This window comes from Mustelus asterias, chromosome 1, assembly GCF_964213995.1.
Source record: "Mustelus asterias chromosome 1, sMusAst1.hap1.1, whole genome shotgun sequence".
In the NCBI taxonomy this organism is placed as follows: domain Eukaryota; kingdom Metazoa; phylum Chordata; class Chondrichthyes; order Carcharhiniformes; family Triakidae; genus Mustelus; species Mustelus asterias.
In genome coordinates this window covers 132,798,998-132,932,959 of record NC_135801.1, presented here as the reverse complement: position 1 = coordinate 132,932,959, position 133,962 = coordinate 132,798,998, and the positions used below count along the sequence as shown (strand labels likewise).

The window sequence follows — 133,962 nt, the reverse complement described above, 5'->3', positions numbered from 1 at the left end:
TTAGGAAGCTCAGTGGGATGTTGAGGGACAACATGAGCATGCTGCCTGTGATACCCTCATAGCTGACAGGCTCCAGGAGGAGCAAAGCTAAGTATGATCATCAGGTGACATCTCCTCTAGCCCTCCAAGCCACTTCCTGATTTCTGAGGGAATAGCTGAGCCATCGCTGAGAGGATGGGTCCAGCATTCACACTTGGGCCTTAAGTGCTGACGACTCACTCAGATTAGATCTTAGCTGTGTCGTCATCGATGTCCTGCTAAAGTGCTCACTCTGTCAACTTAAAGTCCAACAGTCCAAGAATAGTTAAGGAGAGCAGAATGAGAAGCTATGATTGAGAAACTTGTGGAAGATGTGAGGTGTCGGGTGTCTGGATTGTATTGTACTTGATGCAGCCTTACCCCAGAGATGCTAGCACACACATAGAGATAAGTAACATCTGATGCCAGACGTGTAACATCTAGAGCCTTGTGGGGCGATGACAAGTTGTGAATGAACAGATTAAACCAAAATGGCTCTGTACTCCAGTCTTTGAATGGGCATGACAATGACCTCTCAGTTGTTCATGGTCTATGAGTGGGATCCGTTTGGCCACTGATGAATGGCATTCATTGTTAACCCATGCCTGCCCTTCACTGATGGGATGGCAGAAATGCTCTGCTGCTCTGCCTCCTTCACTATTGCCTTCACCCTCCAAGGCTGCATTCTGTCCTTATACTCAATCAACGTTGAGACTTTGCTGAATTCAATAGCTGGCTTTAAGTTGCTACCCAGGATATGAGGCCTCTGTCCTTTTAAAGCAACCTGGATCTTGGTCACTGTAGCAGCACTGGTGTAGTAGTCTGCCCCTCTGAAGGGCGAACCTTTGAAGGATCATGTGACCTGTCAGACCTGTTAACATGTGAGGAAGTGCAGGCTTTTGCCTCAGAGTGATCTGGAGGCTGAAGATTACACAAGTAAATCTGCGTCTCTGTACATGGTTCTTAATGGCCAATAAATCATGGTTCGGTGCATTGACTCGAACAGGCATCGGAGTTTGGCAACGAGGGGATTTTCACAGTAACTTCATTGCAGTGTTAAGGTAAGCCTACTTGTGACACTAATAAATAAACTTCATTGTTCACTGCTTAACTGGTGGAGCCAAATAACAACCAGCCAGTGAGTGTACATCCCAAGAAGAAGCCCCATAGCCCAGTGAGCCATTCCTCCCACATTGCTTCATACTCCTCCCAGTCAGAACCAATTTTGCGTTTGTTTTTGCACAATGCTGTTTTTCTGGGCCATCAGGATGATGCTGCTACATCTGTATTTCAGGACCAAGTTTGAACTCCCCTCGCTATCCTTACGCCTCTGATTTACCTGGAGCCTCGCAATGTGGAGGTCCTGTCCCATTAATACCAGATCCCATTGTTGTGGTGGTGGAACTTCCGACCCTTTCCCTGAAACCACCACTTGATCAACCGTGAAGCACTCATACCCCATATCGACCACCACCTACTCCATCTGGAGGCTGTGTGCACAGCAGCGAACAGGGGTAAACCACCCTTCCGTACCTTGTGAGAGCTTCAGACACTCAGCCCCCCTACAGCTGTATTATTTGTCCCTATCTACAGCTGCTGCAGATGCCCCCAGTAACCATCACCATTCCCTCTGCAGCCCAGCACAGAGTCACCAGGCTCAGGGATACTGACTGCAGGGCAGCCTGCAGACCAAGCTGCCTTTTTATCCTGTGGAACACACTCCTTGCCCCTCCGTGTAGCTGGGGTACACCAGGCTCCCAGTGGTTGCTGCTGCTACATATCCACTGCTCTCCTGCACTGTCTCCTTTCTCTGACTTCAGACTGTAAGCTTATCAACAAGCAGAACCAATAGGAGATCACATTCACGTCTCTACTAACCAATTTAATCACTAATGCTATGTGACAGTTTAATCATAACATCATATATAGCCTTGTATTCATTACACCATTGATATTCCTTTTAGCTATGACCAGCCTGTGCAACGTTTTACTTTCTCTGGCTGGAATTTTACCATTCCGCCCGCCACGGGAATTGGAGCGGGCAAGGGGCGGAGGACCATGGAACGGTTCATTGGCCTCGGGCGGGATTTTACAGTTTTGGGACGAGCAAGGCCAGAAAATCCTGCCCTCAACATTTCTGGCAGAATACTGGAATACTTTAATTAGAGGCAAATTGGAAGTGAGTATGTCACTGACATACCCTGCTTCACCATGTTGGACACTATTGATGCCAGGAATAGCTTCTTGTAACTGACACATCAACAGTTACTGGTGTTTTCAAGCAACCGCTACCATCTGCCCCTGTTTCTGCCTCAGAATGGTGGGAGAGGGGGGGGCGGTGGGGATGAGAGGGGTGGGGGGTGGGGGTAGGGGGTGGATTGCTGAATTTGTGCATCTCTTGTTTGATTTTCCACAAGTAATGAAAATATGGGGCGGAACTTTACAGCCGCACTCGTCCCAAAAAACGTAAAATCATGCCCGGGTTTAAGGACCTTTCCATGGTCTGCCCCTTGCCCACTTTGATTCCCGTGGCGGGCGAGGTGGTAAAATATGTCTGCGCTTAATTTCAAGCGTAATGTGTGGCTGAACTTCAATGTTTTTGGCTTATTGCACTAGACCCATGCTGTTTATTCCCAATATTAGGGGCAGCTCGGTGGCACAGTGGTTAGCACTGCTCGTCACAGCGCCAAGATCCCAGATTCAATTCCGGCCTCGGGTCACTGTCTGCGTGGAGTTTGCACTTTCTCCCTGTGTCTGCATGGGTTTCCTCCAGATACTCCGGTTTCCTCCCACAGTCCAAAGAAGTGCAGGTTAGATTGATTGGCCATGATAAATTGACCCACGTGTCAGGGGGATTAGCAGGGTAAATGCTTGGGGTTGAGGGAGTCGGGCCTGTGTGTGAGTGTGGTCGGTGCACACTCAATGGGCCAAATGGCCTCCTTCTGTACTGTAGGGATTCTATTAATATAATTTACAAAGATCATCCATCCTCATCTCTCCCCATTTCCTGAGGTACTGTCCCCATTTCCTGATATTGATTTTTCAGTCACCCTGTCTCAGTGATACTGCAACCATCCAACTCCATTTTCCACGCAGTCTTCACATCCCTTCTCCAACTCTTACATCCCATGTGTCCGGATTGTTGCCAGTTCTCTGGGCCAGTGGGTGTGGTGGTGAGGATGTACAGGGGATGACAGAACAGGAGAGTTCCCAATGGTGGCAGCTGATGATGTCACAGGGTGAGGAGCCACTGCTGCGATGGGAAACTTGAAGTACAAAGATTCCCCAAACTGCTAAATTCAGGATGATGGACAATTCCAAGATGGCACCTACCTATCCAGAAGATGTTACACATCCCCTATATTCTTGTGAAGCTGGGAGAGTCGATTGTATGGCTGTTTCAGTCGATCTCACACCTCAAAGGATCCAGATGTTTCCATTGCCCTCTCGGTCTTCGGAAGACTTTTTAACCTCCAAAATAGTAGTTATAAGAGACAGATTCTAATCAAAAGTTCAGTGTTTTACTTGATTCAATAGACTTTATATTTTGCAGAACTGTATAAACAACAGAGCTGCCATTACTAAAATTTCAGATGAAAATCTCACACTTAGAAGAATTGTTTGACTCACTTTTACAATTCAAACCCTTGTCTGTGGATTCAGTTAATGATTTTCACACAAATTTTGCATTTCAGGTTTTTATTTGATTTTACAGTAGAATGTTGTACAATGTACTAAATCATTGGGCAAAATTATTCTTGTCTTTCTCTGAGCAAAGCACTTCAACAAGTTATGAACTAAAACAGAATGACTGAAAGACTCTCAACGCTCAATATATTTCTTCAGCCGTCATATTGTGAGCTTGCACACCAATTGTTTTCTCAATCCAGTCCAGGTATTTCTTTGATATGAGAGTGTAAATCCCAGGCTTCTTGGCTGTTGGTTTTTTAGGGCCATATGACACAATCCCTTTGTACACACCTTTGCAAATTAAAGGACCACCTGAATCATACTGGAAGAATAAAAGATGAAAAAGACAATAACTGAGCAGACTTGGTTAAATTTGAATCAGTTTAAATTGCAATATATTCATGTCATGTTGAGATGTTCTCAGTGTTTATGTACACGTTGTGGGTTACAATAATATCTGAAAAAATAGCATTGCATGAATCTGGTTGGTCCAGGAAATATCAGATCCATTGATAGCTCTTGTGATCCTCTATCAAATATACCAACCAGTCATTAACCAACCCACTCTCAAATTTGCTGCTACATTCAGCCTTTATCTCCCAACAGTCCATTTCACCCTCATTGAGGATGTCAAGAAACAAAATAGAATATTTACTGCATAGACATAGGAAAAATATTTTTACTTACCAAATCTGAAATTGGCCGTACACTGTCTCAACTCTCACCTTTTTCTCCCCATTATCTATGTTTTTTTTTCATAACCATGTGTCCCTGCATTTGGACTTGTCTTAGTACCAGGAGCTTCTGGCAACATATACTGCCATTTTTAAAATTTGCTCACAGGATTGAGGCATCTTATTTTTCTAGTCGCCAGAAGGAAAATCAAAACAAAAACTTATCTCTCACAAAAAAAAAGAGATTGGACCTCAGTGACCGGCATCCGCAAGTCCCAGTGGGCCTCAGTGGCCTCTGTGCATGAGCTGGTCCTGAAAAGACTGCACAAAGGCAGATCATTTTTTTAACCAATCTTTGGGTTCTGCTCACTGACAGGCCAGAGAATGCTGCATATGCAGAGTTACAATGGGCTTGTGAACACCTGGTATTCTGTTGGCATGGCTGGCTATCTGAGAGATTGTGTGGAAAGCAAAACTTGAATACAATTTGCACTCAAATGAAGAGGAACATCAGAAGGAGGGGTTGAAATGCTGGAGGTGGATTCTTGGTGAAGACATCCAGAGCAAGCATAATTTTGGAATAGATTCCAAGGCATTCTCTTCAGGAGCGGAGATAAGAGACCCTTTGGTGAAAGGCAGAATTCAAATGAGAGTAGTTAGCTTGCAGTGTGTCAAGCGTCTGTAAGGAGTTTGGGAAGAGATCCATAGAGTAAAAGCAAATTACTGTGGATGCCGGAATCTGAAACAAAGACCAAAAAATGCTGGAAAATCTCAGCAGGTTAACAGCATCTGTGGAGAGTCTGGATGATGGGATTACTTCTGACCCATTCGGTATCCATGGGGGCGATCTTGAGCCCATGCTTGCCATCTGTGGAAATGGTGGCAGGGACTCAAGATCAGGTGAAACCCAGAAGTCGCATTATAGGCCAGGCCAGGTAAAGGCAGCAGGTTTCTCTCAGTAAGAGGCATTAGTAAATCAGTTGGATTTTTACAAAAATTCCAAAAGTTTCATTGTAACTTTAAGTAATACCAGCTAACATAGTACACTCACTGTATTTGCGTCTTTCCTGCCTTGTCTGTCACCAGCACAGATCATGTCCTCTGTAATGTTAGGATTACCCCTGTAACTACTGTTGCATGTTTTGCGATCTACTACAGTTAGATCCACTTCTTGAAGTGTGTCAGATGGAGAATTTGAATTTGGTTTAGTTGCTCCCCATCCTGCCACTGTACAGCGAGTTCCGGGTTTCACATCTGCACCCTTATCGGCAGGTAGTTTGAGCAGGTTCACATATTCGTTGATCTTTGCTTCACTGGACAGCTGTGGTACAATAAGAATTAATTAATATTTTTGCTCTTCAAAACGTGAAGATCTCATAGTATTGATTTATTCCAAAATATATCAGTAATTTTCTCCTTGTGAGAAACCTGCCTTGCAAACGTGTCCCCTCTAAGACTGAGTACTCTGACTTGGATCCGTCAATGGCTCCATGGGCACTGACTATCTCTGCTCTGGCTCTCCAGATGTTGTTTATCATTTATGGACCATGATGGTGATTGTTATTATCTGGAGGACCACAACTCAGCCCAACCCAATTCACATCCAACATCCACACAGCAGCAATCACCGGACAATCTGGAGCAGGATTCCCAGTTGATGTCCTAACCTGAGGAGCAAAGATTGGTAAATGAACATGGCCTCTGATCGCTGTCTAACAACTGTTGCTGAAAAGTCCCCAGTGTGGATTCAGGATGAAGTCACAGGGCCAAGCAGCTTGTTGATGCTCATTATGAAGAATACACATGACAAGCACTGTGGTCTTCTTCATGTCTGAATCTTAATCTTTGGCAGTTTTATTTATTTATTAGTGTCACAAGTAGGCTTACATTAACACTGCAATGAAGTTACTGTGAAAATCCCCTGGTCGCCACACTCCGGCGCTTGTTCGGGTACACTGAGCGAGAATTTAGCATGGCCAATGAACATAACCAGCAAGTCTTTTGGACTGTGAGAGGAAACCAAAACACCTGGAGGAAGCCCACGCAGACATGGGGAGAATGTGCAGACTCCGCACAGACAGTGACCCAAGCCAGGAATTAAATGGGGGTCCCTGGCGCTGTGAGGCAGCAGTGATAACCATTGTGTCTGACTGGTGAATCTCACAAATTGTTTTCCAAAATTTTTATTCAAAGAGGTTGAAGAGGTAAAGCTGTAACTTTCCTGTGAAATTAAATATTGATGTCTTTCTAACTGAATAATTGTAAACATCACAAAGAAATCTGAATCGAAGAAATAAAATTCATACTTCAACCAGCATGATGTCGTTTGCTTTAGTCTGAAAGCTGAACTTTGGATGGCGAGTAATCTCCTTAACCTGAAGCTTTTGTTGAGTCTTCTCTTTCCGTGAAAGAGAATGTGCTCCAAGAACGACTCGAGTAAACTTTCGACTGTAGTTCATCAGAAAGAGAAAGAATTATTCTTTCATTAAAAAGACAACTTTCATGTTAAAGAGCAATTGGAGTTTCAAACAGTGTAAGAATATCAAACTGAACAAAATTAACCAATAGGGCACACGGAGTTGGGGGTAGTGTGTTAAAGTGGATTGGGGACTGGCTATCCGACAGGAAGCAAAGAGTCGGAATAAATGGGTGTTTTTCCGGTTGGAGGAAGGTAACTAGTGGCGTGCCGCAGGGATCGGTACTCGGGCCGCAACTGTTTACCATTTATATAGATGATCTGGAGGAGGGGACGGAGTGTAGGGTAACGAAGTTTGCAGACGACACAAAGATAAGTGGAAAAGTGAATCGTGTGGAGGACGGAGAAGATCTGCAGAGAGATTTGGACAGGCTGAGTGAGTGGGCGAGGATATGGCAAATGGAGTATAACGTTGAGAAATGCGAGGTTATACACTTTGGAGGAAATAATAACAAATGGGATTATTATCTCAATGGAAACAAATTAAAACATGCTACCGTGCAAAGGGACCTGGGGGTCCTTGTGCATGAGACGCAAAAGCCCAGTCTGCAGGTACAACAGGTGATCAAGAAGGCAAATGGGATGTTGGCCTATATTGCGAAGGGGATAGAATATAAAAGCAGGGATGTCTTGATGCACCTGTACAGGGCATTGGTGAGGCCGCAGCTGGAATATTGTGTGCAGTATTGGTCCCCTTATATGAGGAAGGATATATTGGCATTGGAGGGAGTGCAGAGAAGGTTCACCAGGTTGATACCGGAGATGAGGGGTTTGGATTATGAGGAGAGGCTGAGGAGATTGGGTTTGTACTCGTTGGAGTTTAGAAGGATGAGGGGGGATCTTATGGAGACTTATAAGATAATGCGGGGGCTGGATAGGGTGGAGGCGGAGAGATTCTTTCCACTTAGTAAGGAAGATAAAACTAGAGGACACAGTCTCAAAATAAAGGGGGGTCGGTTTAAGACAGAGTTGAGGAGGAACTTCTTCTCCCAGAGGGTGGTGAATCTCTGGAATTCTCTGCCCACTGAGGTGGTGGAGGCTACCTCGCTGAATATGTTTAAAGCGCGGATGGATGGATTCCTGATTGGTAAGGGAATTAAGGGTTATGGGGATCAGGCGGGTAAGTGGTACTGATCCACGTCAGATCAGCCATGATCTTATTGAATGGCGGGGCAGGCTCGAGGGGCTAGATGGCCTACTCCTGCTCCTATTTCTTATGTTCTTATGTTCTTATTTAGTATTTACCATTTCTTCCTTCAACTGACCAAACACTGAATCGATAATTCAGGAATTGACCACTCAGTTCAACTTGTCCAAATGGCGTCAGTTCAAATGAACTTGCTTGACTCGACCTTTTCCCAATCTGTTCCCATATCCCCCCTTCCACTCCTCCCTCACATATGTAAAGATTCTGCATTTCATGCCAGCATGCAGTAAGGCAGATTATCAGACAGGTAAAAATGCTGGAATTAAATAGCAGCTCAGTCAATATCTGAAATGTTGGCATTTTGGTGGAATTCTTCCTCAGATGCTGATAGATCCATTCTGCATTTCCAGATTTCCAGTAATCACATTTTTTTCTTTTGATCTCCAGTGTAACTGCAGTGAATTAATTATTGATGAGGAAAAGCGTGGGCAGATTGAGGCGTGGCTTTTAACTAGAGAATGAAAGTAAAATTCAAATCATCTGTAAAATATTCGCCTTAGAAAATCTAAATGAGGTTAAACACCTTCTAGCCAGTGACTAAGGAAAGGTTTGCAAGGTCAGATGGTCATTCCTTATTTCTGTACCACTGCTGCTCTCCCACACCACACATAGTGGCACAGTGGTTAGCACTGCTGCCTCACAGCTCCAGGGACCAGGTTCGATTCCTGGCTTGGGTCACTGTCTGCGTGGAGTTTGAATGTTCCCCCCGTGTCTGCGTGGGTTTGTTCCAGGTGCTCTGGTTTTCTCCCACAGTCTGAAAGACGTGCTGGTTAGGTACATTGACCCGAACAGGTGCTGGAGTGTGGTGACTAGAGGAATTTCACAGTAACTCCATTGCTGTGTTAACGTAGGTCTTACTTGTGACTAATAAATAAATTTTACTTTTACTTTTACTTTGGGCACATTTAAATATCTGCCATTCTCCAGAGGTTTAAGAGTGTTCAACTGCAGAGCAGGAGAGAGCTAGGAACCTCGCCCTCTGACCGAAAGCATCAGCACTCCAATGTCCCTTTCTAAATGGTTTTTAATTTAATGATTGGGATAAATGTCCAGTTTGTTCTGGGATCTGGACCCTCAGATGGGACACATGTGGATGGCCAGGTGTACCACTTTCTATCATGTTCACATTGATAGCTCACAGAAACTCCCAGCCCGAGTCTACATCCATCTATTTCAGAGGCCCTGCAAGAGGCACACAGAGGTTCTATCCATTATGAGGCCCTGCAGCGTCCCTAACATAAAACCTGATGTATTCAGGTCCTAAGTTAATTTCTGGCTCTCCAGGTGTCCAGTAAAGGGTTACAGAGGCAGTACCCTTTTTGCAGAGTTCTATCCTGGTTAGTAAAGCCTCACCAATAGAACATATTCAGCAAAACAACCTCATAGAATACTTATAATGCACTTTAGATTGATATCAGGAGTTGATGTTGGTGTCATCAGGCCATTACTCACACAAGTTACTAATGATAGTCTGTGGTCATTTTGTTTATCCTGAAAGTTGCTCAGGATGTCACTAATATGATCCTGTTTCTAACAATGAGAACATAGGTGAACTCACTGATTGGACCTGCGAGGTAGAACTATTATTAGGGACAGTGATTCTTGCCACTTGGATCCATTGCAAGTGAATGGCCTAACAGGCAGTTCACTTCTAACTGGACAAGCAGTGAGGGACAGAAATACTCTCTTTAAGTTTTAAAGTTTATTTATTAGTATCATAAATTGTCTTACATTAACACTGCAATGAAGTTACTGTGAAGATTCCCTAGTTGCCACACTCCGGCGCCTGTTTAGGTACAATGAAGTAGAATTTAGCATGGCCAATGCATCTAACCAGCACAGACTGAGGGAGGAAACCGGAGCACCTGGAGGAAACCCATGCAGACATGGGGAGAACATGCAGACTCCGCACAGACAGTGACTCAAGCCGGGAATCGAACCCGGGTCCCTGGTGCTGTGAGGCAGCTGTGCTAACTCCTGGCTTTGTGGGGATTTCAGATGCTTGGCTATCAAATGAAATCACGCTCACCACGAGAGAACCATATAATTTTCTGCCATCTAACAGTAAAGCCATCTATGAAAGTAAATAATTTTTTTTGTCATATCACGAACAGAAATATATTCCAATAACACTCGGTTCTCTGTGTAACAATAGTGGTGTGGCTGGAGCTTGAAAGCAATTATTTGATGTGGATTTAGTGTATCCACGGGTATCAGACTGTTCGGAAGGACAGACAGGAAGATAAGGGAGGTGATGTAGCTCTGATACTTAAGGGTGACATAAGGGTGGAAGTGAGAGATGATATAGGTTCTATGGAGAAAAATGTTGAATCCATTTTGGGTGGAAATAGTCAGGAGAAAAAGTCACTGATAGGCATAGTCTCCAGGCCGCCAAATAATAACATCACGGTGGGGCGAGCAATAAACAAGAAAATAACTGATGCATGTAAAAATGGTATAGCAATTATCATGGGGGATTTCAATCCACACGTTGATTGGTCAAACCAGATCGGTCAAAGCAGCCTTGAGGAGGAGTTCATAGAATGTATCCGCGATGGTTTCCTTGAACAGTATGTAATGGAACCTATGAGGGAGCAAGCTATCCTAGATCTGGTCCTGTGTAATGAGACAGGAATAATTAATGATCTTATAGTTAGGGATCCTCTCGGAAGAAGCGGTCACAGTATGGTTGAATTTAAAATACAGATAGAGCGTGAGAAGGTAAAATCCAATACCAGTGTCTTGTGGTTAAACAAAGGAGACTACAATGGGATGAGGGAGGGGTTGGCTAAGATAGGCTGGGAACAAAAACTTTATGGTGGGACAATTGAGGAACAGTGGAGGACTTTCAAAGGGATTTTTCACAGTGCTCAATAAAAGTATATACCAGTGATAAAAAAGAACTGTAGGAAAAGGGATAATCAGCCATGGATATCTAAGGAAATAAAGGAGGGTATCAAATTGAAAGAAAATGCATACAAAGCGGCAAAGATTAATGGGAAACTAGAGGATTGGGAAATCTTTAAAGGTCAACAGAAAGCCACAAAAAAAGATAAAGAAGAATAAGATAAATTATCAGAGTAAACTAGCTCAGAATATAAAAACAGATAGCAAATGTTTCTCCAAATATATAAAACAAAAAGCAGTGACTAAGGTAAACATTGTTCCTTTAGAGGATGAGAAGGGGGATTTAATAATGGAAAATGAGGGAATGGCCGAAGCATTGAACAGGTATTTTGTGTCGGTCTTCACAGTGGAAGACACAAATAACAAGAATTGGTGACAAGAAGTCTATGGCAGGTGAGGACCTAAAAACGATCATGATCACTAAAGAAGCAGAATTGGGCAAGCTAATGGGACTAAACAGGCAAGTCTCTTGGCCCTGATGGAATGCATCCTAGGGACTAAAAGGGATGTGGGGGGAAATAGCAAATGCACTCCTGGTAATTTACCAAAATTCACTGGACTCCCGGGCAGTTCCAGCAGATTGGAAAACAGCAAATGTGACGCCACTGTTTTTAAAAGGTGGACAAAAGGCAGGTAACTATAGGCCAGTTAGCTTAACTTCTGTAGCAGGGAAAATGCTTGAATCTATCATCAAGGAAGAAATAGTGAGAAATTGTCCCATTGGGAAGACACAGCATGGATTGATGAAAGGCAGGTCATGTTTAACCAATTTGGTGGAATTCTTCGAGTACATTACAAGTGCGGTAGACAATTGGGAATCGGTGAATGTGGTGCATCTGGATTTCCAGAAGGCATTCAACAAAATGCCGCACAAAAAGCTACTGCATAAGATAAAGGTGCATGGCGTTACGGGCACTGTATAAGCATGGATAGAGGATTGGTTAACTAACAGAAAGCAAAGAGTGCGGGTAGATGGGTGTTTTTCTGGTTGGCAATCAGTGACTAGCGGTGTGCCTCAGGGGTCAATGTTGGGACCACAAGTGTTTCCAATTTCCATCGATGATTTGGAGTTGGGGACCAAGTGTAGTGTGTCAAAGTTCGCAGATGACACTAAGATGAATGGTAGAGCAAAATGTGCACTGAACATTTGCAAGGGGATATAGATAGTTTAAGTGAGTGGGCAAGGGTCTGGCAGATGGAGTCCAATGTTGGTAAATGTGAGGCCATCCATTTTGGTAGGAATCCTAGCAAAATGGATTATTATTTAAATGGTAAAAGATTGCAGCACGCTGCTGTGCAGAGGGACCTGGGTGTTCTTGTGCATGAATCACAAAAAGTTGGTTTGCAAGTGCAGCAGGTAATTAAGAAGGCAAATTGAATTTTGTCCTTCATTGCAAGAGGAATGGAGTATAAAAACAGCAAGGTTATGTTGCAGCTATGTAAGGTGCTGGTGAGGCCACACCTGGAGCACGATGTACAGTTTTGGTCTCCTTACTTGAGAAAGGATATATTGGCACTCTTGGGGGTGCAGAGGAGATTCACTAGGTTGATTCTGGAGTTGAGAGGGTTGGCTTCTGAGGAGAGACTGAGTAGACTGGACTATACTCATTGGAATTTAGAAGAATGAGGGGAGATCTTACAGAAACTTATAAAACGATGAAGGGAATAGATCAGGTACAAGCAGGGAGGTTGTTTCCATTGGCAGGTGAAATTAGAACTAGGAGGCATAGCCTCAAAATAAGGGGAAGCAGATTTAGGACTGAGATGAAGGGGAACTTCTTCACCCAAAGGGTTGTGAATCTGTGGAATTCCCTGCCCAGTGAAGCAGTTGAGGCTACCTCATTGAATGTTTTTAAGGCTAAGATAGACAGATTTTTGATCAGTAAAGGAATAAAGGCTATGGTGAGCGCGCGGGTAAGTGGAGTTCAGTCCATGAAAAGATCAGCCATGATCTTATTGAATGGCAGAGCAGGCTCAAGGGGCCAAATGGCCTACTCCTGCTCCTAGATCTTATGTTCTAGGAGTTAAACCATTTGCAAACTTGAGTTAATAATCATAATAATATTAATTTATACATCTACACATTGTAACTTACAATATACAGTGTGCTGCAGACAGGATCCAATTAGGTCTGATCAAAGCCCCTCCGCAACAATGTTTATAGCCACTCTTTTCTCTTCTACTATGTTGGATAGATGCCATATAAGGTTTTGAATGAGGTTTAGCTTCATGACCTCCGATTATTTCCACACCATGATCTGTATCAAAAAATAAATGATATTAAAGGGCTATTTGATCAGTTGAAATGGGCACTGAATTAATCTAGTTAGATTTTTATATCAGTGAATATGGGGGTTATCCTACATTTAAATAGAACATGATGTTAATTTATTTAAAACGTAAGTAATACATTCTAAAATCGGTGAGGGGGGAATGACTGTCCTGGACATCAAAGCAGCATTTGAATCTGTGTGGCATCAAGGATCTCGAGTAAAATTGAAGTCAATGGGGTCATGGTGCAAACTCCCCACTGACTGCAGTCATACCGAGCACAAAAGAAGATGGTGTCATTATTGGAGATTTATTACAAACAAACAAAGAACAAAGAACAGTACAGCACAGGAAACAGGCCCTTCGGCCCTCGAAGACTGTGCCGCTCCTTGGTCCAACTAGGCCAATCTTTGTATCCCTCCATTCCCAGGCTGCTCATGTGACTATCCAGGTAAGTCTTAAACGATGTCAGCATGTCTGCCTCCACCACCCTACTTGGCAGCGCATTCCAGGCCCCCACCACCCTCTGTGTAAAAAACATCCCTCTAATATCTGAGTTATACTTCGCCCCTCTCACCTTGAGCCCGTGACCCCTCGTGAACGTCACTTCTGATCTGGGAAAAAGCTTCCCACCGTTCACCTTATCTATCCCCTTCATAATCTTGTACACCTCTATTAGATCTCCCCTCATTCTCCGTCTTTCCAGGGAGAACAACCCCAGTTTACCCAATCTCTCCTCATAGCTAAGACCCTCCATACCAGGCAACATCCTGGTAAACCTTCTCTGCACTCTCTCTAACGCCTCCACGTCCTTCTGGTAGTGCGGCGACCAGAACTGGATGCAGTACTCCAAATGTGGCCTAAACAGTGTTCTATACAGCTGCATCATCAGACTCCAGCTTTTATACTCTATACCCCGTCCTATAAAGGCAAGCATACCATATGCCTTCTTCACCACCTTCTCCACTTGTGTTGCCACCTTCAAGGATTTGTGGACTTGCACACCTAGGTCCCTCTGTGTTTCTACACTCTTGATGGCTCTGCCATTTATTGTATAACTCCTCCCTACATTATTTCTTCCAAAATGCATCACTTCACATTTATCTGGATTAAATTCCATCTGCCACCTCTCCGCCCAATTTTCCAGCCTATCTATATCTTGCTGTATTGCCCGACAATGCTCATCGCTATCCGTAAGTCCAGCCATCTTCGTGTCATCCGCAAACTTGCTGATAACACCAGTTACACCTTCTTCCAAATCATTTATATATATCACAAATAGCAGAGGTCCCAGTACAGAGCCCTGCGGAACACCACTGGTCACAAACCTAGGAACAAAAGAGTTGTCAGGGAGAAAATCGGACCTCTCAGGGACAAAGGAGGGGAATTATGCTTAGAACCCAAGGGAATAGGGGAGATCCTAAATGAATACTTTGCATCGGTATTCACGAAGGAGAGGGGCGTGTTAACCGGGAGTGTCTCGGAGGGAGGTGTTGACCCGTTAGAGAAAATCTCCATTACAAGAGAGGAGGTGTTAGGTTTTTTAGGGAACATTAAAACTGACAAAGCCCCAGGGCCTGATGGCATCTATCCTCGACTGCTCAGGGAGACGAGAGGTGAAATTGCTGGGCCTCTGACGGAAATCTTTGTCGCTTCTTTGGACACGGGTGAGGTCCCTGAGGATTGGAGGATAGCGAATGTGGTCCCGTTGTTTAAGAAGGGTAGCAGGGATAACCCAGGAAATTATAGGCCGGTGAGCTTGACGTCCGTGGTAGGGAAGTTGTTGGAGAGGATTCTTAGAGACAGGATGTATGTGCATTTAGAACGGAACAATCTCATTAGTGACAGACAGCATGGTTTTGTAAGAGGGAGGTCGTGCCTTACAAATTTGGTGGAGTTTTTTGAGGAAGTGACAAAAACGGTTGATGAAGGAAGGGCCGTGGATGTCGTCTATATGGATTTCAGTAAGGCATTTGACAAAGTCCCACATGGCAGGTTGGTTAAGAAGGTTAAGGCTCATGGGATACAAGGAGAAGTGGCTCGATGGGTGGAGAACTGGCTTGGCCATAGGAGACAGAGGATAGTGGTCGAAGGGTCTTCAACCGTTTTTGTCACTTCCTCAAAATTACCTCGGCACCAATGCAGGAGTTAATCAGGGTAGTGTCCTAGGTTCAACCATTTTCAGCAAGTTCATAAATGGCATTCCTTATTTGATATTGTCAGATGTGGGCATGTTCACTGATAATTGCACAATGTTCAGTTTGACTACAATTACTCTGGTAATGAAGTAGTCTATGACTACACGCAGCAAGCCTTGGACAACATCCAGGTTTGGGCTGATAAATGGCAAGTAATAGTCCTGTCATCGAAGTATTCATTAGTGACCATCTCCACATGAGAGATTTATTTCTTCCATTGACAGTCAATGACATCACCATCATCCTATCTTCCATTTAAACATGCTGGGGGCCACCATTGTCCAGAGGTTTAAATGGACCAGCTACACAACTTCAACCCCGATAAATGCGTCGTGGTCCATTTTGGTAGGACAAATGGGATGAAGGAGTACAATATAAAGGGAAAGACTCTTAGTACGGTAGAGGATCAGAAGGACCTTGGGGTCCGGGTCCATAGGACTCTGAAATCGGCCCCGCAGGTGGAGGAGGTGGTTAAGAAGGCGTATGGTGTGCTGGCCTTTATCAATCGAGGGATTGAGTTTAGGAGTCCGGGGATAATGATGCAGACCCCACTTGGAGTACTGTGCTCAGTTCTGGTCGCCTCACTATAGGAAGGATGTGGAAAAGATTGAAAGGGTGCAGAGGAGATTTACAAGGATGTTGCCTGGATTGAGTGGCATGCCTTATGAGGATAGGCTGAGGGAGTTCGGTCTTTTCTCCTTGGAGCGACGAAGGATGAGAGGAGATCTAATAGAGGTGTATAAGATGTTGAGAGGCATAGATCGGGTGGACTTTCAGAGGTTTTTTCCCAGGGTGGAAATGTCGGCTACGAGAGGACACAGGTTTAGGGTGCTGGGGGGTAGGTACAGGGGAGATGTTAGGGGTAAGTTTTTCACACAGAGGGTGGTGGGCGAGTGGAATCGGCTGCCGTCAGTGGTGGTGTAGGCGAACTCAATAGGGCCTTTTAAGAGACTCCTGGATGAGTACATGGAGCTTAATAGGATGGAGGGTTATAGGTAGGTCTAGAAGGTAGGGATGTGTTCGCACAACTTGTGGACCGAAGGGCCTGTTTTTGCTGTAGTTTTTCTATGTTTCTATGTTTCTAATTGCCTGGATTAATGCTGTTACATCAAGGCTCAAGAAACTCAACATTAGTTAGGACAAATCAGCCCATGTGATCAGCAACCTAACAGCTACCTTAAACATTCGGACACCAAGTGTCCCAAATAGAATGCATAATTTGCTTATATCACAAAGCAAATGCAAACATTAGCTGGAATTTTACTACCCGCTCGCCATGGGAGTCAGAGCAGGGGAGAGGTGGAACATGGTTACACATGGGATGTCAGGCCAGTGTCAATTGTGCCCAGCATGTTACGTGAGGGCATTTTCATGACACCGTGTGCCTCTTTCCATCAGGTTTCTGGATCATAATGGACTGCAAGCTGGCACACTCAGTCAGGGAGGCATGTCCACTCTCCTGACAGGAAAATGGCATTGTAGGGGCATCTGAGGGCATTTGGGGGGTATATGTTTAACTGTGCAAGTGCCGCAAGATGGGGAGGGGTGAGGTCCCCATGGGGATTAGGGATATCATAAGTTCATGAATTGATAAGATATAGGAGCAGAATTAGACCATTCGGCCCATCAAGTCCACTCCGCCATTCGATCATGGCTGATATGCTACTCATCCCCATTTTCCTGTCTTCTCCCTTTAGCTCTTCAACCCATTACCAATTAAAAATCTGTCTAACTCCTCCTTAAATTTACTCACTGTCCCAGCATCCACCGCACTTTGGGGTAGCGAATTCCACAGATTAACAACCCTTTGGGAGAAGTAGTTTATCCTCTGTTTTAAATTTGCTACCCCTTATCCTAGGATTATGACCTCTCATCCTAGAATGCCCCACAAGAGGAAGCATCCACTCCACATCTACTTTACCCATATCTTTTATCATCTATATACCTCAATTTGATCTCCCCTCATTCTTCTAAATTCCAGAGAGTCTCAGCCTAAATTGTTCAATCCCTCTTCATACATCAAATCCTTCATCTCTGGAATCAATCTAGTGAACCTCCTCTGAACTACCTCCAATGCCACTACATCTTTCCTCAAATAAGGAGACGCAAACTGTGCACAATGCTCCAGGTGCGGCCTCACCAATGCCTTGTATAGTTGCAACAATACTTACCTTTATATTCTATTCCTTTAGCTTTAAATGTCAACATTCCATTCACTTTCTTTATTATCTGCTGTATCTGCATGCTAGTTTTCTGTGACGCATGAACAAAGACACCCAGATCCCTCTGCACCGCAGCACCCCGAAGTCTCTCCCCATTTCGATAACAAGTCGCCTTCCCATTTTTCCGACCAAAATGCATGACTTCACACTTTTCCACGTTAAACTCCATCTGCCACATTTTGGCCCACTCTCCTAACCGATCTATATCCATTTGTCGGGTTCTTATTTCCTCATTGCAACTTGTATTTACGTCAAAATGTCCAGGGGAGCAACAAACAGAGAACTGAGCTAACGTTTCAAGTCTGGATGACACTTTGCTAGAGCTGTACTCAAAGCTGCAATTCAGAACTGTATTTTTCGTCAGAGAAAGTATTCACATCTAAATCAGGATTACTGTGTATGGAGTATAGTAAACAAGATTGGGGAGCTATAGGCACATATTGAGTTTGGAAATATGATGTAATGGTGATAGCAGAAACCTGGTTCAAGGAAGAGCAGGACTGGGTGTTAAATATGCCTGAATACAAGGTGTTCAGAGAATATAGGAAAGGAAGGCAAAGGGTAGGAGTGGCAGTATTGGTTCGGGAGAGCATTACAGTGCTGGATGTCCCAGAGGATTCAAGCATAGAATCAATTTGGCTAAAGCTAAGGAACTAAAAGGATGTGATTACATTGCTCAGAGTAGCTTATTGACTGCAACTAGTGAGAAGGATATAGAAGAACAAATCTGCAAGGAAATTACAGAGAGATATTATAGAGTAGTTCTAATGGGGGATTTTAATTACCCAGATATAGATAAGGATAGTGTTAGTGCAAAAGACACAGAGGAGCAAAAGTTCCTAGACTGTGCTGAGGAAAACTTTCGACATTTATGAAGATGTGACTAGGGCGGTTGATGGAGGAGAACCGGTGGATGCGGTGTTTTTGGATTTCCAAAAGGCGTTTGATAAGGTGCCCCATAAAAGGCTGCTGAAGAAGATTAGGGCACACGGAGTTGGGGGTAGTGTGTTAAAGTGGATTGGGGACTGGCTATCCGACAGGAAGCAAAGAGTCGGAATAAATGGGTGTTTTTCCGGTTGGAGGAAGGTAACTAGTGGCGTGCCGCAGGGATCGGTACTCGGGCCGCAACTGTTTACCATTTATATAGATGATCTGGAGGAGGGGACGGAGTGTAGGGTAACGAAGTTTGCAGACGACACAAAGATAAGTGGAAAAGTGAATCGTGTGGAGGACGGAGAAGATCTGCAGAGAGATTTGGACAGGCTGAGTGAGTGGGCGAGGATATGGCAAATGGAGTTTGACAAAGTCCCTCATGGTAGGCTAGTGAAAAAGGTTGGATCCCATGGGATAAAGGGGGAGGTGGCTAGATGGGTGGAGAACTGGCTTGGTCATAGAAGACAGAGGGTGGTAGTGGAAGGGTCTTTTTCCGGCTGGAGGCCTGTGACTAGTGGTGTACCGCAGGGCTCTGTATTGGGACCTCTGCTGTTTGTGATTTATATAAATGATCTGGAAGAAGGAGTAACTGGGGTGATCAGTAAGTTTGCGGACGACACAAAACTGGCAGGACTTGCAGATAGTGAGGAACATTGTCAGAGGCTACAGAAGGATATAGATAGGCTGGAAATTTGGGCAAGGAAATGGCAGATGGAGTTCAATCCTGATAAATGCGAAGTGATGCATTTTGGTGGGAATAATGTAGGGAGGAGCTACACGATAAATGGAAGAACCATAAAGGGTGTAGAGACGCAGAGGGACCTGGGTGTGCAAGTCCACAGATCTTTGAAGGTGACGTCACAGGTGGAGAAGGTGGTGAAGAAGGCATATGGCATGCTTGCCTTTATAGGACGGGGCATAGAGTATAAAAGTTGGGGTCTGATGTTGCAGATGTATAGAACGTTGGTTCGGCCGCATTTGGAATACTGCGTCCAGTTCTGGTCGCCACACTACCAGAAGGACGTGGAGGCTTTGGAGAGAGTACAGAGGAGGTTTACCAGGATGTTGCCTGGTATGGAGGGGCTTGGTTATGAGGAGAGATTGGGGAAACTGGGGTTGTTCTCCTTGGAAAGACGGAGGATGAGGGGAGACTTAATAGAGGTGTATAAAATTATGAAAGGCATAGATAGGGTGAACGGTGGGAAGCTTTTCCCCGGGTCGGTGGTGACGTTCACGAGGGGTCATAGGTTCAAGGTGAAGGGGGGGAGGTTTAACACAGATATCAGAAGGACATATTTCACACAGAGGGTCGTGGGGGCCTGGAATGTGTTGCCGGGCAAGGTGGTGGAGGCGGACACACTGGGAACGTTTAAGACTTATCTAGACAGCTATATGAACGGAGTGGGAATGGAGGGATACAAAAGAGTGATCTAGTTTGGACCAGGGAGCGGCGCGGGCTAATTGTTCCTGGTTTCTCGTTTCAAGGCTTCATTCTACGATCATCTTGCTGGTGCCAGTACAGAGTGAGACTGCGGATAGTTGGGAACCTGTCTCGGGGGCAGGGGATTCATATGGTGTTCGTGGAAGTGGAAATGACTCGGGTTGGGAAGCATTTTCCGATCGGGGCCATTGTGATCTCCTGGACTCGTTTTGATCGCCTCAGGGGGTCGGAGAGGAATTTCCCAGATTTTTTTTTCCCCATATTGGCCCTGGGGTTTTTCACTCTGGGTTTTCGCCTCTCCCTGGAGATCACATGGTCTGGAATGGGGGGGTGGGGGTAAGTTAATAGGTTGTAATGAACAAAGCATCGTAGCTGTGAGGGACAGCTCGGTGGATAGGATATTGGTATGTAGATAGGCTGGAAAATTGGGCGGGGATCCTGGATTCAGGATTCAATCCTGGACCGGGGAGCGGCGCGGGCTTGGAGGGCCGAAGGGCCTGTTCCTGTGCTGTATTGTTCTTTGTTCTTTGTTCTTTGAGTATAACATTGAGAAATGCGAGGTTATACACTTTGGAGGAAATAATAACAAATGGGATTACTATCTCAATGGAAACAAATTAAAACATGCTACCGTGCAAAGGGACCTGGGGGTCCTTGTGCATGAGACGCAAAAGCCCAGTCTGCAGGTACAACAGGTGATCAAGAAGGCAAATGGGATGTTGGCCTATATTGCGAGGGGGATAGAATATAAAAGCAGGGATGTCTTGATGCACCTGTACAGGGCATTGGTGAGGCCGCAGCTGGAATACTGTGTGCAGTATTGGTCCCCTTATATGAGGAAGGATATATTGGCATTGGAGGGAGTGCAGAGAAGGTTCACCAGGTTGATACCGGAGATGAGGGGTTTGGATTATGAGGAGAGGCTGAGGAGATTGGGTTTGTACTCGTTGGAGTTTAGAAGGATGAGGGGGGATCTTATGGAGACTTATAAGATAATGCGGGGGCTGGATAGGGTGGAGGCGGAGAGATTCTTTCCACTTAGTAAGGAAGTTAAAACTAGAGGACACAGCCTCAAAATAAAGGGGGGTCGGTTTAAGACAGAGTTGAGGAGGAACTTCTTCTCCCAGAGGGTGGTGAATCTCTGGAATTCTCTGCCCACTGAGGTGGTGGAGGCTACCTCGCTGAATATGTTTAAAGCGCGGATGGATGGATTCCTGAGCGGTAAGGGAATTAAGGGTTATGGGGATCAGGCGGGTAAGTGGTACTGATCCACGTCAGATCAGCCATGATCCTATTGAATGGCGGGGCAGGCTCGAGGAGCTAGATGGCCTACTCCTGCTCCTATTTCTTATGTTCTTATGTTCTTATGACAGTAGTATGTTTCTAGTCTGACAAGAAAGGATGCACTGTTGGTCCTGGTTCTTGAAAATTAGTTGGGCCAAGTCCATCAAGTGTCAATAGGCAAACATTTAACAGACAGTGATCATTGTATCATAAGGTTTAGGATGATGAAAGTAAAAGAAAATGGGCAATCCAAATTGGCTGGGGAGAGCAAACTTGAAAGGGCAAGAACAGAGCTGGGCTGGTTATGCTGGAACTAAAGGTTGGCGGGAAAGACAGTACTTGAACAATTTATTACCTTCAAAACAGAAATAGATGTGACGCAGTCAAAGTATATATCCTTAAAAGCAAAAGGTAGGGCAAACAAATCCAGATTCCTTGGATGAAAAAAAGAGATGGAAGTTAAGATAAGGAAGAAAAAATGCACTTATAGCAAATGTCAAGTAGAAAGTCCAGTTGACAACCAAGAGGAGGTTCAGAGGGGAGGTGAAAAAGCACCTTAGAGAAACGAAGAGGAGTTATGAGAAAAGACTGGCAGCCAACGTAAAGAGGAATGTTCGAGTCTTCCATAGGTATGTAAATAATGTAAAAGAAGCAGTGAGGTTGATAAGGGACCGAAAAGAGGATTTACACATGGAGGCAGGGGCATGGCTGAAGTATTACATAAATACTTTGCATCCATCTTTACCAAAGAGGTAGATGCTATATAGGGCATGGTGACAAATGAGGAAACCCTGTCCCCAGAAGGGTTCAAAATTGATAAGAAAATATTGGATAGACTGTTGGTACTGAAAATTGACAAAGCACAAGGATTGGATGAGATGCATCCAAGGATATTGAAGGGAGTGAGAATGGAAATTGCAGTGGCACTGGCCATCATCTTGCAGTCTTCTCTGCACTCAGGGGAGGTGCCAGAGGACTTAAGAATTGCAAATGTGCCTCCCTTGTTCAAAAAAGGTTGCAAGGATAGCCCCAGCAACCCAGACCAGTCAGTTTAACATCAGTGATGGACAAGTTTCTAGAAACAATTATTTGGGATAGAATTGGTAGTCACATGGAAAAATGTGGGCTGATTTGGAAGAGCCAGAATGGATTTCTAGAGGGGAAATTGTGTTTACCTAACTTACTGGAGGTTTTTAATGAGGTAACAGAAAAGGCCGAAAAGCATAATGCTGTTGATGTGGTGTACATGGGCTTTCCAAAGGCATTCGATACAGTGCCACACAACAGACTTGTGAGAAAAGTTATAGCTCATGGAGAAAAATGGGCAGTAGCAATGTGGATGCAAAATTGGCTGAATGATAGGAGCCAGAGAGTAATGGTCAATGGATATGTTTTGGGCCGAAGGTAGGTTTGCAATGGTGTTCCCCAGGGCTCAGTATATGCACACTTGCTTTTCCTGATCTATATTAATGATCTATTGTTTCTATTTATAGGTAGGTCTAGAAGGTAGGGATGTGTTCAGCACAACTTGTGTGCCGGAGGGCCTGTTTGTGCTATAGTTTTTCTATGTTTCTATCTATATCTTGGTGTGCAGGGGACAATTGCAACGTTTGTGGATGACACAAAACTTGAAAGTGCTGTAAACTGTGAAGAGGACAGAGTAGAACTTTCAAAAGGACAGAGACAAGTTGGTGGAATAGGTAGATAGGTGGCAGATGGAGTTCAATGTGGAGAAATATGAGGTATGCATTCTGGTAGGAAGAACATGGAGAGACAATATAAAATAAGTGGTAAAATTCTTAACGGGATGCAGGACTGGGGGCAGTGTGTATTTGTGCACAGATCATTAAAGGTGGCAGGACAGGTAGAGAGAGCAGTTAATAAAGCATAAAGTATTCTGGGCTTCATTAATAGGGGCATAGAGTACAAGAGTAAAGAGGTTATGCTGAACTTATACAAGACACTAGTTAGACCTCAGCTGGAATATTGTGTACAGTTCTGGGCACCACACTATAGGAAGGATGTGATTGCACTGGAGGGAGTGCAGAAGAGGTTTACAAGGATGGTTCCAGGGGTGAGAAACTTCATTTGCAAGGATAGATTGGAGAGGTTTGGATTATTCTCCTTGGGGAGAAGAAGACTAAGAAGAGATCTGACAGAAATGTTCAAAATCATAAGGGGGCTGGACAGGATAAACAGGGAGAAATTGTTCCCTCTCCAAAAAAGGATCAAGAATGAGAGCACAGGTTTAAAATGATTTGCAAAAGAAGCAAATGAGATGTGAGAGAAAACATTTTCACACAGTGAGTGGTTCAGGTCTAGAATCACTACCTGAAGGTGTGGTGGAGACAGGTTCTGGCGAGGCATTAAAGAGGGCATGATTATTTGAAAAGAAACAATGTGCAGGGGTATCGGGAACAGGCAGGGCAATGGCATAAAGTCCTAATGCTCATATGGAGAGCCGGTGCAGACACGATGGGCTGAATGGCCTCCTTTGTGCTGTAATAATTCTGTGATTCACTTTTGTATATACACACAGCTACAGCCACTTCACAATGATATTAAAGTGATAATCTAAGAGCTGCTCTTAGTTTGATTTCCTGTTACATTGTTACAAGTTCAGTTGCCAAATTTTTGCTACTTTTTAACTCTTTTACTTGCAGAATACTTTATTCTCTTTCTGATCCTAGTTGTTCAATATGCTTATTTATAGATATATGTATTAATGCTATCGCTTCGCTGAAGAACCAACCACAATGTAACAGTTCCAATGGGTGTCTGCAAATGGTCGGAAATGTGCACCAACAGACTATTTGGCTCATTTTCAGGTTGTTGGACACAAAGATGTTATACTGTTTGTGGGGAGGGCCACGTACAGTTACTGAGAAGGTGCAGAAACCTAACCTTCCATCAGCTGAATTTGAATTTAGAGCCAGAAATAAATTCAATCTTTTATGGGATTTTGTTTGAAATTATTCAAATTGAACAGTTTAACAAGTGAACACAAGGTAAGTGAGAGGAGTTATAGTAGACTAAAAATAATCATTTGTTTATCTAGGTCTGACATGGATTAGAACAATCAACATGTTAAAATGTCTCCAAATATCAAATGACTGAGCTTTCCACAATAATACCATATCTGTTCACTGTATTTGAAGTTCACACTCTCTGTTTATGTTCGGTTAAACACTTTTCTTTTCTGAATATGGAGAACTTAGCAAGGACGGTGCCCAGGGATCTTCAAGTATAAGGAGAGACACCTTTGAAATTAAACCCACAAAAACAATGCATCAACCCAGCACAGTACTTTGGTAAGTTTCCATTAGAATGCACCTGCACATCAAAACATTGGTTTACAGGATTGTCTGCAGTTGATTGCGAAACCGTTCCCCCCCTGCCCCAACCTCCCCACAACAACCTCTCCCCCCCCCCCCCCCCCCCCAGCAAGTACCCACGCCACTCCCCTACACACCCTAATCCCACCCTGTGCTAGATATGGGGACATAATGCAGATGAGATAGGGGAACATCACTGCCTCAATTTTACATAGCCAAGAATAAACATGACATGACTGTGCAAAGCATGTGAATGAGGTCATTCCACAAGCACCCTTAACATTAAGCTTGAGGTGTCACAATGTTGAGAAAGATCTGCAAAAGGGGCACACACTGTGGTGATATGGAAAAGCAATTTGCAGACGAGGGATCCATGATAAAGACATCTGCAGTAAGTATGGGCCGTGGTAACCCCCCAGATTGACAACTCATCATAAAAACGAGGCATACACAAGTGGAGATGTGAAATGGGTGCCATTCATATTTACAATTGTGTATATGATACACCTCTACCACTGCCTGCCAAGCCGGAGTGTTGAGGTTGGTGAACTCCTCTGGCCATCATGGAGGTAGAGCATATTGTTGAGGGTCTTGGGTGCAGCCAGCAGGCATTCCAGGGTGGTGTCACTCAATTTGGGCACAGCTGCTTTCTTTCCTTGTGGGACCATTCCTCTCATCTGCGGCAGTCCTGGGCAGCAGACATTGAAGAAGCTGTGCACGGATGTATGGCTTCGGGATTGAGGAAGTAGTGAATTTGTGGTACGGTGGGCAAATCAGGGGCTGCCTGCCCACAATCCAGCATGTTTCATTTGCGTGCATAGTTAATGCAGCATGAAGGAGACAGATCCGTTCCCACTTCATTGCATCAAATTTCAGCTGCCTATCCGTCTATTACACCAACTTATCTATGTCCTGTGAATGTTTGACATGATCCTCAGCTCACAATACTTCCAACTTTTGTATCATCTGCAAACTTTGAAATTAAAATCCTATAATTAAGAATTAAAAATGTCGGGAAGTAGATATTTATGGTAACAATATTAAAATAAAATGCTGCAAATTCTAGACATCTGAAATAAAAACAGAAATTGCTGGAAATACTCAGCAGGTCAGGCAGCATCTGTGGAGATAAACTGATTTAATATTTCAGATTGAGATGTCCTTTCATCAGGACTCAAAGCACACATTGCTGATAAAGGTTAATCTCAACCTGAAGTGTTAACTCTAGGTATCTATAATAATTAATATAGGAAAGAATAACTTTTAATATGTTTATATAACAGATATTGAGAGTTAAGGTTAATTAAGATCAAATTCTTTCCACATACCTATTACCACTTAAGGATTATTACCACACATCTTAATATAAATGCACAAAGTATAAAATTTGCTTATTTTGTTACTTACAGGTTGGAGTCAGGGAAACCACAATCAAAGAAATGAACAGACTATATTGTAATGATTTCATTGTCACTTCGATTGTGATTACAAGTGAAGTTCTCGAGTAATTTATAATAAACTCAAAGGGATGTGGTTTGTTACCTTTGATGTCATCTCTAAGAAGCTGCAACCTTTCAATTGTGAATCGATTCCATTTACAGCAAACCACATGACACAACCCAAAGTGGACCAGAGGATTGCAACAAATATTAAGACATCGGTAAGAAGAAACTGGGGTTTCACTGAGATCATTTTAAAATATTTGAATCAATAATCATATATATTTTGAATTTTCAATGAAATATTCTGATGACACATATGGGTTTTCTCATTCCCGACTTGTCAGATACTGAAACAGTCTGGGCGGAATTCACCCAAAAAGATTTTAAGTGTTGAATTCATGGGAAAACTGGAATAATTCACACTGGTTTTTTCAGTGGGAGTTCAGACTAAAATCTCCCACACTCTGTGCACTGCAGAGGCCATCAGCATGAATATCATTAGATTTCAGGGGGCGGGAGCCTGAAACCAGTAGGCCTCTGTGCATGCGCAGTGGCCCCGCACTATCAGCCTCCCATTTGCTGGCTAGCGCGATTGCTGGCCAGCCCCAGTGACCCCCCCAGTGCTGGCCCGATCACGGACACCCGACCATTCCTGGGCCAGCCTTGACCTTTCCCCCCTATTCCTGTCCTGGACCGCTCGATCTCCAGACCCCCCCCCCCAACAGTTATCCCCTCCGAGCAGCAGGCAGACCCCTTCCCCAGCTGACCCCTCCCACCCGGCTGAACCTCAGCCCACTCTGATCGCTGTCCTCCCTCTGGCCCCCATCAATCCCAATGGCAGAGGGCAGCAGGACACCGCAGCCGCACCAATTACCCCCAACACCCCGCCCCCCTCAGGCCCTGCCCTCCGGGCACTGCCCCATGCCCAGGGGACAGTTTCAAGGTGCCCCCTGGGCATGGGCACCTTGCCCCTTGGGCAGTGCCAGAGGGCCAGGATGGCACTGCCAGGATGCAAATGCCTGGGGGACAGCCCCCACTGCCAGACCATCTGGGGGGACCCTGATTGCTCCCCCTTCACTCCAGCGGGGTTGGGCCACTAGCTCCCCAAAGGACAGAGGCTAGTGGGCCCGGAGACTTCAATCCCAGGCCCACAAATTACATGAAAAATAGATCCAAATAAGGTTTAAATCGCTTACCTGCTCTTCCCACCGGTTTCCAGAGCGGATCTGATGGCACTGGAAGTTCAGCGCTGGGAGATGCGCGCGCAGCGGGAACGCATGCGTGAATACCATGCGTGCCTGGCTGTGGGATTCTCCCACCCCGCTGTGCTAGAAAATTAGTGCGGCAGGGTGGGCAAATCGCCCTCATATGTGTCCATATGCGACAAGAACAACATTCAGGCTTGGGTTGATAAATGATAAGCAGCATTCCTGTTACACAAGTGACAGGCAGTGACTATCTCCAACAAGAGGAAAACTAACCATCTCCCCTTGACGTTCAATGACAATACAATTATCAAATCCTCCACCATAACATTTTGGGGCTTACCATTGATCAGAAACTTAACTGGTTCAGTCACATAAATACTAAGGCAGCAAAATCAAGTGAGAGGCTGGTGATTCTGAAGCCAGTAACTCACCTCTGAGTCTGTCCACCACCCATGAGGCCCAAATCAGCAGTATGATGGAATACTCTCCACTTGGCTGGATCAATGCAGCTCCAACAACACTCAAGTTGCTTGATACCATCCAGGACACATCAAGCCACTTGATTTATGCCTCATTTACCAGTTTACTCACTCACTCCACCTCAGACACACAGGATCCTATTTTACCATTTTGATTTTAAGTGCTGGGCGGATTTGAAACTGGGAGTGTTTCAGATCCGACTTTTAGACCCGTTCTCAGGCACCCCCATACGCACTCTGCCTGAAAAATATCAGCGATTCCAAATCACGCTGCACAAGCCTGTGGGCGGGGCTTAACGCGCCTGAAACTCTGCAGCTCCGATCGGCACCTTCAACTGCGCATGCACAGAAATAAATTGATATCATGCTGCTCCCCTGCCACATCCCTCCCGGGCCAGATGATGCCTTCCCCTGGCCCCCACAGACATTGTCCCACCCCCACAACATTACTGACCCCCTTATCCACCTCACCCCACCACCCAGACCGATGGTGGGTCCCTCCCCGCCTTACCCCCACTGATCACAGGCAGAGTGGCAGTGGACCCCCCCCTTCCCCCCACTGATCACAGGCAGAGTGGCAGTGGACGCCCCCCTCCCCACACTGATAACAGGCAGAGTGGCAGTGGACGCCCCCCTCCCCCACACTGATCACAGGTAGAGTGGCAGCGGACCCCCCTCCCCCACACTGATCACAGGCAGAGTGGCAGCGGACCCCCCCTTCTCCTCCAAATCACACACCATCCTGACCCTGGAGGTATGACTACATTCCGCCTCTGCAAAACTCATGATTTCTGTCGGATTGGCCAATTAATGGCCAGAGGGCACACTCACTATTCAATTAAAGATGGCAAGCGAGCACCCAAGGGCCAATTTGAGGCCTTGTAACGATGATGTACCGTAGCCCCACTGTCGAGCCAGGAGCAGCCGATGTCAGCAGCAATTCCCTGCCCACAAAGAACAGGTAAAAAAAATTGATCTAAAAACAGATTGTGAAGTGACAAAACCTACACTGTGTGACCATCTGTCATGGCTGTGCCCCAGTGGCTACATTGGATTAATAGGGACAGACCTCTAATGGGATGAAGTGCTGACCCATGTTCCCCAGCCGCCCCCCCCCCCCGCCCCCCCCGCCCCCCCGCCATTCTCCGTCTTCAACCATAAGGTTACCTGCTCTCATTGGCCATGTTTTGATTCACTGGCTTAATAGCATGAATTAGCTATGGGTGGGAGCCATTTTGTCCTTGAACCTGTTGTTGGCAAACTAGCTCACCAGCCGGCTGTGTGAAATTCCGGGTCTGCCCACCCCAGTTCCGTGTCGAATGACCCAACTCTTACGATGCCAGCACGAAAGCATGACTTGACCGTCTGGCAAATTGCATGGAAACATAAATATATCAAGAATCACACTGAGGGATTGTTTATGTCGCTCAGCACTATGTTGAATGATTAATCTTGATTTTCCAAGTCGTGGACCCAAAAATATTCTCCTTTATTTTTATTCAGTCATAAAGTCTCTCAATATGTTAAATTAGATTTCCTTAACCATGGGCTGAAATTTCCAGCCTTTCCCATTGGCAACATCTTCCAGTGCCACCAATGGTGATACCCTGCGGCGGGTTCCCCCGGGGTGGGGGTTCCCCGTTGGCGGTGGGTGTGAGGCACGTATGGTGCCGTAGGGATCGATGGGACCAGCAGGTTGGGGGCCTGTGGGAGGCTGGAAAATCCGGCCCCATGAATATTTCAGCTTTACAAAATTAAAATATTCGGACCCTGAAAGGTTTGGACTTTTCCTCTCCTTCCCTTCTGTAACTCGGCCACAACAGTGCAGCAGGAGGGTCGGGCCCAATAGTTAGCAGGAGAATTTGGGATGAAACCTTCACCTCTTCTCCATCTCTGTCACCACACTGTAATTCTGAATATTTACCATAGTACTGACAATTTTCACTCAGCCTTCAGTCACTCTGGGCACTAAACACCACTGTTCATTATACAGAATGTATAAAAGATTATTACCATATGATCTGCGATAATGCTGCATCATTATTAAAATAATGACCCAAGTTTTCTGATGCCCAAAGCTGCAAAATCTGGGCTTAAGTTTGTGTTACACACCAGGACTCTGTGATCATTTGTGGATTGCTAGTTCAGTGACAATACCACGACACCAAAGCCTCTCCCGCTCCTTCTTTCAACTCTTTCTGCTTGTTGGGCAAACCCTGGAGAGGCTCTGCTGGCTCGTTTCTGTTCAGCCAGGATCAAGGTCCAGGCTGAAAATGAGCAGTTTCTTGTGGGCACAGAAAACCTTGCAGATGTTGGACGCATTGCCCAGAAGATCTGAATCATTATTTTTATTAAACCTATTTTTTAGGCCTCGAAAATTACTTTGAAACAATCCTTGGATCATAAATTGTCCACAACATTGCATAATTTAATTTGATATAAATGATGTTGATAGACAGAGAGAGCTCAGAGACTGAATCAATGAGGCCAACAAGTGGCTGGAGCTTCCAACTGCACTGGAATCATTGATACAGCAAAACTGAACTGATCACTTAAGGGTCATTTCTCCTCCAGCTTCATTTTTTTAGGCTGGCGGGAGGAATTCTAGGATATGGAGGAGCCCTAAAATAATTAGAATCAGGCCTTGGGCAGGAAGAGTGTGGTAGCTCCATCAGTAGCCCCCAGTAACATTGCATAGCTTCCCCCTGCAAGGTCTGGTAACTGCAGGATCTGCGTTGTACCCGCTCATGCCCTTCACGCCAGCCTCTTCTGAATCCTCCACTGTGGACACCCCTAATCCTCCCCTACCCTCCCTGCCCTGCGACCCCAAGTTTTACCCCATCCTGGAATCTCAGGAGTTAGCCTCTGGGGACTGTACGCAGTCCCAGCCCTGATCACTGCAGCTTCTGGCACTGCCAGCCAATCAGATTTTTCAGCAGCTCTCTGAGGTGGGACTTCCTTCCCAGGGAGGGATACAAATCCCTGCCTCCAGCCAATGAATGCTCGTTGGAGCATGAAATTCCAGCATGCTCTTTGGATAATGGGAAAGGAAACCCCAAAATCCTAAAATTTTGACCCATGTCCCTACTGTCACTTTGATTCCATGAGATCTAATATTGCTCATAAGTCTATTGTGCAGCACTTTATTGAATGCCTTTTGGAAGCCCCTGTATGCCATATCACATCATTGCCCTCAACGCTCTCTGCTTCCCTCATCAAAAATGCTCAGCAAGTTGTTCAAAACAATTTTCGCCTTTTCAAATCTATGTTGGCTTTCCTGTCGTGCTTTCCAGCATGGTGGCACAGTGGCTAGCACTGCTGGCTCACAGCGCCAGGAACTCGGGTTCAATTCTGATCTCAGGTCACTGTCTGTGTGGAGTTTGCACACTCTCCCCGTGTCTGCGTGGGTTTCCTCCGAGTGCTCCGGTTTCCTCCCACAGTCCAAAGATGCGCAGGTGAGGTTGATTGGCCATGCTAAGTTGACCCTAGTGTCAAGGGACCAGCAGGGTAAATACGCAGGGTTACGGGAATAGGGCGTGGGTGGGATTATGGTCAATGCAGACTCGATGGGCTGAATGGCCTCCTTCTGCACTGTAGGGATTCTATTCTATTCTATCCTATTAACCCACATTTGCCCGAAATCATCATTTCTAGAAAATTCCCCACCACATCAAGGTTATATTGACTGGCCTCTCTTTGATGGGCCTATCTTTAATCCTTTTTTGAAGGGTGTAACATTTGTAATTCTCCAGTCCACTGTCTTTTCTATGATGTAGCCTGATTTATGGCTGACACGATACAGCCCTTCATAGAACATAGAAAGCCACAGCACAAACAGGCCCTTCGGCCCACAAGTTGCGCCGATCACATCCCCACCTCTAGGCCTATCTATAGCCCTCAATCCCATTAAATCCCATGTACTCATCCAGAAGTCTCTTAAAAGACCCCAACGAGTTTGCCTCCACCACCACCGACGTCAGCCGATTCCACTCACCCACCACCCTCTGAGTGAAAAACTTACCCCTGACATCTCCTCTGTACCTACCCCCCAGCACCTTAAACCTGTGTCCTCTCGTAGCAACCATTTCAGCCCTTGGAAATAGCCTCTGAGAGTCTACCCTATCCAGACCTCTCAACATCTTGTAAACCTCTATCAGGTCACCTCTCATCCTTCGTCTCTCCAGGGAGAAGAGACCAAGCTCCCTCAACCTATCCTCATAAGGCATGCCCCCCAATCCAGGCAACATCCTTGTAAATCTCCTCTGCACCCTTTCAATGGCTTCAACATCTTTCCTGTAATGAGGTGACCAGAACTGCGCGCAGTACTCCAAGTGGGGTCTAACCAGGGTCCTATAAAGCTGCAGCATTATCTCCCGACTCCTAAACTCAATCCCTCGATTAATGAAGGCCAGTACACCGTACGCCTTCTTGACCGCATCCTCCACCTGCGAGGCCGATTTAAGAGTCCTATGGACCCGGACCCCAAGGTCCTTCTGATCCTCTACACTGCTAAGAATGGTACCCTTCATATTATACTGCTGCTTCATCCCATTGGATCTGCCAAAATGGATCACCACACACTTATCTGGGTTGAAGTCCATCTTCATATATTGAGTGGTCAGTTTACCTGTTGATAATTGTAAAAATATATGAAGTGTGTGGAGAATATCTGGAAATGTGAATTTTTGACAATGTGCTGACAAAATGCATTTGCTTTCTGTGTATAGTATCGTCGATCAGTAAATGGCTTTTTGAAGAGGCATTGTTAACTTGTCCAAAGGACTATCAACATGGCATTTGTTACATTAATTGACAACAACATTTATGTGGCTCCTTTGACATGGGAAAAAACATTCCAAGGAACTTCACGGAAGTGTAATTATAAACAATAAACAATAAACAAAAAGTTGATGCTGAGTTACATACAGTGAGGCTCTAAAAATGTGTTTAATCATAGTTTCTATCAAGCAACTTATTTTCATGGTATCTTTTGCCAAGCTTGTGTTAGCTTGGCAAAGATGTGGAGATGCTGACGTTGGACTGGGGTAAGCACAGTAAGACGTCTCACAACACCAGATTAAAGTCCAACAGATTTATTTGGCAGCACTAGCTTTCGGAGTCTCAGTCTCCTTCATCAGGTGATTGAGGACTTGTGTTCTCAAACAGGTCATATATAGGCACAAACTCAATTTCCAAGATAATGGTTGGAATGCGAGTCTTACAGGTAATCAAGTCTTAAAGGTACAGACAATGTGAGTGGAGAGAGGGCCAAGCACAGGTTAAAGAGATGAGTATTGTCTCCAGCCAGGACAGTTAGTGAGATTTTGCAAGCCCAGGCAAGTCGTGGGGGTTACAGATTGTGTGACATGAACCCAATAGCCCGGTTGAGGCCGTCCTCATGTGTGCGGAGCTTGGCCATCAGTTCCTGCTCAGCGACTCTGCGCTGTCGTGTGTCGTGAAGGCCGCCTTGGAGAACGCTTAGCCGAAGTTCAGAGGCTGAATGCCCGTGACTGCTGAAGCGTTTCCCGACTGGAAGGGAACATTCCTACCCAGTGATTGTCGAGCGGTGTTCATTCATTCGTTGTCGTAGCGTCTGCATGGTCTCCCCAACATACCATGTCTCGGGACATCCTTTCCTACAGCGTATCAGGTAGACAACGTTGGCTACAATGTTTCTCACCCAATAAAATATCACTTGGTTAAATTGACATACAAGGTTAGGCAGCAAGTGGTTTTCAATACTTTGTCAAAAAACATTTCAGTTATATAGAAACCCACCAAACCAATGCGACAGGCCTTCATGAGTGAGTCTTAAACAACTGTGGTCAGAGATAATTCAGTCCTTCCCCACCCCGCCACTGCTGCCTGTGAGAACAGAGAATTTGGCACTCGGATAAAACTCCATTCACAGCAGCAGGACTGGAAAATCCCAGCTGCCGACGATGTTGGAGAATTCCGGCCTTAACCTTTTAACTGTTGTTCGGAAGATTTTTCTAACCATGTTCATGTTTTTCACATAACAGTCCCCTCAGAGCACGGATGAAATCTATATACCTTTATGTAGCTTAGAATCTTCCAGACCATTCCATTGAAGGCCAGCATCAGACTTACATACGAACATATGAATTAGGAGTAGGAGTAGACCACTCGGCCCCTCAATTGCCCCTTTATTGAAGAAGATCATGGCTGATCCAATTTTAACCTCAACTTCACTTCCCTGGTGATCTCCAGATAACTTTTCACTCCCTTACTTATCAAGAACCTTTGTCTTAAAGATAGTCAAAGACACTGCCTCACCCACATTTTGGGGAAGAGTATTCCAAAGACTGACAACCCTCTGAGAGAACATTTTTCCCCTTGTCTCTGTGTTCAAGGGGTGACCCTTTATTTTTAAACAGTGAGCCCCACCTCCATATTCTCCAACAAGTGGAAACATCCCCTCTACATACACCCTGCCAAGTCCTCTCAAAATCGTATATGTTCCAATCAAATCGCCTCTTACCCTTCTAAACTCATGGTCACCATGGTGTCCCTCTGGAATTTATTGCAGTGCCTCAGGTTTTTTCTGTGTTTATCAATATTTTTATTGAAGTAATAATTGTACATCCAAAATTACTGAAGGTACCAGGCGGGATTCTCCAATCTTGTTCGTTCCCACCCTGCTGCCAGCAAGAACGGAGAATTTGGCGCTCAGCCAAATCTCCATTCGCTGCAGCAGCACTGGAGAATCCCAGCTGCAGATGCGGTTGGAGGTTTTCAGCCACTAGGCTAGTTGGCACTGTAATTATTGTAGATGGGAATTGAAGGTTACAAGGAAACATTCATAGTTTCATTCAGTGGGGAAACTTTGACAGTTGAAGTTTGGTGCGGGAAGGTATGAGATCATCCACGTAGAGCCTAAGACAGATAGATCTGTGTATTTTCAAAGTGATGAGTGTTGTAGGGTTTAGGATACAGTTCAGTTAGGTTTTAATGAAGTTGTCATAATCTTATGACTAACTGTATTCATTAACTACAAGAACTATGTACAGAGTTCAAGTTAGGAGCTGTCCCATGAATGCTTGTGCACATGGCTCTGCCTAACACTAGACTGATCCCGAGGTGTGGGCCATTTGTTACCTTATAGCACTGCGTGGGCAGTACTCAGTCCCATATTAACACTATTGATGGAATTCTCCCATCTGGGACTAAGTCCCGTGGTAGAGAGAGGAGTGGAGATAGGGGCAGGGAATGTTTTCTGCTGCAGAGGGTTACAGGAAACCACACAATATCTTCCATCCCTGGACTAATTAATAATGCCTCTGGTGGTTTTGTGCCACCATCTGTGGCAGGGGTGGGGTGGGCTTGATGGTATGTCTCCTGCCGTCATATCCGAGCACTATATTTAAAAGGCGTCCAGAGATTCACAATGTCAGATCAAAGCCAGAGAGACGTCTGTGAGGTCACCTGCTGGCCCTGCTCCACAGTGTGGTGATTGGGTGATTGGGGGGAAAGGGGGATCTGGCGTAAGCACAGAGGGAATCAGCAACCTCTGCTAATCACATGCCTGTTCGAGCCTTCCCTTTGTATGTGGATGTGCTCAACGCTCCAGAGGGAGTTGGTCCACAATCTTTCAGTCCAATTTAAAGTTTAAGTTTATTTATTAGTCACGAATAAGGCTTACATTAACACTGCAATGAAGTTACTGTGAAATTCCCCTAGTCGCCACACTCTGCGCCTGTTCGGGTCAATGCACCAAACCAGCATGTCTTTCGGATCATGGGAGGAAACCGGACCCCCCGGAGAAAACCCACACAGACACGGGGAGAATGTGCAGGCTCCCCACAGACAGTGACCCAAGCCAGGAATTGAGCCCGAGTCCCTGGTGCTGTGAGGCAGCAGTGCTAACCACTGTGCCACCGTGCAGCTGATGAGCTGCTTGACTGAAGTGGGTTATCTTGCAAAGGGAGAGATGAAATTCCATTGCTCCAACCAATGTGACATACAACCCTGCTCGAACATGGGGCCCGGTTTTACCATTGCAACAGGCGCGATTAACCATTAACACAATACGCACCTGCGTCTGCGCAGATGCCCACTTTACCAAGGCCCGAAAATGGCCGCGATCCATGCAGGCCAGATCATTCTCTGGTCGGGGGAAGGAAGGTCTGATCATTCTCTGGTGCGAGGGGAGGGAGCAGAGAGGCCAGATCGTTGTCTGGTGGGGTGGGGGGAAGGGCAGAGGGAGGCCAGATCGCTTTCTGGTTGGTGTGGGTGAGGGGGGTAGGGTGAGCAGGGTGGGGGGAGGTCTGATCATTCTCTGGGGGGGAGGGGAGGCCCGATCATTCTCTGGTGGTGGGAGGGAGGAGGGAGGCCAGATCACTCTCCCTGGGGGGGTGGGGGGTGGAGGCCAGATGGATCTCTCGTGGGAGGGGGGGGGAAACAGGGGGGCAGGGGGAGGTTCTGCTGCCACTCTGCGAGCGATCAGTGGGGGGGGAAGGGTCAGGGAGTCGCGATCGGTCTGGGTAGCAGGGGAGTGTTTGGGTAAGAGGACAGTTATGTTTTGGGGGTGGGGTAATGTCTGTGGGGGCCATCGCTCCCGCTTTTCGCTCCCGGGCGGCTTTATCTGCTTTTTGCAGCCCGGGAGCGATGTGACAGGGGCGCGGTTTTCAATTGTTTTTCTCACTGCGCATGCGCAGTTCAAGTTCCAATCGGAGCAGCAGCGTTTCGGGTGCAATAAGCCCCGCCCATGGAGCAACTCAGACTCGCAATTTTTTTTCCAGGCGAAGGACATATGGGGGCGCCTGAGAACAGTTTTCCAAGTTGGATCTGAATTGTGCCCAGATTCAGCACTTAGAATGAAAATGGTAAAATCGGGCCCATGGTCTCTTCTTTGAGTAGAAGAAGCTTCGATACAATCGTGCTGACATCGGGAGAAGCCCGGAAGGGGTCGAACATTCCTGAAGGCTCTGACTGAATTTGAGTATCAGAGCTTACACGCGAGTGGAGTGTGGCAGAACCATTGGCAATGGAGAGATTGGCCTTGGATGTCCACCGAGTAAGGATTCATCCATTCAATAGAAACCTGAGGCTCAAATGTGCCTCCATGTTGGAGGCAGCTGATGCTGTCATTTGCCTCCCTTTTCTCATTTACAGGTGCCTCCAAAACTAGACCAAGTTCTGAGGAGGAGGAGGAGGAGTGGGAGGAAGAGGAGGAGGGAGAGGAGGTGAAGAAGGGGGCGGAGGAGGAGGGGGAGAAGAGGAGGAGGGAGAGGAGGAAGATGAGGAGAGGGGAGGAGGAGGGGGAGGGAGAGGAGGAGGACGAGGAGAGGGGGAGGAGGAGGAGGGGGCGGAAGAGAAGGAGGGGGAGGAGGAGGGGGAGGAGGAGTAGGAGGGGGCGGAAGAGGAGGGGAGGGGAAGGAGGAAGAGGGGGAGAAGGGAGAGGATGAGGAAAGGAGGAGGAGGAGAGGGAGGGGAGGAAGTGGAGGAGGATGAGGAGGGGGAGGAGGAGGAGGAGTAGAGGACTCAACATCCAGTCCCAGCGACAGCTCAGGGATGAGCCAGGAGGGAGCTGAAGAGGAGAGCTCCACATTTGTAAAGGTGTCACCCAGCTCACTTGCACCCTCCACCAGTTCAGGTACACACACCTTGTTAGGTATAAATGGTCATTCAGGCAGTGTCTCACATTCTGGTATTCACCGCATGAACATGTCTCCGCAGCAAGAGGAAGCAAGTTCAGCTGAGTTCTCCAATTTGAGGATGACTGCTGGGGAAGAGGCATCTGTGAGCTCCGAGTCAGATGTCGAGCCCATGGAATCAGCCTTCCAACTCATGGTGGAGAGTCAGCAAAAGGCGGGAAACATTAGCAGCGACAGAGCGGCATGTGAGTCAGAGCAGTCTATCTGTCTGCTCTCTGGTGAAGTGGTGACCATGTATGCGTGCAGCGAGGTCACCAATGAAAGGATGGTGGACGTCACAGAGACACTCATCAAGAGAATGCCTAGACCTGCACTCCATCATTGTTGCTATGGGTGAGTTCATGGAGTGGCAATGGGAGAAGGGAATGGGGCAGATCAACATTGCACCACATGCCCCTTCCCCTCAAGGAGTTAGGCCGGTGCCCAGCTGGACACCTCTGGTCATCCACTCAAGACTCTCAGAAGTTGTCTACTCCCTCTGAATCCCCTTGGCCTGTGACTCCTTTAACCCAGTCCTCTGTCACCACAGAGGGAGTAGTTGACCCACCGATGATAAAACAAAGTAATCCAGGGCCCTCAGATTTCCAAAGGCCGGCTGCTGAAGTTATCAAAGACAACAGGGCTGACAACTGCACCGGCTGCTGCACCCCGGCTGCTGATGTCCTTGGAGCATCTCAGAGACATAATCGGCTCCTTAAAAGCAAGAAATTACTTCTAAGTGGTTGCACGGGGAACGCTGTCACTGTATCATCTGTAAATATATTCACTCTCACTAAATAATGTCGAGTGTTGTCTTGCAGCATCATTATGTAGGCTTTGTAAGGCCTCTCAACCAACCTCCCCAATATTCTCAGTTCAGTTGCTCACAGCTGCTGATTGTGGAGGGAGATGTGTCTGTGGCCGGGCCTTTCAGAGCCTGGTGCAAGCATTCCCCCCCGTGCATGTGGGGCCTTCATGCATCACACACATCTGACTGCCCCGAGCTTTCCCAATGCTACTGCTGGGGTCCCCTTTCTGTTGTCCAGTTGAGCTCACCCACATCTCCACCCACTCACTGACTGAGCTCCCATGCGCCGAGGCACTTTTGCTCACTTGTAATTTCAAAGGAAATGGTCATCGTTCACTTCTTTGTCGGCTCCCTCCTCATTTCCCTTCCTCCATTCAGCCATGTCCTTTCCTCAATAACTGTGGGCCTCACCCCTGCCAGCATCATCTTCCACCTCCCCACAGCTAGCCCCCTGCCTGAACCATTCTCCTTCAGGAATGTCCAGGTGAATGTACACATTATCTACCTGCCTGAACACCCCTCCCCATCCAGATTGATCACCCCAACCTCCTCCTTCCCACACTCCCTGTCTGCATTTACCTCCGTATCCCCACCAACCCCCCTCGCCATCCCTTCTACTGATACCAACACATCCTCACCCTCCCACCCTACTGACTCCCTTTGTCCCCCTCACACTTGCTACCCCATCAGCCCACACCGACTCTCAGTTCGCTCCCGGGAAGCAATCATTGACTCCACAAATCCTTCCCCTACGCATTCACCTGGACATTCTTTACATTGTAATGCATGCAGGCACATATCATCACACACAGGAACAGGAAGTATTCATTTAGCCCAGGAACCTGTTCCACCATTTAATTAGATCATGGCTGATCTGCATCTCAACTCCATTTACCCTGTCTTACTCCAATTCTTAGTCCCTAACATAAATCTTTCTTGAGGATGGTCTCGATTACGACATCTCTCAGATCATCTGGCATGTTCTTCTCATGCCAGATAAGGGAAGCAAGGCCATGTATTGGTGTCAATGGTTCTTTGGTGGGGATTCTATCTACTCCAGATCCCTTGCTGCTCTTTAGCTGTCGGGTGGCCTTTTCTACCTCGTGCCGTGTTGGGGTTGTGCTGAGATGGTGACGGGTAGCATGCTGTGGGATGGAGTCAGGGACACTCACATTGAAAGCAGAGTCTCTGTTAAGGTGGTCTTCAAAGTGCTCCTTACAGAGGGAGCTGGCTGCCTCTTTGCTCTTGATGAGTACCTTTCTGTTCTTGGCCATCAGTGAGGTGGGACCCTGGGCGTTTGGGCCATAGGTGGTCTTGACTGCGTTACAGAATGGCAGGTGTCAGAAAATTCTGAGGAAAATTGGGAGATGGAGCAACCACACTATCTCACACCATTTAGGATCTGGACATTAGCTCTTTGGTGTTTTGGAGAATTGTTAACCGCAGAATGGTAATTATGCTGCTGGTATTGTAAGCTTCAGCCTCTATTTAGAAGTTCAGTGCTTTACACGTTCTTTTGATGTAGAATCTCACAGCTTCTAACCTAGGTTGGGCTTTCTGTAATACATGTCTGCTCTGTTACTCAAATTTCACTTGAAAATCTCACTTACTCACAAAAACAGCTCAGCCCACTTTCACTCTTCATAACCTCCTGTGAGGATTAAAAGTTAATAAAGTATGACCCAATTCACAGTGAGTATTTCACATTTCAGCTGTTTATTATGTTTTATAACAGAATGCTGCACAATGTACTGAAGGTACGGGGGAAATCATGCTGAAACTTTCTGCGCAAAGCAATCCAAAACAAGTTATTAAAAGTAAAACAGAGTAGCAGGACTCTCAATATTCTCAACAGCCGTCATGTTGTAAGCTTGCACACCAATTGTTTTCTGAATCCAGTCCAGGTATTTCTTTGATATGAGAGTGTAAATCCCAGGCTTCTTGGGATCAGCGCATCCACGGCCGTATGACACAATCCCTTTGTACGCACCTTTGCAAATTAAAGGACCACCCGAATCACCCTGGAAAAGAGAAATGAGAAAGAGAGAATAATTAAGTAGAATTGGCTAATTAGTGGCGTGTTCAGATTGCCATATTAAACTGTGCACTGTACTGATGTACATGTCAAGACTTACAGGAATTTCAGTTTGTACTTGCTGAGAAAATACATCATTGCAATTAATCTCCTTGGTCCAGGAAATATCATATCTCATCATCCCTCTCATATCCTGCTATCAAACATTTTATCCAGTCCCAAACCAACCCACTCTTGAAATTGCTGCTAGAATTCGTCCTTACCACCCAGCAATCCACTCCTGTTCCTCTCTTTTCAAATTTAGTGAAGCATAAATAATCTTTTCACTACCAAAAGAGTGTTTCGAGATACAGGAAAATAGACTTTTAAATCAGATTTGAGTGGAAGATCTATCTCCATGATCTGGGCTACCCTGAACGTCTTCTATTGATTCAATTTCTAATCATGATTAGCTGCGACAAACATGTGTCCCTGCATTAGGGCTTTCTAGAGTATCGGGGGAGCAGCTTGTGACAGAGCCTACCAGGGAACAGGCAATTCTGGGTTTGGTGACGTGTAATGAGGCAGACTTGATTAGGGAACTTAAGGTGAAGGAACCCTTAGGGAGCAGTGACCACAATATGATAGAATTTACCCTTACTTTGCATCAGTCTTCACAGCAGAAGAGGCCAGTGGGATGCCAGAACTCCAGGAGAGTCAGGGGGCACAGGTGAGTGTAGCGGCCATCACTAAGGAGAAGGTTCTGGGGAAACTGAAAGATCTGAAAGTGGATAAATCACCTGGACCGGATGGACTACACCCCAGGGTTCTAAAAGAGATAGCTGAGGAAATTGTGGAGGCATTGGTGGTGATCTTTTAGGAATCACTGGAGGCAGGGAAGGTACCAGAGGACTGGAAAGTAGCTAATGTAACACCGCTGTTTAATAAGGGAGGGAGGCAACAGACAGGAAATTATAGGCCGATTAGCCTGACTTCAGTCATTGGGAAGATTTTAGAGTCCATTATTAAAGATGGGATCGCAGAGTACTTGGAAGTGCATGAAAAAATAGGACTGAGTCAGCATGGCTTTGCCAAGGGGAGGTCATGTCTGACAAATCTGTTAGAGTTCTTTGAGGAGATAACAAGGAAGTTAAATAAAGGAGAACCAGTGGACATGATTTATTTAGATTTCCAGAAGACCTTTGACAAGAAACCACATAGGAGAGTGTTAAATAAGTTAAGTGCCCATGGTGTTAAAGATAAGATCCTGGCATGGATAGAGGATTGGCTGACTGGCAGAAGGCAGAGAGTGGGGTTAAAGGTGTCTTTTTCAGGATGGCAGCCGGTGACTAATGGTGTGCCTCAGGGGTCGGTGCTGGGACCACAACTTTTCACAATATACATTAACGATTTGGAGGAAGGAACTGAAGTCACTGTTGCTAAGTTTGCAGATGTTACAAAGATATATAGAGGGACAGGTAGTATTGAGGAAGCGGTGGGCTGCAGAAGGATTTGGACAGGTTAGGAGAGTGGACAAAGAAGTGGCAGATGGAATACAATGTGGAAAAGTGTGAGGTTATGCACTTTGGAAGGAGGAATGGAGGCTTAGATTATTTTCTAAATGGGAAAATGATTAGGAAATCAGAAACACAAAGGGACTTGGGAGTCATTGTTCAAGACTCTCTTGAGGTTAACGTGCAGGTTCAGTCAGCAGTTAGGAAGGCAAATGCAATGTTAGCATTCATGTCGAGAGGGCTAGAATACAATAGCAGGGAATACTTCTGAGGCTGTATAAGGCTCTGGTCAGACCCTATTTGGAGTATTGTGAGCAGTTTTGAGCCCCATATCTAAGGAAGGATGTGCTGGCCTTGGAAAGGGTCCAGAGAAGGTTCACAAGAAAGATTGCTGGAATGAAGAGCTTGTTTTACAAGGAACGGTTGAGGACTCTGGGTCTGTACTCATTGGAGTTTAGAAGGATGAGGGGGGATCTTATTGAAACTGAGAGGATACTGCGAGGCCTCGATAGAGTGGATGTGAAGAGGATGTTTCCACTAGTAGGAAAAACTAGAACCAGAGGGCACAACCTCAGGCTAAAGGGATGATCCTTTAAAACAGAGATGAGGAGGAATTTCTTCAGCCAGAGAGCGGTGAATCTGTGGAACTCTTTGCTGCAGAAGGCTGTGGAGGCCAGGTCATTGAGTGTCTTTAAGACAGAGATAGATAGGTTCTTGATTAATAAGGGGATCGGGGTTATGGGGAAAAGGCGGGTGAATGGGGATGAGAAAATTATCAGCTATGATTGAATGGCGGAGCAGACTCGATGGGCCAAGTGGCCTAATTCTGCTCTTATGTCTTATGCTCTTATGGTCTTATGGGTCTTTCACTACCAGCATAAACTATTACTTTCCAATCGTTGTAACAGGTTCAAGGACACGTGTTCTTTTATCAAATCATAGAAACTTACAACATGGAAGAAAATCAATCGACCATCATCACTTTGAAAAGGCAATTATGCTTAGCCCCATAACCTTGCTTTTTGTTGGTAATCCTGTAACTGCCTCACCGTTAAGTACCCGTCCAACTCCCTTTTAAAATTATTTATGGATTCAGCTTCCACCTTTTGAGTTAAAGCATTCCAGATCCTGACAACTTTCTGAGTGAATGAAATTTTCCTCAGCTGCCCTCTAGATCTATTGGACATGATTTAAATCTACAACCCCTGGCTGTACATCTACTTTCTCCACCTGATCTATGAAATTCTTTATTGTCTTGAAGACCTTTATTTGGCCACCTCTTAATGTTATATGTTCCAAAGAGAATAGTCTAATTTTTCCAACCTTTCCACATAAATATAAACCCTCATGCTTGGTAACATCCTGATAAACTTTTCTATCTCTTCTTGAGCCTTTGTAACTTCCCTGAAATGTGACGCCCAGCATTATACTCAGTACTCCGGCTAAAGCCTAACCAGTGAGTTATAAAGATTTCCCCTGATCACTTCACTTTTATATTTGATTCTTCTGCTTAGAAACCAAACTAATATGCTTTTTAAATTACCTTATCAACTTTCTGAACCGCCTTGAAAGATCTGGGCACAAAGGTCTCCCCTGCTGGTTTACACTTTTCAAAATGATCTACTTTATGGAAGAATATTATCTTTCCATGTTAGTCCTCCCAATGTTTAATATGGAACATATAGTATCATAGAATGATGACAGCACAGAAGGAGGCCATTTGTCCCATCATGTCCATGCCAGCTCTCAGCAAAACCACTCAGCTAGTCCCACTTCCGTGCCTTTTTCAGGCAGGCCTGAATTTTTTACTTCTGAGATAATTATCCAATTCCTTTCTGAAAGTTGTGGTTAAATCTGCCTTCACTATCTTCTCAAGCAGTCTATTCCAGATACTGACCACTGATTACTTCACATTACTCTGCATTGAACTCCATTGCCGGAATTTTACCGGGGAGGACACGTCTCGCCGAATGGAATTCTCTGTTGGCCTCAGGCGGGATTTTATGAGCCTCGCCTGAGCGAGGTTGTAAAGTACCAGTACATCTGTCCACATTTTGGCCCATTTCACCATCCTACCTGTGTCCTCCTGAAGTTTACATCTATCTGCATCAAAAGCTACGGTCTTGCGAAGTTTTACATATTCTGCAAGTTTTCTAAAGCGGTTCCATATGCCCAAGCTTATGTTGTTAATAAAAAAAATTTAAAAATAAATATCCCAAAATGCCTGGGGAACAATACTGCAAACCACTTGCCAGTCTGAAAATCATCCATCCAACACTATCCTTTACTTCCTGTCACTGAACCAAATCTTTACCCATACCTTCCCCTTATTAACATGGACTTCAACTTCTCAACAAGCCACTGGTGATTAATGTTGTCTGAAAGCTTTTCAGGCATTCTTCTCGGCTCAGCTTGCTGTGTTGCCCTTTAGTGGGAGGTGTCACTTTGCTTGAGTTTTGAGTTGGGGCCATTTGAAACAGCCTAACATCTTGCCTTTGTTATATAGATCACAAACAATCCCTCTGGCATCCCCAGCAAAACCTTAGTAAGTCATTTTTAAATGACTTATTTGCTGTGGATCACTCACAGGCTTTGAATGAAATTTCAAGCATTCTGGATCACTGGGTGGAAAATATTTTTTGATGTTGGTAATATGTAAATCTCTTGACCTGCGATTACCCTGAAAAACATTGCAGTGGAATGTAAATGTTTGTCTCATCTTTCAATCTTCGTACTTCGTCATGGGACTCGAAATCCAATATTTTTACCAGTGGGCAGTATCTCCATCAACCAAAACTCTAATGAAGGGAAGCCAACTTGATACAGGGCAAAGAGTTCCAGGAGCACAGGAAATACAGGGAGAATGGATCTTAAGTTTTTAAGGCAAAGACAGATAGATTTTGAATAGTAAAGGAATTAAGGGTTATAGTGAGCGGGCGGATAAGTGGAGATGAGTTTACAAAAGGATCAGCCATGATCTTATTGAATGGCGGAGGAGGCTCAAGGGGCCAAATGGCCTACTCCTGCTCCTAGTTCTTATGTTCTTATGGTTCTTCCATGATTAGGGTGATTTATATTTGTACAACTGTGGACCATTTGTTTATCATTTTAAAAAAATTGTTCTTGAGATGTGGGTGTTGCTTCCAAGGTTTATGCCCATGCAAGTTACCCTGAGAAGGTGGTGTTGGTGGGCTACCTTCTTGAAGCACTTTTATGATGCAACTGATGAGTGGTATCCCTGCTATTTCAAGGGCAATTAAGAGTCAACATTGATGATGATGCAAGATTGAAGGTGCATAGAGTGCATACTGGATAATGACGGCAGATTTCCTTTTGTAAAATAAACTAGTGAATCAGCTGGGATTTTAGAGACAATCCAAAAGCTTCCTAGTTACTGATACCAGCTAACACAGTATACTCACCTTGCATGTGTCTTCTCTGCCTTTGCTGTCACCAGCACAGATCATGTCCTGGGTTACCTCGGGTTTATGATTGTAATAATCCTTACTGTTGCATGTTTCACGATCTATTATAGATAGCTTCACTTCTTTAAGTGTGTCAGATGGAGATTTGGAACCTATAGTTGTTAATCCCCATCCCGCCGCTGTACAGCGAGTTCCGGGTTTCACATCCGCACCCTTAGCTTTCGGTAGTTTGTGCAGTTTCACAAATTTGTTGATCTTTGCTTCATTGAACAGCTATGGGACAATAAGAATGAATTAATATTTTTGCCTTTCAAAAAGTGAAGACCTTGTAGTATCGATTCCTTACAAAGGAGGTCCGTAATCTTCTCCTTACAAGAAACCTGCTTTGCAAACATCTCCCCTCTAAGACTGAGTACTCTGACTTGGACTTGGATCAGTCAATGGTTCCATGGGCACTGACTGCTCTCTGCTCTGGCTCTCCAGATGTTGTTTATCATTTATGGGCCGTGTTGGTTATTGTTGTTATCTGGAGGTTCACAACGCAGCCCAACCCAATTCACATCCAACACCCACACAGCAGCAATCACCGGACAATCTGGAGCAGGATTCCCAGTTGGTTATTTTTCAATTTGCAGTCTGAGGGTGATTGAAACCATTTGTAGGAAAGTAATCGCTGTCCAAGCTGGCAGTAATTAAGGTGAATCTGGGATTTTCCTGACCTGTGTGTGTGATCTATTTACTCTCTTCATCAACATGTAGATATCCATGTGTATGACCACCGGAATTCTACCGCCCCATTCACCATGAAATTGGAGTGGGCGAGGGGCTGACGATGCTCCATTAACCTCGGGCGGGATTTTCTGGCCTTGGGTCGAGCGAGCCAGAAAACCCCTCCCTTGTACATATCTCCCAATGGCACTCATTTTGCATGGTTTGAAGCATATACTGTTTTGTAATTCTTTTTAGACAACCAAAGAAGGACTATGGGAATTGAGTAAAAAGTGACCAGGAGAACTCAATTTTAGTTAAGTTTCATTAATTTTTGATTTAAAAATTTAACCATATGAGCCATATTTTGAATGGGAGCAGGTGTGGTGCTGGAAAAGGGTGGAGGGGTTTTGTTCAGAGGGCATTAAAGGCAGTAATCCAGGCTGATAATGTGGTTAGAAAAATGCTAATAGAATTCTAGGTTCCATCACAAGAGATCTAGAAAATAAAAGGCAAGAGGTTATAATGAGCCGATAGAAAACATGAATAAGGCTTCAATTAGAGAACTATGTACCGTTTTGAACTTCACATTGTCGGAAAGATAGGTTTTGAGAGAGCACTTCATGTGGAGGAAAGATATACAATCATCCATGATAAGAATTGATAGCAACAGTTACTATGCTGGGAGTGTGATAGCATGGCACCTTTAAGGGTGATCGTTCGCGAGTCACAAGACCTGTCAGAATGAAGTACGCAAACCTTGGCCTATTGAGTGTTATGGAGTTCACAGGGAGGTGAAATCCTCAGTGTAAGCCAGGGAGTCGGTTGGGCAAGAACCGTATCAGTGTTGAGCTTGTATATATAGTTTTTGCTGCTGTTGTTTAATAAATCACCATTGTTAAAGCTTCCTTGTTGTATTATCTCGCACTACAATGGGCGTTTAAATAGAAACTATCAATATACATGGCAAGAACTATAGTACTTTGTGTGCTTAAGTCTGAATTTTTGGCAATGCATCAACTGACAAAAATCTGTTCCATAAACGTTGTTCAAAGAGATTGAAGATGTGAAGCTGTAGCTTTTCAGTGAAATGATAAAACTTCTGCCTTTCTAAATTACAAGTTTCAAACATCACGAACAATCATGAATGAAAGAAATAAGGTTCATACTTCGAGCAGCATGATGTCATTTTCCTTAGTTTTTCTGTTGAAACCTGGGTGGGGATATTGCTCCTTCACCGGAAGCTTTTGTTGACTCTTCTCATTCCGTGAGAGAGAATGAGCTCCAAGAACTACTCGAATAGATCCTTTGCTGAGTTTCATCAGAAAGAGAGATAATTATTCTTTACATTCATTAAAGAAGACAATTTCCAGAACTTTGTCAACCAAATAACAACCAAGTTCACAAACAGTGGAAGAATATCAGACCAAACAAAATTAACCAAGCCCCACATCATTTGCTACTGTTTTCATTCCAGTCAAACATTGACTCGAGAATGCAGTAAAAGGCCACCTAGTTCAATTGGTTTATGCTGTGATAATACTCCACATGAACTTGTTCCCACTCTAGCTCTTCCCATCCCGGTTCCATATATTCCTTTTTCACTTCATCTTCATGAATGCAAATCTTCTGCATTTGATGCAAACATATAGTAAGGCAGATTTTCCCAGTGGGCAGCATGGTGGCACAGTGATTAGCACAGCTGCCTCACAGCACCAGGGACCTGGGTTCGATTCCCGGCTTGGGTCGCTGTCTGTGTGCAGTCGGCACGTTCCCTGTGTGGATTTCCTCCGGGTGCTCTGGTTTCCTCCCACAGTCCGAAAGACATGCTGGTTAGGTGCCTTGACCATGCTAAATTCTCCCTCAGTGTACCTGAACAGCTGCTGGAGTGTGGCGGCTCAGGGATTTTCACAGTAACTTCATTGCAGTGTTAATGTAAGCCTACTTACGACTAATAAATAAACTTACTTATTATTCTATTAAGAAAAGCACAAATTGTGGGAAATCAGTAGCAGCTCAGTCAGTACCCGTAAAGTTGGCATTTTAGTGGAATATTCATCCTCAGATACTGACTGATCTATTTATCTACTCATCTGCTGTGCATTTCCAGAATTTTACCTCAGATTTCCAATCATTGCATTTGTTTATTTTGAACTCTAGTGTAACTACAGCAATTTAGTTATTTGTAAAGAAAAGAGCAAACATCGGATGTGTGACTTTTAACAAGGGAATTAAAATAAAGTTCAAAACATTAGTAAGGTCTTCATTCCTGAAAACAAAGGGAGTTCTACTGGCGAAGGGGAGTACCTCCTGGCTAATAATTTGGTCGCGGCTGTGAAATCAGATGGTAATTTTTTGTGCATATGGCACTGGTGCTCTGTCGCGGCATTAGGGGTGTACCTATGCTTCGTCCATTCAATGCCGGATTCTCTCAGCTGTTGGGATCTTTCGACCTTCAGGCATGGTGCAAGAGAGTGAGAATCAGTACCGGTGAATCACCACAAGAGTGATGGCCATGCCGGGGGGCTCAGAGGCTATTGAAGCCTTTGGGTGGTCGGAGACATAGCTGGGTAGTGCCCATGTGGCAAGGCCCACTTGCGATACCTGCAGTAAATAGTATGGTTCTCTACTGGTAGGCCATAGTTAATAAATGAAATAATGTTTGCAACTGCAGAACTATACAATTATTTTCCATCTGACAACTAGATTGTATGAAAGTAAATAATACTATATCTTGTATGTATATGTACATTGTTTTTATATCATATCAAAGATCATGCTAAAGAAATATATGCCAATAACACAATTCTGTGTGTAACAATAATGGTGTGGCTACAGTGTTTGAAACTGATTATTTTATGTGGGTTAGATGAGGTTGATAAGCACTTTATAAATTTCATTTAACAATCATTGCACAACTTCATGTAGACGTGTTCACACGATAACTCACAATTTACAGTGTGCTGCAGTCAGTACCCATCTATTTCTGATCAAAGTCCCTCCACACACATGTCTATAGTTGTTTGTTTCACTGTCATATTCTTGGATAGACGCCATATAAGGTTTTGAATGGGGCTTAACTTCACGGCCTCCGATAATTTCCGCACCATAATCTGTATTAAAAATATGTAGAAGATGTGGAAAAACTATTAATCAGTTGAAACGAGTACTGAATTAGCATATGTAGATTTTTACATGTGTGAGTAACCATATATTTACATTTTATATAATTTTTAATATAAGTAAATCATTCTAATGAAGATGAGATGATAGTGACTGCCCTTGACATCAAGGCAGCATTTGACCAAGTGCTGAAGTCTATTAGGAATCAGGAGAAAATCTCTTCACTGGTTGGAGTGAAACCAAACACGTCTCTGACAAAGGGTCATCCTGACTTGAAACTTTGGCTCTATTCTCTGTCCACAGATGCTGTCAGACTTGTTGAGATTTCCAGCATTTTCTGTTTTTGTTTCAAACACAAAGTAAAATGGCTCTGGTTGTTGGAGACCAATTATTCTAGCTCCAGCCCATTGTTACAGGAATTCCTTGAGATAGTGTCCTGGCCTAACCAGTTTCAGCTGCTTTCTTATAGATCTTCCCTCATCATCAGGTCAAAAGTGGGGATGTTTGCTGCTGAATGCACAGTGTTCATTTCAACTCTAATTCCACAAATAATAAAGCGATCTGTGTCCACATACAGTAACGGCTGGACGCCATCCAGGCCTCCAGTTATTTCTAGGTTCCTGTTACACATCTATAAAACCAGCAATGAGAAGAGGCAGAAGAGCTCACTGATGAGCAATAGGAATGGTCTCCGGCAGGTTATACAGGAAGGGGACTGGGGTGGGGACGGGAAGGGGTAACAGGAGTTTTTCCCTTTCAAACCTCAAAGGCAACCCTTTAGCAGTTCCTTGATTGCGATATGATGCATATAAAGCTTTAAAAGAGCACATCTTAGAATCAGAGAATCCTTACAGTGCAGAAGGAGGCCATTCGGCCCATCGAGTCTGCACCGACCACAATCCCACCCAGGCCCTATCACCATAACCCCATGCATTTACCCTAGCTAGTGCCCCTGACACTAAGGGGCAATTTAGCACGGCCAGTCCACCTAACCTACATATCTTTGGACTGTGGGAGGAAACCAGAGCATGTGGAGTAAACCCAGACATGGGGAGAATGTGCAAACTCCACTCAGACAGTGACCCAAGCCGGGAATTGAACCCAGGTCCCTGGTGCTGTGAGGCAACAGTGCTAACCACTGTTCCACCGTGCCGCCTGGTGGGGGTGGGGGGGGAGGGTCGGTGGTGAGTTTGTGATGATCACAACAAGGGAAGGCGGGCACTCCTGATCCTCAAAGTCCACTAGGATTCCTAAACAAAAACTTAGCTTTTCCTGTCCTCGGATCCACTTTCTATATAGTTTGGCTTGGCAGGGAAACTGTCACAGCTCCCGGACTCTAGCCTCAGACTAACATTGCAGCCAGAGACACAATGATGAGACAAGGCTTTAAATAGGCTCCTAATTCCACATCACTTATTCTGCTTATCACTTGTCAGACCATCGGACACTTATTTTTATCAGTAAATATTATCAAGCAGATTAATTAGACTGTTTGGTAACAAAACATACTTGTTTTCTCCACAAAATTACCTTAGATTTGTTACGTTAGTTAAAAAATGTTTTTGTACAGCCTAAAGTGCCAAGGAATAAAGTACATTATAATGCAGGAAGTAGACATCTAGTGTAATAAATACAGAAAGGGATAAATGTTAATATATTAACAATTAAAACATTGAGAACTTGTCATAAAAATAATTAAGACATACTGATTATTAATTCAATATTATTTATGATAAATGCTACTACAAACGCACCAAGTGTAAAAGTTACATTTTGTTACTTACAGGTTGGAGTTAAGGAGACAGCAATCAAAGAAATGAGCAGAGTATTTTGCAATGATTTCATTGTCGCTTCTACTGTGATTACAAGTGAAGTTCTCGAGTAATTTATAATAGGCTCAAAGGGATGCGGTCTGTTCCCTTTGATGTCATCACTAAGGGGCTGAAACCTTTCTATTGTGAATTGATTCCATTTATGGAAAGGTACACAACAGCACCCAAGGCTGACCAGAGTATTGCGACAAATACCAAGGCATCAAGAACAGGGTACTGGGGTTTTAGTGAGGGTTCTTTCAGATTTTGGAATTGATAATTTTATATATAATTTGAATATTTCACTGTAATGTTCTGGTGGCACATATGCCATACGTATCAGGATTCTGTTGCTTATGCAAACTAAATGAAGAAATTAATGAGCACTGACTAAATCTGAGAAAATATTAATGAAGGAGGAAATTTTCCAGAAAACCATATTTGTATCATCAAACATATTTACATATTGGACTAATTGGCACCACTCATAACGGGCCAACAATGCAGAGGGGCACCCCCGGATGGATATTCGATCGGGTCCCCCCCTGCACAGCTGAGAGACTCACGAATTTCAGAAACTACGGAAGATCCCTAATCTGCCTAGCAACAGCGCGCAGCTGCATTTTAAACTGGCCAAGGACGATCAAGATCCCTATGAAACGAGACATAGAGTGGGTTATCAAAACCAAGCTATCACTGAAATATTACCAATTCGGCCAAGGCAGACATAAAAATCTGATAAACTAAGAGATAAGGATAAAAGGTTAAGAATGAAATACTCCAGACACCCAACAGGACAGGATGACATTAACACTCAATCTCACAAGCAGGAAACACAGACACGGAACAATAGGATCAATTCAAATAAGAGGACACATAGAGATGATAATGGGAAACGCATTTAGACACCGGGGCAGGACCAAGTAATCCCATTAACACGAACACACACCATACAAATGCTAATCGATGAAACTTCCTAGGGACTTTTGAAACTGACAGACCACTTTATACATTGTGTAAAAAAGCATAATCAAATGTTCCCGTGCGAATTTGGATCCCTATAAAGATCCAGAGCTGATGTGATTTAATTGAGGTCAACGTGGCCAAGCCACTGTTTCTGAGCTGGCTACGGGGGTCTCCCTGGGATCCCAGTAATTGTACAATAAAGACACGCTTTGAACCTTGATTTGCGACTCAACTTCTATTCTGCACTGGTAAGGGATATTTCCCTACAACAAAATGGCGTAGTCGGCAGGATTTGATATCTGACTTCTGACTGATGGCCACAGTTTGAAAGTCGGGATCAAATTTAAACGAATCTGATACAAATCCAGAGCAGTCAAAGGTGAGTGCAGGTCTCCGTTCAAAGTGAGGTACCTTTAAGGGTTAGGGTTTGTCTGTTTTAAGTATTGTTGTCTTGTAGAACTGTATAATCTTGCCTAAGTTTTTAAATTGAAACAGAAGTCCGCACTAAAGAGGTACAGGTCAGAACGACCGCGTGGAAGAAGGTAAGTAACTTTTAACTTTAATAGGAGTAAAGGACCAGAGGTAAAGATAACAGGTTTTGGGCTATTTGATAACAGGAATTAAGACTAATATAAAGATAAGTACCGCATGCAGAACTAATTGGTGTAACTAACCCAGGATTGTAAATGAAACCGCTGTCTGTGCCAAGGCAATAGGACAAGGGAGTGCTTGACTCAAGGTGCCCTACCCTAAACTGGACGTTAAGAGGAGAAATCTCCCACGCTAAGGTTGGGTTTTGAAGCGGGCGCTAAGAGGCACAGGCACTCAGGGTGCAAGGCACGGACAGTGTAAATCGGGTAACAACACTGACTCTGAAGGGACGAACAACCTCAGAGTCGATACAGTTACTAACTATAACAGGGGCTTTGATAACAGAATACATGTGTGTAAGTGTTGAGGAAAAGGGGACCCGATCCATCCTGACCAAGAGACACGACGACGGAGGATCCATTAGGGACCCGGGCGGAGTTTGATAACCTTGTTCGTCTGTAGGGAACACCACAGCCCATAGCAGGATACCCGGTTTTGGGGTAACGGATCAACCCTGCTAGTGGGGGTGGTGGCCGAGCGGGAGGCGTTGTACTTAGAGGGGCTGGGAACAGGGGCGGACAAACCCACTAAACAACCAGCACACATCCCAATAAGACAACACAAAATAGTCCAAGCGTGAGGTGTCAGGAATAGTTGGGGGAGCCCAGGGGAAAGAGACCCACTGGAACCTCACTACGAGGCCCTACAGCAATACAGACGGTGCTGGGGCAGTATCAGTGACAGGAGATAAGGGAGAGAGTTGAGGCACTTTTACTGTAGCAGCCAGCATACGGGGGTTGCAGGACTGCTAGACAGAAAAATGGCAGACCACGTTGTTAAGGGAGAAACTGCAGTAGCTCTCATTTTGAAGTATCTGTTAGCCAGAGAAGCGATTGTTGCAAAGATGAAACGGAACGGGTGGAACGCATCACAAACTTTAGAAGATCAAAGAAAGTGGGTAGACGGAGTTAAACGGGACAAAACAAAAGTAATGGGAGTAATATTAGTGACCCAGTTAGCTGGACTAATTGAGGAAGTAAATGCTTCAATGGAGGAGAGACACAAAGAGACAGAACAAATTAAAGTATTACAGGAGAGAGTGAGGGAATTAGAACACAGAAGACACACTGCGGAGATAACGCAGAGATCAGAGGAAACGGACCCTCGGCGCCCATACGAGTCAGTGCAGAAACATACAGCCACTCCAGCATCAGAAGAAAACGTAGAAAATTATAATCTAGCGCCAGTCACGAGAGGAGGGACGTTAGCACAACCAAAGGCAACCTATAAGCCTTTTACGCCAGGGGAAAGGCAGCAGATGGATAGGAGAGATCTTAGTTTTTGTATTTCAGTGTGTTTGTGAGATCTGGTAGCTTGTCGAATGTAGGTGGTTGTTGTTGTAATTAGATTGAGAGCAGGGAGCTCTTTGTTCCTGTGGAATGTTTGCTACAGGCAGTGGGTGCAGTGTATTGCACCTTGGTTTAGCCTCAGGGGGCTGGGAGAGTGTTAAAACTGTTAAAGATTAAAGTGATAGGATTTCTTGAATTTACTTCTGCTTTGAGTTAATTACAGTTTGGAAGAAAGAAGAATAAAAGCGATTGTCTTAATCAATGTTCTGTATTCTCTTTGAATGTTTTACACTCATCCCAGTCTGAAATGATAAGTTTGAATGAAAAAGGATGTACTGTGGAATGACTTTTGGAAGCTTCCATGTGTGTGTGTGTGTGTTTAAACAAAGTGGTTGCGTGGATGCTTTGTTGTTGTTTGTTTTAATGTTAAGAAAGGATTTAAACCTTGGAAGGAAGCATGTGCTCTTTCCTTTGTCTTGAAGTAGAAATTATAAGAGTTAGTTGAGGAGTTAAGAGAAGAAAATAAGTTATTTTGTGGAAAGGTAGAAAAGCAGGAACAAAAGACTGAGGTCTATGAATTAGTTTAAAGTGTATCAAGTCAGTGAAATACAGTATTAATCGCAGAATATCGCGATTTGCGAACGTCAGATAGTTTAGTATTCTGAACTAGTTAAAATTATGTACTGCCGTCGGAATTTCATGAGCCATCAAGGTTCAAGGTTTGCCAAATATAAAAGCACTGCAAAGCTTAAAACCTAGCCAGTTAAGAAACCAAAATGTTCCTAATCAAATAACTGGTATGTATTGTACCTGCTTTGATTTTGATTCGGCGCCTGTTACTTTTCCTAGAGTGCGGGGGTTTCGATCTGGAGCTCAGTTTAAAAAAAAGAAACGGCTTAAATTAAAAGGGTTTGGATATCACGGGTACGATGTGTAAAGTGGTATGATACAACTGCCGCTTGATTATTTTTATTATACAGTATAGCACTGCCATATAGACACAAGAATAACATCAAATCCTGAAAAGCCTTAACCAACTTTGTATGATATATTCATATACTATATTGGGCATTGATAAAGACATAATTATTTTGTGAAGTACTGTGGTGTAGCGCTTGCACGCAAACAAATGATCAAATTAGAGATAGTGTAAGAGTACTCATATAAAGATCGGAACTGTATGGCATGTGATTTTAATGGGGAAAGCGATGTCTTTTGATAAGACTACATACAAATGAATGGATGTATCCGACAATACATCCGAGACCTTAGCACCCAATTGAAGGGGATGCGCCGGTCCGTAATTTCTAATCAGGCACAGGTCGACGCAGAGGGGGACTCAGAAATATTACCAGAAGTCCCAAAAGCCGGGAGCCGGGTATTAACAAAAGTGCTTCCTGCAAAACCAGGATTTGCCCCAAGATGGCACGGACCTTACGAGGTCATTGTTAGCGGAGATACCTGTGCCTGTATAGATATAAGGGGACAGGGGGTCTGGGAACACTGGACCCAATTAAAACTATATGAGGACAAATGAACTAAAAAATACCGTTTTGCTCATTCAACTTCCACAGGAACCAGGACCAGATCTACTATCAAGACGTCGGAACCAACTACTTTTAATTTAATTGCCTGTTTATTTTCTGTATATACTGTAATTGTAAAATACTGTTGAAAAAAAAAAAGAGCGATATGGGAACAGGGACATATCTGATAATAACCCTGACCATTGTAAATACACTCCAACATATGGGGGTTAGGGGAGCAGAACCACCAATCATGGAAGGAAACCTATTCCTGAAAACACACATCCAGATCTATGGGAATAGGACCGCTTGTTACCCCTCAGCGCGATCAGTAAACTCCCTATTCATCGCAACACCAGGGTGGCTCCCACAAGAGTTATTCACTATTGACACAAGGGGGGCACCCTGCAAAGAACATATTGGGTACTTTAAGCAAGGGATACAAGGAAGGTGTGTAGAGCTCACTGAGCCGGGAATTCTAAGGGGGACGGGACCCCAACCGGAGGAGACACTTGGGAACTACCCACAATGTTTTAAGGGAGAGGGATGGGGGTGCGTGCATGCCTTTGTCCCTAAAAATGATTCGTGCGCTGAGGCACATTGTGCTCTCCAGGAGTGCCGGGTCCGGGAAGGACACTTCACTTGTGACTGCAAGCAACAAAAATGCATTGCAGTCACCGCGGGTAGGCAGCTTATGTGTGGCAAGTGCAACGGCACCCACGTAAGCTCAGCCTCAGGGACATATCCATTTGATTCTCACCAAGAGGTACAATCAAGTGGACAGTCCAGGGGGAGGGAAGGTTCCACAAGATGGGGCCATGCGGTCAAACGACCCCGGGGTAATGCATGTTATCGGGTTAAAGACGGGTACGTGTTTTTATTTAAAAATGTATATATGACGGCCACAGACAGGCCTCCAAGGTTCTTTTCCGTAGGGACAATCAGACCTCTCACGGTTCCATGCCCAAGTGAAGGGCATGTCCAGAAACGCATAGTGACCAGGGCCATCAGCGCAGAATTTTGCTCCGACTGGCAGGCCCCTGTCACACTAGGGTCTTCTTTAGGATATGGATTTCTGGGGACACTATCCCTGGGAGGCGCCGCAGGGGTGATCAGTGCCAGTAATAGGAACTTCTTCATATGTGGACTGACCATTTTAGGAAACAACACCCTACAAGCATTAGGCGCAATTGACCAAGAACTCGCAGAACTCAGACTATACACACAACAAACGAGATATGCGGTGGACTATCAGCTAGCCAGACAAGGGGGGGTATGCACCATCATCAAGGAAAAATGCATCACATACGTACACGACGAGACACTAAACATAACAGCAGCCATGTCCGGGATACAAAAGCAATTGGATAACTTTAAACAGGGGTTAACAGGGACTGATGGGTGGTTAGGATGGCTGTTTAACACAGTTTGGGGAGCATATATTATGAAGGGATTAATCCTAGTAGTAGCCATCCTGTTCACACTCTGCCTTGGCCTAACCTGTATTAAAGTGATATGTGCAAATATTACATCAAGAATGCTACCCACTGCCAGTATCCAGATGCAAGAACTTAACAACGACACAGAAGAAGAGGAACAACGGCAAGGACAACAGCTGTACAAATCACTGTTCCTCTGAAGGTCGTCCATGGGGGGTCAGCCATGAATGGCACCCCCTGGACGAGAGGAGGGACTGAAGGAGGAAATTTTCCAGAAAACCATATTTGTATCATCAAACATATTTACATATTGGACTAATTGGCACCACTCATAACGGGCCAACAATGCAGAGGGGCACCCCCGGATGGATATTCGATCGGGTCCCCCCCTGCACAGCTGAGAGACTCACGAATTTCAGAAACTACGGAAGATCCCTAATCTGCCTAGCAACAGCGCGCAGCTGCATTTTAAACTGGCCAAGGACGATCAAGATCCCTATGAAACGAGACATAGAGTGGGTTATCAAAACCAAGCTATCACTGAAATATTACCAATTCGGCCAAGGCAGACATAAAAATCTGATAAACTAAGAGATAAGGATAAAAGGTTAAGAATGAAATACTCCAGACACCCAACAGGACAGGATGACATTAACACTCAATCTCACAAGCAGGAAACACAGACACGGAACAATAGGATCAATTCAAATAAGAGGACACATAGAGATGATAATGGGAAACGCATTTAGACACCGGGGCAGGACCAAGTAATCCCATTAACACGAACACACACCATACAAATGCTAATCGATGAAACTTCCTAGGGACTTTTGAAACTGACAGACCACTTTATACATTGTGTAAAAAAGCATAATCAAATGTTCCCGTGCGAATTTGGATCCCTATAAAGATCCAGAGCTGATGTGATTTAATTGAGGTCAACGTGGCCAAGCCACTGTTTCTGAGCTGGCTACGGGGGTCTCCCTGGGATCCCAGTAATTGTACAATAAAGACACGCTTTGAACCTTGATTTGCGACTCAACTTCTATTCTGCACTGGTAAGGGATATTTCCCTACAACAATTAACCACTTTGATGTGGTTTACCATCAAATGACAGCTCTAACAGAAGAAAAGTCATAGATGCTAATAGTTTCAGTTGCATTCTGCTACATGTCTGCGTCAAACCATTGTTCATGTTCGCACATTGAAATGGAAGAAAAAAAATGTTAAGAATCTGGTCAGGGAACGAATGACCAAACCTATAGCCCAATAAGTGCCAGGTCATTCAGTGGTCTGCGGTGAATTAGTTGGAATTGTCTAAGAGCCAACAAAAAATGGTAAGATAAATGACTCACTCTCAGGGTTTGGTTTCTGTTTGATATCCAATAACTCCAAGAATCAGGTCCACTATGATGCTGTGAACTATTTACATAACTAGTTGACTTAAAAATCAACATAGGCTCAATGGTAGCCTCAATCTGAGAGACTTTTGCATTTGTTGAAGGTAGCCTCTATTGGATGTAAGTTTAGACTGAACCTCTATCTTCCCTATCAGATGGTCATGTAAGAGCCAATGATACTATTCAAAGAAGAGCAATGGGGTTCTCCAGGTGTCCTGACCAATATTATGAAGCACTTTGGAACACTTTGAAATTGTGAAATGTGTTATCTAAATGCAATTCTTCCTTATGCTCACAGGTGAAGAGGTCACACTTGCAGCCAGATAAGTTAACAAGATTGATAGACGGCAAAAATGTTGGAGGCCGGGACCTTCAATCACCCATGGGCCAGAGGAGGGACACAGTGAGAAGTCTCACAACACCAGGTTAAAGTCCAACAGGTTTATTTGGTAGCAAATGGTATTTGCTACCAAATAAACCTGTTGGACTTTAACCTGGTGTTGTGAGACTTCTTACTGTGTTCACCCCAGTCCAACGCCGGCATCTCCACATCCAGAGGAGGGAAGCAGCTGTGTTTTGAAAATAGTGTTTCTGGTTGGCCTGTCAGTGTCCTGACAATTTCCAAACAGTTTTCTCCTCAGCTAAGCTGCAGTGCTTTGTAATTGCTTGCTTGGCCATTTCGATGCACCTTGAGACTGCTGGCCCTCCTGTTTGCATTCGTGCTGCCTCTTTTATTCAGCAAGATATCAAAAGACTCCCCCCACTCCCTCATAGCTGCCATCTGTCTTTGGTGGCCATGCACAGCAGGCAATCCCTAACTCTTGGCGTAGCTTGACTCCACTGATTGTGCACTGAACTTGCTCAAGTGTGAGTGATGCAGGGATGCTGCAGGGTCGAGACTCAGGGGATTTCTGGCTGTCAGGTTCTCGCGCCTGGATTGAAGATCTAGCTCAGACATTCAATAGGATAGATATTGAAAAATTATTTCCTCTGGTTTATGGATTCAGAGTAACAAGAGATAACCTCAAAATTGGCGCTAGGACATTTAGATTTTCACTTTAATAGTAAGAACATAAGAACATAAGAAATAGGAGCAGGAGTAGGCCATCTAGCCCCCCGAGCCTGCCCCGCCATTCAATAAGATCATGGCTGATCTGAAGTGGATCAGTTCCACTTACCCGCCTGATCCCTAGAACCCCTAATTCCCTTGCCGATCAGGAATCCATCTATCCGTGATTTAAACATATTCAATGAGGTAGCCTCCACCACTTCAGTGGGCAGAGAATTCCAGAGATTCACCACCCTCTGAGAGAAGAAGTTCCTCCTCAACTCTGTCCTAAACTGACCCCCCTTTATTTTGAGGCTGCGCCCTTTAGTTCTAGTTTCCTTTCTAAGTGGAAAGAATCTCTCCATCTCTACCCTATTCAGCCCCTTCATTATCTTATAGGTCTCTATAAGATCCCCCCTCAGCCTTCTAAATTCCAACGAATACAAACCCAATCTGCTCAGTCTCTCCTCATAATCAACACCCCTCATCTCTGGTATCAACCTGGTGAACCTTCTCTGCACTCCCTCCAAGGCCAATATATCCTTCCGCAAATAAGGGGACCAATACTGCACACAGTATTCCAGCTGCGGCCTCACCAATGCCCTGTACAGATGCAGCAAGACATCTCTGCTTTTATATTCTATCCCCCTTGCGATATAGGCCAACATCCCATTTGCCTTCTTGATCACCTGTTGCACCTGCAGACTGGGTTTTTGCGTCTCATGCACAAGGACCCCCAGGTCCCTCTGCACAGCAGCATGTTGTAATTTCTTTCCATTTAGATAATAATCCAATTTGCTATTATTTCTTCCAAATTTCTTCCAAAAAGTAGTGGGAACCCTGGAGCTCTCTCATACACAAAGCTGGATCAATTGAAATTTCAAGACTGAGATTGATTGATTTTTGTCAGTGAGGGTATCGAGGTGTGGGAAGCCACTGTTTTATTTTACTTTTTTCATGTAACATTTGTATAACATTTTCTACAGTATATTTTTGTTAACATTTTCACAGGGGATAACCCCCGCTGAATGCTGGTCATGTGACAATGTTACATATGCTGCTTTGCTCGTCATGTACTCACAATGTGTGATTTCGCTAACCTTGGCAGAAGACCAATAACTCGTGCACAATGCATGATCAGAAGTCCAGACTAATCAGCATTGACCACCTTATGTGATGTGTTTAATGAAGCAATGAATGTAAATGGACGTTCTCTGGAATAATGAATAACAATACTGTGTAAGAACAAAAGAAAGGAGAAGATTGGTGACCATAAGACTGAGAGAGAGAGAGAGAGAGAGGGCGAGCACGACCGAAAAGCTGGTGTACATCTGTGTGGAAGAGACATTTTGAATGAACTCCTAATACACTTGTCCAAGACCACGAGGTGTCAGTGAACTCTTGAATCAGACAGAGGGATGTGGCTCAAAAGTGGATGAATAGACAAGAGGTACAGATCAGCCATGATCTGACTGAATTGGGGAACAGATGCAAGTCCAATGTCCATGGAGGTGTTATATTTCTGGATAACTCAGTTACAGAGATAATTTCAAACAATTGTTTACCTGACAGATAGAGAAAAGTTGATGAATGAAAAAACTGAAATATATGAACATGTTTTGATTACTGCCTAACTCACTATTTATTAGTTTATTTCACATGATTCAGTTCTCTGCCATTTGCTATTCGGCTCATGGGTCATCTCTGCACCTCTTTCCAGAGCTTAGATTTTCACTTGTTTTGTAATGAGAACTGAATGCAACACACAGAGTTCAGTATTCAAGTGGGACATAGCGTGGGTCTGGGTAAAATGCTCTTTCTGAGAGTTGGCGCAGGCTTGATGGGCCGAATGGTCTCCTTCTGCACTGTCGGGATTCTCTGGCAATAAATGTATACTTTGCACCTGCCTTTACCAAGGAAGAAATTGCTGCCATGTCATAGTGAAAGGGGAGGAAATTGAAACTAATGGGCTAAAAATGAATAAACTGGAAGTATTAATTGGCTGGTTGACGTAAAGTCAATAAATCACCATTGCATCATAGAATCAAACAGTGCAGGAGAGGCCCTTCGGCCCATCGGGTCTGCACTGACACATGAGAAACACTTGAACAGCCACCTAATCCCATCTATCAGCACTTGGCCCATAGCCCTGAATGTTATGATGTGCCAAGTGCTCATCCAGGTACTTTTTAAAGGTTGAGGCAACCCGGCTCAGGGAACGCATTCCAGGCCGTCACCCCCCCTGTAGATAAAAAAGTGTTTCCTCACATCTCCCCTCAATCTCCTGCCCCATACCATGAACCTAAGTCCCCTCTTAACTGACCCTTTGACTAAGGGGAACAGCTGCTCCCGATCCACTTTGCCCATGCCCTCATAATCTTATATACCTCAATCAGATCACCCCTCAGTCTTCCCTAGTCAAACGAAAACAACCCAAGCCTGTCCAACCTCTCTTCATAACTGAAATGTTCCATCCCAGGCAGCATCCAGGTGAATCTCCTCTGCACCCCCTCCAGTGCAATCACATTCTACCAATAATGTGGCGACTAGAACTGCACACAGTGCTCTAGCTGTGACATCACCAAAGTCCTATGTAACTCCAACATGACCTCCTTGCTTTTGCAATCTATGCCTCGATTGAACACAGAACAGTACAGCACGGAACAGGCCCTCCGGCCCACGATGTTGTGCCGAGCTTTATCTGAAACCAAGATCAAGCTATCCCACTCCCTATCATCCTGGTGTGCTCCATGTGCCTATCCAATAACCGCTTAAATGTTCCTAAAGTGTCTGACTCCACTATCACTGCAGGCAGTCCATTCCACACCCCAACCACTCTCTGTGTAAAGAACCTACCTCTGATATCCTTCCTATATCTCCCACCATGAACCCTATAGTTATGCCCCCTTGTAATAGCTCTAGCCACCCGAGGAAATAGTCTTTGAACGTTCACTCTATCTATCCCCTTCATCATTTTATAAACCTCTATTAAGTCTCCCCTCAGCCTCCTCCGCTCCAGAGAGAACAGCCCTAGCTCCCTCAACCTTTCCTCATAAGACCTACCCTCCAAACCAGGCAGCATCCTGGTAAATCTCCTCTGCACTCTTTCCAGCGCTTCCACATCCTTCCTATAGTGAGGTGACCAGAACTGCACACAATATTCCAAATGTGGTCTCACCAAGGTCCTGTACAGTTGCAGCATAACCCCACGGCTCTTAAACTCCAACCCCCTTTTAATAAAAGCTAACACACTACAGGCCTTCTTCACAGCTCTATCCACCTTTAGAGATCTGTGGATATGAACCCCAAGATCTCTCTGTTCCTCCACAGTCTTCAGAACCCTACCTTTGACCCTGTAATCCACATTTAAATTAGTCCTACCAAGATGAATCACCTCACATTTATCAGGGTTAAACTCCATTTGCCTTTTTGCAGCCTAGCTTTGCATCCTATCTATGTCTCTTTGCAGCCTACAACAGCCCTCCACCTCATCCACTACTCCACCTCATCCACTACTCCACCAATCTTGGTGTCATCAGCAAATTTACTGATCCACCCTTCAGCCCCCTCCTCTAAGTCATTAATAAAAATCACAAAGAGCAGAGGACCAAGCACTGATCCCTGTGGCACTCTGCTAGCAACCTGCCTCCAGTCCGAAAATTTTCCATCCACCACCACCCTCTGTCTTCGATCAGATAGCCAGTTATCTATCCAATCGTCCAACTTTCCCTCTATCCCACACCTCCTTACTTTCATCATAAGCCGACCATGGGGGACCTTATCAAACGCCTTACTAAAATCCATGTATATGACATCAACTGCCCTACCTTCATCAACACACTTAGTTACCTCCTCAAAAAATTCAATCAAATGTGTGAGGCACGACTTGCCCTTCACGAATCCGTGCTGACTATCCCGGATTAATCCACACCTTTCTAAATGGTCGTAAATACCATCCCTAAGGACCTTTTCCATCAATTTACCAACCACCGAAGTAAGACTAACAGGTCTATAATTACCCAGGGTCATTTCTATTCCCTTTCTTAAACAGAGGAACAACATTCGCCACTCTCCAGTCCTCTGGCACCATCCCCGTGGACAGTGAGGACCCAAAGATCAAAGCCAAAGGCTCTGAAATCTCATCCCTTGCCTCCCAAAGAATCCTAGGGTACATTTCATCAGGCCCAGGGGACTTATCGACCTTCATAAAGTCTCGTGACCCATATGCCTTTTTCGCCACCCTACTAACATGCCCTTCCGTCTTCAGAGATCTGTGGACAAATACGTCAAGGTCCCTTTGTTCCACAGAACTTCCTAGTCTCATGCCACTCATTGAATACTCCCTTGTCAAATTACTCCTTCCAAAGTGTATCACCTCACACTTTTCAGGGTTAAATTCCATCTGCCATTTATCTGCCCATTTGACCATTCTGTTTATATCTTTTTGTAGCCCAAGATATTCCGCCTCACTGTTAACCACCCGGGCAATCTTTGTGTCATCCGCAAACTTACTAATCCTCCCCCTCACATAGTCATCGATGTTGTTTATATAAATGATGAGTAATAGGGAGCCCAACATAGATCCCTATGTTATGCCACAGGACACTGACTTCCAAAACAGCCTTCTGTCATCACCCTTTGTCTCCAACAACTGAGCCAATTTTGAATCCACTTTATCAACTTACCCTGTATTCCATGTGCATTTACCTTCTTTACAAGTCTCCCATGTGGGACCTTGTTAAAGGCACTCGGGTTCGATACATCCAAGGATACTGAGTGAAGTAAGAGTGGAAATTGCAGAGGCACTGATCATAATCGTCCAATCCTCCTTTATTTACAGGGATGGTGCCAGTGGACTGGAGCATTGAATTGTTGCGAAAAAGGGTGTAAAGATACTCCTGGCAACTGCAGGCCTGTCAGTTTAACTGTGATGATGGGAAAGGTTTCAGAAATGATAATTCGGAACAAAGTTGGACAAATGTGGATTCATTAAGGAAAATTAATGCAGATTTGTGAAGCGAATATCATGTTTAACAAACTTGCTTGAACTTTTTGATGAGGTAACAGAGAAAGTTGAGAGTAATGTGGTTGAACTTCTAAAAGGTTTATTTATTTACTAATGTCACAAGTAGGCTTACATTCACACTGAATGCATTACTGTGAAAATCCCCTCGTCGCCATTTGGATACACTGAGGGAGAATTTAGCATGGCCAATGCACCTAATCAGCACGTCTTTCCGACTGTGGGAGGAAACCGGAGCACCCAGAGGAAACCCACGCAGACACAGGGAGAGCATGTAGACTCTGCACAAACAGTGACCCAAGCCCGGAATCAAACCCGGGTCCCTAGCGCTGTGAGGCAGTAATGCTAACCACCATGTCACTGTGCCACCCCTAAAGCAATATCTGAGTTTCTGGATTAATAGCATAGTGATAATACCACTAGGCCATCGCCCCCCCTTATAATTTAGGGATTAATACAATGCTAAACAACTGGTTCATCACGAGCCTATGTCCTCTTGAAATAGAAAATACACATTTATTGTCCTGTCAAAAATTCATTTTCCTCCTCACAGTTCACCATGCTTCCAAATTTTATATCGTCTGAAAATGTTGAAATTGTGCCTTCGCACCCAACTCTGCAACATTAATATAAATCAGGAAAAGCAATATGAGGAGATGCTTTTTTAGAAAGCGAGTCGTTAGAATCTGGAATGGACTGTCTGCAAGTGTGGTGGAGGAAGATTCAAACAAGGCCTTCAAGAGAAAATTAACTAATTCACTGAAGAGAACACATTTCCAGCACTACAGGTAAAAACAGGTGAGTGAGACAAGGTGAGTTGTTGTTGTAGACAGCCGGCACACACACGCCAAATAACCTTTTGCAGTGCTGTAACCATTCTATGATTCTATAATACTCGATTCAAATGCTCACATTCTGAATGCTCCTTTTGAGAGTCAGATAGGGACAAGTTAGACATTCTCCAAATAAAGGAAATGACCACGAGGCTGCAGAATAATATAGCATATATTTTTGCCGCAGCAGATTGATATGTGAGCATCAAACATTCAACAAGACTGCAGTCATACCGCAGTTATATTTAGAACATGCTGCTTGAAGTCAAGTAGTGAGATGTACCACCAAAACAAGGATAAACTTCACTGATGTCAAAGCTTCTTGTGTCAGTTAGAGAGTTCAGCTAGAGAACTAACCTACACAGGGCGAGATGAATTGCAATGAGTGAAGTTAGGCATTTGAAAAATTTAAGTAGTTGAATTTAATTATATTACCTTTCTGAACAGAAATGCAAATATTCTCACTGTTTCACAGAAAAAATATTTTCAAAGCTAATACTTCCCTAGTAATACATGGCTTCAGGACATCTTTTTGGGAAGAATGATTCTGCAAGTCATTGACTAAAACCATAATTGTTAATCATATTCAAGTAGAGTAATTTGTTACATCAAAGCTCTGCTCCTACAAGTGTTAAATTCTCATTAATAACCACCATTTTCTTTCTGCCAAGAAAGCCACATATAGCTTTCCATCAAGAGAGACAACTGGGTTTTGTATGAGTCACTCACCCAGGGTTCATCATTTGCAGTCAGCTATGACAATTTGAGTCATGCTGCTCTCAAAGTTTCGTCACACTTTGGATGAATTCCGCATGCTTCCATTTTAATTATTCGGTAATTTATACAATTGTTATACATAATTGTTTTTCAGTTATTTGGGTGTCGTTCAGCGATATAAAACACACAGACAGAAGAGGAACAAGATTTCAGTGAAATTACAGAGGGGGGAATTTTACCATTTTGAGCCTAAGTGCCGAATCTGGGCGTCAAATAGATCCGCGCCTGGAATCCTCTTTCCAGCGTGATCATACGCGTTTTGCTGATTCTGGTCCGTTCCACGCTGTGGGTGGGGCTTAGCGCTGGCGTGCGCAGTTCGGAAAAAATCTGACAGAATGCGCCCAGGCTCGGCTCTCTGATGTTCATCGTCTGGTCGGGGGGGGGGGGGGGGGGGGGTCGGGGGGGGGGGGGGGGGGGGGGATGTGTGTGACCGATAATCCTCTGCAGGGGTGGGGGGGGTGGGGGTGTGACGTATCATCCCTTGGGGGGGGGGGGGGGGGTGGCGTGTGTGACCGATCATCGCCTGGAGGGGGTGGGAGGGGAGGGGGTGTGAAGTATCATCCCCGGGGGGGGGAGGGGGGGAGGGGGTGTGACTGATCATCCCTGGGGGCGGGTGGGAGGGGAGGGGGGGGTGACGTCTCATCTTCTGGTCGGGGGGGGGCGGGGGTCGGCTGCCAGTCTGCGGCCAATCCCTCCTGCCGGAGTGGACGTGTGGCCATGCCATCCCATGAAACCTTCAGGATGAAGCGATTCCTCGCTAAGAAAATGAAGCAGAACCGGCCGATTCCACAGTGGCCGATTCCACAGTGTAAAGGGATACACCATCACTGGTACACTACCAGCCACAGCCATCTCTCTCGCTCTCTTGCACCTGCAGGGAAGAGTAATCTGTGGCTGGTAGTGCACCAGTGATGGTGCCAGGAGGGATCGGCCGCAGACTGACAGCCGACACCCCACCCCCCCCACAATCAGAGGATGAAACGTCACACTCCCTCTCCTCCCACCCCCCCCCCCCCAGAGGATGAGACATCAAGACACCACACCCCCTCCCCATCCACCCCCCCCTCCCCCCAGGGGATGAGACGTCACACCCCCTCTCCTCCTCCCACCCCCTTCCCGCCCCGACCAGAGGATGACCTGGGTCAGAGAGCCATTGCAGGCTCTGACCCCGCTCTTCGGAGGTTGCAGCGGCAACTTCGGACTTTTATTCGGCAGGTCGATAACAGCGCGGACGCGGATTGGGCCAGAAGTATTTTGCCTCGGTTTTCACAGAGGAGAAGGACCTGGGTGGATGTACTGCGGGCTTGCGGTGGACTGAAAAGATTGAGTATGTGGACTTTAAGAGAGAGGTTGTGCTGGAATCTTTGAATGGCATCAAGATAAATAAGTCGCCAGGTCCGGATGGGATGTACCCCAGGTTACTGTGGGAGGCGAGGGAAGAGATTGCAGAGCCTCTGGCGATGATCTTTGTGTCGTTGATGGAGACGGGAGAGGTGCCAGAGGACTGGAGGATTGCGGATGTGGTTCCTATTTTCAAGAAGGGGAATAGGGACAGCCCAGGAAATTACCAACTGGTGAGCCTAACCTCAGTGGTTGGTAAGCTGATGGAGAAGATCCTGAGGGACAAGATTTATGAGCATTTAGAAAGGTTTAGTATGCTCAAGAATACTCAGCATGGTTTTGTCAAGGGCAGATCGTGCCTTACGAGCCTGGTGGAGTTATTCAAAAATGTGACTAAACACATTGACGAAGGGAAAGCGGTAGATGTGGTTTATATGGATTTTAGCAAGGCATTCGATAAGGTCCCCCATGCAAGGCTTCGAGAAAAAGTGAGAGGGCATGGGATCCAAGGGCTGCTGCCCGGTGGATCCAGAACTGGCTTGCCCGAAGGAGGCAGAGAGTGGGTATAGATGGGTCTTTTTCTAAATGGAGGTCGTCACCAGTGGTGTGCCCCAGGGATCTGTTCTGGGACCCTTCCTGTTTGTCATTTTCATAAATGACCTGGATGAGGAAGTGGAGGGTTGGATTGGTAAGTTTGCCAACGACACGAAGCTTGGTGGGGTTGTGGATAGTCTGGAGGGATGTCAGAAGTTACAGAGGGACATAGATAGGATGCAAGACTGGGCGGAGAAGTGGCAGATGGACTTCAACCCCGATAAATGCGTAGTGGTCCATTTTGGCAGGTCAAATGGGATGAAGGAGTACAATATATAGGGAAAGACCCTTAGTACTGTAGAGGATCAGAAGGACCTTGGGGTCCGGGTCCATAGGACTCTAAAATCGGCCCCGCCGGTGGAGGAGGTGGTTCAGAAGGCGTATGGTGTGCTGGCCTTTATCAATCAAGGGATTGAGTTTAGGAGTCCGGGGATAATGATGCAGCTATTTCAGACCCTCGTCAGACCCCATTTGGAGTACTGTGCTCAGTTCTGGTCGCCTCATTACAGGAAGGATGTGGAAAAGATTGAAAGGGTGCAGAGGAGATTTACAAGGATGTTGCCTGGATTGAGTGGCATACGTTATGAGGATAGGCTGAGGGAGCTCGGTCTTTTCTCCTCGGAGAAACGTAGGATGAGAGGAGACCTAATAGAGGTATATAAGATGTTGAGAGGCGTAGATCGGGTGGACTCTCAGAGGCTTTTTCCCAGGGTGGAAATGGCTGCTACAAGAGGACACAGGTTAAGGTGCTGGGGGGTAGGTACAGGGGAGATGTTAGGGGTAAGTTTTTCACACAGAGGGTGGTGGGTGAGTGGAATCAGCTGCCGTCAGTGGTGGTGGAGGCAAACTCAATAGGGTCTTTTAAGAGACTCCTGGATGAGTACATGGGACTTAATAGGATGGAGGGTTATAGGTAGGCCTAAAAGGTAGGGATGTGTTCGGCACAACTTGTGGGGCTGAAGGGCCTGTTTTGTGCTGTAGTTTTTCTATGTTTCTATGTTTCTAAGACGGTAAAGTAGGATTGGGTGGTAGAGTTGGGCGCGCGGTTCATTAAGTTGATTTAAATGCATGCAAATGCATTTAAATCGTCGGGCTGCCCGATTCCGGCGTGGGCCGGACCCACGCCGAATCGGGTGTCGGTAAAGGCACGATCTGCTCGGATTCGGGTGCAGATCACGTTAAAGGCCCGACACCCAACTTTACCGCGATTTTGCACCCGTTTTTGGGCGTGAAGCTTTGGTAAAATCAGGCCCAGAGGTGCAAAAACTACAAAGTCGTTTTAATGGTGGACTTTGATTGTCCCAGTATAGACTGGAATAACAAGAGTGTTGAGAGTAGAGAGGGGCAAGATGATTTGAAATTTCTTCAGGAGAATTTTCTTGATCTGCATTTCTGGCCCAAGGAAGGAGATATTGCTGGATCTGGTTTGAGGTGATGAAATAAGAACACAACAACAGGAAAAATAAGAGTTAGAATGTACTATTCAACCCACTCCTCATTCAATGAGATAATGGCTGATCTTCTGGTTCAACACCATTTTCCTACACTATCCCCATATCCCCTGGTGTTTTTAATCTATGGATCTCAATTTTGAACATACACAATGACTGAGCTTCCACAACCCTCTGAGGCAGATAATTCCAAAGATTCACTACCCTCTCGTGCAGAAATTCCTCTGCATCTAGGTCCTAATAACCTGTCATTTATTCTGAGACTGTGTTCCCTGGTTCTAGATAACCAGGGGTAACATCTTACTTGCATCTACCATGCCAAACCCTGTAAGAATTTTGTATGTTTGAATGAGATCACCTCTCATACTTTCAAACTCCAGAGACGCAATCTGTCCATCTTTTCTCATTGGACAATTCCTCCATCTCAGGGATTAATTTAGTGAACATTTGCTGCCCTCCCACCATGGTAAGAATATCTTTCGTGAAGTATGGAGACCAAAATCGCACACAATACCCCAGATGCAGTCTCACCAATAATTGCAGTCAGACAATTTTTACTCCTATACTCTAACCGTCCTTCAATAAATGACAACATGCCATTTGCCTTCTTAATTGTTTGCTGCACCTGCAATTAACTTTCAGTGACTCAAAGACAAAGAACAATACAGCACAGGAACAGGCCCTTTGGCCCTCCAAGCCCACGCCGCTCCCTGGTCCAAACGAGACCATTCTTTTGCATCCCTCCATTCCCACTCCGTTCATGTGGTTATCTAGATAAGTCTTAAACGTTCCCAGTGTGTCCGCCTCCACCACCTTGCCCGGCAGCGCATTCCAGGCCCCCACCACCCTCTGTGTAAAATACGTTCTTCTGATATCCATGTTAAACCTCCCCCCCCACTCACCTTGAACCTATGACCCCTCGTGAACGTCGCCACTGACCTGGGAAAAAGCTTCCCACCGTTCATCCTATCTATGCCTTTCATAATTTTATACACCTCATTTAGGTCTCCCCTCATCCTCCGTCTTTCCAGTGAGAACAACCCCAGTTTACCCAATCTCTCCTCATAACTAAGCCCCTCCATACCAGGCAACATCCTGGTAAACCTCCTCTGCATTCTCTCTAAAGCCTCCACGTCCTTCTGGTAGTGTGGCGACCAGAACAAGGCGCAGTATTCCAAATGCGGCCGAACCAACGTTCTATACATCTGCAACATCAGACCCTAACTTTTATACTCTATGCCCCGTCCTATAAAGGCAAGCATGCCATATGCCTTCTTCACCACCTTCTCCACCTGTGACGTCACCTTCAAGGATCTGCGGACTTGCACACCCAGGTCCCTCTGCGTATCTACACCCTTTATGGTTCTGCCATTTATCGTATAGCTCCCCTCTACATTAGCTCTACCAAACTCATGAACAAGAACACCTAAGATCTTTGGAGATCAATGCATTCCAGCCTCTCTCCCAGGGCCAGGGAGAGAAACATAGAAACATGGAAGATAGAAGCAGGAAGAGGCCATTTGGCCCTTCGAGCCTGCTCCGTCATTCATTACGATCATGGCCGATCATCCAACTCAATAGCCTAATCCTGCTTTCTCCCCATAAACTTTAATTCCATTCTACCTCTTGAATACATTCAATGTTTTGGCGTCAACTACTTCCTGTGGTAATGAATTCCGTAGGCTCACCACACTTTGGGTGAAGAAATGTCTCCTCATCTCCGTCCTAAATGGTCTATCCACAGAAATTGTGGGTCTTGATGCTTCGTCTGTTTCTTGACCACATTATGTCACATTTTTAAATCGTTGAATTTAAAAAACTTTGACAATTTGGTTTCTTCTGGAATTCCAATTTCTTTGCTTACAATATCATTTTCCTGCAACTGAACATGCCATGTTAAACTTTCCATATATGTTAAATAGCAATGATTGTACAATCAGCTCATCAAAACACTGAGCAAGTAAATTCTCTTGAACAAATTTCAAAAACGATTCCTCCTCTCTACTCTTACTATCTCAGGCTCTGTTCAAAAGTCTTTCCAGAAATCACTTGAACAGCTGGATCTTTCATCTCATATCCTCTGAAGACGGTGAATAGCAGTTCCCTGGAACCAGTCAGTAAATCTCAACTAGCAGTAAATCTCAACTATCAGTAAATCTCAACTAGCAGTCCGTCTGTCATTTTGTGCCTTGTGATTTGGAGTCAGGAACCAGCCTTCCACATCGAGAGACACGCTGGGATTTCCCAGTCCTGTCAGCTGCAGGACCAGAAATTTCCGTCCAAAGTCAACAGGTCCGTGAAATTTCCCTTCCTGCCGGCAACTATTCCTCTGGGGGACCTGACTGGAAAATCCCACTCATGGAATCTAAAAAGTGGATAGAATAGTATAGCATAACAGGAGGCCATTTGACCCATCAGGTCTGGGCAGTCTTTTTCAAAGAGCAATCCAGTTGGTCCCACCCTTTCTCCATATCCCTGCAAATTGTTTCTTCTTCCAAATACTTATCCAATTTCCCTTTGCAAACTTCTTTTGAACCTGTTCCCATCACCTTGTTAGTCAGAGCATTCCAACCATTCATCGCAAATACCTCTTTTCATGTCGCTTCTGTTCTTTTGTCAGTCACTTTAAATTTGTGTCATCTGGTTCACCATGCTTCACCTACAGGAAATAATTACTCTGAATTTTCTCTGTCTGAACCTTTCACATTTTTAAATACATCTATCAAATCTTCTCTTGGTATTTTCGTCTCTAAAGGAAACAACCGCAGCTTTGAATCCATCATCCCTGGAACCAGTCAGTAAATCTCAACTACATCTTCTTCAACATTTTCCCATCCTCCCTGGGGTGGTGTCCCAGGTGAATGCAATACTCTGGCACGGTGGCACGGTGGTTAGCATTGCTGCCTCACAGTGCCAGGGACCCGGGTTCGATTGAGGCCTTGGGTGACTGTGTGGAATTTGCACGTTCTCCCCATTTAGCATGGGTTCTCTCTGGGTGCTCCAGTTTCCTCCCACAGTCCAAAGATGTGTTGGTTAGGTAGATTGGCCAGGCTTCATTGCCCCTTAATGTCCCTAGAAGTATTGGTTAGGGGATTAGAGGGGAAAATATATGGGGTAATGAGGATAGGACAAATCACATGGCTACAGGGAATGAGACTGATTGAGTAGCTCTGAGAGAGAGAGCTAGCACAGACACGATGGTCCAAATGGCCTCCTTCTGTTGTTATCATTCCACAATTCTATTCTCTTCTTGTGATCCCATCAACAAGGGCAAGGAATGTTTCAGAATACTTTTTCCTTTATTGGTCTCTTCCAAAATATTATGTGGTCGGGCCCAGGGTCAGGCTGTGTTTTTCCTGATGTTCTAACTATCATGAATGTGGAGGAGACTTGATAGAGCAGCTGGTCTTTTCCTGATCATCAGTTTTGTATGTTTGTAAAGACGACACCTCAACAACACTGAACTCCTTCAGTACTTGCTTAGGTTATTGTCTCGTGTCTTGGAGCAGGGTTAGCCGCAATGTCCTGATTAAGGAAGAAAAGTACAACTAACTCACTCAAATTGATACTTCAAATCAGACACAAGATATGATCATTTATTTATTGAAGCATTAAAGATTTGAACTGTTACGCGTGAAAATATTGTTCTACTTTGCTGTTTATACAAAGCACCTACAAATATTTCACCAATTCAGTTACACAGCTGTGAGCATTCACAATGTTTCAGTTTTTTGAACGAGAGGTTCTATTGCCTAACTTGCCTGAGCCTTTCGCAAGGAATACACACATGGTCCTACCTTAAATTTAAATTACAGCATGTTATCTTAAAATAATCTCAATATATTTAAATTTAAAATGTAAATACCATTTATTTAACCGCCCAAGGTACAGCCATCCACAGAGGACAAAGATAATGCATAAAACTTATTATAATCTAAACATTTTGTTCGGTTCAATCTGTTATTTTCCGAATCCACTTAATGTACTCATTTGTGATCCTTGTATAAATTCCAGGCTTGTCGCGAAGTCCACAGTTTTTCTCGAGAGATACAATTCCTCTGAGCTCATTCTTACATATCAATGGCCCACCTGAATCCCCCTGAAACAACAAGCAACATTGATTCATCTAAACCTACAGGAAAAGCATCAAGACTCCCGCTCAATAATTGTATGCATTAAAGAGCTATTAAGAGCATTCCCTGAAGGTTGTATAGAGAATAAACAAGGACTGAGATTCATCCTGCAATATCTAACACATTTAGGGCAGTGGTGGTGGATGATACACAAACCTCAAGCATCATTACAGTCATCAGAATCCCAAGAGGGTGTTGCTTAAACTCAGATAGTGATGGACCGCAGGAGAGAACACAGAGCCTTGTCTTTATATACTTATGAGGCTGAAGTTTCTCGCCCTGCCCGCTGGTGGGATGTTCCAGACTTGTGTAGCGGGATCCCTCTTTTTAACTCCACTGGGTTTATTTTAGGTTGGGTTCTCCGTCACCCAAACCCCACCAATGCCCGAGTGATTCTCTCTCTTGCCGATGGAACAATGGCCACCTTGCGTCTACTTCACTAGAGTAGCGCTCCCAAGAGAGAGAAAAGGAAACTGCTGCCTATCCACTACCTGGCAGCCTTTCCTGAGTGGGCGGTTTCGAAGCGCCCAGGGTACCCTCAGTTCTAGACTCCGGAATTATGATAAGGAATATTTATATTGTGACTTAGTCAGAGATCATTGGTGAGAAATTGAAAAGATCAAAACGGACTCCAACGGAAGTCAAAGATATATATTTATTAAAACATCAAGATCAAAGGTCACCAAACACCAGGAAAACAACACACCATGCCTTATGCTCTATGAGACTATAACTATGGAAGGAATACTAAAACGGACGCAACGGAATTCTTACTTTATACAAGTTTACCACGTCTTAAACTATGAAAGATGCATACAAAAGCCCCCCCCCCCACCTTTCCCCAAAGCCTCATCCACTATGATGATCTCGGGAACTTCGCGAATTACCGGAGGGTACTCACAATCCTAGTTTAAATTGCTCAGTGGGCTTCAGGCTGCGTGCTGGAGGCGACCGAGTGGAGAGTGCTGTCATGCTGGTCTGAAGAGAAAAGAGAGAAAAAAATGGCCGGCCTGACCCTCCTTTTATATTGTAAACTTGAATTCTTTTCCTGCCAACTCCGCCCCCCTTCCAACCGGCAGTTTCCACAGACAAAGGCTTGCTAGGGTTATCTGCAGCTGCGATCTTACAGTCCATAGAGACCAGATGGTCCCATCCCAGGTGATAGGTCCCTTGCTGTCCTGTATTGTTCCATCGGAGATCGTTTAATTGTTTTCCCATTCGGGAAATGGGCTTCTCCTCGCTCTGGGACAAGGCCATTATCACCTGTATTGAGTCCAGACCAGGTGCATTGTCTTGCTGCCGGCCTAGTCTGGTGATGTCGTCAGGTCTTTTTGTGCTGCTGATAACCTAATCAGCAGTCTGTCTGGTTTCTGGCTGCTTGCAATTTTTGGACTGGGCCCCTTCACACACACACACACACACAGGCTGGCTGGGCTCCCTGGGACATTTTTGGTCAAGTCCTAAAGCCAAGTGTGGCCACTTTCACAGTTCTTTAGGATTCAAGTCCTTTTCCCAGCTCATAAAAAAAGCCTGAGTTGCCCGTAAAACTTACAGATGCCCCTTCGATACGTCCAGACTCGCTTGGACCGTATCGACATAAATGTTTGAGGGGCAACACTTCTCCTCCTTCGTGACTGTAAGCACCCCCTACTAACCCGCGAAGCTCTGTGTCCCGAGGAGTCCCCTTAATCTGAGCTACACCCCTTTTATATACAGCAACACAGAGAAAGGTGACATAGGTAGGTACATTACAACAATCCCTTGCAATATGCGGGATGGAAAAACATTAAATACACCAAGTACAGCAATAAACCAGCGGCCCCCAAACGTAGGGGTTACCGCATATATATATACAGAAACTTCACAGCATTGGGATACAGTAGCGGTTTTCCTTTTAACAACGGCTGGTATAATAGCTCTGTCTCGCGAGGGCACCATGCTGGTAGACGCACTTCAGTCAAATTTAACACAACAGAGGCAACAGCGTAATGTACCCCCTGGTACAATACCTTCTTGGTGGGGACGAGCACTAGGCCATTCTCGGGCCCCTTGGTTGTTGTCGGACAGTTGTGGGGGTCGATCGGTTGGGCCGTGGGCAGGGGTCTCTTTACCTGAACCAGCAGTTCGGTAGCTTTCACAGTCAACCCAGCCCAGGGAGTTACACATCCCTTCCCACTGCGGTCCCAATTTATCCCGCCCCCGGAGTCCTGCCACGACCTCACGAAGGTGATCGATGCCCCTTGTGGACATACCCTGGCAGACCCCCATAGGCACAAATATATCCCCTGGTCATAAGCCCACCACTTCTCCCAACATACAGTAATCCCTCCTGGTGACCCCGTGATGGTCCGGTAGGTATTATTGTCCAGTGGTTCCCAGTCCGAGGATCGATCCCTCATGTCCGGGCTCAGCTTCCTGAGCCACCACCACCTCCCCAAAGGAACATCCCCCTTACAGGTTAAACACACCCGCCTGCCCTCAGTCACCCTAACCCGGTCAGTCGCCACCTGTATCTCTTTGCAGAGTACAGAGGCCTCTCCGTATGTGAAGCTCTGGTGGCTGGGGTACCTGGTCGAGTTCGACCCCAGCCACCCAGGCCACCTCCCCACGTGGGAGTAGCGTGCCTGCTCCGAGGCCACCAGGTCTCCCTGACCGGTAGTTACGAGGGGTGCCCTGCCGCCAGAGCACCCATATACCAACGACTCCTCCATTTCCCCTCTGCGGGTCTCGCACATCTCCAGGCACATTGTTATACTCAGTATCCATATGGCAGGACGACCCATCTGTAAAACAAAACAGAAGACCTCCTTGCCTCCACATTGCCGTCCACCCTTCCTGAAACCACTTCAAACGGAAGGGCGCCATTGTATTCCCCGCTTGCAGTTACCGCTTTTGAAATTGCCGCCGTGCAATTTCACAAGCTGCCGGCTGCGGTACAGTATTTCGCAGCCCGGCTCCCCAGGGTCCTAGTGCCCTGCGTCCATTCTTAAACAATGGAAGTTCCCGACCTCCACACTACTGTTCCCAATTCGGAAAACATCACATACACAGAATAATCTACACGGAAAACTACTAAAACAACCAGAACGTGAAACCTATATCTATTTACACAGCCACCCGTCTCCGGGTGGCCAACTTAAAACTGATCCTCACCCTGCTGAGGCCAGTCGTCTGCCTGGCCCGATAGTCCGGTCCGGACCTCCGTGGGCCGAGGGTCCTGACTGCCCCTGGCCTCCCCTTCCCCAAAGGGTTTCCGGAATCCCTCTCCGTTCCCTGCGGAGACTGGGCTACCCGTGGCCGCACTTGGTAGTGCCCCACACCTTCTACTTTCCACCCGGGCCCTTTTGCTGCGGGGTCGGGCCCTGAGTGCCATGTGTGGGGGAGACCACCTTACCGGGGGTCTGGAGACCCTGCTGCTCCGACGACCCCTCCCTGACTCCCATACCAGAGGTGATACCTCCATCTCCTCTGCCTCCCTAATTTCGGCCTCACTGAGGCAGTTGACCCGGTCAGTGAGCTGATGCTCGGGTAGTTTAAAATTACCCGGGCTGGGTGCTTGTATCACCGTTAACCTCACTGCGGCCGCTACCTCCGGTGCTGCCCAGCTGGGACAGCACATTGTCACCTGTTGGGTAATGGTGGGGTCCTGTATTTCCCCTACTGTTTCCACCTCTACGGGGGCTTCCTCACTTGCTACCCCCTTCCTCACTCCTTTCTTGCTCTTCCCGGCCCTGGTGGGGTCGAAGAGCTTGCATTGGTTTACATGAAACCATTTCACCTTGCGGGGGAGCTGAACAGCGTATACCAGGGGGCTGGCCTTGTCCACTATACTGTACGGCCCCGCGTACAGTGGCTCGAAGGTCCCCACCCGCGCAAAATTGCGGACCATCACCTGCTCTCCTATGGCCCACTCGTGAGTTGTGCGGGGCTCCAGCAGCAGCCTGTTTCTGCGGTGCTGGGCCCCCATGTTACTGGCTGCCTGCCAGTGAACCTGCTTAGCTGTTCCAACAGCTGTTTTGCGAACTTATCCCTATTGACCTCCCTGAGCTGTCCCTCTGTCAGGGCAGGTACCATGACATGAATCGGAGTCCTCATGACTCGCCCGGTCATGAGCTTGTGTGGGGAATATCCTGTACTCCTGGACTGGCTAGCCCGGATCCCCATGAGTACTAGGGGCAGAACTTCCACCCACCGGTTAGGAGAGTTGCCGGTCTCCTTCCGCAACCTCTCTTTAATGGTGCGGTTCAACCTCTCTACAGGACCCGAGGACTGGGGGTTATAGGCCACATGCCATTTTGCCCTGATACCCAGGACCTTAAGGGTCGCCTGCATGACCTGTCCCGTGAAATGACTACCCTGGTCCGACTCCACAAACTGCGGGAGTCCCCACCTGGAGAACACCTCCCTGACTAGGATCTTGGCCGTGCCTACAGCGGTGGCTGTTCGGCACGGGAAGGCTTCCACCCACTTCGAAAACACATCCACTAATACAAGGCAGTACTTGTATCCCCCTGCAGCGGTGGGAAGGGGTCCAATATAGTCGATCTGTACCGACTGCCAGGGCCCCTCCACCCTACGGACGTGCCCCAGTGAAACCTTCCTCTTTTGGGGATCGGGGTTATTCGTGGCACACACTAAACAGTTCGCACAAAAGTCGCGAACGTCCTCCCGGAAGCCAGGCCATCATCCTACCTTCTCTACCCGCTGCCAGGTGGTCTCGGGACCGGGGTGTCCTGCTCCCGGGCTCTCATGAGCTACCTCTATGAATTCCCTCCTATGCTGGGAAGGCACTATCCACTGGTCCCCTCTAAAGAGCATGCCTTCCTTTAAGGTCATGTCCTTCTCTCCATAAGGACCCTCTACCCTTTCCTGCCTACCCAGGGCTGCTATGGCGGTCTTCAACTCGGGGTCCTGTGCCTGAACAGTGGCTAGATCTGGGGCCAAGGTCACTCTTGGATCCCCTCTCCGGGGCTGTCCCCTGACTGCTGCCACCTGTCCTTCCCCGTAAGGATCCCACTCTACCCCGTACCTAGCCCCCTCTCTGGCCAGACTGTCTGCCCTCTGGTTCCCCTCACCCCGTGGCTCTGTCTTGGAGTGGGCTTTAACCTTATGGATGTACCTATCCCCGCCCTCTCCTACAGCAGCCACTATCCTCTCTAACAGGGGTTTTGTAGCGAGGGGCTTCCCATCCGAGGAGGTGTACCCTCGGCGGGACCAGATGGCCAGATACTCCGTGCACGAGTTGCACGTAAACATGCTGTCCGAGCAGATGGTGTATGGAATGGGGAAACGCTCCGGATGTGTGACCACATACATCACTGCGGCCAGCTCTGCCTGCTGAGCGCTCAGTGTGTGGGGGAGCTTGAGGGCCAAGGCTATCTCTGCTTTGGGGTCCCAGATCCCACAACCCGTGAATCTGATGCCCCCCGATACGGAACTGGATCCGTCTACGTATATCTCCCTACCCGTGGGATGCAGCCCTGCCCAAAAACCAAAACCTACCTCCCATACCCCCTCTACGGAACAATGGTGTGGCTCCCCTGGGTACACCAAGTTGGCTGCGAGCTGTGGCTCACTCAGCCCCTTCACCCATAGCGCCATTTGGGACAACAAGAGAGTCCACCGGGTGTTCCTGGCACTACTGACCGTGCCATCTTTAATCTGGCCGTTTAACAACATTTGGGTTGGGGTGTGATGGGTCAGGAGGGTGATGGGTGCCATTCTAATAAAAACCTGCACCCGCTTCACCACCCAGTATGTGGCTAGCAGGTGCCGCTCACAGTTGGAGTATGCCCGCTCCACTTCTGTGAGAACTCGGGAGGAATACACCACTGGCCTCAACTTGCCGTGCCGTGCTTGGAGGAGTACAGCACTCAGGCTATCACTGCCAGCTGCTACCTCCAGGAAAAATTCCTCCCGGGTGTCAATGGCTCCCAGAGCTGGGGCCTTTTGCAAGTCCTCCTTGAGTCGGACGAATGCCGACTCGCACTTGCTGTCCCACTCCCATTCCACCCCCTTGTACAGCAGCCTGAGCAGAGGCGCTGCAGTCGCGGCGTAATCTTCAATGAAGTCACGGCAATAGCCTGTGACTCCCAAAAAGGATCGTACCCCCTAACGTCTACCGGGACTGGGAGTTCCTGCACTGCCTGTCTCCTGGCCGCATCTATCCCTCTCTCCCCAGCCCTAAGGGTTAAACCCAGGAACTTGACCTCCCTCAACCCGATTTGGGCTTTCTTGGGGTTAACTTTTAACCCTCCCTTATGGAGTAACCCCAACAACTCGTCTACCAGGGGGCCATGTTCCTCGCTACTGTCCGTGAACAGTAGTATATCGTCCACATACTGGACCAGTCTGTGGGGCTCACTAAACTCTTTCAGGCATTCGGCCATGCACTGGTGAAAAATGCTGGGGCTGTTGTGGAAACCCTGTGGGAGACAGCTCCATGTATACTGCTGCCCCTTAAACGTGAAGGCGAACTTATACTGGTCCTCCCGCCTGACTGGGATGGACCAAAACCCATTCGAAATATCCAGCACTGTAAAAACAGAGGCTGACGCTGGAATTTCTCCTAACAGGTCCGCCACTGCTGCTACCGTTGGGGCGCATGCCAGAATATTCTTATTAAGGACTCTGTAGTCCACTGTGGCCCTCCAGGAATTATCTGGCTTCCTCACCGGCCAGAGCGGTGAGTTCACATGTGTGGCAATTGGCCTCAAAATGCCTTGCCTTACCAGTGAATTTAGGGCCACCTCTAAATCTGCCTCCGCTTCCCGGGGGAAACTATACTGTTTCTGAGGTTGGGACATGGGGTCTCCATCTATCCTGACCTCTGTCCCAGTGACCCTCCCGCAATCGTGCTTGTGGGTCGCAAAGGCGGCCAAATTCTTCCGGACATACCCCCTATATTCCTCCAAGGTATTCCCTACCATGGCTTCCAAATCATACCCCTCCTTGGGTTTCACTACACACAAAGCCCCCCTTTCTTGTGCCCTCTCTATGACCATGACCTCCTTCTCAGCCCCTTCCCCTGCTATGCCCCACAAACAGTGGTTCCTCAGATCCACCAAGACCCGATGAGCCACTATAAAATCGGCGCCTGGGATCCCCTTTCCCTCCTGCTCCCATCTCATCAGGACGCATTTCCACCGCGCCTGGAGTGTCCCCAACCTGATGGACAGGGGAACAGAGAAAAAACCAGTCTTCTCGTTTCCCGTGAAGCCAACAAGACTGTAGGGCGCCCCGCTGGATAGAGGGGATGTTTGGGGATTGTCCGTGTGGACAATGGTACTGGAAGCACCTGTGTCCAGTAGGTAACTCCCGACCACATCCTGGACCTCCATCCTGACCCAGGGTCTCCCGCATGGGCCATACTCTAATGGACAGAGGAAGGTGGGCTGCCCCGCTGGCAGTCATAAGGGAGCTCGTGGTGCGGGTGCGGGCTGGCCCTGGCCTGTTGCCATCGCTACCTGCCCGGACCCTGTTGCCTTGGTCTGCAGATAAGCCAGCAGATCCTTTACATCGATCGTCTCCGGGGTAAGTGCTCCTACCACTGGGGTTGGTGTCTTTTTCATGGGAGCCCTTTCCTCCCTGCTCGGGTTCCTACACTCCCTCCTGAAGTGCCCGGGCTTCCCACACCCATAGCACACCGGCCTCTGGTCTGAGGCCTGGCTGCCTTCCTGCTTCCACTCCCTCCTAGGGAGGGGTGCCGGTGCGACCTCATGCACCTTGCCCTTATGGGGCTTTTCCTCACTTCCCTCCCCGTTGCGATACGCAAGGGTGAGCTTTCTTATTACCTCCGCCTTGTTAAGGTTGGGGTCCAGCGGGTCGAACCAATGCTCAGCCTTTGCCCTAACTCGCGGAAGGCAGTTAGCCACGAGAGTCTTCAGCCAGTGGGCTGTCCTCTCGTCCAGATGTTGCTGGTCTAAGGGAGTCCCACACGCTCCCTCATACACCGTCCATAGCCTGTCTGCGAACATGTCCGGGGACTCAGCGACTTGCCTTGTCTACCACACCCTCGTGAAGGGACTACCCTGATTTAACCCCATGGCCTCCAGAACTGCTGTCTGTGCCGCTACCCATGTGGCAGGTCTTCCCCCTTCCCTGGAGGTCACTGCCTTACATAGATATGAGTCTCGGGTCATCAGTAATAGTTTTACCCGTTCCACCTCATCACAGTCGTTTATGTCAGCTGCCTGCTGCACCTCCATAAAATGTAATGACGGGTCTCCCGCCCTAGTCAGTCTTGGGATGTGGGTTACCATCCCCCTGAGCACATGTGCCCCATGGGGAATTATTATATCGCTCTCTATCGGTCCCCTTGCGTCCCCTCCCACCGGGGGACCATACTTTCTTTGTCTAACTGGGCACACATGCCCCACATGAAGCTGTTGCCCCCCTGCCTCATCGGCATCCGGCTCTCCCTCCATGCTCGATAGCCCCACCACTCTGGGGTGTGCTACCCATGTCGGAGACACCACAACCTGGGGATACTCCACTGACCCCCCTTGGACCCGTCCCTCCCTGGACGTCCCGAACCCTACCTGCTGACCCGGACACATTACCGGCATCTCAGGCAGCGGTCTGTCCCCTTTCCCAAAGGAATGGTGCGCTATACCCAGCGGACACGCCGCCACCTGGGGGTACCCCATTGACCCCCCTTGGCCCTGCCCCGCTCTGGACAGCCCGAACCCCACCTGCCGACCCGGACACGTTTCCGGCACCTCAGGAGGCGGTCTATTCCCCTTAGCGCCCGGGGAATCATCCGCTGCGAGGAGCCCTCTGCCCCTAGGGGACCTTCCTGGACCTCCCAGGTGCACCCGTCCCCTGACCTTGGACAGAGCCTCCTCCAGCTCTTCTATCCGTGCCTGGCACGGCCCATGCTCGCCATCACCTAACTCGTCGCAAGCCACCCTGTACGCTGCCTGGATGTCCCTGAACCTCCCTTCCAGCTCCTTGTACCTCTGCGCACCTTGAGCCAGGAGTTCCTGGGCCTCCCGTTCCCTCTCCTTTGCCTCAACTACCTGGCATTGGAGGAATTCCTTTTCGTATCGGTGTGACTCGCTAGCTTGTAGGATGCACTGCCTCGCATCAGTTAATTCATTAAATAACTGTTCCTCTGCTCTAGCGCTGTTCCCCGCGCTGGCCCTAACTTTGCTCAACTCTCCCTCCAGAACAGCAATCCTCCTTTCCATTTTGGCTACCTGCTGAGACAGGCAGGCTAGCCAAACTGCCTTTTCCAACCCTTTAGTGTATTCCTTGCTCTCTGTCCATGCAGCCGCAGCCATTACGGGCTGCTCTGCATTGATTAGTGCTAATACCCATGTTTTGGTGAGGTTGACCTTTTTCCACAGATATGAGGAGATTCTCTCCTCCATTTTGCTTCTTTCCCTCACCCCCTCTGACAAGTCACATATTCCAGACCACCGGAGTCCTGTCGCGGTCGCCATTGTAGCGGGATCCCTCTTTTTAACTCCACTGGGTTTATTTTAGGTTGGGTTCTCCGTCACCCAAACCCCACCAATGCCCGAGTGATTCTCTCTCTTGCCGATGGAACAATGGCCACCTTGCGTCTACTTCACTAGAGTAGCGCTCCCAAGAGAGAGAAAAGGAAACTGCTGCCTATCCACTACCTGGCAGCCTTTCCTGAGTGGGCGGTTTCAAAGCGCCCAGGGTACCCTCAGTTCTAGACTCCGGAATTATGATAAGGAATATTTATATTGTGACTTAGTCAGAGATCATTGGTGAGAAATTGAAAAGATCAAAACGGACTCCAACGGAAGTCAAAGATATATATATATAAAAACATCAAGGTCAAAGGTCACCAAACACCAGGAAAACAACACACACTGTCTTATGCTCTATGAGACTATAACTATGGAAGGAATACTAAAACGGACGCAACGGAATTCTTACTTTATACAAGTTTACCACGTCTTAAACTATGAAAGATGCATGCAAAAGCCCCCCCCCCCACCTTTCCCCAAAGCCTCATCCACTATGATGATCTCGGGAACTTCGCGAATTACCGGAGGGTACTCACAATCCTAGTTTAAATTGCTCAGTGGGCTTCAGGCTGCGTGCTGGAGGCGACTGAGTGGAGAGTGCTGTCATGCTGGTCTGAAGAGAAAAGAGAGAAAAAAATGGCCGGCCTGACCCTCCTTTTATATTGTAAACTTGAATTCTTTTCCTGCCAACTCCACCCCCCTTCCAACCGGCAGTTTCCACAGACAAAGGCTTGCTAGGGTTATCTGCAGCTGCGATCTTACAGTCCATAGAGACCAGATGGTCCCATCCCAGGTGATAGGTCCCTTGCTGTCCTGTATTGTTCCATCGGAGATCGTTTAATTGTTTTCCCATTCGGGAAATGGGCTTCTCCTCGCTCTGGGACAAGGCCATTATCACCTGTATTGAGTCCAGACCAGGTGCATTGTCTTGCTGCCGGCCTAGTCTGGTGATGTCGTCAGGTCTTTTTGTGCTGCTGATAACCTAATCAGCAGTCTGTCTGGTTTCTGGCTGCTTGCAATTTTTGGACTGGGCCCCTTCACACACACACACACACACACACACGCTGGCTGGGCTCCCTGGGACATTTTTGGTCAAGTCCTAAAGCCAAGTGTGGCCACTTTCACAGTTCTTTAGGGTTCAAGTCCTTTTCCCAGCTCATAAAAAAAGCCTGAGTTGCCCGAAAAACTTACACTTGCTGAATGTGACACCACCCCGCCCCCCGCCCCCCCCCCATGGCAGATTCCCTGGCAGTCTGGTCGGTGAAGAATGCAAAATGCTGTAGACATTGGAGGGACTGAAAGATCTCACCAGTGACCAATGGTGAGCCACTTCCTCCGGTGGAAAACCCACCATGGGGAGGCAGCGGGAAGGGGCACAGAAAATCCACCCACAAACTTGTCTTTTAAAATAGAGGCACATTACATTCTCACACCTCTCAAAGCATCAAAATTCTTTCAGCCTGCTCCTATATATACTCTTTTGGATTAGACCAATTAAACCAATTGAAACTGAGGGACAAATCTAAAGGGATTCTGCATCAAACAAAAACAGATTGCAAAGGAAACACAAAACATCAAATTGAGGCATAGATCTGGTGGACTCTCAGAGGTTTTTTCCCAGGGTGGAAATGGCTGCTACAAGAGGACACAGGTTTAAGGTGCTGGGGTGTAGGTACAGGGGAAATGTTAGGGAGAAGTTTTTCACACAGAGGGTGGTGGGCGAGTGGAATCGGCTGCCGTCAGTGGTGGTCTTTTAAGAGACCCCTGGATGAGTACATGGGACTTAATAGGATGGAGGGTTATAGGTAGGCCTAAAAGGGAGGGATATGTTCGGCACAAGTTGTGGGGCCGAAGGGCCTGTTTTGTGCTGTAGTTTTCTATGTTTCTAAAATATGATTCAAGGGATCAATAAAGCACCCCAATCCCCATGGTGCCCATCAGGCATGAAAGGCTTCATTGGTACCAGCAGACACCGTCTCCTATATATATTATGTATATATGACCACCTGTGAGTCCCAATTAATACCCACCCTTCAATACAATTAAAATCAATTGTTAAGTGTGCCAGATTGGAAGCTCTTGTAAACACTTAACTCCCACTACCATTCACCAGCTGCCATATTTTCTAACAGCAGCATGGATTGAATCACTGTAGGTATTTTTCTGAATGGTTTTGTTTCATGCAATACACATGCTTTACACTCTGCATTAATTGAAGATAATGATGGGCTCTCCCACCTTGGTTGGCCTGGTAACTTCAGTAAATATGGTACCCAGATATGATGGTGGGATGAGCATCAGCAAGCCCGCCCCACCATGGAATACAGTGCTAAACCTCTGGATGCATAATTGATGATGTTGGGGCTGGAAGACATGGCATGGTTTCCCATCGACCTCTGCAGTGGGAAGCATTCCCTGTTCCTCTCTTAACCATGGAGAATTTCATCCTATATTTAACTAATTTCAGATGCATTGACATCCTCACAACAGAGAATTTAAGTACATTATATCAACTAAATAGATTAAATTCATTATTCCTTTTAATAGCTCAAAAGTAAATCAATGAAGTACATTTTATGCAGCACTAACTAAAACAGTTAATCCTAATAGTTGTGTTCCGATATTGCAGCCACTTTTTACCCAATCTAGCTCACCTGGCATGCATCCTTTCCACCTTTGCTGTCACCAGCACAGAGCATGTCCGTGGTTATTACAGGGTTGTTGTTGTAATAATTCTTACTGTTGCACTTTGCTCTGTTTATGGTGGTTACGTTCACTTCCTTGAGGTTGTCAGAAAGCTTGTTTGACTTTACATTTGTCTTTCCCCATCCCACAACTGTGCAGATAGTTCCATCATTCACATCCCAAGCATTTTTGGGCAGAGGGAGAACATTCACAAACTTGTTAAGTTTTGCCTCAGTCTGCAGCTGTAAGAAGTAAACATTTTTTTTCATGGTTTCTTTCATACATTAAAAGTCCCTGAAATGAATGATTTACCTTCCACCTTCTCCTTAATATGACATGAAGAAAGTGCTGGAGACACTCACAGCTCAGTTAACAGCTGTGGAGGGATCGGACAGGTTAATGTTTCGAGTGTGGAAGCTTCACTAGAACTGGAGGCTGTGACAGAGAAACAAACAGGATGGAACAAAGGGAAGATGGATGGGAAATAAACAGATTTTTAAATTCTGTTCATCTGTAAATTCCCCCAGTTCTGCTTCCTCCATAGATGCTGCCTGACCTCCTAAGATTTTCCAGAATTTTCAGTTGTTTTTGATTTATGTGGGGGTAGGGCCTGGGTGGGATTGTGGTCGGTGCAGACCCGATGGGCCAAATGGCCTCCTTCTGCACTGTAGGGTTTCTATGATTTTCTATGATTCTATTTCCACCCTCCGTACATCTTTTTCTTGTTTATGTTCTTAAATAATGTGGTCTATTTTCATGAAATGCATGATAATATTTTCTGTTTCATATATATTTTCTGAATCTCTGATTCAGTTCTTCCTAACTCTTTAAAAATATAAACATGAAACTTTGATGGATTAAATTCCCTTAATTGCCTTAAACATTTACCTATGAAGGGATCAAATCTAATTTGACCTTTTCTGCCCCAGTGATTTTAAATTTTGTATGATCTGTCCATCTCTGTCTCTGGACTTGAAATCTGTTTCTCTCCCCATCGATGCTTCCAGACCTGATGAGTTTTCCCAACATTTTCTGATTTTATCCCATGACTTTGGGTTCTCCATCTAACTTGCACTGTCATGTATGTTCTTGGTGGTGACGTGCTTATGCCCACAGCACGCGGAAATATGTAAGAGCTATGTAAGTGAGGTGGGAAGAACTTTGCAGCATTTCCCGGTCTCAAAGCCAGGTTGATTAGAATGCTCCTGAGGAAAAGATTGAAGGATCAGAGGAGAACAGATTCATGAAGAGCCTAAAAAGGTAAGTTGCTCCCTTTGCTTTTGACTGGAGCTTCAGCACTGGGCCTTCTGGCCACTTGAGCACCAACCATGCAGCGCATGATTAAACTAAGACGACGTGTTAATTAAGAATGCTTCAGTTTTGAGTTAACTTTATTAGGAACAATAAAAAATCAGAGGGATTTGAATGAGTAATTCAATAAAATTATGAAGAAGTCTGTAAAATAATTATAGGAATTGACTTGGTTAGTTTTTAAAAATATATTCACTCGTTGGATGTGGACACTACTGACTAGTCAGCTAGCATTTATTACCCATAACTAATTGTTCTTTAGAAGGTGGTGGTGAGCTGTCTTCTTGAACTGCTGTAGCCCATGTGTTGTAGATAAATGGACAATTCTGTTGGGATGGGAATTCCAGGATTTTGACCCAGTAACCGTGAATGAACGGTGATATATTTCCAAGTGAGGATGGTGTGTGACATGGAGGGAAACTTCCAGGTGGTGGTGTTTCCATGTATCTGCTGCCCTTGACTTCTAAATGGTAGAGGTTGTGGGTTTGGAAGGTGCTGTAGAAGGAGCCTTGGTGTGTTGCTACAATGCATCTTGTAGATGATACACACTGCTGCTACTGTGTGTTGATGGTGAGGGAGTGAATGTTTATTGTGGTGGAGTGGGGTGTCAATCATGTGGGCTGCTTTGTCTAGGATGGTGTTGAGCATCTTGAGTGCTGTTGGAGCCACACTCATCCAGACAAGGGGACAGTATTCAATCATACTCCTGACTTGTGCCTTGTAGATGATGGACAGGCTTTGGGGAGTCAGGAGGTGAGTTACCACAGAATTCCCAGCTGCTGACCTGGTCTCACAGCCACAGTATTTATATGGATAACCCAGTTCCATTTCTGGGCATTGGTAACCCCAGAATGCTGATACTGGGGAATTCAGTAATGGGAATGCCATTGAATGTCAAGGGGCGATGGAGATGGTCATTGCCTGGCACTTGTGTGGCATGAATGTTAATTGCCCACGTATCAGCCCAATCCTAGATATTGTCCAGTTCTTACTGCACATGGACATGGACTGCTTCAGTATCTGAGGAGTTGGAAATGGCGCTGAACATTGTGCAATCATCAACAAACATCCCCTGGCACACAAAAGCATTAAAAATAATTTGAATATAGACATCCCATGCAAAAATCAGCATTTAGGAAAGAAAGAAAATAAACAATGGCTTTTGACTCATGTATCTGGGAACATTAAACAATAAAATATCATGCATTTTAAGAAAAAGACAAGGTACACAGAATATTGGTAATAGTTATATTTTAGATGTTTTACCCGGTAGTACAAACAACACAAAGGATAAGGTGCCACATTGTGTCTATTTCAACCATAACACAATGAGAGTGAATATGGAAATAATTTATTAAATCTCACTTACTTGGAGCAGCATGATAAAGAACAAAGAACAAAGAACAGGACAGCACAGGAAACAGGCCCTTCGGCCCTCCAAGCCTGTGCCGCTCCTTGGTCCAACTAGGCCAGTCGTTTGTATCCCTCCATTCCGAGGCTGCTCATGTGACTATCCAGGTAAGTCTTAAACGATGTCAGCATGTCTGCCTCCACCACCCTACTTGGCAGCGCATTCCAGGCCCCCACCACCCTCTGTGTAAAAAACGTCCCTCTGATATCTGAGTTATACTTCGCCCCTCTCACCTTGAGCCCGTGACTCCTCGTGAACGTCACTTCTGATCTGGGAAAAAGCTTCCCACTGTTCACCCTATCTATACCCTTCATAATCTTGTACACCTCTATTAGATCTCCCCTCATTCTCCGTCTTTCCAAGGAGAACAACCCCAGTCTACCCAATCTCTCCTCATAGCTAAGACCCTCCATACCAGGCAACATCCTGGTAAACCTTCTCTGCACTCTCTCTAACGTCTCCACGTCCTTCTGGTAGTGCAGCGACCAGAACTGGACACAGTACTCCAAATGTGGCCTAACCAGCGTTCTATACAGCTGCAACATCAGACTCCAGCTTTTATACTCTATACCCCGTCCTATAAAGGCAAGCATACCATATGCCTTCTTCACCACCTTCTCCACCTGTGTTGCCACCTTCAAGGATTTGTGGACTTGCACACCTAGGTCCCTCTGTGTTTCTACACTCCTGATGACTCTGCCATTTATTGTATAACTCCTCCCTACATTATTTCTTCCAAAATGCATCACTTCGCATTTATCCGGATTAAATTCCATCTTCCACCTCTCCGCCCAATTTTCCAACCTATCTATATCCTGCTGTATTGCCCGACAATGCTCTTCGCTATTTGCAAGTCCAGCCATCTTCGTGTCATCCACAAACTTGCTGATTACACCAGTTACACCTTCTTCCAAATCATTTATATATATCACAAATAGCAGAGGTCCCAGTACAGAGCCCTGCGGAACACCACTGGTCACAGACCTCCAGCCGGAAAAAGACCCTTCGACCACTACCCTCTGTCTCCTATGGTCAAGCCAGTTCTCCACCCATCTAGCCACTTCTCCTTGTATCCCATGAGCCTTAACCTTCTTAACCAACCTGCCATGTGGGACTTTGTCAAATACCTTACTGAAATCCATATAGACGACATCCACGGCCCTTCCTTCATCAACCGTTTTTGTCACTGATGTCGTGTTTAAAGCTTTTACTGTCAAAGCAAATATGAGGAAATATGAGGAAATTTCTGCTTCACCGTGAGTTTTTGTGCTGAGTTGTCTTTGTCTCTGCTCAGTGAATCTGTCCCAAGAACCACCTGAATATTTTGGTCTTTAAATTTGCTATGTGTGATATGAAGAAGACACATTCAGTACATAAACTGTTAAATTCACTTCAGAATGTCACCTTAAAATCCCAGAGCCACTCAACATGGATTCCAAATTATTTCAATTGCAGCAAATGCTTCAAAGAATAATCATGAAAAGATCTCCATTTTGATGTTTGAGCTTTACAGGATTACAGCACCAAAGGAGGCCATTCAGTCTATCATGTCTGCACCGGCTCACTGAGCAATTCACTTGGTGCCATTCCCCTGCCTTCTCCCCTGGTTAGGAGTCTCCTAACTTATATAATGACGAGTGCAGCCTCCTCCATTTCTGGGATACTCAGCACAGTTTACTGAATAACCAGGGTGGCCACTAGACCTGTCACCAACTGATCAGTAGGTGCAGATCCAGGGCCTTGTGGATTGGCAACAGCTTGAATCATTGGTACAGTCAGTCCCAGTCTCCTACACAATACAATGGCAGTGTAGAGTGGCGAGCAATAGCAGACTGCCAAGGAGCTCCCACCACAGACGCAGCAACAGCAGCGGCTCACTGTTAGGACCGGCTGCCCCGAGTCAAGGGTCAATTTAATCCCATCATCTTTTAGTATTAGAGGAGCAACCTACCCCAGTCACTGCAGGCCTTTCGGGAGCATTTAAATGTAGGTAGCAGGAAAGCACAGTTAGGTACAGGGACAAACAGAGCACTGAGGTAATGTGAACAGTCTTATAATTTGGACACATCTTTCTATACATAAAAGTAATGTAAGCATCTCACACTGTGTCACACGATCATGAAAACCTTTGAAGGAAGGAGCACTAATTTGGGTAAGTTTCTTTTTCACTCAGTTGACGTTTATGGCAAAGTCTCATTGGGCCAAAGGGAGCAGCTGTGGTGACACTGGGAAGGGGGGCTCGGGAAGGATAAGGCTGAGATGCTGCCACTGCAGTTGATCAGCCAGTGAAAGGGTCCTGCAGCATCTGCTCTCCAAAGCCTCTAGCAGCAGTGGCCGAGAGAGACACAGCTGAGTTTATATCATAGATAAATTGAAGGTGTTCTCACTTGCATAATTTATTATTCACAAATATTAGTGGCTGTTGAGTTGTCAGCCAAATAACAGCCTGACAGCAGTGTATGTACTGAAGGTAATGAGGAAATTCAGGGCTATTATGAGAAACGTTAACAATAGACTGCCAGATAGAAGATATAAACTACTTCTAGATCCTCAAAAACTGTGTAAACCTTGACTGATTCCATCATAGGGAAAAGATCCAAAACACTCAACTGTTCTGAAAATGGTTCATACACAGATTACAGCTTCTGTAACTTACAGATTGCAGTGTGTTGCAGTCAATACCCATCCTCGTTTGATTAATATTCCTCCACACTCATGACGTTGATGAAGTTGGATTGATGCCATGTAAGGTTTGGAATGAGGTCTAACATCTTTACCCCCAATGATTTCCACAGCATCATCTAAAAGAGCAGACACAGAGAAACTGTATATTGGCTGAGCAGAGAAATGTGACTGATACAGAGAACACACAAGTGCTGAAGTGTATATGGTCTGGTCAGGATCACTAATTGTTCCAATACTTGGTTAAATCTGGAGACTAAAAATGGAGCGTGCACCTGGAAGTTAGCAGTGGTCTTTATCTCTGTGGAAGGGAGAGCTATGGGTGCCGCTTGGCATGGGAAAACAGACCTTCCAACTCCACAAAAAGAGATATTTTCACAGTTTGCTGCTATTTCCCAGTGGCCTTCAGCATTCTCTCTCGGTAACACTGGTAACACTACTTAAGACCTGGTACACGTGTACGGCAGAAACTCTGTCCAATTATACTCCGTGTAGAAAAGGCAAAATAGTCTTGTTGTAAATTTGGGAATATGGAGCTACTCACTTGTTTTGGAATTGAAATGACAGCTGGATGATAGAAATGGAGGGAAGAAGATCAGGTGACCCAGAGACCACCTGTCAGAAACAAGAGAGACTTTCCAGGAGCAGGGTATATAGGAATGGGGCTGGGAGGGCTGGGAGTTTAAGGGTGGTTAAAGGTGTGAGTGTGGGTAAATTAAAACAGAAGAAGCCTCAATGTTTCTTGTCAGGCCGAGCACTCTTTGTTCTGTCTCTTTCACGAACCACGCTGATGTTATCAGCGAGGATGTGCCAACTTAGAACAGTGGTTTGTGGTGATGTTTGTTTTTTGAAATGGTGTGAGGAATCTTGTCCCACCATCGCTATATAATTAGTAAAGACTATTTATTAAATTAAAGACAAATACACACGAACAGGAACACAATACTCCAAGACAATTAAGTACATAAAAAACTAACTACCAACATATGTTATGTCGAAATTACCCCTTGTTTGAAAATATATCTATGATCCCTGAACTCTTTAAGATTTCCCTCTCCCAGACAACATCCAAATTTATAAATCTATAAGTCAAATCCAGCTCATAGTTACCACACAATACATGGCTGAGGATCAAGTATGGGAAATGCCTTTTCCTGGTCCAGTGAAGATACTTAAACTGCCTTTGCATAATTTTCTGCACCATCTTGGCTCAAAGATGTAAATGCTGGCCTAGCCTCCTGGCTGTGAGTTATGGACTGGTCTCTTGGCTGTTCAATGTAAACTGGCAATTGCACCATTTTTGATTCGCCATTCTGTGTATTTGACTGTCTACATCTCTCAAATTCCTTGGGAACGATCTTATGAAAGAAATTCTAAGCTCAGAATGAGCATGAAAACGGGAGAGTTTTGGATCCGTTTTTTTTTCGGTGAGCCCAAATGTCGAACCTTATGCACTTTGTGCGTGAAAAACACCCGGAAATCTGTTTCTCACCTGTAAGGGGAGTGGGTGGGGCCTAAATCACCTGAAAGCTAACTGAGAGCGGCAGAGGGTACAATTGTGCATGTACAGGTCTCTGCCTCTGCTAGATATTGCCAGGCTCTGTGGCATTTTGAGACGGCACCTGGCCGGACCGATGTTTGATTACATCTGTGGAGAGCAAAACAGAGCTAACATTTCGGGTCTGAATGACTCTTTGTCAGAAATAGGATGAGAGTTACACTGTTGATAGGGGTGGGGGGAGGTTGGTGGACCAGGAGGGGATGGATAGAGGGCCAACATTGGATGGAGACAAGGGGACGATTGACAAAGATATCATGTACAAACAGACAAAGGGAACGTAAATGGTGGTGATTATGGCTAAGAAGGCTGTTCATAGCGGCACATTAAGAGATCAGAATGTGTTAATGGCAGAACAATGGTAAGCAGTGTGTCAAAGGACAACCTGGGATGGGTAACAGATGGCTCTAGTGGGGTGGGATGAGTATAAGGGAAAAAAAACATGGAAAGCAGGATTAAAAAAAAGAGAAGAAGGTGGTGGGGGCGGGGGGATGGAAAAATAAATCAATGGAAGCATTTTTTGAAAAAGGTGGAAATGGGGTGAAGGTAGAGGAGAGAGTTCATGGTCTGAAGTCTGGAAGGCAGTGCCTAATACGAAGATCAGGTGCTGTTCCTCCAGTTTGCATTGTGCTTCACTGGAACATTGCAACAGGCCAAGGATGGAGCAGGATGGTGTGTTGAAATGGCAAACAACAGGAAGGTCTTGGTCATGCTTGCAGATGGACTGAAGATGTTCTGCAAAGCGATCACACAATCTGCGTTTAGTCTCTTCAATGTAGAGTAGGTCACATTGGGAGCAGTGAATGCAATAGATCAGATTAAAGGAGGTGCACATGAAGCGTTGCTTCACCTGAATAGTGTGTTGAGGTTCTTGGATGGTGAGCAGGGAGGAGGTAAAGGGGCAGGTGTTGCTCCTTCTGCGCTTACATGGCAAGGTGTTGTGGGAAGGGGTGAGGTGTTGGGCATGATGGAGGAGTGGATCAGGGTATCCCGGAGGGAATGTTTCCTGTGGAATGCTGAAAGGGGAGAGTGAGGGGAAGATGTGTTTGGTGGTGGCATCATGCTGGAGTTGGTGGAAATGGCAGAGGATAATCGTTTGAATGCAGAGGCTCCCACATTTACCTCAACTCTTAGTGTTTCACTCTCTGCAGCTTGCACTCTGTGCTGGTTGCACTTTAGCCTTGCTTAGGCTTGTCCTGCTTCAAAACCCAGATTTGACTGCTTTACTTAATTAGCTGCCCCCTATGAATTACAACACCAGGAGAGTTTGTTTTTTTTTACTTTCCTTAGGCCTGAAAGAAGCTTAAATGTCGATCCTTCAATTATCAGCAGTTTGTTAGATTTTAAGAAAGCAAAAGATTAAGATTTATTTTCTTAAACTCCCACACTTAGTTCAACTCTCAGTGTTTCACTCTGTGCAGTTTGCATGCACCGGGACCTATCTTCCTGGCCCTGGCTTTCCCCTAACCAAACTTACATCTGTTTAAGGATGCCCCATACCTGGAGTTGCAGCTCTAGTATTGGCCACAACTAGTGAAGGGATGGTAGATCCTGGGAGAGGGCTGCTCCTCTTGTTGGATCACAGCCCTGTCAGCAGTGGCCTCTTAACTGACCACCACTAGAAATCTGCCGTCGCAGGTCTTACCAAGGCTCGATCATCTCCTCCTTCCAGCCCCGCCCTGGGCCTTCCAGTTCAGCAGATAAATTAAGCCGGTATCATAGAATCATACAGCAGAGAAGAGGCCCTTCAGCCCATCGAGTCTGCACTGACATGCAAGAAACACCTGAACTCCCACCTAATCCCATCGACCAGCACTTAGCCTACATAGCCTTGAATTTTATGATGTGTCAAGTGCTCATCCAGGTACTTTTTAAAGGTTGTGAGGCAACCCACCTCTACCATCCTCCCAGGCAGCGCATTCCAGACTGTCACCACCCGCTGAGTAAAAAAGTTTTTCCTCACATCCTATGTCTGGTAGAATGGACAATGCGTTCCATTCAAATTTTGAGCTTTAATTGAAATTAAAAGTTAAAGTTTATTTATTAGTCACAAGTAAGGCTTTCATTAATATTGCAATGAAGTTACTGTGAAATTTCCCTAGTTGCCACATTCTGGCACCTGTTCGGATCGATACACCTAACCAGCACGTCTTTCAGACTGTGGGAGGAAACCGGAGCACCTGGAGGAAACCCACGCAGGCACGGGGAGAACGTGCAAATTCCACACAGAACATAGAACATAGAACAGTACAGCACAGAACAGGCCCTTCGGCCCACGATGTTGTGCCGAGCTTTATCTGAAACCAAGATCAAGCTATCCCACTCCCTATCATCCTGGTGTGCTCCATGTGCCTATCCAATAACCGCTTAAATGTTTCTAAAGTGTCTGACTCCACTATCACTGCAGGCAGTCCATTCCACACCCCAACCACTCTCTGCGTAAAGAACCTACCTCTGATATCCGTCCTGTATCTCCCACCACGAACCCTATAGTTATGCCCCCTTGTAATAGCTCCATCCACCCGAGGAAATAGTCTTTGAACGTTCACTCTATCTATCCCCTTCATCATTTTATACACCTCTATTAAGTCTCCCCTCAGCCTCCTCCGCTCCAGAGAGAACAGCCCCAGCTCCCTCAACCTTTCCTCATATGACCTACACTCCAAACCAGGCAGCATCCTGGTAAATCTCCTCTGCACTCTTTCCAGCGCTTCCACATCCTTCTTATAGTGAGGTGACCAGAACTGCACACAATATTCCAAATGTGGTCTCACCAAGGTCCTGTACAGTTGCAGCATAACCCCACGGCTCTTAAACTCCAACCCCCTGTTAATAAAAGCTAACACACTATAGGCCTTCTTCACAGCTCTATCCACTTGACTGGCAACCTTTAGAGATCTGTGGATATGGACCCCAAGATCTCTCTGTTCCTCCACAGTCTTCAGAACCCTACCTTTGACCCTGTAATCCACATTTAAATTAGTCCTACCAAAATGAATCACCTCACATTTATCAGGGTTAAACTCCATTTGCCATTTCTCAGCCCAGCTTTGCATCCTATCTATGTCTCTTTGCAGCCTACAACAGCCCTCCACCTCATCCACTACTCCACCAATCTTGGTGTCATCAGCAAATTTACTGATCCACCCTTCAGCCCCCTCCTCTAAGTCATTAATAAAAATCACAAAGAGCAGAGGACCAAGCACTGATCCCTGCGGCACACCGCTAGCAACCTGCCTCCAATCCGAAAATTTTCCATCGACCACCACCCTCTGTCTTCGGTCAGACAGCCAGTTACCTATCCAATCGGCCAACTTTCCCACAGTGACCCAAACCGGGAATTGAACCCGGGTCCCTGGTGCTGTGAGGCAGCTGTGCTAACCACTGTGCCACCGTGCCACCCCAATAAAATTATGGAGATTAATTTTATGGTAGCCTCTAATGGTGAACTTGAAGGTGGGGTGGCACGTAAGATAAAGTGGATGGCCATCCTTCTGCCGATTCGCCCACCCCTGACCGGTCACCCATATTACGGAGGGTGGGTGATGCATCAGGCAGCCAAACGTAGGCCTATCTGAGGCTCTTATGTGGTTAATTAACTGCTACTTGAGGGCCTCATTCTGCCTCTGCTGGAATTTTTCAGTCTGCTGGCTGAGATGGAAAAAAGGGAGCTTTGACAATGTCAGCTTCTGTTGGGCAGGAAGGGTGGGTAGCTTCTTTGAGATGAGGGCTTTGTGCCCATCAGGCTCCCTCCTCCAAAATATCTCCCCTTTCTCTCTCCCCTCCCAGCCCTTTGAAACACAACCGCCACCCCCACCCCCCCCCCCCCCCCCCCCCGCCCCACTCCCTTCCCCATTGCTGGGATCTCCCAGTTTTGTCCACCCAAAATCCCCAAACTTGCTTCAAGTCTGGGAGACAATGGGTGAAATTTTCCCATCCCGCCCACCATGGTAACCATAGCAGGCGGGACATGCAGCATGCAAAGGCCTGTTGATCTCGGACGGGATTGTCCAACCTTGGGAGGTGCACGGCCGGAAAAGCCCACCCAACTGCTGGAATTTTACCACCTTGCTCGTCCAAGGCCAACAGAGAATGTCGTTTCTGCGAGCCTCGCCCGTCCCGATTCTGGGGCAGCCATGCCAGTAAGATTTCGACCAACATTTTGGGAACTGATTGTAATCCCAGCTGTGTCCACTACACTCTTCTGGCGCTGCGAGCTTATAGAACTGCCAATCAGTCAGATTGGTTTGAGGGGTTGCAGTTCCTGTCCTAACCTATTCACGCAGACTCCAGTGTAAGGGCAGGCAACCTGATTTCATGTTGGTGAGATGCCGATCGAATTTCCGATCAGGGAGAAATCAGTCCCCTCCCGTAAGATGTACCCAAAAATCAGTTATGATTTAAATATGTAGGGTTATGGGGATAGGGCAGGAGGATGGGCCTGGATAAGATGCTCTGTCAGAAAGTCAGTGCAAATTCAATGGGCCAAATGGCCTCCTTATGCGCTGTCGGGATTCTATGATTCTGTGAAGTTCAGTCAGTCGGACATGCGGTACTAAGCTGATATCAGACAGTGCTGGTATGGGGGGTAACAAGCTGAGCTGTTGGATTTCAGTGGTGTATAGAATACAAAGCAATACAATTTAAGTCATAAACTCATTTTTATTTTGCAAAGAAGGATATATTGCAACTTATTCCTCAGAGCTGAAATGCAGCATCTTAAAGCTTACTACCAGCAGATATTTAAACAGAATTAATATGTCGGCAAATGATGAAGTTTGAATTATGTCACCTGGCTTGTGGTAAAGATTCTACTTCTGAGCCCGTGTAAAGGATGATAATTATGGCTAATATGTGCAGAATCAGAATTTCTACCTCTCTGCTTCTTGCTTCCGATCTCCTGTAAATTCCCTCTATTTTAAGAAATTATGGAGAGATGGCGAATTTTAATTACCGAGAGGTTTCAGTCAGTAATGCGAGAATTAAACCTATCTGACACGATCAGGCTGTGGTCTAGGCTTCCTTAACTCCTGTCTCTCTCCTGTGTCTCATTGAAACATCCCATTCACCATCTAACCCCCTGGAGAAGGGTGAAAGAGGCAGAGAGGCAGCTTTCAGGCAACTCCACTCAGTAGGCCATCAAAATGTCATTAGGGTCCTATATTAATATATTCATGAGTTTCCATTTGAGTCGGGGTATGCCCAGGCATCTAAAAAGAAGTAAAGTTTCGATGTTAAAGCTGAGAATCGAGTTAGAGAAGGGCAATGGGACTTCACACAGCTATTTGCATCCATCCCATTCCTATCTAATTCCCTTTTCCCGGAATTTATAGACTCCACATCAATAACTGTTTGTGGCAGAGAATTCTAGAAGAAGCGACCGTGTACTTGTTCAAAAAGTCTATTGCAGAACTTGTCGGAAAAAGACAGGAACATAGGGTGGAATTCTCCTGAGTCCCTGCTGGTGAGTTTGATGGCGAGTGTGGGGGAAGAATATGGCGGGAGGCCTGGAAATTGGTTCCGTGTCAGCGTGAATTTACAGCGGGATCTTCCACTGGTGCCCAGTATAGAAGGTCGGAAAACCCACCAGAGGCTGTTAACGGGATGCAGATGAAGGCCCAACAGCCCCATGCCAGATTCTCCACGATGCCGACAGGAAAACATGTCAGCATGAAAGATGTTTGAACAATGTGGCGTGCAGTTGTTGGCATTCACCTGAACACCCAGAGGTCAGGATGGAGACAACCCTGGAACCCACAGCAGTGGGTCAGGGGGAGCATCTGCAGGTGGACCGTCCAGATCCTGTGCCCTGAAGGGGGCCCATCTTTCAATCCCAGAATGTTTCTGGAGATCTATCTTCATTCTCAGGAGGTCCACCTCCTTCCTTCAACAGTGGGTCAGTGATGTTGGGTGCCTTTTCAATACGGCACTCGACAGTGGACTACCTGCCATCCAGGCCTTCCCTGCCATGGGATATGGCATGAAACATCCAGGTCGGGACTGGAAGAGTTGGAGTGTTTTCCCACCAGCCTCCACAGTGGGAAACGTTCCACATTCCTGCCCCCCTGCCAGAGCACTTAGTCCCAAAATGGGAGAATTCCACCCATGGTTACTCACAGCCCATGCCAATTCCAGAATCCTGTGGTTGACCTTGAAAAAGATGGAATCTCATTCAGCCACTTACAAGATCTGCATGCCAGGGGGACAATGCTGGGGTGAGATCTTCCTGCACCAAGAATTTGACTCTTGCAGGATGGTAACATGCTGGAAGAATTGAGGCCTACTGGATTCCCTTGTGTGTAAGTGGAGCCCATTGAAGAGGGCAAGGAGTTATGCAGGTGAGCGAGGTGACCTGGCTGCAGGAGGCAGATGGGTGAGTGAGATACAACTGCAGTGGTCCCACATAAATTAGATGCAAACCCTGCATCGTTGGATGGGTGCAATTCAGGTGATAGTCAGGGCTTGTGTTATTTCTTTCTATGGTCATCTTTCATTCCCATCTTAATTTATCAAACATTTCATAATCTTGACAGGACATAATTCAAGTTAAAAGAGTTCAGTTCTGTTCTAGATATAAAAGGATGTATGAATTTTTTTTTCAGTGTAATTGTTGAATAGGAAATAACTTTTTGGCAAACACTTAACTTCTCACTGCGGCTATTCCATTTCTATGTTTTGCTATTTGAGCTGCAACAATTAATAGGGCACAAATAATATATCAGGCAAAGCTTCAGCTATTACTGGAAGTCTCATTATTGAATTATCTCCTTAATCCAGGGAAGGTAGCTCTTCGAAAGACGTGTGTAAACACCTGGTTTATTGGCGATTGCACAACCGCATCCGAAAGAAACAATTCCGTTGTAATTTCCATTGCATAATAATGGACCGCCCGAATCTCCCTGAAACAGAAGTAACACAGAATGATTTCAAGTGACTGGATTTTCTTTCCAAGCTTGTGTGACTGTCACTGTGGGAATAGTTCTGTTTAAGATAACCCGAACCAAATTATGAACAGAGGAATTACCAATTTTGAAAAAAGGATCAAGGCCTTCTAATTTACCATCCACCATCCGGGTTGTCACGTGATGCCACAAGGATGAGGTTGTTGACTAATTAGTGCATCCCCCATATTTGTCTATTTGTCTTGGTCTGGTAGTAAACCATAATGGCTCGTCAATTATTTGAAGCAGTGTGAATTATTGCCAACCTACCTGGCTGGGAAATCAGATAATGTCAATGGTAAGCTGGCCAGAGGTCCTTTATCAGGCAGTCTATTTTTTAGTTGGCCTGGCCACTGTCTGGCACCGAATGGCTTCACAACCAGCATGTTAATGCTTAGTCCACTTACCTCAATACAGCATGGGCAGGGGCCTGTACTCGTTCTTTCCAACTCCCCCACTCCACCCGCCCCATGCAGCAACTCAATGTGATGGGAATGTGGAAAACAGCATTTTTTTTTCATACTTCGCCCACCACCGCACCCTTTCCATTCCGAGCAGCCCAACCAGCACCATTCCCACCCTTCCTCTCTGTTACCCCTTGTGTGGCACTGACTCTCCAGACATGATTCGCAATGGTGCCTGATATTTGTACCCTTCAAAATTGGCCCTTCTAACAATGGATCAACTTACCCACAACCTCTTAATGATTGCCATTAATCTTGAGTTCAAATTACAAATTCAACAAAATAAATTGTTACTAAAAATGCGTTTTCAGAAAGATATCTGCAAAAGCTGATGGTCTATATCAGTAATATTTGTCAAGAAAAACTGAAATCCACTTGAAAATGTAGCAAGTGCACAGGAAACCTGAATGGGATGTCACCACTACTTTTGAACTATCTAAATGACTGGAGATCATCCAGAATGTCGTTCACCCAGGGTTTCCATCACATCAGTGGTGTTGTGGTAGGCTGTTACTGGATGTTAATTTCTCTTTTACATGCTGTATCACCTCCTCCTCCCCTCCCCACCTTTTTCAATGCGAACTCAAACTGAGTAACTAAAGGTGGTATTGATGCTGGATTTGTTGCCAGATTGAATTAATAGGTCCATTTAATGGGAAGCCAAATAAGTACATAAGGGAGAAAAGAATATAAAATGTGGTGGAAGGTGGCTTATGTGAAGTATAAACACTGCAAAGGCCTATTGACCCAAACAGCCTGTTTCTGTGCTGTAAACCTCTGGGTCATTCTATTTAATGAGGGATTTTAGCTGCAAAGTTAGGCTGGAGAAACTGGGGTTATTTCCGGTGAAGCAAAGGATACTGAGGGGAGATTTGACGGAAATGTCCAAGATTATGACAAGTTTAGATAAGGTAGACAAAGAAAAGTTGTTCCCAGTAGCTGATAAACAAGAACTCGGGGACAGAGATGTAAGGTTTTGGGCAACAGATACAGAGCGGATATGAAGAAGAACATTTTTTACACAGCAAATGGTAATGATCTAGAACTTGCAGCCTATGGGGTGGAGACACTGAATGCTGTCCAAAATAAATTGGATGGCACTTGAGGGAAATAAACTTGCAGGGCAACTGGAATCGAGTGAGTGAATGGGATGGACTAGATTGCTTTACAGAGAGCAGGCAAGGACTCAGTATGCTGAATAGTCCCTTTCAGTGCCCTATGATTCTGCCTTGTTAATCTAATGCTATTATCAATATGCAAGCCAGGAAGATTTAGACAGTGATTCCCCAGTCTGTAGAGCAAGCTGGCCCCAGTGTGGGCTTTTAGAATTGATGGGGAGAATTTTTGAATATATTCAATGTTTTGGCATCAACTACTTCCTGCGGTAATGAATTCCACAGGCTCACCACTCTTTGGGTGAAGAAATGTCTCCTCACCTCTGTTAAAGTAACTAATATTGCTTCCAGCATTAAATTGCTGTGGGGCCCATTAGAACAGTGGGCGAGCTCCTCTGAACTTTTAACTGTCAGGAAAGGGACTGTGGCATCCCATCAAATTCCTGCTCCTGCAGCTGTCGGATTGTTTTGTATTTTATCTTTGTAAATTTACTTTTTGGCACATGGTGTAAATGCCTGGCCCCTGGGAAGCTGGAAGAACACTTTCACTGGGCAGCTGCCCCTTGAAGTCCTCTCTCCTTTCCCCATGGGGCTGACCTCTGTCCAGCACACATCACAAAACAGAGATTGGAGGACTTGTCAGCATAAATTCAGTTATGCTCCCAGCGGGCAGGTGGACTTCCCAGGAGCACGGAACAAGAGAAGCAGCATTGCAGATTGTAGGCCAATGCCCATGGGAATTGTGAGATCAGTGAATTCGCCTCACTGTCTGATGGCCAAGGCTTTTGAAGCTTCTTCCACTGCTGGACAATACAGAGCTCGGAATCTGCTAAACACAGCAACAGCTTCTTTTTTTTGTAGAAGTTCTCAGCTTGCATTCAGCTATCTATTAACCTAGAATTTTGGAGTAACTTTTACCTCATGGATACTTACGGTGCAAGAGTCTCTCCCTCCCATTTTGTCACCAGCACAAAGCACATCCCGTGATATTGCAGGGTGGTAGGTGTAATATTCCGAGCACACGTCCCTGTCTATGACAGTCACATTCACTTCCTGTAATGTGTCAGAAACACTGGCCGGAGGCTTGGATTTTCCCCAACCTGCAACATTACAAATGGCTCCTTTCTTAACATCCTTTCCAGTTGTAGGCAGTTTCAGGACATTCACAAACTGGTTCAGAGTTGCGGTGCCATTGAGCTGGAATTACATTTAAAAAGCACAAGAATCATTTTTACATGCGATTTGAGTTTTCTCAAATTCCATCTTCAGTTACCGGACGTGCAGTCGATTTTGTGAAATACACACAGGGGTATTTACTGAGTCAGGTTTGAGCAGCCACTGACTTAAAGTAAAAAATTATTTATTAGTGTCACAAGTAGGCTTACATTAACACTGCAATGAAGTTCCGGCACCTGTTTGGGTACACTGAGGGAGAATTTAGCACGGCCAATGCACCTTACCAGCATGTCTTTCGGACCGTGGGAAGAAATCAGAGCACCCGGAGGAAACCCGCACAGACACGTAGAACGTGCAGACTCCGCACAGTCACCCAAGTTGGGAATCAAACCCAGGCCCCTGGCACTGTGAAGCAGCAGTGCTAACCACTGTGCCACCTTGGCGACTACATAGCTTTGTAGTGTTTTTTGTTGCACATATTGCTACATTGGTATTTCTAGAGCAATTTATTCCAAGGAAACAAATTAAACATCACACAGTTAAGTTAATCATGACTTTGAACTTTTGCTGGATTAGCACCCATAGATAGTGTTCCACAATACTTTGTAGGTTATTGGACTCATTTAGAATAAACACTCAATATTAGAATAGTTAAAATAAGCCCACCTGACTGCATTTGGGAAAGCCAAGGTTACATGCAGCCCAACAGATGGTCCTTAAAGAGATTGCAGCAAACATCCATCAAAATGATGTGTATTACAAATACTTTCCTGAACGTGGATCCAGGCTAGAATTCCACAGTTGGCGAGTGCTCAACACCCTACCTCATTTCCTGAACTTATTTTGTTTTTTTCCTTCAATTGCCCTGTGCTCCTCTTCCCAGTCACCCTGCGCAATGACATCCCCTGTCCTTTTAATGACCTCCCTGGAGCAGGTTAGGAAAACAAAGGGTAATTAGTAAACATTAGAAATAAGGCATAGTTTTAAGTGTGTTCAATTTAGTGTTTCCATGTAAGGAAGGGCAAACCTATAGTTAGCTCAAGATAGACCAAGGTGTTTGTATGTGTGGGGGTTGGCTCAGTTCCAACTGTGCTTTCATTGTGCTTTGAGTTGCTTATAGCATGAAGAATAAATCAAGGTAGTAGAAGCATGTGGTCATTGCTTAGCAATTGGGGGCTGCACAGTTAGGAAGGCTACACATCATCATCATGCCTTGCATAGTGGTACACACCAGTGTGATCTGTGTAGTGTTGAAGCTTGTAAGAAGTCTTGGGTTCCAAAGGGTTAACGGCTAGATTCTAACTCTTTTGTTTGAGACCAAACCCAAATAAACTAAATCAAATAAACTGAGGGACAAAGTAAAAGGGGCACTTCCTTAAAATAATACTGCCTTAAATAAAAAACAAATCACAAATGAAATTAATAACATTAAACCAAAATGTGATTATAGGGGTCAATAATACACTCCAGTCCCTGTGGTGCTTATTGAGATGTGGAGATGCCGGCGTTGGACTGGGGTAAACACAGTAAGAAGTTTAACAACACCAGGTTAACGTCCAACAGGTTTATTTGGTAGCAAAAGCCACACAAGCTTTCGGAGCTCTTAGCCCCTTCTTCAGGTGAGTGGGAATTCTGTTCACAAACAGAGCTTATAAAGACACAGACTCAAATTACATGAATAATGGTTGGAATGCGAATACTTACAACTAATCAAGTCTTTAAGAAACGAAACAATGTGAGTGGAGAGAGCATCAAGACAGGCTAAAAAGATGTGTATTGTCTCCAGACAAGACAGCCAGTGAAACTCTGCAGGTCCACGCTACTGTGGGAGTTACAAATAGTGTGACATGAACCCAATATCCCGGTTGAGGCCATCCTCGTGTGTGCGGAACTTGGCTATCAGTTTCTGCTCAGCGACTCTGCGCTGTCGTGTGTCGCGAAGGCCGCCTTGGAGAACGCTTACCCGAATATCAGAGGCCGAATGCCCGTGACCGCTGAAGTGCTCCCCAACAGGAAGAGAACAGTCTTGCCTGGTGATTGTCGAGCGGTGTTCATTCATCCGTTGTCGCAGCGTCTGCATGGTTTCCCCAATGTACCATGCCTCGGGACATCCTTTCTTGCAGCGTATCAGGTAGACAACGTTGGCCGAATTGCAAGAGTATGTACCGTGTACCTGGTGGATGGTGTTCTCACGTGAGATGATGGCATCTGTGTCGATGATCCGGCACGTCTTGCAGAGGTTGCTGTGGCAGGGTTGTGTGGTGTCATGGTCACTGTTCTCCTGAAGGCTGGGTAGTTTGCTGGGTACAATGAGAACAGTGACCATGACACCACACAACTCTGCCACAGCAACCTCTGCAAGACGTGCCGGATCATCGACACAGATGCCATCATCTCACGTGAGAACACCATCCACCAGGTACACGGTACATACTCTTGCAATTCGGCCAACGTTGTCTACCTGATACGCTGCAAGAAAGGATGTCCCGAGGCATGGTACATTGGGGAAACTATGCAGACGCTGCGACAACGGATGAATGAACACCGCTCGACAATCACCAGGCAAGACTGTTCTCTTCCTGTTGGGGAGCACTTCAGCGGTCACGGGCATTCGGCCTCTGATATTCGGGTAAGCGTTCTCCAAGGCGGCCTTCGCGACACACGACAGCGCAGAGTCGCTGAGCAGAAACTGATAGCCAAGTTCCGCACACACGAGGATGGCCTCAACCGGGATATTGGGTTCATGTCACACTATTTGTAACTCCCACAGTTGCGTGGACCTGCAGAGTTTCACTGGCTGTCTTGTCTGGAGACAATACACATCTTTTTAGCCTGTCTTGATGCTCTCTCCACTCACATTGTTTCGTTTCTTAAAGACTTGATTAGTTGTAAGTATTCGCATTCCAACCATTATTCATGTAATTTGAGTCTGTGTCTTTATAAGCTCTGTTTGTGAACAGAATTCCCACTCACCTGAAGAAGGGGCTAAGAGCTCCGAAAGCTTGTGTGGCTTTTGCTACCAAATAAACCTGTTGGACTTTAACCTGGTGTTGTTAAACTTCTTACTGTGCTTATTGAGCACAGAAGGCCTCAAGGGTGTCAGTGGACTCTGCATGCTCCCTCTCCAGGGACACCCAGCTGTGAATATAGCTGCGATAGAGGGGTAGACTGTCGGATGACCCTCCCCCGACCCCACACTGCCTGGACCTATTGATGGCAAGTTTGACCAGGCTCAGGAGCAGGTTCATGAGGAAATGCTCCTCCAACCCCATCCCTCTCTGCACCGGGTGAATGGTTTGGCTCCAACCTGTGCCATTAATGTTTAACTCTGGAGATTTAATCAGCAGGATTTACTAGCCTAGGGAGGGGGAGGATGTTGCTCTGGCAACTGGCTTCCTCTTCTGGTTGATGAGACACAGTTGATTCTTGAGAAAACGGCAATTAGCATGTCCAGCACTTCCCCAGAGGGCAACCAGGTGACAAGAGCTGTACAGTGAATCAGCCTACTATGGCACCATGCTCCTTCTGATAGTCAAACTTCTCAGAGAAGTGGATTTGAACTTCCATTATACTAATCCCCTTTGGCTCACACTATTGCCTGAGTCTGTTCAGGACACACTCCAGTCGCCCTTCCCCAAGTGAGAGTCTTCGTGCCTCTTGAGGCAGGGAAACTCCACATTATTATGAGCCCCACTCTGCTCTTTGCCACCTGGCTTCTCACAAACCCACACCCAGGGACCTTAGAGTCACGCCCAGCACTGCCCCTCTGGTACAGTGGTTAGCACTGCTGCCTCACAGCTCTAGGGACCTGGGTTCAATTCCCAACTTGGGTCACTGTCTGTGTGGCATCTTCACGTTCTCACCGTATCTGCATGGGTTTCCTCTGGGTGCCCCGGTTTCCTCTCACCATCTGAAAGACGTACTGGTTAGGTGCATTGACCATCCTAAATTCTCCCTCATTGTACCCGAACAGGTGCCAGAGTGTGGCGACTAAGGGATTTTCACAGTAACTTCATTGCAGTGTTAATGTTGGCCTACTTGTGACTAATAAATAAACTTTAACTTTTTCCACCCACTTTGAAGCTCCCACAAAGGAAGGGCAATCACTCAGCGATGATCTGGACACAAGCCCAGCATGGAGGACATGCAGAGCCATGCTTGCATGTCAGTCACCAGACCCCCTGAGAGGAAGGAGCAACTTGACATGAAGGGAAAGTAAGGCCTGTAAACGACCCCTCCCCCCAAAATCACGACAGTGACCCTCACTCTGAGCTGAACCTACATGTGTCCCCTGTGTCCTCTCTGGTGCTACCTGAGCACTGAACACCCTGAAGGATGATGGCAACCTGAGTACTCAGAATTTCTGGAACGAGTGCTTGATAATGATAATGAAGGTCTAATACAGATAGGAAATATACAGTAAATGGCAGAACCCTTAAGAGTATTGATAGGCAAAGGGATCTGGCTGTACAGGTACACAGGTCACTGAAAGTGGCAACGCAGGTGGAGAAGGTAGTCAGGAAGGCATACAGCATGCTTGCCTTCATTGGCCGGGGCATTGAGTTTAAAAATTGGCAAGTCATGTTGCAGCTTTATAGAACCTTAGTTAGGCCGCACTTAGAATATAGTGTTCAATTCTGGTCGCCACACTACCAGAAGGATGTGGAGGCTTTGGAGAGGGTACAGAAAAGATTTACCAGGATGTTGCCTGGTATGGAGAGCATTAGCTATGAGGAGAGTTTGGAGAAACTTGGTTTGTTCTCACTGGAGCGACGGAGGTTGAGGGGCGACCTGGTAGAAGTCTACAAGATTATGAGAGGTATGGACAGAGTGGATAGTCAGAAGCTTTTTTCCAGGCTAGAAGAGTCGATTACTAAGGGGCATAGGTTTAAGGTGCGAGGGGCAAGGTTTAAAGGAGATGTACGAGGCAGATTTTTTACACAGAGAGTAGTGGGTGCCTGGAACTCGTTGCCGGGGGAGGTAGTGGAAGCGGATACGGTAGTGACTTTGAAGGGGCATCTTGACAAGTACATGAATAGGATGGGAATAGAGGGATATGGTCCCTGGAAGGGGAGGGGGTTTTAGTTAAGTCGGGCAGCATGGTCAGTGCAGGCTTAGAGGGCTGAAGGGCCTGTTCCTGTGCTGTAATTTTCTTTGTTCTTTGAAATGCTGATGTTCTAAAATGAGTTTCCTGGGCTTCTGCGGTGAGTTTCACGTTCCTCCACCTGTGTGGAGTGTTGAAAATTGGAATTTGCAATTTTGCTGCCAAGATTTGCGTTTTCCGATTCTCTCCGGATTTTGCGCCCGCAGCAGCGATCCCGCGCATGGAGTGTTTGGGCACAAAATCACCCCCTATACCTTTTCACTGCTGAGCTGTGTTGGAATGTCCAACATAGGTCATGACCTCATTTAAATGAAGCTTGAGGTCTAATATTGGGTACAGTTCAAGCCAAGCTGTTCAGATACAGCGATCATTCCCTGCACCCAGTCTATAGCTACAGGCTGAAACAGATGAATCTCTACACAATCTAATTAGAAATATTAAGCATTAATGTTTTTACCTCAAGAAGCATGATGTCATTTGTTATCAATTTTGAGTCATACCGTTGATGTGGGATCATCCTTTGAACAGTAAATATTTGTTGTTCCTTCCCTCTTTTTGAAAGTGAGTGAGCTCCAAGGACGACTTGAATCCTATATTTTGGAAATCTTTTGTTGTAAAAGACATGAAGGAAATTAGATCAATTACTTTTGTTAACATTTGTTGTAGTTCATATAGTACCACAGGAGGAATAATTGTAGCAATATAACAGAGACTTGGAAAGAATGCAAATGCCATCATTTGAGTTGAAGTCACAGCTTGTAATAATAACAGTAAATGTGTTTCTTTCCAAATTCTCTGTCCTTTGTTTGGCTGGAATTGTGAACTTGGATTAAGACCTTTATTTAAACAAGAAGCAAAGAAATACACATATCAATTCCTGAAATGAGCTTCTAACCACAAAGCTGCACCATAACAAAAACTACCGCCTTCCAGCTCCAAAATATTGCCTGCTTTTCATCCCTGTCTCAACTAATCTGCTGCTGAAAAACTCATCCATGCCTTACTTGCCTCCAGAATTGACCATCCTCATGGACTTGGGGCTGACCCATGTTCTGTAGCTGGAATTCACGCCATTCACCATTCACGCCGGTGGGATTTTCCCATCCCGCTGCAGTGAACGGAGATTTGGCTGAGCGCCAAGTTGTCCGACCTCGCTGCAGCGGGAGCATGCCTTGAACGGCCAATAAGATCATGCCAGAAGTTTCATAAACAGGTCATCCAACTCTCTACTGCCCTTGTCCTAAATCACAATGAGCTCCACTCACCCATCACCCCGTGCTCGCTGAGCTACAATGGCTCCCAGTCAAGCAGCACCTTGAGTATCACCTTCAAATTTGCATTCTTGTTTTCAAGTCCCTCCGTGGTCTGCCTCCTTCCTATTCCTGTAATCGTCTCCAGCCATACAACACTGCTGAGATATCTTTGTGTCTCTAGTTCAGGCCTCATTGCGGTGATAATGAACCCCTCCCTCTGACTGAAAGCACCAGCACTCCGAAGTTCCTTTCTAAAGGGGTTTCAGTTAAATGATTGGGATAAATGTCCTGTTTGTTCTGGGACCTGGACCCTCAGATGGGACACACATGGCATGATGTGGATGGCCCGGTGTACCACTGTCTATCATGTTCACATTGATAGCTCACAGAAACTCCCAGCCCGAGTCTACATCCATCTATTTCACAGGCCCTACACGAGGTACACAGAGGTTTCATCCATAATGAGGCCCTGCAGTGTCCCTAACATAAAACCTGATGTATTCAGGTCCTAAGTTAATTTCTGGCTCTCCAGGTGTCCAGTAAAGGGTTACAGAGGCAGTACCCTTTTATGCGGAGTTCTATCCTGGTTAATTTTCTAATGGCATTGCTGCAACGGCCTCAGTGCTCAGCGCCAACAACTGCCAGTTTCCAGATGCAATTTTACATCTCATCCGCTTCATCCTGGACCACAATATCTTCACCTTCACCAACCAGTTCTTCATCCAGACACACGGAACAGCCATGGGGACCAAATTCGCACCTCAATATGCCAACACCTTTGGACTCATGGTGAACAATCACTGAAACAACTCTATGATGACATCAACAAGTTCCATCCCACCATCAGACTCACCATAGATTACTCTCCGGAATCGGTTGCATTCTTGGACACACGCATCTCCATTAAGGACGGTCACCTCAGCGCCTCACTGTACCGCAAGCCCACGGATAACCTCACGATGCTCCACTTCTCCAGCTTCCACCCTAAACACGTTAAAGAAGCCATCCCCTACGGACAAGCCCTCCATATACACAGGATCTGCTCGGATGAGGAGGATCGCAACAGACACCTCCAGACGCTGAAAGATGCCCTCATAAGAACAGGATATGGCGCTCGACTCATTGATCAACAGTTCCAACGCGCCACAGTGAAAAACCGCACCGACCTCCTCAGAAGACAAACAGTGGACAGAGTACCCTTCGTTGTCCAGTACTTCCCCGGAGCGGAGAAGCTACGGCATCTCCTCCGGAGCCTTCAACATGTCATTGATGAAGACGAACATCTCGCCAAGGCCATCCCCACACCCCCACTTCTTGCCTTCAAACAACCGCACAACCTCAAACAGACCATTGTCCGCAGCAAACTACACAGCCTTCAGGAGAACAGTGACCATGACACCACATAACCCTGCCACAGCAACCTCTGCAAGACGTGCCGGATCATCGACACAGATGCCATCATCTCACGTGAGAACACCATCCACCAGGTACACGGTACATACTCTTGCAATTCGGCCAACGTTGTCTACCTGATACGCTGCAAGAAAGGATGTCCCGAGGCATGGTACATTGGGGAAACCATGCAGACGCTGCGACAACGGATGAATGAACACCGCTCGACAATCACCAGGCAAGACTGTTCTCTTCCTGTTGGGGAGCACTTCAGCGGTCACGGGCATTCGGCCTCTGATATTCGGGTAAGCGTTCTCCAAGGCGGCCTTCGCGACACACGACAGCGCAGAGTTGCTGAGCAGAAACTGATAGCCAAGTTCCGCACACACGAGGATGGCCTCAACCGGGATATTGGGTTCATGTCACACTATTTGTAACTCCCACAGTTGCGTGGACCTGCAGAGTTTCACTGGCTGTCTTGTCTGGAGACAATACACATCTTTTTAGCCTGTCTTGATGCTCTCTCCACTCACATTGTTTCGTTTCTTAAAGACTTGATTAGTTGTAAGTATTCGCATTCCAACCATTATTCATGTAAATTGAGTTTGTGTCTTTATATGCTCTGTTTGTGAACAGAATTCCCACTCACCTGAAGAAGGGGCTAAGAGCTCCGAAAGCTTGTGTGGCTTTTGCTACCAAATAAACCTGTTGGACTTTAACCTGGTGTTGTTAAACTTCTTACTAATTTTCTAACTGTCAGAGAGCCTCACTTGTGATTTTGTGATACCCGCTGTCTGTAGTAAAGCCTCACCAATAGAATATATTCAGCAAAACAACCTCATAGAATACTTATAATGCACTTTAGATTGATATGAGGAATTGATGTTGGTGTCATCAGGCCATTACTCACACAAGTTACTAATAATAGCCTGTGGTCATTTTGTTTATCCTGAATGTTGCTCGGGATGTTACTAATGAAAGAGGAAAAATATACAGATGGGTACACATAAGATGATGGCCTGGCACACAAACAGTCACCTGGGAAAGAGACATTAAACAGACACTGACTTTCAGTACAAGCAGCTACCTGAGGTTAAAACATAAAGGACAGACAGCTATCCAAAGTTAAACATGCAGGAATCAAGTCTTACAGGAATCCAGACAGGGCTTAAAGATAAGGACAATAGGAATAGATAATGAGATTAACTACAGGTGGGATCGGGAATACATAACTGCAGGAAAACCAATTACTGTCAACTACTGTATGAATAGACTGAAACTAAAGTCATTGATAGTCACTGACGTAGGAAATGTATCCATTCATAGAACAATGCGATGTTAACATGCTTATGTCTGTATCTGTCTGTATTTGTCTATAACGATGTGTTGATGTGTTTAACGATCGATCACCTACTTGATTACAACGATGTGATAATGGCTAGATGTCCGGTCCATCTATTGTGTGAAGGGTATAAAGATGGACCGCTCCTATTATCTCATTGAGAGAAGGTTTTGCTGCTTGTCAGTGCCTTTTCTCCATGAAGCTTCGTTAAATAAAACTATTGTTGAAACCTTCAAGCCTGACTCACAAGTGGCATTTTTCCCACAACAATTGGCGTAGTCGGCTAGAATCCTATTGCTGGTGAGATCGATTGGCCACGATTGGAGCCGGGGTAGAGATCACTGAATCTGTGAGAGTCAGACAAGATCAAGAATACAGTTTGCAAGGGGTTAAACTTAAGGGGTATTTGTAGCAATAAGTATTGTTGTATATGATATAGTGATAAGTACTAATTGCTGATAGTGATAAGTAACTGTTGCTTGTGCTGACTGACAAAGAGGACAAGGTAGTGCCTGTCTCAAAACCCTGCCTTAGAACGGTTGTTAAGAGGAGGAACCTCCCACGCGAAGGCCAGGAGATTGAAGTGGGGAAAGAGACACCAAGGGCACTTAGGATTGTGAAGCACAAGTGACAGAGGTCAGTTAACATCAAACTCTGTAGTGGCGAACAAACGCAGAGTTGCCATCTGATTGCATGAAAGTTTGAAAAGTTGGGAACTGTACTGTCAATGTTGTAAAAAACGGGGCGGAAAAGGAGCTTGATCAACTCTGACCTAAACCGGACTCCGGTGGAGAAGCACATTGCCGAGGTGGCAATAGTGGAAGCCGTGAGTATAACTTGAAATCCTGTAACGGTAGTGAAACACGGTGCTAGAGCAGTAATAGTGGCCGGGGGTAGTGAAGTCCCTACGGTAGAGAGCACACTTTACTAGTGAGTAATCGTGGCCGGGGTTAGTGAAGTCTGCGAAATGGCAGATAATGAAGTTAAAAGGGGACCTGCAGGATCCCTCATTGAAATTTACATGACAGACAGGAAAGAGTTAATAAAGAGAATGCAAAAGGATGGCTGGGATACTTCTCACACCTTAGAGCAGCAGAGAGAATGGATAGATAAAGGAAAGAGAAACAAGACAAAGAAGATAGGAGTGATGTTAACACATCAGTTAGCTGGTCTAATTGAGCAAGTAGTCGCCTCTACTAAGAAGTGGAGAGAAGATAAAGAAAGGATTAGAGAATTAGAATCCCGAATGAGGGAACTGGAAAAGCAAAACCAGGTTTTAGAAGAAAAGCAATGGAGAGGGGAAACTGTTCCTCTACCTCCTTACAGATCCACACAGCAGGAACCAACTGCTCCCCCAGAGGAGTGGGAAGCACTAGAACACAACTTAGCACCAGTAACCCGAGGGGGAACAAATGCGCGACCAAAGGCAACTTATCAACCCTTCACCCCAGGTGAGAGACAGCAGATAGTGGCTTCCCTGGGTAAATTACAACCTAGAAGCGCAAACACTAAATTCTGGGAAGAATTAGACACAATCTGGGTCGGACACCAATTACACCTGAGAGACATACACCAGCTGGTCAGGGCAGCCTGTCCAGCGGATAAGTGGAGGCAGGTAGCAGGTGGACCCGCCGCTCCTCCAGCACTGGATTATAATGGGGGATGGTGGACACATGCAGTCACCCTGACATCGGAGATAGATGCCCAACAGACACCCTTCACCCAGTTTAAAGCAGAGATTCAGAGGATATTAGGGAATGCTCCCACTAACTGGAGCAGAATTACCACAACAAAACAGTTAAAAGGGGGAGGAGTTTCTGAATACGGGGAACGATTGTTCCAGATATACCAACAGTGCTCAGGACAAGGGAACCCAGGTCGAGGGGATCGAGCGTTCATCCAGGTTTTAAGGATGGACTCTCTAGTGCTCACCAGGTCATCCTAAAAATGGGAGTGATTATGTCCCAAGATTACGATGAGTTGGTAGAGTGGGCTGGTGGCATACCTGGAGGTGGATAGGAGAGATGTTAGTTTTTGTATTTCAGTGTTTGTGTGATTTGGTAGCTTGTCGAATGTAGGTGGTTGTTGTTGTATTAGATTGAGAGCAGGAGCTGAAGCCTGTTTGTTCCTGTGGAGTGTTTGTTGCAGGCAGTGGGTGCAGTGCTTTGCACCTTGGTTTAGCCTCAGGGGGGCTGGGGGAGTGTTAAAACTGTTAAAGATTAAAGTGATAAGATTTCTTGAATTTACTTCTGTTTTGAGTTAATTACAGTTGGAAGAAAGAAGAATAAAAGCCTCTGTCTTAATCAACGTTCTATATTCTCTTTGAATGTTTTACTCTCATCCCAGTTTGAAATGTTAAGTTTGAATGAAAAAGGATGTGCTGTGGAATGACTGTTGGAAGCTTCCATGTGTGTCTGTGTGTGTTTAAACAAAGTGGTTGCGTGGATGTTTTGTTCACTTTAATGTTTTAATGTTCTTACCCTAATTGTGATTTTACAACAGTGGGTTTGATAAAGAGTTTAAATAAAATTGGAAAGTAAATTGAAATTTAAGAAAGGATTTAAACCTTGGAAGGAACCATGTGCTCTTTCTTTTGTCTTGAAGTAGAAATTATAAGAGTTAGTTGAGAAGTTAAGAGAAGAAAATAAGTAATTTTGTGGAAAGGTAGAAAAGCAGGAACAAAAGACTGAGGTAAATATATTGTCTCTGAGTCAGTTTAAAGTATATCAAATCAGTGAAATACAGTATTAAGGTCCGCAGAATATCACAATTTATGAACGTCTGATAGTTTAGTATTCTGTAAGCGGTTAAAATTATGTACTGCCGTCGGAATTTCATGTGCCATCTATTGTTCAAGGTTTGCCAAATACAAATCTAGACAGTTAAGAATCAAACCAAAACGTTTCTAATCAAAGAACTAGTATGTATTGTACCTACTTTCATTTTGATTCGGCGCCTGTTATTTTCCTAGAGTGCGGGGGTTTTGATCTGGAGCTCAGTTTATAAATGGAAATGGCTTGAATTAAAGGGGTTTGGATATCATGGTTACGATGTGTAAAGTGGTATGGTACAGCTGCTGCTTGATTATTTTTATTATACAGTATAGCATTGCCAAATAGACCCGAGAATAAAATCAAATCCTGAAAAACCTTAACCAACTTTGTATGATATATTTATATACTATATATTGTGTATTGATAAAGACATAATTATTTTGTGAAGTACTGTGGTGCGGCGCTTGCACACAAACAAATGATCAAATTAGAGATAAAGTAAGAGTACATCATATAAAGATTGTAGCTGTATGGCATGTGATTTTAATGGGGAAAGTGATGTCTTTTGATAAGATTACATACAAATGAATGGATGTCCAGCTGCAGCTAAAAAAGGCCAGTACAAAGTGTTATTTAATTCACACTAAGCTTTCTATGGAAGGCGGATATGTAGTTAAATGTAAAACGCATTAGCTAAAGCCATACAAACATTGGGAAAAATGTGGACAGAGGTACTGCCCACTATACTAATGAGATTAAGGGCTACCACAAACCGGACAACCGGGTTAACCCCTTATGAGCTAATGATAGGACGGGCGATGCAATTACCCGAAAGCATCATAACAGGTGGGACCGATGTAGGTCCACTAAAAGATAAAATCAGGAGATATGTTCTGGAACTAAGCACCCAACTAAAAGGGATGCACAAATTGGTGAAGGACAATCAGGAAATAAAAGACGCAGAGAGAGAGCTTGAAATGCTCCCTGACGTCCCAACAGCGGGAAGTCGCGTCCTAGTGAAAACATTACCTGACAAACCAATGTTTGCACCAAAATGGAATGGGCCATATGAAGTTATAATTAGTGGAGTGTATAGACATAAGAGGGAAAGGGGTCTGGAAGCATTGGACACAGCTAAAACTATACAAGGGGACAAATAAGTAATTAAATTGATGAACTAACGAAAATGCTTTCCTCAACACACGCAAAGACTGAAAGCAAGAACGACTGGCGCGTGCGGGTTGAATAGACAATATAACTTGTAAAGATGATATGAATTATAGTGTTAGGTTTGATATTTGATCGTTGCGAATATGTATGTAATCGCGTATGTAACTGTACTACTTTGCGTTGTCGCGACTGTAAATTTGACTGGATTGGAGGATAACTTGTTTTACAAAGCTCACATACATTTACACGGGAATCGAACTGTATGTTACCCGTTAGCACAATCGGTAGAAGCCCTATTTGTAGCCACCCCTGGGTGGACCCCTCATGACTTATATACTGTAGATACATCAGATACACCCTGTAAGGGACAAATTGGCAAATATAAAAGAGGTATACAGGGGAGATGTGTGGGACTTGTAAACCCCACAGATCCTGTGTGCAGGGGGTTCCAACAGGGGGGAGGAAAAGCTTGTTCACATACTGCAAGCTATCCACTTTGTTTTACGGGGCAGGGATGGGGATGTGCCTATGCCTTGGTCCCTAAGAATGATTCCGGCGTACAGACGCAGTGCATCCATCAACATTGTCAGGTTAATAAGGGACAGTTTACTTGCACTTGTGATGAACAGAAATGTCTGAATATGTGGACTAACAGTCCTGGGAAACAACACTTCAAAAGCACTGGAGGCTGTTAACCAAGAAATGGCTGAACTGAGATTATATGCACAGCAGACACGATACGCAGTGGACTATCAGTTAGCATAAGGGGGAGTGTGTACAATTATAGGCAATAAATGCATAACCCATGTCACAGACGAGTCCTGTAACATTACACAGGTCATCAATAGCATCAGAGAACAACTTGATAGCTTCAGACAGAGACCCAAGAAAGGGAGTAACTGGCTGGAATGGCTAGTGGGGGGGGGCGGTTCTGCGAATCTTACTTATTACATGGATTGGTCATGCTCATTTCAATTGTAATTGTCTGTTGTCTCATTGTTGGATGCCTAAAAGTCTGTTGCAAGGTGATGGTGACTAGAATTGTGCCAGGAGCCAGTGTATACATCGAAGAAGAAACCCCGATGAAGATCCCCAAAGACATCAGAAGAAACAAAGAAGGAAAGAAGAAGAACAAAGAATTATACATATAAAAATTGCATTATTGCTCTAAGGATTAGTGAAACTCATAATCCGACCAAAAGCGGGGACTGAAGGAGGAAAAATATACAGATGGGTACACATAAGATGATGGCCTGGCACACAAACAGTCACCTGGGAAAGAGACATTAAACAAACACTGACTTTCAGTACAAACAGCCACCTGAGATTAAAACATAAAGGACAGACAGCTATCCAAAGTTAAACATGCAGGAATCAAGTCTTACAGGAATCCAGACAGGGCTTAAAGATAAGGACAATAGGGATAGATAATGAGATTAACTACAGGTGGGATCGGGAATACATAACTGCAGGAAAACCAATTACTGTCAACTACTGTATGAATAGACTGAAACGAAAGTCATTGATAGTCACTGACGTAGGAAATGTATCCATTCATAGAACAATGCGATGTTAACATGCTTATGTCTGTATCTGTCTGTATTTGTCTATAACGATGTGTTGATGTGTTTAACGATCGATCACCTATTTGATTACAACGATGTGATAATGGCTAGATGTCCGGTCCATCTATTGTGTAAAGGGTATAAAGATGGACCGCTCCTATTGTCTCATTGAGAGAAGGTTTTGCTGTTTGTTAGTGCCTTTTCTCCACGAAGCTTCGTTAAATAAAACTGGATTGTTGAAACCTTCAAGTCTGACTCACAAGTGGCATTTTTCCCACAACACTAATATAATCCTGTTTCTAACAATGAGAACATAGGTGAAATCACTGACTGGACTTATGGGGTAGAACTATTATTAGGGACAGAGGTTCTTGCCACTTGGATCCATATAATCCTGCAAGTGAATGGTCTAATAAGTAAAGTAAAGTTTATTTATTAGTCACAAGTAGGCTTACATTCACACTGTAATCAAGTTACCATGAAAATCCCCGAGTTGCCACACTCAAGCGCCTGTTCGGGTACACTGAGGGAGAATTTAGCATGACCAATATACCTAACCTCCACATCTTTGAACTGTGGGATGAAACCGGAGCACCCGGAGGAAACCCATGCAGACACGGGGAGAATGTGCAAACTCCACACAGACAGTGACCCAAGCTGGAAATCGAACCCAGGTCCCTGGCTCTGTGAGGCAGCTGTGCTAACCACTGTGCCACCTGAACAGACAGTTCACTTCCAGCTGGACAAGCATTGGGGGACAGAAATACTCTTGATGGCACAGCCTTGGGTTTGTGTGGATAGCAGATGGTTGTCTGATCAAATACAATCATTCTCACCACGAGAGAACCAAATAATATTTTGCCATCTTACAACAAAGCCATCGGTGGAAGTAAATAATTGAATCTTTTTATCAAATCAAAGGTATCTGAGTACCAGTAATGGTATGGCTGTAGTGTTTGAAAGTAATTATTTGATGTGAGTTAGATTTGGGAGTTAAACTATTTTTATAATTGAATTCATAATCAGCAATATTTCATCTGTATAAGTTCACACTTTAACTTACGATTCACAGTGTGCTGCAGTCAGGACCCATCTACGTTCAATCAAAGCTCCTCCACAACGATGTACATAGCGGCCAATTGTCTTGCTATATTTCTGGATCGATGCCATGAAAGGTTTTGAATGGGGTTTAGCTTCATGGCCTCCGATAATTTCCACACCATGATCTGTATTAAAAAAGAAGATATTGAAAGGCTATTTGATTGGTTAAAATACAACAGTCACAAGAACAGGTGACAGACTGGGTATTCTGTGGTGAGGGTCTCATCTCACTATCTTCCAGGAGGAACTTGTGAGCCAATCAGCGGGAAATGTGGGACAGAAACAGACTTGCAAACGGCAGCATGTTTGCTGAGGAGAAAGAGGTTTTCACACAGGAGGCAAGGGGGAGAAGGGAGTGAGGGAAAGGCTGTTGGGCCTGCAATATGGCAGACTGTTCAGAGCCACAGGGAGGACATACTGCCAGGGTCATGGGGTGGACAGACTGCCAGGATCACGGGATGGGTATATTGCCAGGGTCATGGGCAAGACAGGCTCCCAGGATCACGGGGAGGATGTACCGCCAGGGTCACGGGATGGGCATATTGCCAGGGTCATGGGTTAGGCAGGCTCCCAAGGTCACGGGGAGGACGTACTGCCAGGGTCATGGACAGACCGCCGGTGTCATAGGGAGGACAGGCTCCCAGGGTCACAAGGAGGTCAAACTGCCGGGGTCAAAGGGAGGACAGGCTCCCAGGGTCATGGGGAGGTCAAGCTGCTGGGATCACGGGAAGGACAGTCTCCCAGGGTCACAAGGAGGTCAGACTGCCGGGGTCATGGGGAGGACAGACTCCCAGGGTCACAAGGAGGTCCGACTGCTGGATCAATCCAGTCCTAAGTGGACGCACTAAAGGTCTTAGCAGCAGAATGTGCATCTGGAGCGTTTATTGATAAATTCATTAGTGATTGGTTGGTAGGGGACATCGAAAGCGATGTACTCAGAAAACAGCTCCTGAAACAGATGGACCTGACTTCACAGTCTGCTTTAGAAATGTGCATTTTAAATGAGCAGTCCATGAGATTGAACAGATAATTCAGGCATGAAACAACATGGTTTACGAGGGAAACGGAAGGGTGTGCAGTACAGGGGCACTCTGCATCAATTGATGAACTATCTGCAACATTGCATAAAGATTTACAGTGGGAAACAGCACCATTTCAACAAGCTCGTGCTACCAAATAAACCTGTTGGACTTTAACCTGGTGCTGTGGGACTTCTTACTGTGCCCATTTCAACAGGACACTGAAGTATTTTCAGTTTGGGGGCAGCCTGCACCAATTGCAGCCCCCAGCACCTTCCAAACAGGGCGCAATATCTCACCTTTGGAAAAACATGCAATCACTGTGGCAAGTGAAATCACTTTGCCAAATGCTGCAGATCCAAATGACAACAGCCTCTCCCCAGTGCCAGCAGTACCCCTGACAGTCACTTCCCCAGGGACAGGCGTGTAACTCGGACTCAGTGTCATCTGAATGAAACGACCAAGGCACCATCAATGCAATCATCCATGCTCTATTGCAAAAGTGTGGAACTGACCACTCAACAAAGGAAAAGTATTCTCGACAGTACAGATAATCTCAACCAATACCAGTGAAAGTCAAAATTAAAATGGGGGAAAGTGCAATGTTCTGTGAGAAATAGACCTGGAGGCAACACTGGATCCCAATCAGCAGTCTGACCTTGTGGCTTACGGTGGACAGACAATCACCAGCAAGGACTTGGCCACACTTCACTTCCCAGTCCATCAAAGCTAATTCATGTCTCACACTAACATAGTTATCTTTACTGAGATTCAGGACCCTGGTCTCAGAATCAACTACGTTATGGAATCATAGAATCCTACGATGCAGAAGGAGGCCATGTGGCCCATCGAGTCTGCACTGACCACAATCCCACCCAGACCCTATTCCCCTGACCCCATGCATTTACCCTAGCTAGCCCCGCTGACATTATGGGGCAATTTAACCTAACCCGCACAACTTCGGACTGTGGGAGGAAACTGGAGCACTCGGAGGAAACCCATGCAGACATGGGGAGAATGTGAAAACTTCACACGGTGACCCATGCCAGGAATCGAACCAGGGTCCCTGGCGCTGTGAGGCAGCAGTCACGATCCACTTTGATATAGAATTCTATCATATTATGGTCACTCATCCCCAAGGGTTCTCTCACATCTAGGGACCTGTACAAACTAGAGGGGTTTTACCTGGGCAGGATTGGAACTGATGTCCTGAGCGGAGGGGAGCAGGATACTTGCTAGAATGGTTGAGGAGGGTTTAAACTAATATGACAGGGGGATGGGAATCTCTGTAAGGATCCAGAACAGGGGAATCAAGAACAAGAGGAAAAGAAAGCAGGGAGAATAAGAAAAGTGATAGGCAGAGAAATCAAAGGCCAGAGTCGGATACGGACACAGTAGAAAATAGTAGGAACGGGACAAGAAACATTAAAAGGGTTCATTTTAAGATTTTGTAGCTGAACACCTGGAGCATTCGATATAAAGTAGATTAATTAGTTGCACAGATAGCTGTAAAGGAGTATAATATAGTTGGCATTGCAGAGACATGGCTCCAAGGTGACCAAGGATGGGAACTAAACAATGAGGGTTATTCAGTGTTCAGGAAGGACAGACAGAAAGGAAAAGATGGTGGGGTTGCATTGTTGATTAAAGAAGATATTGATACAACTAATCCTTTCTCATTGCACATTGCCCAGGCCAACATGGCCTGTTCTCTTGTTGATTCCTCAATGTATTGCTCAGAAAACCATCCCGTATACACTGCAGAAAACCATCCCGTATACACTCCAGAAAACCATCCCGTATACACTCCAGAAAACCACCCTGTATACACTGCAGAAAACCATCCTGTATACACTCCAGAAAACCACCCTGTATACACTGCAGAAAACCATCCCGTATACACTCCAGAAAACCATCCTGTATACACTCCAGAAAACCACCCTGTATACACTGCAGAAAACCATCCTGTATACACTCCAGAAAACCATCCTGTATACACTCCAGAAAACCATCCTGTATACACTCCAGAAAACCATCCTGTATACACTCCAGAAATTCCTCCTCTATTGTGCTGTGACTAATTTGACTCACCCAATCTGGATGCAGATTAAAGTCGCCCATAATCACAGATGTTTCTTTAGTACATGGAACTCTGATTTCCTGTCTAATGCTTTTCTCAACATTACCACCATAGATTGGTGGTCTATATACCACCCCCACCAATGTTGTTTGCGCTTTGGTGTTTCTCAACTCGACCCATACAGATTCCACATCATCTGTACTAATATCTTTCTTCAATATTGTATCAATATCTTCTTTAATCAACAATGCAACCTTTTCCTTTCTGTCTGTCCTTCCTAAACACAGTAAGAAGACTCACAACACCAGCTTAAAGTCCAACCAGTTTATTTAGTAGCACGAGCTTTTGGAGCATTGTCCCTTCATCAGGTGAGTGATGAACACTGAACTAAACACTGAATAGCCCTCAAGATTTAGTTCCCCTCCTTGGTCATCTTGGAGCCAAATCTCTGTAATGCCAACTATATCATACCGTTTTACATCTATCTGCGCAACTAATTAATCTACATTGTTTTGAATGCTCTAAGTTTCAGGTACAAAACCTTAAAGTGAACCCATTTAACATTTCTTGTCCCGTTCCCATGATTTTTTTACTCTGTCTTTATCTGACTCTGGCCCTTGATTTCTCTGCCTATCACTTTTCTTATTCTCCTTACTGTCTTTTCTTCTTGTTCTTGATTCCCTTTGTTCTGAAACCTTACATAGGTTCCCATCCCCCTGCCATATTAGTTTAAACCCTCCCCAACCACTCTAGCAAGTAACCCCCCGCCCCCCCCCCCCCCATCCCCCCTCCCCAACCTCCACCTACCCCCCCCCCCCCCCCCCCCCCACCAAGGACATCAGCCCTGGTCCTGCCCAGGTGTAACCTGTCCAGTTTATATCGGTCCCACCACCCCCAGAACTGGTCCCAATGCCTGAGGAATCTGAAGCCCTTCCCCCTCACACCATCCTTTCAGCCACGTATGCATTCCATATTCTGCTGTTTCTACTCTGACTAGCATGTGGCACTGGTAGTAATCCTGATGTCACGACCTTTGAGGTCGTACTTTCCAGCTTGCTTCCTAGCTCCCTGTGTTCTGCTTTTAAAACTTCATCCATTTTTCGACCTATGTGGTTTGTAACAATGTGTGCACGACTATTGGCTGTTCGTCCTCCTCCTTCAGAATGTCCTGCCACCACTCTGAGACATCCTTGATCCAAGCACCAGGAAGATAACACACCATCCTGGAGTCTCATTTGCGGCCACAGAAATGCCTATCTATCTTCCTTACAATTTAATCCCCTGTAAATATTGCATTTCTGTACCTATTGCTTCTCACCTGTGCAGCAGAGCCAACCACGGTGCTGCAAATTTGGCTGTTGCTGGTGTCCCCTGAGAGGCAATTCCCCTCAACAGTATCTAAAATGGTATATCTGTTTTGCAGGGGAATAGCCACAGGAGATTCCTGCACTTCCAGCCTGGCCCTCTTACTCTGCTGGATGGTCACCCATTCCCTTCATGCCTATGGAGTCTGAGCCTGAGGTGTGGCCACCTCTCTATACTTGCTATCGATGATACTCTCCACCTCACAGATGCTCCACCATTTCCCCAGATGCTGCTCCAGCTCTGAAACTCAGGTTGCCAAGAGCTGCAGCTGGAGACACTTCCTGGTCACATGCTGGAAATGTTCATGGTCTCCCACATGGAGCACGAGGAGCAGACCACGGTTTGGAGTTCTCCTGTCATGACTTTCCCCCTTTAAATTAAACTGTTGGAAGATGATTGATATCAGAATATAACCAATTCCTAGGGCCAATCTTCCCACTCCTCGTTACTGCTGAATATAACTCTTACAAACTATAAACCACAAAAACTACCTCTGAAACTATGTGATAACTATAAGTGATAAAACTATTAAATGCTTACCCAACCTTACCCACTACTTACCTATCAGCTCTTTCCCTGTGTCCTCTGCTACAGCAGTAGGACAAGACCACTCCTGAGATTTCAATGTTAGAAAGCAGGGAGAAAAGGCAGAAGGTGCCTCTTTTCCCCTCTGCACCAAATTCCCACTCAGCTCCAAATTCCCGATAGCCTCACCCTCACTCTGGATGTGTCTCACTCTGGGTGAGGTCTCTCCCACAGTTTGTGCACAAGTTCACTGGTCAACTTGCAAAGGTGTCAGAAGTAAACAAGGGAAAATTATTAAATTTTACTGGACCTGAAAATGGGGGCCATAAGAAATCATTAAACACTTACATATATTTGGAAAGACTAAGTTCAAAGAAGTGCTGAGGACCATTAAATCAAAGATAAAATGGAAATAGGCTATTTAAGGGGACATGTTGAACTGAATTGTTGGCTGTGTGTGGGGAAGACATCCTTGAAACAGTTTTGTGCAAGAGAAGGTGTAAAGTCTCAAAACCTCATCCAGAAAAACAGAGAAGTTAAATTCCCCTCCATGGAACTGAAATCTATAAATTGGGTGTGCATTTGAGATAAATAAACTTGCAGAACCTGGGGTTAGAGTGAGAATTGGAAGTGGATGGATTGCTACGGGCCAAGTATCCTCCTTCAGTACCGTAATCGCTCTCAGATTCTATAGAACAACGGACAACACAAAGGTGATCAATAGATTTATCAACTTATCAGGCAGGTTGGCAGCATTTTACTTCTCTCTGCACTGAGATACTTTGCTTTGTTTGAAAAATATCTTTGCTTTTTCTAAAAGTAATAAATAAAAAGACATAAAATATGGGGAAGTAAATATCCATAGCAACAACACAGAAGTAAAATTCTGCAAATGTGGACATCTGAAATAAGAACAAAATTTGCTGAAAATACTCAGTAGGTCAGGCAGCATCTGTGGAGATAAAATGATTTAATATTTCAGGTCGAAATGATGTTTCATCAGGACTCAAAACACACAGTGCAAATGTAATCTCAACCTGAAGTGTTAACTCTCGATATCTATCAATGTAAATATAGTAAGGAACACATTTGAATATATTAATATATTTGACATTGAGAGTTTAGGCTAATTATGATAAAAATTCTTAATACATAATTATTACCACTTAAGGATTATTATAATACATCCTAATATAAATATACCAAGTATAAAAGTTGTTTATTTTGTTACTTACAGGTTGGAGTAAGGGAAACAACAATCAAAGAAATGAACAGAGTATATTGTAACCACTTCATTGTTGCTTCTATTGTGATTACAAGTGAAGTTCTCAAGTAATTTATAATAAACTCAAAGCGATGTGGTTTGTTATCTTTGATGTCATCTCTAAAAAGCTGCAACCTTTCTACTGTAATTCAGTTCCATTTACAGCGAACTACATGACACAACCCAAAGCTATGCTAAGGTTCCCATTTAAGTTCAGGGGCTGGCAGACAGGAGTCAGAGAGTGCAGAGGTTCCACTGCAAAATGGAAAGGACTCACAGAATACAGGCAGCCCAGGAGGTATGAGGATCTCACAGTCTGAAATCAGAGAGAGGAGACAGTGCACAAGAGCAGCGGGCATGCAGCAGAGCAATCATTGGAAGCATTGTGTACCCGAGCTGCAGAGAGGGACAAGGGTTGTGTGCTCCACACGAAACATGTACAGCTTGGTGTGCAGAGCTCTCATCAGTCGATATCCCTGAGTGTGGCAGACTCTGTATTGGGCTGCAGAGGGTATGGTGATGATCACAGGGGACATCTGCAACCTGTGGATAGGGAACACACAATATGGGGGAGTATGGGGGGGGGAGGGTGGTGGTGTATGATTGTGCTGTATTTGATGCAGCTTTACCCCAGAGATGCTAGCACACACATAGAGATAAGTAACATCTGATGCCAGAGGTGTAACATCTAGAGCCCTGTGGGGCGATGACAAGTTGTGAATGAAGAGATTAAACCGAAATGGCTCTGTACTCCAATCTTTGAATGGGCATGACAATGACCTCTCAGTTGTTCAATGAGTGGAATCCGTTTGGCCACTGATGAATGGCATTCATTGTTAACCCATGCCTGCCCTTCACTGATGGGATGGCAGAAATGCTCTGCCGCTCTGCCTCCTTCACTATTGCCTTCACCCTCCAAGGCTGCATTCTGCCCTTATACTCAATCGACGTTGAAACTTTAAGTTGCTACCCAGGATATGAGGCCTCTGTCCTTTTAAAGCAACCTGGATCCTGGTCACTGTAGCAGCAGTGCTGTAGCAGTTTGCCCCTCTAAAGGGCGAATCTTTGAAGGATCATGTGACCTGTCAGACCTGTTAACATGTGAGGAAGTGCAGTCTTTTGCCTGAGGGTGAACTGGAGGCTGAAGATTACACGTCTCTGTACATGGTTCTTAATGGCCAATAAATCATGGTTCGGTGCATTGACCCGAACAGGCACCGGAGTTTGGCGACTAGGGGATTTTCACAGTAACTTCATTGCAGTGTTAAGGTAAGCCTACTTGTGACACTAATAAATAAACTTCATTGTTCACTACTTAACTGGTGGAGCCAAATAACAGCCAGCCAGTGAGTGTACATCCCAAGAAGAAGCCCCATAGCCCAGTGAGCCATTCCTCCCACATTGCTTCATACTCCTCCCAGTCAGAACCAATTTTGCGTTTGTTTTTGCGCAATGCTGTTTTTCTGGGCCATCAGGATGATGCTGCTACATCTGTATTTCAGGACCAAGTTTGAACTCCCCTCGCTATCCTTACGCCTCTGATTTACCTGGAGCCTCGCAATGTGGAGGTCCTGTCCCATTAATACCAGATCCCATTGTTGTGGTGGTGGAACTTCCGACCCTTTCCCTGAAACCACCACTTGAGCAACAATGAAGCACTCATACCCCATATCGACCATTACCTACTCCATCTGGAGGCTGTGTGCACAGCAGCGAACAGGGGTAAACCACCCTTCCGTACCTTGTGAGAGCTTCAGATACTCAGCCCCCCTACAGCTGTATTATTTGTCCCTATCTACAGCTGCTGCAGATGCCCCCAGTAACCATCACCATTCCCTCTGCAGCCCAGCACAGAGTCACCAGGCTCAGGGATACTGACTGCAGGGCAGCCTGCAGACCAAGCTGTCTATGGCTCATGTGTTTTCCTGTCCAGTAAAATTCAAATAAGTAGATTTATATCTTTGTTAAACTGGCAGAGAAATTTGATGCAATCACACCAGATGCTAGCCTGATGTACATGTTGCTAAATAAAAGCAGAATGTTGCAAAGAAATCTTGGAAGCATATAACCAGAGGTATTAAGATATGAGCAATATTGTAAATGGATTTTAATGCAGGCAAACGTGAGGTCATCCTTTTTGAACATGAAAGATAAAAGCGGGTACTTTCTAAATGATGAAAAACTAGATCTTTGGAGGTTCAACGAGATAAGGGGATCCAGGTACATAGATCATTAAAATGTCATGAACAGGAATAGAAAATAATCAAAAAGGCTGATGAAGTGCTGGCTTTTATAACTTGAGGACTAAAATTCAAGTGGGTAGAAAATATGCTCTGGTTTTACAAAACCCTGGTTAGCTCCCACCTTGAATACAGTGAGCAGTTTTGGGCACCACACCTGAGAAAGGATGTATTGACCAGGGTGCAGCGTTTACCAGAATGATACCTGGCTTCCAAGCATTAAATTGTGAGGAGAGGTTATACAAACCAATGTTATATTCCTTGGAATTTAGAAGGTTAAGCATGATTTGATTCAGGTTTCAAGATATTAAGGGGAATATATAGGGGAGATTGGGAGAAACTATATCCGGTATTTGGGGAATCTAGGATTTAGGGGATATAGTCTAAAAACTAGAGCTAGGCCTTTCAGGAGTGAACATAGGAAACACATCTACACACAAAAGATGGTAGAAGTTTGGAGTTCTCTTAAGGATACAGCAAGTGATGATTGATCAATTGTTGATTTTAAATCTGATATTGACAGAGGAACGAGATGAATTAAGGGATATGGGGCAAAAGCCGTGGATCAACCATGATCTCACCAAACAGGTTTAAGGGGCTAACTGATCCGGTTCCTGTGTGTCCAGCAATGTCTAGGCACATGGATATGTATTACAAGCACATTCTACTGAAACTAGTTCTGATGAAAGGTCATGGATCTAAAACATTGTGCTGAATTTTCATTCCAGGGTTCTGAATCTGACACCGAGCAGAATTCCAGATTGGAAACTCAGAGCTGCTGGCAGAGGGATGACTTTTGACAAGATGGCCAATTTATTGGCTGCCTCCAGGACCCTGCCTTGTTAGGGATGGGCTCCAAGGCTAGAGAGCCAGTAGGAGGCCCTCCAGTATGTACAGATCAGCAGTCCCAGCAGGTCGGAGCTGCTGGTGTAGGGAACTAAAAAGATAGAGTGCCTCTGGATGGAGGCATCAGAACACAAAGAGACTACAGCTGCAAAGCCGTTATCTTGGAGGGGCAATTCTTTCAAAGGCTGGCCTGAGGGTGTAGCTGTAGTCCTGTGGCACTGAGGCATCTCCACATCAGCACTGAGGTTGGGCAGGGGGTCACATTTGCCCTCTAGTTTGCTGCAGAGAGGCAGCCTCCATCCCTTGGTAAGGTTTTTGCATCATGATGGGCCCCATTGCTGACTGCAAAATTCTAGTCGGCATCAACAGTGTGGTCCTATTAGGCAATATGGATGCCTAATTGACTAACCTTCCCAAATTTACATGTTCCAAAATAGCTTGGAGACAGGAACATAACCTTAAACTGGCATGCCAACCGAGGGTGGAAATTGTGGCCCTATCGCCTTTCAGAATTACAGAATCGTACAGTGCAGAACAGGCCCTTCAGCCCATCAATTCTGCACCAACATGTCACACCTATTCCCATTTACCAACACTTCACCCATAGCCTTGTTATGATGTGCCAAGTACTCATCCAGATACTTTTTAAAGGATGTGAGGCAAGTCGCCTCTACCACCCTCCTAGGCAGCACATTCCAGACTGCCACCACACTCTGGGTAACAAAGTATTCCTTCACAACACACCCCTTAAACTCCTGCCCCTCACCTTGAACTTGTGTCGTCTCGTGACTGACCCTTGAACTAAGGGGACCAGCTGCTCCCTATCCACTCTGTCCATGCCCCTCATAATCTTTTATTTAATTCATTCGTGGGACATGGGCATCGCTGGCTGGCCAGCATTTATTGTCCATTCTCTAGTTACCCTTGGAAGGCAGTTGAGATTCAACCACAATGTTGTGGCTCTGGAGTCACATGTAGGCCAGACCAGGTAAGAATGGCAGATTTCCTTCTCTAAAGGACATTAGTGTAACAGATGGGTTTTTTTCCAACAATTGACAATGGTTTCATGATCATCAGTCGATTTTTATTTCCAGATTTTAAAAATTGAATTCCAATTTCACCATCTGTCGTGGTGGGATTTGAACCCGGGTCCCCAGAACATCAGCTGAGTTTCTGGATTAATAGTTGAGCGATAATATCACTAGGCCATCGCCTCCCCAATCTTATATACTTTGATCAGGTATACAAGTCTTCCTGCTCCAACAAAAACAACCCAAACCTATCCAAGCTCTCTTCATAACTTAAATGTTCCATCCCAGGCAGCATTCTGGTGAATCTCCTCTGCACTCTCTCCAGTGCAACCCTTCCTGTCTCTGTGACCATTTGCAAGTTTGACCCATAAGCTCTGTTTCTCTCTGCACAGTGCTCTCAGACCTGCTGAATATTTCTAGTGGTTTCTATTTTATTACTAAAACTAATATTGATCATCATTTTGAAAATATCCTCCCAAATAGAAAGCCCAGAGAGTGTTGTCTTGCAGCTTGAACAAGTCCAGAATTTTGACCATCAATGGAAAATCTGGAGCAATTTGTAAAGGTAAACTGATTTCCTATTATTTATCTATTTGTTTCCAACATATTTACTTTATGCTTTATAATGAAGAACTATTTTTGCTTTTGAAAAATTAATTTGCAGGATGCAGGCACATGGGTTTATACCTACTATATTATTGGGGAACTTAAATTCAGTTAAAGAAATCGGGAGTAAAAGCAAATATCATCATAAGACCATGAGACATAGAAGCAGAATTAGGCCATTCGGCCCATCAAGTCTGCTCCGCCATTCAATCATGGTTGATGTTTTTCTCATCCCCATTCCTTTCCCCCATAACCCCTGATCTTCTTATTAATCAAGAACCTATCTATCTCTGTCTTAAAGACACTCAATAACCTGGCCTCCACAGCCTTCTGTGGCAAAAAGTTCCACAGATTCACCACTCTCTGGCTGAAGAAATTCCTCCTCATCTCTGTTTTAAAGAATCGTCCCTTTGGCCTGAGGTTATGCCCTCTGGTTCTAGTTTTTCCTACTAGTGAAAACATTTTCTCCATGTCCACTCTATCTAGGCCTCACAGTATCCTGTACATTTCAATAAGATCCCCCTCATCCTTCTGAACTCCAACGAGGACAGACCCAGAGTCCTCAACTGTTCCTCCTACGACAAGCTCTTCATTCCAGGGATCATTCTTGTGAACCTCCTCTGGACCCTTTCCAAGGCCTGCACATCATTCCAAAGATATGGGGCCCAAAACTGCTCACAATACTCCAAATGGGGTCTGACCAGAGCCTTATTAAGCCTCAGAAGTACATCCCTGCTCTTATATTCTAGCCCTCTCGACATGACTGCTAACATTGCATTTGCCTTCCTAACTGCCGACTGAATCTGCACATTAACCTTCAGAGAATCTTGAACAATGACTCCCAAGTCCCTTTGTGTTTCTGATTTTCTAAGTATTTTCCTCTTTGGAGAATAGTATATGCCTCCATTCCTCCTTCCAAAGTGCATAACCTCACACTTTTCCACATTGTATTCCATCTGCCACTTCTTTGCCCACTCTCCTAACCTGTCCAAGTCCTTCTGTAGCCCTCCTGCTTCCTCAACACTACCTGTCCCTCTACATATTTTTGTATCATCTGCAAACTTAGCAACAGTGCCTTCAGTTCCTTCTTCCAAATCCCCTGTATATTGTGAAAAGTTGTGGTCCCAGCACTGACCCCTGAGGCACACCACTAGTCACCGGCTGCCATCCTGAAAAAGATCCCTTTATCCCCACTCTCTGCCTTCTGCCAGTCAACCAATCCTCTATCCATGCCAGGATCTTACCCTTAACACCATGGGCACTTAACGTATTTAACAGTCTCCTATGTGGCACTTGTCAAAGACCTTCTGGAAATCTAAATAAATCATGTCCACTGGTTCTCCTTTATCTAACTTCCTTGTTACCTCCTCAAAGAACTCTGACAAATTTGTCAGACATGACCTCAATCGTGAACTGGATAGTTGTGAAAATACTTCTGCTTCACTAATATCTTTCAAGGAAGAAAATCTACTGTCCTTCACCAGTCTGAACTCCAGCATCAAATGCAAGGCCAGCATTTGTTGCCCATCGCTAATTCTTGAATACCACTGAGTGGCTTATTGGACCACTTAAGAGTCAACCACATTTCTGTCCAAGTCTGTGAATCTTTGATACACCCGAACACCACGCTAAAATAATTAATCTGCATTGTGAAACTTCAAAGTGAAGGTAGCAGCACATGATACCGTCTATCCCTGAGGAATCATTTATTTATTTATTTTTTCTTTATTCTTTCATGGGATGTGGGCATCTCTGGAAAGGCCAGCTTTTGTTGCCCATCCCTAATTACCCTTGAATTGAGTGTCTTGCTATGTCATTGTCGGGGGCAGTTAAGAGTCAACCACATTGCTGTGGGCCTGGAGTCACATATAGGCCAGGTAAGGGTGGCAAATTTCCTTCCCCAAAGGACATTAGTTTTTACAACAATCAGTGATAGCGTCATGGTCACCATTACTGAGACCAACTTTATATTCCAGATTTATTAATTGAATTTAAATTCCATCAGCTGCCATGTCGAGATTTGAACCCATGTCCTCAGAGCATTCGCCTGGGCCTCTGGATTACTAATCCGGTGAAATTACCACTGCACCACTGTCTCCCATTTTCATTCTTTCATGAGACATTGGTGTCACTGGTTAGCACAGTAAGAAGTCCCACAACACCAGGTTAAAGTCCAACAGGTTTATTTGGTAGCACAAGCCACAAGCTTTTGAAGCACTGCCCCTTCATCAGGTGAGTGGGAGTTGTGTTCACAGACAGGGCATATATAGACACAAACTCAATTTACAAGATAAAGGTACAGACAATATGAGTGGAGAGAGGGTGAAGCACAGGTTAAAGAATTGCTCAGCAGAAACTGATAGCCAAGTTCCGCACACATGAGGACGGCCTCAACTGGGATCTTGGGTTCATGTCACACTATCTGTAACCCCCACGACTTGCCTGGGCTTGCAAAATCTCACTAACTGTCCTGGCTGGAGACAATACACATCTCTTTAACCTGTGCTTAACCCTTTCTCCACTCACATTGTCTGTATCTTTAAGACTTGATTACCTGTAAAGACTCGCATTCCAACCATTATCTTGTAAATTGAGTTTGTGTCTATCTATGCCTTGTTTGTGAACACAACTCCCACTCACCTGATGAAGGGGCAGTGCTCCAAAAGCTTGTGGCTTGTGCTACCAAATAAACCTGTTGGATTTTAACCTGGTGTTGTGAGACTTGTTACTGTGCTTACCCCAGTCCAACGCCGGCATCTCCACATCATGATCACTGGTTACGCCAGCCTTTTTATTGCCTGTCCCTAATTTCCCTTGAGAAGGTGGTGGAGTGTCACCTTCTTGAACTGCTGTAGACCATGTGGTGTAGGCACACCCAGAGTGCTGTTAGAAAGAGTTCCAGGATTTTGGCCCAGCAACAGTGAAGGAACAGTGATATAATTCCAAATCTGGATGATGCGCGGCTTGGAGGGGAACTTGCAGGTGGCGGTGTTCTGCTGCCCTTGTCCTTCTAGATGGTAGAGGCTGTTGAAGGAGCCTTACTGAGTTGCTGCACTGCATCTTGAGATGATATAAACTGATGTCATTGTGCATCAGTGGTGGAGGGAGTAAATGCTGGAAGGGATGGATGGGTCACAATCAGGGTGGCTGCTTTGTCCTGAATGGTGTTGAGCATCTTGAATGTTGTTGGAGCTGCTATCATCCAGGCAAGTGGAGAGTATTCCATTACACTCCTGTCTTCTGCCTTGTAGATGGTGGATAGGTTTTAGGAGTCAGGAGGTGAGTTATTGTTGCAGAATTCCTAGCCTCTAACCTGCTCTTGTAGCAACAGTATTTATATGGCTAGTCTAGTTCAGTTTCTGGTTAATGGTAAGTCCCAGGATATTGATAGTGATGGATTCAGTGATGGTAATGCCAATCTACGCAGTGCGCTATGTGAATGAATTTTCTTTCCTTTGTTCCTTCTCTGCCAACCATATTCTATCCATTGCACTATATTTCCTGTACCATAGGCCTGAATGTTTGTATCAAGCCTCTTGTGAGAAACTTTATTGAATACCTTCTGAAAATCCACTTACACTACCTTTATAGCATTGCCTTCAGCTATCCAGCATTTACTCCCTCCACCTGAGGGCGGCACGGTAGCACAGTGGTTAGCACTGCTGCTTCACAGCTCCAGGGTCCCGGGTTCGATTCCCGGCTCGGGTCACTGTCTGTGTGGAGTTTGCACATTCTCCTCATGTCTGCGTGGGTTTCCTCCGGGTGCTCCGGTTTCCTCCCTCAGTCCAAAGATGTGCGGGTTTGGTTGATTGGCCAGGTTAAAAATTGCACCTTAGAGTCCTGGGATGTGTAGGTTAGAGGGATTAGCGGGTAAATATGTGGGGGTAGGGCCTGGGTGGGATTGTGGTCGGTGCAGACTCGATGGGCCGAATGGCCTCCTTCTGCACTGTAGGGTTTCTATGATTTCTATGATCCACTTCTTCAAATAACCCATACATTACGAAGTGTTTGCTAATTTAATGTTGAATAATAGATTCTAAGAATTAACCCATAGCTGCAGTAAGCTTTCTTATCTATAGTTAGCTGGTTTATCTTTGCATCGCTTGTTGAATAAGGATGTAAAATCAACTATTCTCTAGTCACATGATATAATTTGCATATTTAATGAGGAGCGATGAATTGTGAATAAAGTCACTGACGTTCTATCTGACGTCTTTCAAAACTTATTCCAGCATGGCTTGGTGTCGGATTCACTCTGGGTTCTGCTCATTTTTTTCAGAGCCAATTTCTTTTCCACAGTTAACTAACAATTGTTCCATATTCTCTTCTTACACACAGATATTTGCATTTCCATCGATATTTGAAAAATAATATATTTAACATCTTTGCCACACCTTCATCCTCCACAATTGAATTCTTCCCTTTATCACTGAATTGTCTGACCTCGAACTAACCTATTACCTTTATGTTGCTCAAAAGAGCCATTGCTGTTCATGGCTGCTTCTGCTGCACAAAGTGGCCGCTGCATTTCCCGCAATAGAAGTCATTCCCTTTCTAGCACTGCGGCCTCACAGCGTCAGAGACCTGGGTTCAATTCCGGCCTTGGGTGACTGTGTGAAGTCTGCATGTTCTCCCTGTGTCCATGTGGGTTTTCTTCGGGTGCTTTCGTTTCCTTCCATAGTCCAAAGCTGTGCAGGTTCGGTGGATTGGCCATGCTAAATTACCTCCCAGTGTCCCAAGATGTGTAGGTTAGGAGGATTAGTGGGGTAAATATGTGGGGTTATGGGGATAGGGCCAAGGTAAGATGCTCCGTCAGAAAGTCAGTGACATTGGGTGTGGAGAGCGACATGAGTCCAGTCGATTGCCCCCTGCACCTACGGCAGACTAGCTATGATCCTGAATCCCGCAGCCTTCTCATCCTGCTGGGCCTGGTCCAGATTGAAATGAATGAAGTCCGACACCCTTGCTTAGAATGCATCCGCCACCACATGGGTGGATGCTTGCAAAATGCTTTACAGGTCACTTCTAGAACCCTGGAATGAACCTGTCGCTTATAAGTTGAGGGGTGTCGTGACCCTCACGGACACAGGGTGCCCTCCTCCTCCAAGTGCAAAGAATATGGC

General features: G+C 45.5%; 3 protein-coding genes across 3 annotated transcripts; all 3 read right to left on the bottom strand.

The window, feature by feature from the left end:
* Positions 1–3,847: 3,847 nt before the first annotated feature.
* LOC144510845 (transmembrane protease serine 9-like) lies at positions 3,848–50,878 on the bottom strand. Its single transcript, XM_078240864.1, has 12 exons — positions 50,818–50,878; positions 48,861–49,023; positions 47,080–47,221; positions 45,200–45,475; positions 40,072–40,270; positions 39,422–39,567; positions 37,464–37,585; positions 26,064–26,227; positions 13,068–13,230; positions 6,689–6,830; positions 5,434–5,703; positions 3,848–4,030 (listed from the first exon to the last, which is right to left on the bottom strand). The coding sequence occupies exons 1-12, from the start codon at positions 50,876–50,878 to the stop codon at positions 3,848–3,850; spliced, it is 2,031 nt and encodes a 676-aa protein (XP_078096990.1).
* A 22,257-nt stretch (positions 50,879–73,135) lies between these two features.
* Positions 73,136–92,112, bottom strand: LOC144510792 (granzyme K-like). The gene is made up of 5 exons (XM_078240725.1): positions 92,019–92,112; positions 90,883–91,027; positions 86,574–86,709; positions 85,474–85,746; positions 73,136–73,282 (listed from the first exon to the last, which is right to left on the bottom strand). The coding sequence occupies exons 1-5, from the start codon at positions 92,110–92,112 to the stop codon at positions 73,136–73,138; spliced, it is 795 nt and encodes a 264-aa protein (XP_078096851.1).
* Positions 92,113–97,111: 4,999 nt separating this feature from the next.
* LOC144497791 (granzyme K-like) lies at positions 97,112–124,157 on the bottom strand. The gene is made up of 5 exons (XM_078219231.1): positions 124,088–124,157; positions 117,826–117,988; positions 107,724–107,871; positions 101,920–102,183; positions 97,112–99,365 (listed from the first exon to the last, which is right to left on the bottom strand). The coding sequence occupies exons 1-5, from the start codon at positions 124,146–124,148 to the stop codon at positions 99,219–99,221; spliced, it is 783 nt and encodes a 260-aa protein (XP_078075357.1). The 5' UTR covers positions 124,149–124,157; the 3' UTR covers positions 97,112–99,218.
* Between the last annotated feature and the right edge of the window lie 9,805 nt (positions 124,158–133,962).

Bases quoted from the DNA above. Each gene is read 5' to 3' on its own strand.
- LOC144510845 (XM_078240864.1), bottom strand. From the start codon at position 50,878: ATGAAATCATTGCAAAATACTCTGCTCATTTCTTTGATTGCTGTCTCC. The intron at 49,024-50,817 runs GTAAGTAACAAA...TTTTTAATACAG, and splicing joins TGTCTCCTTAACTCCAACCT to ATTATGGTGCGGAAATTATC. The intron at 37,586-39,421 runs GTGAGTGTCCCT...ATGAGTTGGAAG, and splicing joins ACAGAGACTCTGCTTTCAAT to GCTGATTCCATGGGCTCGAC.
- LOC144510792 (XM_078240725.1), bottom strand. From the start codon at position 92,112: ATGGTGCAGAAAATTATGCAAAGGCAGTTTAAGTATCTTCACTGGACC. The intron at 86,710-90,882 runs GTAAGTTACAGA...TCTTTTCCTCAG, and splicing joins ACTGCAACACACTGCAATCT to GAGCATTCTAATCAACCTGG. The intron at 73,283-85,473 runs GTGAGCTAGATT...TTGTTGTTTCAG, and splicing joins GTGGAAAGGATGCATGCCAG to GGGGATTCAGGTGGGCCATT.
- LOC144497791 (XM_078219231.1), bottom strand. From the start codon at position 124,148: ATGAAGTGGTTACAATATACTCTGTTCATTTCTTTGATTGTTGTTTCC. The intron at 117,989-124,087 runs GTAAGTAACAAA...TTTTTAATACAG, and splicing joins TGTTTCCCTTACTCCAACCT to ATCATGGTGTGGAAATTATC. The intron at 107,872-117,825 runs GTAAGTTAAAGT...TTACAACAAAAG, and splicing joins ACTGCAGCACACTGTGAATC to ATTTCCAAAATATAGGATTC.